The following is a 144,179-nucleotide window of genomic DNA, read 5'->3' as shown; positions in this document are numbered from 1 at the left end:
AAAGAAAATATTTTTATTATTTATTTATTTTTGGCTGTACTTGGGTCTTCGTTCCTCCCTGGGTTTTCTCTAGTTGTAGTAAGCGGGGTCTACTCTTTGTTTTACTGTGCGTGCAGACTTCTCACTGTTGTGGCTTCTCTTGTTGAGCATAGGCTCTAGAGTGCCAGCAGTTGTGGTGTAGGGGCTTAGTTGCTCCGTCTCGTATGGCATCTTCCCAGATCATGGATAGAGGGCATGTTCCCTGTTGGCAGATGATTACTATCCACTGCACCACCAGGGAAGATCCTACTTTTACTACTGAATAAGCACTCCAATACTTTGGCCACCTGATGCAAAGAGCTGACTCATTTGAAAAAACCCTGATGCTGGGAAAGATTGAGGGTGGGAGGAGAAGGAGATGACAGAGGATGAGATGGTTGGATGGCATCACCAACTCAATGGACATGGGTTTGGGTAGACTCCAGCAGTTGGTGATGGACAGAGAGGCCTGGCATACTGCAGTTCATGGGGCCACAGATTTGGACACGACTGAGTGACTGAACTGATACTGATAATGAAGCATTAAAGCACACTATGATACTCTAACATGTAATCCCCTCAGATGTCACAAAGACAGAATTAAAAAAAAAATCATTTGATGTAATCATGCAGAAATAACCCATTATATACATGTTCTCAAGGTGAACAATAATTAGTCCTGAAGTAAGAGTATTGACAGCACCATTTTTCACACATAGTTTATTCCAGGCTCATCTGATAAGAGCAGACGTTATCTAACTGGCGTTATGAAGACAAAACAAACTTTTCATATTGTTGTAACACGAGACAGCTTTGCAATTTAGAAAAAAAGTATCCTTAGAGGTTAAGCTCCTACCTTACCAAAAAATCTGGGATGTTGCAGTACTATCTCTTTAGACGTATAGATTTCAGAGAGATGGCTTTCAGGTTCTAAAAAAGATATTCTTGGGTCATAGAGCTGACAAAAGGCTCATTTAGTTTCTAAAAATATTTACATTTCAAAAAGGCAATGAAAGAACTTATACTTGCAAGTTTTCTAAAGTAAATGATCTACGAAGAGGATAGTGGAGGAAAAGTCTCCATCCTTGTTTATAAAGCATAATTAAACGCTTATTTTTAATTTCTATTTGTTCTTACAAAGGGAGCATTCTGCTCCAAGGCTCTGCCTGCTTTGCAGATGACCATCATTGTTCTGTGTTTCTTCATCATCTTCCTTCATCCTTGTCTGTTTCTGTTTCCAAATTATTGTTGTTTTTTTTTTTTTTAATAAGGACAGCAGTTGTGCTGAATTAGAACCCAAACTAATAACCTTTTTTAATTCGATGACTTTTGTAAAGATTTCATCTTTAAAGGGGCCACACACGTAGTTTCTAAAGTTTAGGATATATATACACACACATACACACACACACACACACACACACAAATGTGGTTGCTCTTTAGTCATGAAGTTGTGTCCGACTCTTTTGTGACCCCATGGACTGTAGCCCACCAGCCTCCTCTATCCATGGGATTCCCCGGGGAAAAATACTGAAGTGGGTTGCCATTTCCTTCTCCAGGGAATCTTCCCTACCCAGGGAATGAACCTACATCCGCTACATTGGCAAGCAGATTCTTTACTGTCTGAGCCACTGGGAAGCCTCTCTCTTGTGTGTGTGTGTGTGTGTGTGTGTGTGTATGTATATATATATATATATATATATATATATATATATATATATATATTTAGGGAGGGGCAGAGTTAAATCCTTAACAGCATCATACAGCCACCTGCAAAGATAAGAGACTGAAAAAATTAGCATTACACAAAGAGAAAGAAGAAACTGGTTGCTGGCTGGAAGTTGTGATCCAGCAGTAAAAGGAAAATTTTGTAACCCATTTCCTCAGCTATAGGAAGTACAGAAAGGTGAAAAGAGAGAAAAGGAAACAATTCCAGTGCTATTTACAAAAGAACTGTCACTTTTCACATTCCTGCTACAGGAAAAGTGAGACAAAAGAAGGGTTCTTGATCTTTCAGCACAATTTTATCAATTAGTAAAAGTAACTTAAATAGAGATAAAGTTTAGAATTTGCACCTAAAGCCTGGAAAGATCTGCAGTTCTTTCTGTAGATTGTCTCAAAATTGCAGGCAAAAACTTAATTGATGAAATGTAATTAAGAATCAATGCTCTTACCCCAGAGTCCTGTGAAAACTATTCTGCCCTGAGGCAAGTGACCACTTGTTAGGGACAAGTATATTATAATCGTCTAAGGAGAGGATTTTTATTCATTACAAGATTGTAAGTCTCCTTGTTTGATAAAACATAAATAAGGAAATTTGCCAACTTTTTCTCAACCACAAACCATGAGTTCTGTGTTTTCATATTGATATGTTATGGAGATACAATATGATGTGAAGAAATGTGAGAAACATCAATTAAATTTGCTATCCTATCTGCCAGTCCCTGGTGATTAAAAGAGTATCAGAATGGAATATTTTAAATCTGCTGGAAGTACAGTTATATCACCTGAATTTTGAGTTAAGCCACGAATCATAGACCATTTGAATTAGATGCAGGGAGTGAGAATGGCGAACAGCCAAGTCTCCATTTCTCACAGCCAGTTCTTGCAAGAACCATGACAAATTGTCACGTTAATTCCCTGCATATGAAATCTGGAGTTTTCAGTAGCCAATGCTTTTATGTTGCTCCAAAACCTTGAGTAGAATAATTCCCACTTAAGTTCTTATGGCAATGTCAAAATTGTGGATCAAATAGAGCTATGAATGCAAGGGAAAGAAAAGTAAACATAAGTAAGAATGAGGGTCAGGGTAACAGATAAATTAGAGGAGAAAGAAGGATATGCAAGCACTAAAAGGGTTGAGATATGAAAACCATGGATTAAGAGCAAAAAAAGCAGATGAAGAGCAAACCAAAACCATTCACAATAATTCCTAAAAGAAGTTATTTCAAAGTTCAAATGGAAAAAAATCCATGTGCTTGAGATATGTATTTATTTATTTAAAAAACAGCATTTCCCAATTACTACATTGTTTATGGACTAAATTTAAATAATCTGGAGTAGAACACTAAATAGCATATTTTATTTTGGATTAAATTAAGTGCATTAACATTATATACTTTTGAATCTAAATTAATTAACTATAAGGTCTCAGATATCTCACAAAAAATAGAATTAACAATATTAATATATGCAATGTACAGTTTGATATGCTATTGTATAGAGTGTAACTATTATACTAAAACAAACTGCCTGCTCTGTTTCAGATTCTTTATTCTGGTACATACTCCAAGTATAAAATGGTACGATATATGAGAAAGACATAAATTTAGAACAAAACAATTGACATCAAAGCATGGCACAGCTCATTGTATGATTAATTTTAACAGAAATGATGGACCAGCGGAACTCAACAATCTGGTACATACAGCATACAAAAAAAAAAAATATAGTATACAAAAACATGTTGAATAATAGGTTACCTGATGATAGTGTTTCCAAGCATATAATTAAAACATAAACTCTGCATAAAGAATAATTAGCTATTTAAAAGAGTAAGTTAGTTATCCATTAATTTATTTGAATAGGTATCTATGATTCATTATTACCTAGAGGACGTGTGTCAGAGGGCAATGTTATTAAACAATACATGCTCTGGCTTTGTAATATTGCATGTAAATAAACACATACATACATGTATGAACACACATACATATGAATGTGTAATTCATACCTTGCTTGCTACATAAACTTAACTTTTCAAATTAAAAAAATATTTGCTTTCTAATAAATTAATATGTAGAAAGAGGCAACATGTTCGAGCTTTAAATAGATGAGATGGTGATTTTTGTTAGCCTTCACTTCCCTGCTGAGAACTTTTTTTTAATGGTTTCTGAGGAAAGATAAAGAGGCAGTATCCCAAAGTGAGTATCTCATCTTGAGAGAGCACAAGATTATAGTTTTTAAATGATAATGTGCTTGATTTAAATTTTGGCACAGTAATGAGTTTACACCATTCCACTCTTTGGCCTTGCTTCAGTCTCTGTTTTGAAAAGGAGATATAAGGCTGTTAACAGCTAATATTGTCAGAGCAAATAATGGTAATAGAGACATCTTTTCTGAGGGATTTTGACAGAATCTGTACCATGGAAACAATCTCTCAGCAACAAAATCTAAATTGGGTAATAATCCCCGGGTCTACTTACCGTTTTTGCTTCTACTTTTGTGATTTTCTTTAAGCTCTTCTAATTCCCCCCATTAAAGAAACTCCAGGGATAAAAATCTATGACTACGTTAATGCAGTATTCTATTTGAACTAGAAAATCAAACTGCAGAATCAGGGCTTTGAATGTTCCCTTAGAAATAATCAAGAGTAGCACATTCATCTGAGATATGAGGAAACAAGTTCTAAGATGCCAGTGTGCATTGCCCAAGGCCAAGTAGCAGGTGATTGGCAGAGCTTCCAGGGAAATTCAGTTGTCCCTATTCCTTTGCAAAGACTATTGCACTAAACTGTAACCAAAAAAAAAAAAAAAAAAAGAATAAAAATTGAAGGAGTTATCCATACAATTAGTGATGAAGTATATTTTATAAAAATTGTATTAATTTTTAGAAAGCTTGATTCTTTAAAATATTTGCTTAATGAAACTTTTCCATTAATACTATTTAAAATTCATGTGATTAGAAATGTGATACTTAATTTAATAAACTTCAATGTGTAGTAAATTGAGTTTTTCAATATTACATTATATATGTTATTTCTTGTAAAACACAGGAGAATAATTATATATAAGGAAATAATTATATTGTTCTCTATTGTAAAAGGAACTTGCTTTGAATTAGACCAAGACAATTTGAAAATTGAGCAATGATTTATGAGCAATCATTGGAATAAGTGTTTCCTCTATAGATAGATATACCATTAACCTAAATATATTTTGTTATTTTATTTTTATTTGCTTTATTTATTTATTTTTATATAACATCTATTTTCTTATATGAACAGCTGCCATCTGTTCAAACAAACAAAAAGTTTGCAGAATCCTCTTTTAGCTTGTGCAATTCTGCACAATTGATTTCAGAATTGCTTCTGGCACCTTGCTTCTGTAGAGAAAAAGGAAGAAAAAAAAAGCATGTTTTTGTTAGTCTAAAACTGGAATATTTCTAATAATTCTATAATGACTCTATCTTTGGGAAGTTATTATATATTCTATGGAGCATTATTGCTCTACATGTGTATCTGTGTACTTTTATTTAGCTATTCTCTCAGCACTGTTTAATGGACATTCTATGAGCTCGTTTTGAAGTGGACCCTACTAAAATAGGTTCTTCCCTGGTGGCTCAGACGGTAAAAACCTCTGCCTACAATGCGGGAGACCCGTGTTCGATCCCTGGGTTGGGAAGATCCCCTGGAGAAGGAAATGGCAACCCACTCCAGTGTTCTTGTCTGGAAAATCCCATGGACAGAGGAGCCTGGTAGGCTACAGTCCATGGGGTCGCGAAGAGTCGGACACGACTGAGCAACTTCATTCACTTACACTACTAAAATAATTGTGAACAAAGCACACAGGGTCTGCTAAAACTTATGGGGTCCCTGTGTAATGAGATACACAATAATCAGGCAGATATTCACACAATACACAAATATATGTAAAATACCATAGCTCTGGTGAAACAGTACATGTAACACTGAATCACTAAATAAATAAATAATGAACTTTGAATGTAGCACTACTAATAAAAAACCCTACTGCCAGCACAGGACATGTAAAAGATGCGGTTCGATCCCTGGGTTGGGAAGATTCCCTGGAGAAGGGCATGCCAACTCACTCCGGTATTCTTGCCTGGAGAATCCCAAGGAAAGAGGAGCCTTGTGGGCTATAGTCCCTTCAGTAACAAAGAGTCAAACACACATGCAACTTTGAAATGGTGCAAGAGAAGCAGTTCTTTCAGAGAGACCAGGAAAATCTCTGGAGATGTCACTTTTATGTTAAATTGGAAGGAAAAATATAATTTGACAAAGTGGAATAATGTGTGAGGGAAAGTTATCAATGTCCCAGGCGATGGAGACAATTAAGTGCCTTTGAATGGAAGCACGCCATATTTGGAAAAATGTAACAAGGACAAAATTCCTAATATTCAGAGACAATTGGGAGTGTATCTGAGTCAAAACTGGAAAAGCATATAAGAACCGGACCTTCTGTGTCATGTTAAATAATTTGAAAACAATGAGAATGCACTGATCTTTATTTTTAATTTAATTTTTGGGGATATGGAATAATGTAAATAAGATTTAAACTTTGTGTAACTACTCCTGAATACAGAATAAATAAAATGGTTTGAAAGAGGCCAAGAGACTTGGAGGCAAATTAAAAGACTGTTGTAGAAATCCAAGCAAGATTTGGCAGTATTTTGGAAAAACAATGCAGTTTTGCATTTGGGGAAAAAAATAAAAAGGAGACACATTTAAACAGTGTTTAGAAGAAAGCAAAATTGACAGAAATGTTGTGATGGATTAATTAAGGAAGAATGCAGGAAAATATGATATTGTGGCTTCTGGCTTGTATCATTGTTGGATTCAGTTGTCATTTACTAAGACAGGGAATGCTGGAAGATAATCATTTTTGATCATAGGAAGATCGTGACTTATTTTGGTCTTATTCAGTTTAATTTGTCTTTGAGTCAGCCAGGAAGTGATTCAAGCAGGCATGTGGATTGTAGGTCTATGGCTAAAGTATTTTATGATACAGAGTTTTATATATGGAAGCAGATTTGGCTAGAAGTAATTTTTAAAGTAATTTTGGCTGACAATATAGAACAGTTATTAAAACTGTGTTCGTCCCAACCAAATTTAATTCAATCACACTCTAAAATCCACTCTCAAATATGACTGTTATGAGAATGAGTAATATGTCCTTTATTCTGAAATTAGAGCTGATCTTTAAACTATTTAGGAACATATTTAAATTTTAAGTGAAAATTCCAATCTAATCAGGCACAAGGTATCTGAATGGAATACTCCTATATACTTAAATATTCAAGTATAGGCCAAAATAAAGTCCCTACCTCAAGAAAAGAATGTTTGATTGATTTGCTTTAATAGTGAAGATTTAGGCTTGGGAAGCACCAAAGACATTTAAGTACTTCAAGTAGATTTTTGAAGACACTTCTGCTGAAACCCTAGACATCTGTGAATGTGTAAATAGTGCAATTTGGAATATTTCTTAGATAACACGCTGTGGGAACTGTCTGATATTTAAATTTATGATAAAAGCTTCAAACTGTGTCTCTTAATACTTGATCATTGTATGAAATATCATTTGTCCCTTTAATGAAATATATAATAAGAGAATATTATGTGTAAAGCACTGGGCATACCATGAACTTTAAGACCAGTGTTATAATCTTTGAATCACTTAGTCTATCAAAGTGAGACGAAGATAAAACTAACGTGCCAGAGAGTGTTACAGGAGGAGAACAAAACTCAGAGTCAAGTAACCCAAAAGAAAGGTAACCAAAAACAAATAGTGGTAAATTCTACCCGGGGTCAACTCTACTCTACCAGTGCTTAGAGTCTTAAAAGGGTAAAATGGAGCACACGCATGAGTGCATGAGTGCATGCCTGCATGCTAAGTCGCTTCAGTTCTGTTCAGTTCAGTTCAGTTCAGTCGCTCAGTCGTGTCCGACTCTTTGTGACCCCATGAATCGCAACACGCCAGGCCTCTCTCTCCATCACCAACTCCCGGAGTTCACTCAGACTCACATCCATCGAGTCAGAGATGCCATCCAGCCATCTCATCCTCGGTCATCCCCTTCTCCTCCTGCCCCCAATCCCTCTCAGCATCAGAGTCTTCCAATGAATCAACTATTCTCATGAGTTGGTCAAAGTACTGGAGTTTCAGCTTTATCATGATTCCTTCCAAAGAAATCCCAGGGCTGATCTCTTTCAGAATGGACTGGTTGGATCTCCTTGCAGTCCAAGGGACTCTCAAGAGTCTTCTCCAACATCAAAGTTCAAAAGCATCAATTCTTTGGTGCTCAGCCTTCTTCACAGTCCAACTTTCGCATCCATTCATGACCACTGGAAAAACCATAGCCTTGACTAGACGGACCTTATTTGGCAAAGTAATGTCTCTGCTTTTGAATATACTATCTAGGATGGTCATAACTTTTCTTCCAAGGAGCAAGCATTTTTTAATTTCATGGCTGCAGTTAGCACCTGCAGTGATTTTGGAGCCAAAAAACAAAGTCTGACACTTTCCACTGTTTCCCCATCTACGTCCCATGAAGTGATGGGACCGGATGCCATGATCTTCGTTTTCTGAATGTTAAGCTTTAAGCCAACTTTTTGGCTCTCCTCTTTTACTTTCATCAAGGGGCTTTTTAGCTCCTCTTCACTTTCTGCCATAAGAGTGGTGTCATCTGCATATCTGAGGTTATTGAGATTTCTCCCGGCAATCTTGATTCCAGCTTGTGTTTCTTCCAGTCCAGCGTTTCTCGTGATGTACTCTGCATATAAGTTAAATAAGCAGGGTGACAATATACAGCCTTGACGTACTCCTTTTCCTATTTGGAACCAGTCTGTTGTTCCATGTGCAGTTCTAACTGTTGCTTCCTGACTTGCATACAAATTTCTCAAGAGGCAGGTTAGGTGGTCTGGTATTCCCATCTCTCTAAGAATTTTCCACAGTTGATTGTGATCCACACCATCAAAGGCTTTGGCATAGGCAATAAAGCAGAAATAGATGTTTTTCTGGAACTCTCTTGCTTTTCCCATGATCCAGTGGATGTTGGCAATTTGATCTTTGATTCCTCTGCCTTTTCTAAGTCCAGCTTGAACATCAGGAAGTTCACCGTTCACATATTTTTGAAGCCTGGCTTGGAGAATTTTGAGCATTATTTTACTAGCGTGTGAGATGAGTGCAATTGTGCGGTAGTTTGAGCAATCTTTGGCATTGCCTTTCTTTGGGATTGGAATGAAAACTGACCTTTTCCAGTCCTATGGTCACTGCTGAGTGTTCCAAATTTGCTTGCATATTGAGTGCAGCACTTTCACAGCATCATCTTTCAGGATTTGAAATAGCTCCACTGGAATTCCATCACCTCCACTAGCTTTGTTCATAGTGATGCTTTCTAAAGCCCACTTGACTTCACATTCCAAGATGTCTGGCTCTAGATGAGTGATCACACCATCGTGACTATCTGGGTCATGAAGATCTTTTTTGTACAGTTCTTCTGTGTATTCTTGCCACCTCTTCTTAACATCTTCTGCTTCTGTTAGGTCCATACCATCTCTCTCCTTTATCGAGCCCATCTTTGCATGAAATGTTCCCTTGGTATCTCTCATTTTCTTGAAGAGATCTCTAGTCTTTCCCATTCTGTTGTTTTCCTCTATGTCTTTGCATTGATAGCTGAAGAAAGCTTTCATATTTCTTCTTGCTATTCTTTGGAACTCTGCATTCAGATGCTTACATCTTTCCTTTTCTCCTTTGCTTTTCACTTCTCTTCTTTTCACAGCTATTACTAAAGCCTCCACAGACAGCCGTTTTGCTTTTTTGCATTTCTTTTCTATTCCACTTTGAAGGTCAGGCAGGGCGGCAGTGAGGAGATATCCTTCCTCCAAGGTAAGGAGCAGTGGCTGTGCTTTGCTAGAGCAGCAGTGAAGAGATACCACACACCCAAGGTAAGAGAAACCCAAGTAAGATGGTAGGTGTTGCAAGAGGGCAGCAGAGGGCAGACACACTGAAACCATACTCACAGAAAACTAGTCAATCTAATCACACTAGGACCACAGCCTTGTCTAACTCAGTGAAACCAAGCCATGCCTGCGGGGCAACCCAAGACGGGCGGGTCACGGTGGAGAGGTCTGACAGAATGTGGTCCACTGGAGAAGGGAATGGCAAAACACTTCAGTATTCTTGCCTTGAGAACCCCATGAACAGTATGAAAAGGCAAAATAATAGGATACTGAACTAGGAACTCCCCAGATCAGTAGGTGCCCAATATGCTACTGGAGATCAGTGGAGAAGTAACTCCAGAAAGAATGAAGGGATGGAGCCACAGCAACAACAATACCCAGTTGTGGATGTGACTGGTGATAGAAGCAAGGTCCGATACTGTAAAGAGCAATATTGCATAGGTGCCGGGGTCCAGCCCTGGTGGATCCAGGGTGATTCGAAGGTGGGGACGGAGTCGGCGTCTTTGGAAAAATACATATTTAATCACAGATATACAGAGATTAGAAATGGATAGTGTAGTAGGAAGATTAGTGGAGAAAAAGAGGCTGAATAACTTGGATTACGTGGAATAGCATCCATGCTCCAGATGGGAATTCAGCCAGAAAAACGGGAGCATGAAAGAAGCGACATGGGGGAATCAGTCTTTCTGGAAACTGTCCGATTTCTTTATTTTTGGGTTTGCTTATATACCTTTTGTTACACATAGGGATGAATACAGAGTCACGCGGGGGTCAGCAGTCCTGACCTTTATCAAAATCAGGTGCTTCACATAAATGTATAAAAAAAGGTCTTAGGGATATTACATCATCTTCTGGCCATGAGTGAGACCTGCTGACATTTTATGATCCTTTCTTTCTGATAACCAAAAAACTTATTTTTTCCAAGTGTGTTTTTTCTCAAACCAGGCACCACCCTCCAAATAAAGCTGCATTCCTATAGGGTGAGGGTGTAGTGAGTTACAATCAAGAAAGGAATTTATTTAACCCAAGGTTAACATGATTAATCTTAAAGGTTAATACTTATTTCTCCTATATGCTTAAAGGTTAATACTTATTTCTTCCTATATGCTAGTTATATTCATTATAAGTGTAGGGAACATGGAGATTTAACAGCAAACATCAGCCCAACAAATGAAAATCCTTTCACCAATGCTCCCCTTAAGATCTATTTAGTCTTAAGATATGATAAAGTTACATGTTTACATAGCAAGGACACAGTGATTTATAACAAAGCACAGTGATCTATTACAAAAGAGAAAATCCATTAACTCAAAAAGCCTAGTATTGCTAACATCAAAAACTACTATATTTCCTTTGCTATATTCCAAATACATTGATTAATATATTCCCAAGTGCCTAAGGATATGGAGGCCTGGCGGCAATCATTGACTCAACAAGAAGAAAAAGCCCTATGCTCATTAAGACTCAAAATACTCCAAAACTCTCTGTGCTGTTTATGGTTGAGAGGTAGTAAACAATCATGTGGCAGGAGTATGGATAATCCTGTCACACAAGCTAGTCTGTCAGCAGAGAGGTTTGACCTGAGACATCCTTGTCCCACCCAGAGCAGGGAATTAGCAGCAATTATTGACACAACAAATGAAAAACCCTTCACCAATATAATTCCTAACCAACCGATTATACTAATAATTTCTAACTCCCCAAAAGAACTCGCCTTTAATAAGTCTAAAATATCTCATGCCTCTCAGGTTCGGAGGCTATAAACAATCACATGTGGCCGGATGAACCTATACAGGTGGGCTAGATAACCTTCAGAGGAGTCCGTAAGCAGAAACACTCTTGTCACGCCCAAGAATTTTTATTCCCTTGGAGCTGCGCGTTTACTCCTTCTCCAAGAGAAACGGTTATGGGGGAGAGCCCCCCGTAAAGTCAGAGGTGTAGGTGAGAGCATAAAACAGACTCTGGTTTTGGGGTTAGATGCTCGGGAACAGGGGGTTTCCTGAGGCTTGATCACACCTTTGCGTATGCCAAGCCTCCTTCCTCATGACCTTTGCCATGTGCGGAGTTCCTCACGCTGGCCCCCGGCATATAGGAACCTGGAATGTCAGGTCCATGAATGAAGGCAAATTGGAAGTTGTCAAACAAGAGATGGCAAGAGTGAACGTCGACAATCTAGGAATCAGCGAACTAAAATGGACTGAATTTAACTCAGATGACCATTATATCTACTACTGTGGGCAGGAATCCCTCAGAAGAAATGGAGTAGCCATCATGGTCAGCAAAATAGTCCAAAATGCAGTACTTGCATGCGGTCTCAAAAACGACAGAATGATCTCTGTTCGTCTCCAAGGCAAACCATTCAATATCACAGTAATCCAAGTCTATGCCCCAATCAGTAATGCTGAAGGAGCTGAAGTTGAATGGTTCTATGAAGACCTACAAGACCTTTTAGAACTAACACCCAAAAAAGATGTCCTTTACATTATAGGGGACTGGAATGCAAAAGTAGGAAGTCAAGAAACACCTGGAGTAACAGGCAAGTTTGGCCTTGGAATGCAGAATGAAGCAGGACAAAGACTAATAGGGTTTTTACAAGAAAATGCACTGGTCATAGCAAACACCATCTTCCCACAACACAAGAGAAGACTCTACACATGGACATCACCAGATGATCAACACCAAAATCAGACTGATTATATTCTTTGCAGCCAAAGATGGAGAAGCTCTATACAGTCAGCAAAAACAAGACTGGGTGTTGACTGTGGCTCAGAATGAACTCCTTATTGCCAAATTCAGACTTAAATTGAAGAAAGTAGGGAAAACCACTAGACCATTCAGGTATGACCTAAATCAAATCCCTTATGACTATACAGTGGAAGTGAGAAATAGATTTAAGGGCCTAGATCTGATAGGTAGAGTGCCTGATGAACTATGGAATGAGGTTCGTGACATTGTACAGGAGACAGGGATCAAGACCATCCCCATGGAAAAGAAATGCAAAAAGTCGCTTCAGTCTTGTCCAACTCTTTGTGATCCCATGGACCATAGCCTGCCAGACTCCTCTGTCCATGATAGTCTTCAGGTAAGAATAATGGAGTGGGTTGCCTTGTCCTCCTCCAGGGGATCTTTCTGGAGGGAATCCTCCTCCAGGGATTGAACCTAGTTCTCTTACTTGTCTTACATTGACAAGCAGGTTCTTTACTACTAGTACCAGCTGGGGAGCCCCAAAAGAGAGTAAAAGGTCTTATTTTGGAAAGAATTAATTTAAGTACAGTTAGTCAATTTCAGAGATGCACTCTTAGATACCTATGTCACACCTTCTCTTCTATCCTTTATCATTTAAGACTTTTGTTTCCTTGTTTCAACATAACTTTAGCTCTCCTCCACTGAAAAAATGGAACCACTGAGAAGAAAATCTCTACCTGCATTTACCACCAAAACTATCAAATCTATCTGAATCTGTTTTTTGTCTTCCTTCTTATGATAAATGGATCACTGTTTTCAGTCTTTCTTAAGGCAAAAATATCCACTTGTGGTTTGTATCCTTTCCCGTCTTTATCATCACTTCAGAACTTATCTCTGCTTTCTACTTCCTCTATTAGCATGATTTTGTTCTTCTGAATCATTTTCAACAAATACCTGGCTTCAATATCTCCCAACTTCAAGACTCTCCTTTGACTCTGAACTCCTTTCAATTAACATAAATTTTGTTGACTTGTCATTTGGAGAAAATGATTTAAATTTGATTTTTTTTTAAATTTTCTGATTTAGTTTTCCCTTTCTTTTTCATAAACCATTCATTCCTGCTTCATTCCCCCATGATTCCACTGACATGGTCTTGAAATCATGAATAGACTGTTAATGCCAATTTCAATGGACAGTTTGAAAACCTCATCTTTCTCAACCATCAGCAGTGTTTGACAAACTGATCTTTATTTAGATAATCATATTCAGTCTCTACACTTTTAAAATGTTCTATACACGAAGGAGCTGCAAAGTCATATCTCCAGCCTAGAGTCTACTCCTTAACTCCATGAAAGTATGTCCCTATGTCTTAAGGACTTGTAGTTAGATGCCTAAAAAATACTTCAAGCTTAATGTGCAAAAAAAGTAACTTTTCATCATCTCCCAATAAACTGATACCTTCTACAGTATTCCAATTTCATGAAAATGACCCTTTTTCTTCTACTTGCCCAGATCAAATCTGGCGATTCATCCTCAAGCTATCTCCATCATATTTCATACCAATACATCAATGACATTGATGTCCATTGAAATGTACACCTTGTCTGACCACTTCTTCCCACCTTCACTGCAGCCATCCTTGTCTTTAACACCAAATTGATTCCTTGAAAATACATTGCACAATATTGCTCAAAATTTTCCAGGGTTTCCTAATGCTACTCAGACTAAATCTAAATTCCATGTGGCACTTTTTCAGCATGTATGGATCTGAGCCACAGCTCTGCTTATAACCTTATCTCTTAACTCTTCCTCTTTCTCACTTTTATTTTGACACCCTGGTTTCTTGTTGTTCCAGAGATCATACCATACAAATTCCTGTCTTGGTGACTTTGCATTTGTTTTTCTCTCTGCCTGGGAAACATTCCTCTGGTATTTTCAAGCATTTTTTTTTTTTTTTTCCTCTCATTTTTTTGTCTAGTGTCTGTCTGCTCAAATATTACCACATCAGAAGGACTTTTACTAATATCCTTATATAAAATAATACACATTTACCAAAAAATACTTTTCTTGCTTAATTTGATTTATTTTCTTCATAGAACTTAATCAACCTTCCATTATACTCTTCAATATCTACATATTTGTTTTTATGTATTGATTAGAATAGAAGCTGCATCCACTAGAATATGACTATGGTAAAGTTGTCCATTTTTATTCATAGCTGTATTAACGATGCATAAATCTGAGTGTAGCACACATTAATCCCCACTATTTTCTAAATAAACAATTGGCTGAAAAAATAAATGGATGAATAATAAATGAAAGGAACAATGTGATGCATTTCAGAGGTTATAGAAAACCCAAGTATGTCTAGAAATATGCAAACATTAAAATACGATTTCAGGATATAATTAAAATGTGTTTGCAGAGGAACAAATTAGCATGGATAATCATTGTTCTTCCAGATAAGCAATCAATTACTGTTTTTCTATGTTTATTTATAAAACGTTAAAACTCAATTTGATTCAAGGTTTCTTGATATAAATGAGTAGTTCTGAGTGTCTGTCATATGTTTGGCATCACATTAAGCAATTGGTATACAAAAATCAATTAAGAATAGATATCATTGACTAGGGAAAATAACCATCATATGAGTTTCTATATAGGAAAATAAGTCCTATGATTGGGGAGAGTAGCTTTAAAGTACACTTAATAATCATTTCACATGGTCTTTATTGTAGGCTTTGCAGACATAGCCATTAGATAAACTATTTACTTAAATCAGTTTTTTTTTTTTTTTAAGCATTAAAAATTTTGATATCTAAAAGGGCCCCCAAGCATTTCTAACACTACCTCAATGGTCTTGTTTCTTCAAGCGGCACAGATTGCAAAAGTCTTTAATTATAATTTTCAAAACATAAGCCTATATTTTTAATCTTATTAACAAAAACTCAGTACAAGAGTATTTTGTTTAATGCCTGTGAGTACATTTATCTAAACACTGTGCACTACTGAATGCTGAGACATCTGTCAATGCAGATCTCAGATTATGCTGGACCATTTAAATCTTCATGGGGTGAATCATATAAAGTGAAAGATGGAAGTGTTCTTATTGCATTTCCCTCCTTCCCTGAATCTAAGCATGTCTTTGATCTTCCTCAGGAGCTGTAATTGGGACACTTTAGAATTAGTTGACCAGGAGTTTCATTGACAGGGGAGTGATTTTGTTTCCTGAAATTCTGATCATCCTTTTGTTATTTTGCAAAGCATCATTTTTTTTTTAATCCAAATATAATGAATGGAGTCCTAAGGAAAATACATAGTGTTCTTACTGTGTAAAAAGGGGCAAAGTAGCCATACTCCAAAATAAAGTTACAAAGGGATCACAGTACACATGAGAATATCTATTTTGCATTGGTAGTATTACATGAAGTAAGATGAAGATACAGGAACAAAAGTTCATAGTAAGTGACAGAAGCAGAATCTTCAAAAAGCAAAAAGAAAGAGCAAGGGACATACAGTGTTTATAAATTTTCGCAGTAAGTAAAATGAAAGTTTAATGAAATTAATCAGTTTTACACACTGAATCATTTCAGAGAAAATTTTTGCTTACAAAATATAGAGAAATAGGCAAAAGACAGTCAAGGAAAGGAATAAAATTTGAATGAAGATGGCTCAGAAAGAAGAAAGAAACTTATTGAAATCATTCCAAGCATCTTTTCTGACCATAATGCAGTAAGATTAGATGTCAATTACAGGAGAAAAAATATTAAAAATCCCAAGGAAGCTGAACAACACGCTGATGAATAACCAGCAAATCACAGAAGAAATCAAAAAAGAAATCAAAATATGCATAGAAACAAATGAAAATGAAAACACAACAACCCAAAACCTATGGGACACTGTAAAAGCAGTACTAAGGGGAAGGTTCACAGCAATACAGGCTTACCTCAAGAAACAAGAAAAAAGTCAAATAAATAACCTAACTCTACACCTAAAGCAACTTGAAAAGGAAGAAATTATTAACCCCAGGGTTAGGAAACAAATCTTAAAAATTAGGGCAGAAATAAATCCAAAAGAAACAAAAGAGACCATAGCAAAAATCAACAAAACCAAAAGCTGGTTCTTTGAGAAGATAAATCAAATTGACAAACCATTAGCCAGACTCATCAAGAAACAAAGGAAGAAAAATCAATTCTACAAAATTAGAAATAAAAATGGAGAGATCACAACAAAAATACAAAAAGATCACAACACAGAAATACAAAGGATCATAAGAGACTATTATCAGCAACAATATGCAAATAAAATGGACAAACTGGAAAAAATGGACAAATTCTTTAAAAAGTGCAACTTTTAAAATTGAACCAGGAAGAAATAGAAAATCTTAACAGACCCATCACAAGGACGGAAATTGAAACTGTAATCAGAAATCTTCCAACAAACAAAAGCCCAGAACCAGACGGCTTCACAGCTGAATTCTACCAAAAATTTAGAGAAGAACTAGAACCTATCTTACTCAAAGTATTCCAGAAAACTGCAAAGGAAGGTAAACTTCCAAACTCATTCTATGAGTCCACCATCAACCTAATACCAAAATCTGACAAAGATGCCACACAAAAAGAAAACTACAGGCCAATACCACTGATGAACATAGATGCAAAAATCCTTAACAAAATTCTAGCAACATATTAAAAATTCCAACAACATATTAAAAAGATCATACATCATGACCAAGTGGGTTTTATCCCAGGGATGCAAGGATTCTTCAATATCTGCAAATCAATCAATGCAATACACTACATTAACAAATTGAAAAATAAAAACCATATGATTATCTCAATAGATGCAGAGAAAGCCTTTGACAAAATTCAAAATCCATTTATGATAAAAACCCTCCAGGAAGCAGGAATAGAAGGAACATATCTCAACATAATAAAAAGCTATATATGACATTATAGCAAATATTATCAAACAACAAATATTATCCTCAATGGTGAAAAATTGAAAGCATTTCCCCTAAAGTCAGGAACAAGACAAGGGTGCCCATTTTCACCACTACTATTCAACATAGTTTTGAAAGTTTTGGCCACAGCAATCAGAGCAGAAAAAGAAGTGAAAGGAGTCCAGATTGGAAAAGAAGAAGTAAAACTCTCACTGTTTGCAGATGACATATTCCTCTACATAGAAAACCCTAAAGACTCCACCAGAAAATTACTAGAGCTAATCAATGAATATAGTAAAGTTGCTGGATATAAAATCAACACACAGAATTCCCTTGAATTCCTAAACACTAACAATGAGAAAATAGAAAGAGAAATTAAAGAAACAATTCCATTCACCATTGCAATGAAAAGAATAAAATACTTAGGAATATATCTACTTAAAGAAACTAAAGACCTATATATAGAAAACTATAAAACACTGGTGAAAGAAATCAAAGAGGACACTAATAGATCGAGAAATATACCGTGTTTATGGATCAGAAGAATCAATATAGTGAAAATGAGTAGAATACCCAAAGCAATCTATAGATTCAATGCAAACCCTATCAAGCTACCAATGGCAGTTTTCAGAGAACTAGATCAAATAATTTCACAATCTGTATGGAAATACAAAAAAACTCAAATAGCCAAAGCAATGTTGAGAAAGAAGAATGGAACTAAAGAAATCAACCTGCCTGACTTCAGGCTCTACTACAAAGCCACAGTCATCAAGACAGTATGGTACTGGCACAAAGACAGAATTATAAATCAATGGAACAAAATGGAAAGCCCAGAAATAAATCCATGCACCTATGGATACCTTATCCTTGACAGTGGAGGCATGAATATACAATGGAGAAAAGACAATCTCTTTAACAAGTGGTGTTTGGAAAACTGGTCAACCACTTGTAAAAGAATGAAACTAAATATCTTCTAATATCATACATAAAAATAAACTCAAAATGGATTAAGGATATAAATGTAAGACCAGAAACTATTAAACTCCTAGAGGAAAACATAGGGAAAACGCTCTCCAACATAAACCATAGCAAGATCCTCTATCACCCACCTCCCAGAATATTGGAAATAAAAGCAAAAATAAATAAATGGGACCTAATTAAAATTAAAAGCTTCTGCACAACGAAGGAAACTATAAGCAAGGTGAAAAGACAGCCTTCAGAATGGGAGAAAATAATAGCAAATGAAGCAACTGACAAAGAGCTAATCTCAAAAACATACAAGCAACACTTGCAGCTCAATTTCAGAAACATAAATGACTCAATCAAATAATGGACCAAAGAACTAAAAAGACATTTCTCCAAAGAAGACATGCTGATAGCTAACAAACACATGAAAAGATGCTCAACATCACTCATTATCAGAAAAATGCAAATCAAAACCACAATGAAGTACCATTTCATGCCAGACAGAATGGCTGCTATCCAAAAGTCTACAAGAAATAAATGCTGGAGAGGGTGTGGAGTAAAGGGAACCCCCTTATACTGTTGGTGGGAATGCAAACTAGTACAGCCACTATGGAGAACAGTGTGGAGATTCCTTAAAAAACTGCAAATAGACCTGCCTTATGACCCAGCAATCCCACTGCAGGGCATACACACTGAAGAAACCAGAATTGAAGGAGACACGTGTACCCCAATGTTCATCACAGCACTGTTTATAATAGCCAGGACATGGAAGCAACCTAGATGTCCATCAGCAGATGAATGGATAAGAAAGCTGTGGTATATATACACAATGGAATGGAATATTACTAGCCATTAAAAAGAATGCATTTGAATAAGTTCTAATGAGGTGGATGAAACTGGAGCCTATTAAACAGAGTGAAGTAAGCCAGAAAGAATAACACCAATACAGTACACTAACGCATATATATGGGATTTAGAAAGAAGGTAACGATAACCCTGTGTGCGAGGCAGCAAAAGAGAGACAGGTGTATTCAACAGTCTTTTCAACTCTGTGGGAGAGGGCGAGGGTGGGATGATATGGGAAAATGACATTGAAACACGTAAAATATCATATATGAAACGAATCGCCAGTCCAGGTTTGATGCATGATACAGGGTGCTCGGGGCTGGTGCACTGGGATGACCCGGAGGGATGGGATGGGGAGGGATGTGGGAGGGGATTCAGGAGGGGGAACACATGTACACCCCTGGTGGATTCAAGTCAATGTATGGAAAAACCAATACAATATTGTAAAGTAAAATTAATTAATTAATTAATTAAAAAATACATCTCAAAAGACAGAGTTTCACAAACTATCCAGGGAATATCTTGAAACAAAATTGAATATCTACACTTTTGCTATGATAGTTTTTTTTTTTTTAATTTATGTAAAATATATAGTATTTAATATAAAGACAATATATTTAACATACATTTAGCCATAAACTAAGTTCTTCATACTACATTCTATATTGGGTAAATAATACAGTATATTTTGGTAGACTTAAACTGGGAACTTATGTCAATTAAAATAAGCTGAGCAAATAAATTTATGTTACTATTTTCCTATTGTCCATGGTCATCTGCATCGCTTGCTAGCATATGAGATGAATGTGATTGTGCGGTAGTGTGAGCATTTTTTGGCTTTGCCTTTCTTTAGGATTGGGATGAAAACTGACCTTTACCAGCCCCATGGCCACTGCTGACTTTTATAAATTTGCTGGCATGTTGAGTGCAGCACTATCATAGCATCATCTTTTAGAACTTGAAAGAGCTCAACTGGAATTCCATCACCTCCATTAGCTTTGTTCCTGGTAATGCTTCCTAAAGCACACTTGACTTTGCATTCCAGGATGTCTGGCTCTAGGTGAGTAGTGATCACACTGCTGTGATTATCTGGGTCCTGAGGATCTGTTTTGTACAGTTCTTCTGTGTGTTTTTGCCACCTCATCTTAATATTTTTCTGCTTCTGTTAGGTCCATACTATTTTTGTCCTTTATTGAGCACATCTTTGCATGAAATGCTCCCTTGGTAGCCCTAATTTTCTTGAGGAGATCTCTAGTCTTTCCCATTCCATTATTTTCCTCTATTTCTTTTCAATGATCACTGAGGAAGGGTTTCTTATCTCTCCTTGCTATTCTTAGGAACTCTGCATTTAATTGGGTATATCTTTCTTTTTCTCCATTTCTTTTTGCTTCTCTTCTTTTCACAGCTATTTGTAAGGCTGTGAAATGAATAGTTCTAAGCGTCTCTTTGCTTTTTTGCATTTTTTTTTCCCCCTTGGGGATGGTCTTTCTTCCTGTCTCCTTTACAACGTCACGAACCTCTGTCCATAGTTCATTAGACACTCTGTCTATCAGATCTAGTCCCTTAAATCTATGTCTCACTTCCACTGTATAATCGTTAGGAATTTGATTTTAGGTAATACCTGAATGGCCTAGTGGTTTTTCCTACTTTCTTCAATTTAAGTCTGAATTAGGCAATAAGGAGTTCATGATGTGAGCCGCAGTCAGTTCTTGGTCTTGTCTTTGCTGACTGTTTAAAGCTTCTCCATCTTTGACTGTAAAGAATATAATCAATCTGATTTTGGTGTTGACCACCAGTGATGTCCATGTGTGAAGTCTTCTTTTGTGTTGTTGCAAGACGGTGTTTGCTATGATCAGTGCATTCTATTGGCATAATTCTATTTGCCTTTGCCCAGCTTCATTCTGCACTCCAAGGCCAAATTTGCCTGTTACTCCAATGCAGATGACACCACCCTTATGGCAGAAAGTGAAGAACTAAACAGCCTCCTGATGAAAGTGAAAGAAGAGAGTGAAAAATTTGGCTCAAAGCTCAACATTCAGAAAACTAAGATCATGACATCTGGTCCCATCATTTCATGACAAATAGATGGAGAAACAGTGGAAACAGTGGCAGGCTTTATTTTGTGGGGCTTCAAAATCACTGCAGATGGTGAGTGCAGCCATGAAATTGAAAGATGCTTGCTCCTGGGAAGAAAAGTTATGACCAACCTAGACAGCATATTAAAAAGCAAAGACATTACTTTACCAACAAAAGTTTGTCTAGTCAAGGCTATGTTTTTTCCAGTATGGATGGATACTGGAAAATGCATGTATGGATGTGAGAGTAATGTATGAATGTGAGAGTTGGAATATAAAGAAAGCTGAGTGCCAAAGAATTGATGCTTTTGAACTGTGGTGTTGGAAAACACTCTTGAGAGTCCCTTTGACTGCAAGGAGACCCAACCAGTCCATCCTTAAGTAAATCAGCCCTGAATATTCATTGGAAGGACTGATGTTGAAGCTGAAACTCTGATATTTTGGCCACCTGTTGCAAAGAGCTGACTCATTTAAAAAGATCCAGATGCTGGGAAAAATTGAAGGTTGGAGGAGAAGGGGATGACAGTGGATGAGATGATTGGATGGCATCACCGACTCAATGGATATGAATTTGAGTAAACTCCAGGAGTTAGTGATGGAGAAGGAGTCCTGGTGTGCTGCAGTCCATGGGCTCTCAAAGAGTCAGACATGACTGAGTGACTGAACTGATCTGAACTGAACTGATTTGTCCATGGTTGTCATGAAATAAACCCTTTATGATGAAAAACAACTTAGTTTCATTTGGAGAATTTTTCAGTCCTAGAATTGTTGATTAATTAAATCAATATGGATTTTCTTATTTTTTTCTATAAATTTTAAGTTAGCAATTTTAAGTAATTATTTCATGTGCACAGATTGTCAGAGAGCCATCTGAAAAGGTGAAAGTGGAATTTTGTTGTCAATTTAATGTAAGTGTTTTACTAGGAACCTGACTCATATTTATAGTGTTAGTTGATATATCATATAGTTCTAAGAATTCAGAACAAGAAAATCAGAATTTCAGGTGACAATATCAAGAGAAATATTACAGAGCCCCACATTTACTTCTGAGGTAGGTATTTGTTTTAAATGATAATGATATTATGAAAAATGTTTACTGGTTAATGCAAAAAGGCTTATTTTACATGAGATTGGAAATGATTCTATTAAGCTGATATATGCAGTGACTTCTGCATACTTTGGGGAAAACTTTTCTTTCAACTGAACTTGCAGAATCCTTTGTCTTCTTAAATAAATACATTGGAACCCTTCCTTCAATAAATGGCTATAAAATCCCATGAACCTCAAAGGATTATACTTTTGGCTCTCACTCTTTCACTCTGACGTGTAATGGGCCAATCATTTTGCCTTGGACTTCTGATAAACTCACCACATGGGAAAAGTGTACATTTATTCGAATCAGATCTAGGAAAAATATGACTATGGCTTTTAGTGTTCAGAGGTAAGTACATATCTCTTAGGTGTTGGAAAACAGTCTTGCCCTTACCATAACCTCTATATATTTTTTCTTCCTGCAGTATGATCTGACAGCAAAACTGAATTTGATTCAGTCCACAATCATATGCATATCCATTCAGCTTGATCACTTAAAATTGTTGTGTTTAATGGTATGTATCTAAAGAGAGAACAAACTGAATGCCCATTGTCTGCTTTTTTCTTTATTGCTTTAAGAATGTTGTAATAATTACTAGCTCTTTAGAAAATGTATTAGGACTACCCTCTCATGTGGCTTATATAGAATTAATTAATTCAACAGTATTTAAATAAATATAGTCAAAGAAATCTATAGTTTTTTAATGAGTAGATTAAATGTTGGGTGATATGTCCATTCTCAGCACTGAAATCTGAACCCTATAATATGCTAGCATAATGTGTGTATCTTTATTGAATATGCAGGTAATTCTTCCTACACTGGCCACAGACTATTCATAGTGTGTCTATGAATAGATATTTCATGAAATATACTTTGAGATGTTCTGGAATCAGCTATTTCAAAGTTTCATAATTTTTTCCAAAGTTTCCATTTCAGCACTTCCCATGTAATACTCAATAGAAAACAGAAGCCTATAACTAGACACTCATTCAAGTTCTGAGATATCTAGTAGGATTGCTGAATTTGCATGAATTAGTTTCATTTTCTCCTACCTTATGCTTGGAGCTCCCTTGTATCTCATCTCCTCAGAATTTTCTCCCATCTCAGTACTTTCCTGTGCTTTAACTCTCAGATCTTACTCACTTTTATTCTTGTTCTCTAAGAGTTTACTCTTCTCTACGATGTTAAACCAGAAATCCTACCAGAGGCATGGTGATATGAATAATGATGTGATATCAACCTGAAGTGCAAATTGATAAATTGTCAGAATTTTTGCCCTAGCAGTCCAACATCAGTCTGGATTCCCTTGGATAGAAACCTCATGCCCAAACTTATGCAATGAACTTGCAAAGAAAAAATAATAGCAGTGATTTTTCTGGAGACAAATTGTTGTGCTTTATCAAAAATTTCAGGATGAAAAGACAAAAAGATAGGACACTGAAAGATGAACTCCTCAGGTTGGTAGGTGCACGATATGCTACTGGAGAACAGTGGCCCATGAAAAAGAAATGCAAAAAGGCAAAATGGTTGTCTGAGGAGGCCTTACAAATAACTGAGAAAAGAAAAGAAACTAAAGGCAAAGGAGAAAAGGAAAGATATACCCGTTTGAATGCAGAGTTCCAAAGAATAGCAAGGAGAGATAAAAAAGACTTCCTCAGGGATCAGTGCAAAGAAATAGAGGGAAATGATAGAATGGGAAAGACTAGATATCTCTTCAAGAAAATTAGGGATACCAAGGGAATATTTCATGCAAAGATGGGCTCAATAAAGGACACAAATGTTTATGGACCTAACAGAAGCAGAAGATATTAAGAAGAGGCAGTGAGAATATACAGAAGAACTATACAAAAAAGATCTTCATGACTCAAATAACCATGATGGTGTGATCACTCACCTAGAGCCAGACATCCTGGAATTCAAAGTCAAGTGGGCCTTAGAAAGCATCACTACAAACAAAGCCAGTGGAGGTGATGGAATTCCAATTGTGCTATTTCAAATCCTAAAGATAATGCTGTGAAAGTGCTGGACTCAATATACTATTAAATTTGGAAAACTCAGCAGTGGCCACAGGGCTCGAAAAGGTCAGTTTTCATTCCAATTCCAAAGAAAGGCAATACCAAAGAATGTTCAAATCTCACACAGCTGCACTCATCTCACACACTAGTAAGGTAATCCTAAAAATTCTCCAAGTCAGTGTTCAACAGTACGTGAAGTGTGAACTTCTAGATGTTCAACTTGGACTTAGAAAAGGCAGAGGACCCAGAGATCAAGTTACCATATCCGCTGGCTCATCAAAAAAGCAAGAGATTCCAGAAAAAAATATCTACTTCTGCTTTATTGACTACACCAAAGACTTTGACTGTGTAAATTACAAGAAACTATGGAAAATTCTACAAGAGATCGGAATACCAGACCACCTTACCTGTCTCCTGAGAAATTTGTATGCAAGTTAAGAAGCAACATTTAGAACTAAACATGCAACAGCAGACTGGCTCCAGGTCAGGAAAGGAGTCAAGGCTGTATATTGTCACCATGCTTATTTAACTTATATACAGAGCACATTATATGAGATGCTGGGTTGGATGAAGCACAAGCTGGAATCAAGATTGCTGGGGAGAAATATCAATAACCTCAGATATGCATATGACACCACCCTTACGGCAGAAAGTAAAGAAGAACTAAGGAGCCTCTTGATGAAAGTGAAAGAGGAGAGTGAAAAAGCTGGCTTAAAACTCAACATTCAGAAAACTAAGGTCATAGCATCTGGTCCCATCACTTCATGGCAAATACATGGGGTGACAGAATTCGATGGACATGAGTCTGAGTGAACTCCGGGAGTTGGTGATGGACAGGAAGGTCTGGCGTGCTTCTATTCATGGTGTCGCAAAGAGTCAGACATGACTGAGCGACTGAACTGAACTGAAAATCACTGCAAATGGTGTCTGCAGCCATGAAATTAAAAGACGCTTGTTCATTAGAAGAAAAGCTATGATCAACCTAAACATATTAAAACACACTAACTTACGCATATTAAAAAGTAGAGACATCACTTTGCCAACAAAGGTCTGTCTAGTCAAAGCTATGGTTTTTCCAGTAGTCATGTATGGATATGAGATTTGGACTATAAAGAAAGCTGAGTGCCCAAGAATTGACTCTTTTGAACTGTGGTGTTGGAGAAGACTCCTGATAGTCCCTTGGACTGCAAGGAGATCCACCTGTAAATCCTAAAGGAAATTAGTACTGAGTATTCATTGGACGGACTGATATTGAAGCTGAAACTCCAGTACTTTGGCCACCTGATGCAAAGAGGTGACTCATTGGAAAAGACCTGATGCTGATTAAGATTGAAGGCAGGAGGAGAAGGGGACAACAGAGGGTGAGGTGGTTGGATGTCATCACCGACTTAATGGATATGCATTTGAGAAAATTCTGGGAGCTAGTGATGGACAGGGAGGCCTGGCATGCTGCAGTCCATGGGGTCACAAAGAGTCAGACCCAGCTGAGCGACTAAACTGAACTGATCCAAAATTTCATCAAAAATATTTAGAAAAAAAGCAAGATGGAAAAGTTTCTTTTACAATGTAGGTCTAGATCGAAGGACTAAGTGGGACCTGTAGAAGAGACTGGGAGGTATCAATGAAACTTCTTAGACATCGTGGTCTGAACTTTGTTCAGAGAATAGCTATTATTTTGGCTACTGATTCACTAAAATCATTTATCTTTCTCCCTAAAATTATATCTAGATGACAGTGCCAACTTCCCTTACACGTGGCTGTTTGTTTACATTCTGGGCACCACAGTGTGGACAGGAGTTAGATGATAAAATACTTTCACGTGTTTCCCCAAAATTCCCTCCTCTCTCTTTCTTTGTCTGTCTCTGCTTCCTGGCCAAGTGCAAAGGTTGTTATAACTGTAAAATAAAATGGCCTGATTTATTTCATTTAATGGCTGTATGGAAAATCATCTTCAGTATAACCACTTTGAACTGATGAGCATTAAATGAACTTCACTTGTTAAGCCATTAGGATATGAAGGCTCTTTCTTCCTTATTTGTTAACAGAAGTAATTTTTGCCTAAGAAATTCGGAGGACATAAGATTTATACTGATTAGATACTTTGAAAAAGCTGTATTGGGGAAGCCTCCTGCTACATCTGGAAAACAAATATTTGTGGGCAAAGTTCCAAGTGAATGTGTGTTTGTTTACATGTACCAGATGTGAACCACACAGAGAAAGAGATTTTTATAGCAATCTTCTTACCTCCAATTTTCTTAAGTTTTTATTATCCAAACCTGGAAAGGTCAGGACTACTAGCTACCCACTGAGGGAGGAAATGAGAGATAAGATGGACCTAAACTCTAACAAATGATCAATCCACAACACTCTGCCTTGGCCAGTTGAGAGTATTTGGTGTTAAAATGAGTTCATAATTTCAATAATTGTGAGGAATAGAACATTCCAAAAACCTATATCTGAATTGTCATTATTTAGCCATTAAGATATGTACAACTCTTTTGAGACCCTATAGACTAAGCCTGCCAGGCTCCTCTGTCCATGGGATTTCACAGGCAAGAATAATGGAGTGGGTTGCTATATCATTCTCCAGGGGATCTTCCCAACCTAGGGACTGAACCCATATCTCCCACATTGGCAAGTTAATTCTCTACCACTGAGCCACCAGGGAATTGTCACCATGTTTTCAATGTTCAGTTCAGTCACTCAGTCATGTCCGACTCTTTGCGACCCCATGAATCGCAGCATGCCAGGCCTCCCTGTCCATCACCATCTCCCGGAGTTCACTGAAACTTACATCTATCAAGTTGGTGAGGCCATCTAGCCATCTCATCCTCTGTTGTTCCCTTTTCTTCCTGCCCCCAATCCCTCCCAGCATCAGAGTCTTTTCCAATGAGTCAACACTGCCCATGAGGTGGCCAAAGGAGTTTCAGCTCTAGCATCATTCCTTCCAAAGAACACCCAAGGCTGATCTCCTTCAGAATGGACTGGTTGGATCTTTTTGCAGTCCAAGGGACTCTCAAGAGCCTTCTCCAACATCACAGTTCAAAAGCATCAATTCTTCGGCGCTCAGCTTTCTTCACAGTCCAACTCTCATATGCGTACATGACCACTGGAAAAACCATAGCCTTGACCAGACGGACATTTGTTGGCAAAATAATGTCTCTGCTTTTGAATATGCTATCTAGGTTGGTCATAACTTTTCTTCCAAGGAGTAAGCATCTTTTAATTTCATGGCTGCAATCACCATCTGCAGTGATTTTGGAGCCCCCCAAAATAAAGTCTGATACTATTTCCACTGTTTCCCCATCTATTTGCCATGAAGTGATGGGACCAGATGCCATGATCTTCGTTTTCTGAATGTTGAGCTTTAAGCCAACTTTTTCACTCTCCTTTTTCACTTTCATCAAGAGGCTTTTTATTTCTTATTAACTTGTGGCAAATTTTTATAAGATAGAAATGGATCTCTTTATCATATAAAGTCTGAACTAGTATATTGATTTGTAATTTACACTTAAACACACATTTCTAATTTTCCTGCATTAAATCCAGTGGAAAAAGCAGAGTGTCATTCCAGAGGCTAACCACAGGAATTCTGCTCACATTCTAAAGGTTGGTGTCAGTAATAAGGCCACACTTACTGCAAGAGACACTGAAGTATGATAGTCATTGTTCATTACCATTTGCTAAGCAAAAGATTACTATGTTGGAAGAAGACAGTAATAGATATTAGGCAAAAACCAGTAGTTACAACCATGTTTTACTACATTAATTTTTAAAAAGCAATTGCATTTGTGTTATATACCATGGGTCACCTTTCTTTAATATACCAACTAAATAAATAGAATAAAAGATCCATTGTTTATCAACTCTCAAATTTTTATATGGAATATTCTGTCTTTATCTTTATCTTTCATATTTTGAATCATAGTAACATGGTTCTACTCATACTATTTCACTGATTTGTTTTTGTTTTTCAGTCACTAACTCAAGTCCTACTCTTTGTGACCTCATGGACTACAATATGCCAGACTTCCCTGTCTTATGCTATCTCCCTGAGATTGCTCAAATTTGTGATATCACCGACTTGATGGATGTGAGTTGAGTGAACTCCGGGAGTTGGTGGTGGACAGGGTGGCCTGGTGTGCTGCAATTCATGGGGTCACAAAAATCTGGACACAACTGAGCGACTGAGCTGAACTGAATCAGTGATACCATCCAACCATCTCATTCTTTGTTGCTCTCTTCTCCTCCTGTCTTCAATCTTTCCCAACATCAGGGTCTTTTGCAATGAGTCAGTTCTTCACATCAGGTGGCCAAAGTATTGGAGCTTCCTCTTCAGCATCAGTCCTTCCAATGAATATTCATGGTTGATTTATTTTAGGATTGACTGATTTGATCTCTTTGCTATTCAAGAGACTCTCAAGAGTCTTCTCCAGCACCACAGTTTGAAAACATAAATTCTTCAGTACTCAGACATTTTTATGGTCCTACTCTCACATTTGTACATGACTACTGGAAAAACCATAGCTTTGACTGTGCAGACCTCTCTCAGCAAAGTGATATCTCTGCTTTTTAATACACTGTCTAGATTTGTTAGAGCTTTTATTCACACTCATTGTAACAAAACAAAATCTCCTGTTTCCAGCTCTTGTTGCTTATAATCTTCCTGTGTTATAGCTGTATTGAGTACAGTTGTCAAGGTAACAAACAGAAAATGAATATAAGCTAGGCATTTGTTCATTGGTTGGTGTGTGTGTATGTGTGTGTGTCTGCATGTGTGCATGTTAGTGAGAGTGTGCGATGATAAAGTTGGATTTCCAAAAAGAATTTAGGAGTATGTGACAGTTCATATAAATTGTATGAGGATTGCAGTGTCACTGAGAATAATATTTAGCAAATGTCTAAAAGTTAAAATTGCTCTTAGTTTATATTTGGAGCATAATACATACATACTGTTAATTATATTCTTTTCTATAAATTGCAAAGAATTGAATTAAATTATTTAATAGTTCTGTTTCTTGGTCATAGTGAAGTGAGGTTGTGACACAGAGATACAACAATAATTTAGTTACTTAAAATATAGCAATTTCTTTCTCTTTCATATATTATAAATCAAAGTCAATATTACAGTCAATTGATAGTGCTGCCTCACAAAAGCATGGCACTTATTCTTTATGATCTCCAGCTCCATGAATTCTGGCTTATATATAAGGCTAGAATATCTTCATAATATAAATGATAATATTTAACTTATTCAAGAATGGTTTCCATCTTTAGATTCCATTATTTTATTTATTCTTAATGAAGCAGGTTTTTGGGTTGACCACAGCAAGCAGTTTAGAAACTATGACAGCTAGCTGATTAGCTATCCCTGGGTTATTATACAGTGGCTACATCTGCAAAATTTAGGGACAAACTTACTGGAGAATAATTCCAACTTAATTATTTATTAACTATGAGAACCAAAGCAAATTATCTAATTTGTGTCTGTTTACTTATACCAGAAATGCATGTCCTAGCTCAATAATAGATTGAATCAATTAATACATTTAAAAAGCTGAGAAGAGTAGCAAAGCCATAGTCAATAATCAATAAGTATTATTGACTATATTGTCCACTAAAATAATAAGCACCTTGAGGTAGGGTAACAAATAAGGTACGGTGTCATCTTTTTGTTTACTATTCTATCTCCAATGCCCAAAGTGCCTGGTATGGAGTAAGCATTAAGATATTTCTTGAGTTAGTAAGTTTTCAGGTATTCCACTGAAATATCTTGCATCACTTATGTATTTGTGAACACAAGTTCAAAACTTAAAATATGATTTAATCTAATTGTTATAGCATAAAATTTAGTAGGGTGAATTTAATTTGAATGCTGTATCTGCCGTTCCTTATAGTTTTATAATGTGTGAGTCTCATTTATCTTACTAAGAAAATAGGATTAATACAAGCACATCTCTCAAATGTAATCTGTAGGATCATATAATATGATATGCCTAAAGTGTTTAAGATGTTGCTTCAAAAATGATATAAACATTACTAGCAGTATTGTTACTAGTATCATTATGTACCATTGGGATCATCATTAGATGTGTAGGGTTCTCTTTATGCTATAGTTGCTGTGTTAACATTCACTCAGCCTACTTTATACTTATGTTGTTTTGTCTTTCATTAACTTTTAAAATGCTTGTTTCCTCAGTAGACATGTTTCATACCATTTTATATTCCATCTGCTCTCACTCGTATATGACTGCAATGAATGCCAACTGGTGATTCATCCTAGTGATTTAGAGAAACAATGTTCTGTAGATATAAAATCAAGTAAGTGTTTTGTCTGTGGTGAATTACTCATGCCTTACTTCCTTAAAAGTGATATTATTTAACAGGGCTGACACTCAGTAACCTCTCAGAAATCTGGTCTCCTCCAAATATCCTCTTCATTTAAATGAATTATTTTTTGTCATCATGTCTTAGAATAGCAATACTTCTCTTAGGCTTTTGCTCACTGATCCTGTAAGCACAGGTGCTAGAAGTTTTCAAAGATTATTTTGCAGTTATGGTCTTTTTGTTGATTCTCTTGCTGACAAAGGATAACTCAGTGAGTTTGACTTTATTATTATTATTCAGTATATCCTTTTAGTGGAGACAATCCTTTGGAAAGATCTGTGTCTGCCATTTAAGTTTCTCTCTACAAAATCACTTTGAATACCCTCTTAATTTTAAGAGGTAAGATTTTTCTAGTTTGTTCTACTCTTTGAGAACAAGGAACATTCATACCAAATATTTTCATTCAGGTAACCAACAAATATATGTAAACTAATTCCAGAGTGTTGGTATGCACTATGTGTTAAAGATAAGTGAATAAGGATTTTATCTGTGTTCTCCTGTAGCCTCCGCAGTGGTGTAGTAGATGGCCATAGAAAAATAAAATGTAGCTAGTACATTCAAAGCTTATATGAAAAGGATCTAATTTATTAGATTTTTAAAACCAAAAGGAAATATATACATCTCACCTGAAATATGAATTCAGTTAAATTTTGAACTTCATGAATGTACCATATTTTTCTGTCTGTATTTTAAGACAGCCTATTACCGAGAAATAGGAGTTGTTTATTTTAGTTATATAGGATCATTCTCTCATATTTTCTACTGAAATGGTACAATGATGAATAAAGTAGTATATCCCACTAAATTATTAAAATACAATATTTTTGAGAATATATTAACTTCAGACTCTAGGAATATAATAATCCTTACATTTGTTTTACAAGTTTACTAATATTAATGTTATTTTTAATTTTTTAGATGCCGCCAGGCTATTCTCCATAGTGGCTGTATCAATTTATATTCCCACCAACAGTCCAAGAGGGATCCCTTTCGCCACACCTTCTCTAGCATTTATTGTTTGCAGATTTTATAATGATGGCTGTTCTGACAGGTGTGAGGTAATACCTCATTGTAATTTTGATTTGCATTTACCTAATAATGGGCAAAATTCTCCATTCCAAGCTTCAACAGTACTTGAACTGAGAACTTCCCAGATGTTCAAGCTGAATTTAGAAAAGGCGGAAGAACCGGAGATCAAATTGCCAACATATATTGGATCATAGAAAAAGCAAGAGAATTCCAGGAAAAGCATCTACTTCTGCTTCACTGACAATGCTAAAATCTTTGACTGAGTAGATCACAGCAAACTGTGAAAAATTCTTCAAGAGAAGGGAATAAAAGACTATCTTACCTGCCTCCTGAGAAACCTGGATGCAGTTCAAGAAGCAACAGTTAGTTCTGGGCATGGAAGAACAGACGGTTCCAAATTGGGAAAAGACTACGTCAAGGGTGTATATTGCCAACATGCTTATTTAACTTACATGCAGAATACATCATGCAAAATGCCAGGTTGGATAAAGTACAAGTCAGAATCAAAATTGTTGTGAGAAATGTCAATGCAGATGACACCCCACCCTTATGACAGAAAGCAAAGTGAAACTAAATAGCATCTTGATGAAGATGAAAAAGAGTGAAAAAGCTGGCTTAAAACTCAACATTCAAAAAACGAAGATGATGACATCTGGTCCCATCACTTCATGGCAAATAAAAGGGGAAACAATGGAAACAGTGACAGACTTTATTTTTGGGGGGCTCCAAGATTACTGCAGATGATGACTGCAGCCATAAAATTAAAGGACACTTGCTCGTTGGAAGGAAACCTATGACTAACCGAGACATCATATTAAAATGTAGAGGCATTACTTTGCTGACAAATGTCCATACAATTAAAGCTATGTTTTTCTAGTAGTCATGTATGGATGTGAGATTTGAACCCTAAAGAAGGTTGAGTGCTGAAGAATTGATGCTTTTGAACTGTAGTATTGGAGAAGACTCTTGATAGTCCCTTGGACTGAAAGGAGATCAAATAAGTCAATCATAAAAGGAAATCAATCCTGAATATTCATTGGAAGGACTAATGCTGAAGCTCCAATACTTTTGTCACCTGATGCAAAGAGCCAACTCATTAGAAAAGATCCTGCTGCTGGGAAAGATTGAAGGTAGCAGGAGAAGGGGATAATAGAGGTCAGGATGGCTCAATGGCATCACTCACTCAATGGACATGAGTTTGAGCAAGCTCCTGGAGATGGTAAAGGACAGGGAAGCCTGGCATGCTGCAGTCCATGGGGTCACAAAGAGTTGATCATGACTGAGCAACTGAACAACAACAACAATAATGAGCAATATTGAGCATTTTTTCCTGTGTTTGTTTGCTATCACATATATGCACTGTGTAAAATATATATAGCTAGTGAGGAGTCGCTAGCTATATATAGCTCTCCAATGTGTCTAGCATAGGGAGCTCAGCTCAGTTACTCTGTGATTACCTAAAGGGGTGAGATAGGAGGGTAGAAGGGAGGCTCAAGAAGGTGGGGATATATGTATACATATAGCTGATTCACTTTGTTGTACAACAGAAACTAACACAACTATTGTAAAGCAATATACTCCAATTAAACAAAATGTTATTGCTCTAACACTAAGATCTAGTACTTCTAAAATGACTTTTTTTGGTGTAGAATTTTTTTTGAGTATAGGATAATTACTTAATCATAGTTGGAACTTAAGAGTGCTCTACAATGATAGGCTTCTATACATGTAGGATAATTTTTTTTTTCTTAGATCTGTTTTATTATTCAGAATGTTATTATAACTGATATAGTAGTTTGTAATGCCATCCCAGATATATGGATATTCTCAGTTGCTCAGTCATGTCCAACTTTTTGTGGTCCTATGGACTGTAGCCCTCCATGGCTCCTCTGCCAATGGAATGTTCCAGGCAAGAATACTTGAGTGGGATGCGAGTTTTTATTCCAGAGATCTTCCTGACCCCGGATCAAACCAGCATCTCTTGTCCCTCCTGCATTAGCAGTGGATTCTTTACCACTAATGCCACCTGGGAAGTCCCTTCCCAAACATATAGAATTGAAAATAAATTGCCAACTTTATTAGAAAAACAAATCATAAGATTAATATAGATTGACTATTCTGGTAATATGTTTTTTCAAAAATAATTTGAAATTGTCTTCTCTTCAGATTATCATTTGATTTATAACTTATACGACAATTTCTTTTAAACTCACTGAAGCAAAGTACAGTCCATCAAGTAATACGTTCAGGTTGATAGGAGATAATCTGCCTTGGGTTATGATAATGCTCACCATGATTGGGTCCTTTGAAATGGGTTGACACATTTGGTATTCAGTTTGTGAAGAATCCCTTTAGGAGATTCATGGGACACCTGTTTAGGCCAATTGACTGAGTGACCTGCTGACTGAACAGCTACTAGGTATGTACTGAACAAGTTTTAGGGTAAAGCACTATGTTAGAGTTTTCTGCCAGATGTTAGCAGAGAATTCTTATGGAACCCCCAGAATTAGAATGAGCATAACTATCTCTTCCAAGGACTGAACATGTTTGTATGGGTAACCCAAGGGTGAATCTACTCAATATTTGTGAGAAATGGGCATAAAGTGCTTATATTTCTAGATATTTAGGTTCCTTTGAAAACCTCTTTAACTTCTGCTAACTAATTTCAGTGGTGCTTTTCATCTCTAGGTTTCCAGGGCTGTCAGCATTACTTATTTTGCCAGTAATGATAATGTAAAATCTTTTGAAAGCAATGCAGAGAAGTGAATAAATCATATATTCTGGACCCAGGATATTTTTTTTAAATCCTTAATCTTATTCCTTTTAGCTCAGTGATTCTGAAAAAATAGCTCTCTGGATTTTGGTTTCCATAACTGAGGAAGAGGGATAATAATAATACCAATCTCATAATGTTTTCAAGAGGAATAATTGCATACACAGACATAAAACAGCACAATGCCTAGCACATAAGTTTATCCAGGAAACATTGTTTTGTTTTGTTTTGTTTTGTTTTAGTGTTTTAAAAGGTATTTATTTCTTTGGTTACATCGGGTCTTAGGTGTGGCATGGGGGATCTTTCATTTTGTTGAGGTATGAGGACTTCTCTCTAGTTGTAGCATATGGGACTTCACGTGTTGCAAAACAGTGGCTCTAGAGTGTGGGCTCCATAGTTGTGGGGCATGGGCTTAATTGGCTGTAACTTGTGATCCTGACAAGGGATCAAACCTGTGTCCCCTACATTGGAAGGCAGATGCTTGACCATTGGACCACCAGAGAAGTCCCTAGAATTTTATCTTGACCTATAAATAGGGAGGAAAGGAAAAGATAGAATAAGGCTTTAGCTATTTCTATTCCATTTTATTTATTTAAAATACAAGAAGAGAGCTGAAGAAATAAGTTCAAATATTAACTTCTGGTTAATATTTTTTTTTAATTTTATTGCTTTTCTAACTTTTCATTTTGTATTGGAATGTAGCCAGTTATTAGTTTACATGTATAGAGTGTCATTTCTGTTAGATAGAACTTGCACAGAAGTCTCATAATAGATCTTTTTATTGTCTTTCTAGATAAATTTTCCAGACTTCTCTGATCTGCAGAGAAGATCTAGTAGTGTATGACTGCATCATTGGGCTTCCATGTCTTTTAGTTGCTGAGGGTTTAGCCAATGGAAAGCACCTAGAATAGGTAAGAGGGGAGAGATGCCAAAATATTGTTGCCCCTTTCCCCTTGATATAGATGTGGTAATAGACAAATTTCTCTACCCACAAATACTGACTAGGAATGCTATTCTAAATTCTGGTCCTGTCACATTGCTTTTCTCCATATTCTCTTTTGGAAATGGTAGAAGGTCTACTTATTGTCATTGGTCACTGGGTGCTTCATTCTCTCTTAGTTTTCTAATTCTGTCCACTCTCATGTATAACCACTTTCTTCAGTTAAACATATTTAGCAGTTGGGTGTGACATCTTTTTTGATAAATTAGATATAAAAGGAGGACAAAAATGTGTCATTAAATATTAATACCTCTGTGATGCTCACTAAGAGACTCATAAAATGTCTTTACTCTTCAATCACCAAGCACATATTCTTGATGTAGCTTTATGTGCTTAAGATTCCAGGGAAACAGAGGGATGACATGAGATTTCAGAGTTTACAGAAGATCTTCTTTATGACAAATCAATGTTTTAGCTTGCCTCCTCAATGTGCAAGGTAGGAGGTAATTTCTCCTTAGTGCCTCTACTACTTTTTTTCTATATACTAAGTCACTCTAAAACTTAGCACTATAAAACAAAAGCATTTCATTTAGAACACTATTCCATGGGTTGCCAAGCTGGCCTAAGTTCAGTGTGTGGTCGTTTTCATATAGGCCTTGATATTGTTTTCTGGACCTGGTCCCAATTCTGGGGCATTTTCTGGAATAGCTGGATGCTCTGTTCCTATGAGTGTGACCTCTTACCTTCCAGAAGATGAGCCAGGCTTGTCCAAGCCGGGGAGGTGTAGTTCTCAGGGAGTGAGCAGAGCTCCAAGTTCTCCCTCTTGAGGTATAGGCTTGGAAGTTGTACTAATCCCTTCTTTTACATCTATTAGATTAAGTTGAAAGTCCAGTTTCAAGACATGGGGACACAGATGACTATTGTGGTTTGAAAAGTTGTAGAGAATCTATGTCGATTTTTTTTTTTTTTTTCAGTCTACCATAGTCCTACCTCCCACAGTCAGATGAAGTGTTACTTCAAGAGAATCCGGTAAAATTCACACAAACAGATTGGAGGTATCTTTTAAAAAGACAATCTGGCTTCCTTTGACTCCTTCATTGGATGCTTTCTCAGCTTCTGAAAAGAGATTTGCTGTGGTGCTGTTGTCATCAAGGCAGAATAGAAAAACTGGGCCAGAAGACTTTTTAGGGAATGTCCAACATGTGTCTCCTGATTTTGAATGGTGAGCAAAATTCTGGAGGCTCTTTCTACTACTGCTTATATTTTTAAGGCTATGATACTGAAATAGCCCATGATGGTGGGAAAAGAACAAAGTTTGGGATAACTATGCCTGTGGAAAAGATGGCGGCTGCCTCTCAGTTTCTCAATCCCACTGCCTTCCCCACTTTCTCTATGACCTTAAGAGGGCAAAGAAGACTATCTTAGAACTTTTGAAATACCATAAGAAGGAGCACAGAAAGCTCAGAGAATTTGCCTGAATTGAAATCACTAATATCCCTAGAAAAGGAGATCATTAGATTTGTGAGTATGAAGACAGTTGGTCAAGTCACTAAATAATTCTAACATAATTGCCAGATAAGAAGATGATTTGATGGTAAAAATTTTTATGTTGAGTTTTTTAGTTCCTTTAGATGTGATATTAAACTTTTAATGTTTAAAATTGTGTCAGCACAAAAATGTGACCATCATTGTCTTAGTGGGAATATATTTTATATTACACACAAAGTTATGGAGGTTTGAACCCTATTGTTATATGCTTGCTTCTAAAACACATGTATATGATAAAGTTCATGTGAACATCTACAACTTGGTATAGTATGAATTTTACTTAATGGTCTTAACAATAACTTTTGTAATGTTTATATTTTTAAGTATTCATTTTCATTTTCCCCTGAAACTCCGTATGAGATGCTAATATGAGTATGATAAAATGCATAGTCTGATATATACATTTATATCAAATATATATGTTTATACTTTATCTCTTTGCCATTTGAAATTTTATAGTTGCTCCAAGGAAGTAAATTTCTAAGAAGTTTCATCAGGATTTTGATTCCAGAATTTATTTTGCCCCTTTATACTTACAGAGTTATAATATATACACAAGCATGTTCCTATTCATTACAAACATTTTCAGAGCTGAAGATTTCTCCTTTGGCTATGCATATTACTGAGTAAGCTAATGATGATAGACACTTAACAAATACAAAAAAAAAAAAAAAGAGAGAGAGAGAGAGAGAGAAAAGATACTGTAAAAAACATAATTTAAATAAGAGAAGCAAGGTAAACCAGGGAAGGAGGCATGTTCTTTCGTATTTACTGTCTCCTTGGCTACTTATTTCTCTTCTGTCAATACACATTGATAGGCTTTATTTTCACAAAGAACATTTGTCTAGAAAGATGATGAATGCTGTAAGAGAACATGAGAACTTTTATATGAGCATCATTTCAGGTCAGTCTCACTATCGTGTCCGACTCTTTGCGACCCTGTGGTCTGCAGCACGCCAGGCTTCCCTGTACATCACCAACTCTCAGAGCTTGCTCAAACCCATGTCCATTAAGTCGGTGATGCCATCCAACCATCTCATCCTCTGTTGTCCCCTTCTCCTCCTGCTTTCAATCTTTCCCAGCATCAGGGTCTTTTCCAGTGAGTCAGTTCTTCACATCAGGAGACCAAAGTATTGGAGTTTCAGCTTCAGCATATTATTACCTAAATTTTGTCATCTTGGTTCTCTGTGGATTTGTACTTATTTTTCCAAAGTTGATTTTATTTTAATTGAGATTTGATTTTAAGTTAAAATATAATGAGGTAATTTCCCTTTCCTCATAATTGAAGCATAAGGATAAGCTTTCTCCCTTTTATCTCAAAACAGTATCCTTGTCTTAAAAAAATTTTGAAAATAATTAACATTTGAGGTTAGCCACGCATTTTTTAGCTTGGGGCTTTTCTTTTTGATCACTTACATTTATTGCTTTTCTTCTTGGAACCTTGTGTGAATCTGCAAAAAGAGCTTTTCCTTCAAAGATGAGCAGAATATGCTCATAATCTTAAATTCACATCCTTCATCCCAATTCACATAGATGTTTTGCCACATATGCAGAAATATATCAACAATAGATGCCTAAAATTAAGTACACATTTGCTTTTCTTCTGAAATAGTATTTTATTTACAGGCTTCTATTGCCTGATGACATGCATATTTATTCTTAAAAGGAAGATGAATAGACTATTTAGAGAATAAATAGTGCATATTTTTTGTTATGCTGCTGAAAACAACAAATCACACTAATTAATTTGTCATAAATGAACTCACAGCAAGAAGTTTAGCTCTATTAGTTTCAACTGAATTAGAGTCAGTTTTTAAATCAAAATTTTCAGGAATTCAGATCACTCTTCCATTTAACATAGATTTGCATTTAAATATCTTTCAACATTGTTTCTAAATTATTTGTTATTCAGTGAGAAAAACTGATGGTTATTGCACTAAAGTTTTAATGAGTAAGGTTGAGAATACTTAATATAATTTTGGTGATAATAAGTATGAGTAGATTATTAACAACAAATGCAGAATATGATTTTTCACTATTGCTGGAAGGTTAAAGAATTCATTTCACAGACCATGAAATGGAAATAACTTCCACAATATTTTATTGACTAATGCTTAGATCTGTATAATCAACTCCACTTTTCAGAGCATGTCTCTTTTCTTAGTGACACTAGATCGACATTTCCATCTGTTCACTAGGCTAATTCAATAAATAATACCCAGGTAAGAACTAGATCATACGATGATTAGCTCTTGATAGGACGCCTTATTTCATTAAGCAAATACATCAACATCTCTGAAAATGGAACAAGTGTGAATCTGTTTGCTTCATTTTTTTTTTTTAATAGATAGTTTATTAGCATGATGGCATCGATACAGGGAAACAAGAGGATATTTAGAGTAGTCTAAGCTTGACAAATAGCTGTTCCCATTCATTAGACAGTTGTACTTTAAAGTATGCTTTTTCTTATGAATATTTAAATCTGACTATATAAACACATTCAGATAATGTATGAATAGTCCTCTACATTTTCAAAATATTCCATTATATAGATGCCAACAATGACTTGGAATCAATATGTGAGCTTCTGATAATTTAGCACAATATTGTTTTAGCTATACCCTTGGCAACATTTGGAACTTTGCATCAGTGGAAAGCTGTCTCAGCACTTGAGAAATATTTGGATTTAGACAGATTTAAAACATGCTTGGAATATGGGTGTAGGGGGTGCAGAAGGGAGGGCCATCAAGGGCTAGCCTGGCTTACCTCTGTGATTTAGATGACTATGCATGGCAATAAAATAGATAAATGAAAACACATAATTTATCCAGCAACCAGAGAGAGAGGTATGTACCTAGTGTCAGCATTGCCCATTATTCTTCTTTCATCTTTGTAGGAGGTGCTTAAGTTTCAGATTGCCCTCTTTAGAATTAGTATGGCTAAAGGCAGAAATGATGTGCAATAACCATTCCCGGAGTTGGATTTAATTGAGTCTAGGCCCCATATTTGGTTGCTCCACAGATTAACTCAGAGTGGTCTTTCAAATATTTCAAAGCATCATGTGGAAATTTAGAAGGTAAAGGCTCAGTTTGACCTCAAATCCCTGTTCTTTCATTGTGTTTTCTCTGCCCAAATCCTGTGCAAGGAAACAGAACAAACTTCCTACTCTTATCTGCCTTCAAGTTCCTTTTAACAGAAGATTCAAAATAAACTATTTTAGCTTTTAAGGAAAAGTAAAACAGATATAAAATAGTTCTATACACATTTCCATATTACTTACTGTCAAAGGCAAAGTAATAACAGAACATACATAATTCTGCATGTTCTGATTGAAATTTCTCCCATCACATGTAATTTTCCCACCTGAGGAGAAATGATCAGCAGAAATACTGGTCACAATTTCACATCTTAGTTTTGATTTCTGTGAGTTTTTGAAAATTATCCTAGCATTTTGCTACCTTTAAATAATTAATGGAATATGTATTGACTTATTTAATTATTTTTATAAAGTAGAGATTATAATATATATTGTAATTTAATATAAACTTTTCAATGATGAAAGTTTCAATTGCTCCATCCAGCCTATCCTTGTAGTTCATGCCGTTAAAGAATGATAATGAAGCACCAAGACTCACTATAATTGCAAAATTAATTTTGTTGTATGTGCTCTACTGAACTGTTTGTTTTATACTATAACAGACTATACATTTCTAATACTTTACTTTAATATATCGCAGTTTTGTTTTACTTTGCTTTTGTCAGGTTTAGATGGCTTCAGTTTCAATATTATCATCATCTAGAACTTCACTGTGTAATTTTAGACACATTCCATGTTGCAGACAGAACTTTTCAAAACCTTTAAAAGACCACTTTGAATACACACACACACACACACACAAACACATATACTTATTACTCAGGATATTATTCAGACATGAAAATGAATAAAATCTTCTCAACTATAACAAATGGATGGACCTAGTCCTTACAAATAGCTGTGAAAAGAAGAGAAGTGAAAAGTAAAGGAGAAAAGGAAAGATACAAGCATCTGAATGCAGAGTTCCAAAGAATAACAAGAACAAATAAGAAAGCTTTCTTCAGCGATCAATGCAAAGAAATAGAGGAAAAGAACAGAATGGGAAAGACTAGAGATTTCTTCAAGAAAATTAGAGATACTAAGGGAACATTTCATGCAAAGATGGGCTTGATAAAGGACAGAAATGGTATGGACCTAACAGAAGCAGAAGATATTAAAAAGAGGTGGCAAGAATACACAGAAGAACTGTATAAAAAAGATCTTCATGACCCAGATACTCACGATGGTGTGATCACTCATCTAGAGCCAGACATCTTGGAATGTGAAGTCAAGTGGGTCTTAGAAAGCATCACTATGAGCAAAGCTAGTGGAGGTGATGGAATTCCGGTGGAGCTATTTCAAATCCTGAAAGATGATGCTGTGAAAGTGCTGCACTCAATATGCAAGCAAATTTGGAAAACTCAGCAGTGGCCACAGGACTGGAAAATGTCAATTTTCATTCCAATCCCAAAGAAAGGCAATGTCAAAGAATGCTCAAACTACCGCACAATTGCACTCATCTCAGATGCTAGTAAAGTAATGCTCAAAATTCTCCAAGCCAGGCTTCAGCAATATGTGAACCGTGAACTTCCTGATGTACAAGCTGGACTTAGAAAAGGCAGAGGAACAAGAGATCAAATTGCCAACATCCACTGGATCATGGGAAAAGCAAGAGAGTTCCAGAAAAACATCTATTTTTGCTTTATTGACTATGCCAAAGCCTTTGACTGTGTGGATCACAATAAACGGTGGAAAATTCAAAGAGAGATGGAATACCAGACCACCTCATCTGCCTCTTGAGAAATTTGTATGCAGGTCAGGAAGCAACAGTTAGAACTGGACATGGAACAATAGACTGGTTCCAAATAGGAAAAGGAGTGTGTCAAGGCTGTATATTGTCACCCTGCTTATTTAACTTATATGCAGAGTACATCATGAGAAATGCTGGGTTGGAAGAAGCACAAGCTGGAATCAAGATTGCCGGGAGACATCTCAATAGCCTCTGATATGCAGATGACACCACCCTTATGGCAGAAAGTGAACAGGAACTAAAAAGCCTCATGATGAAAGTGAAAGAGGAGAGTGAAAAAGTTGGCTTAAAGCTCAACATTCAGAAAATGAAGATCATGGCATGTGGTCCCATCACTTGATGGGAAATAGATGGGGAAACAGTAGAAACAGTGTCAGACTTTATTTTTGGGGGCGCCAAAATCACTGTAGATGGTGATTGCAGCCATGAAATTAAAAGACGCTTACTCCTTGGAAGGAAAGTTATGACCAACATACATAGCATATTCAAAAGCACAGACGTTACTTTGCCAACAAAGGTCCATCTGGTCAAGGCCATGGTTTTTCCAGTAGTAATGTATGGATGTGAGAGTTGGACTGTGAAGAAGGCTGAGTGCCAAAGAATTGATGCTTTTGAACTGTGGTGTTGGAGAAGACTCTTGAGAGTCCCTTAAACTGCAAGGAGATCCAATCAGTCCATTCTGAAGGAGATCAGCGCTGGGGGTTCTTTGAAAGGAATGACATTGAAGCTGAAACTCCAGTACTTTGGCCACCTCATGGGAAGTGTTGATTCATTGGAAAAGACTTTGATGTTGGGAGGGATTGGGAGCGGAGGAGAAAGGGACAACAGATGATGAGATGGCTGGATGGCATCACTGACTCGATGGACGTGAATCTGAGTGAACTCTGGGAGTTGGTGATGGACAAGGAGGCTTGGCATGCTGCGATTCATGGGGTCACAAAGAGTCAGACATGACTGAGTCACTGAACTGAACTGAACTGAACTGAGAGAGTATTAGGCTAAGTGAAATGTTGGAACGAGAAAGATAAATACTATATAGTTTGACTTTTATGTGGAATCTAAAAAATGTAAAAACAAATGAATAAATATAACAGCACAGAATCATAGATACAGAGAACAAAAAGTCATTGCCAGAGAGGAGCGGTTTGGCTTGGTGAGTAAAGACATAGTTGAGAGAGAATAAAGTACAAGTTTCCAGCTGTAAAATAAATGAATCATCAGTATAAAGTCTAAAGTGTAGGGAATATAGTCTTTAATTATATAATATTTTGTTTTGGTGATAGGTAATAGACTTATCAAGGTGATCATTTTGAAATATTGAATCATAATTTTGTTTTGTAGAAACTAATATAGTGTTACAGGTCAATTATATTTCAATAACAAAAAATTGAATATATCAGATTGTGATTATCAGAGGCAGAAGGTGGGAAATATGGAATTGGATGGAAGAAATGGCAACCCACTCCCAGTGTTCTTGCCTGGAGAATCTCAGGGACGGGGGAGTCTGGTGGGCTGCTGTCTATGGGGTCGCACAGATTTGGACACGACTGATGTGACTTAGCAGCAGCAGCAGCAGCCAAAAAGTACAAATTTTCAATTATAAGATAAGTGCTCATGATACAATGTACAATATGATAAATATAATTAACACTGTTATATATTACATATAAGGGACCTTGTGCATGGCCAGGCCAGCACCAGAGCCAATGAGGAGTGAGGAGTAAGAAAGAAGTGAGACCAATTTCTGGGGTCGCAAAAGGTGGGACACGATTGAGTGATTGAACAACAACAACATTACACTTAAAAATTAAGGGACTAAATTTTAAGAGTTCTCATATCAAAGAAGTGGTTTTTTTTTTTTTGATATCTTAATTTTGTATCTATATGAGATGACAGAAGTTCACTAAACTTATTGTGGCAATAATTTCATAAAGTATGCAACTCAAATCAGTATTTTTCACATCTTAAATGTATACAGTGCTGTATGTTAATTAATCTCAATAAAATTGGAAGACAATATAATGTTACTATAATAGAGATATAATTAAGCAATGCTATCAATAGGTAGATATATTGGCCAAGTTATTTTAAATGTGCTGAAAAGGAACAAGGAAAGCAAACTGACATGGCATATGATAATCAGGACTTAACTGTGAAGAATATATCCTCGAATGACCAGTTTGATCAGGAGAGAAGGTACCTGGATGCACTTAGTGTACAGGACAATTAATCCACCCCAATGGTGTGGTTTAATGACAGAAGGAAAGATTTCTTCAAGGACTAAAGTTGGTCCCCTACTTTTTGTGCTTAAACTATTGACACAGAGTTTGGAGTTAAACTAGCAATACAGGCACACAGGAAACCAAGAAAAATAGCAAGGAAACTATAAATCATACCATACATGATTATATTGAAATATACCATGAGTATATTGAAATAAATTACAGTGAAAACAGAAGCCACATTTTTGTGAAAGGATATTTATAATATATATTATTTAAAACTTATTGCTATCAAAATTATATATATAATTATATATACATATTTTGATATAAATTATAAATCATATACCATATACATGGTATACCATATACCATATACCATAAATTATATATGGTATATATTATATATATGTGTATATATACATATATATACCATATGCATATATATATGGTATATAATATATACCAATCATATACCATAAATATGGAGTTAAACTAGCAATACAGACACACAGAAAACCAAGAAAAGTAGCAAGGAAACTATAAATCATATCATACACCCTTTTGAGTATATTAAAATAAATTACAGTGAAAACAGAAGCCACATTTTTGTAAAAGGATATTCATAATATTAATTAAAACTTATTACTATCAAAATTATATATAATATAAATATATTCATTATATATAATTTTGGTAGGATGAACTGGTAATTTCTGAAATGAACTGTTAATAAACATTAACACATAAACATTAGAGCAAGGATACTTAATTTCACTATTAAATTATTCAAGAAAATCTAGAAGAAATAATTTAAAGTATCTTGAATTTTAAATGCTGACAATAATATGGTAATTTTTATCCATGTTTTCAACCTAAGTTAACTAGCAATATCCCATCAAACAACAGCAACAAAGAGTGCTAATCAGATGTTGGTGCATTGTTATTTTGAAAATATAGATCTAAATAATTTGTGTTTCTATTCTATATAAATTGCCTTCAAGTGGTATGGTATTTGTTCTTAAAAAATATTATTACTAAGTTTATACAAATTTAAGTCAGAGAATGTTTTCTTAGATTTAGTCAGTTACTTTCACCTTCATTCTACTACTGATGTGCCAGAAAATAATCATCTGAGAACAGTATAGTGATTAGGAGATTGCAAAAATAATAAAAACAGAAGAAGAGAAATGTATTTACTCCTTCTTTGTGTTGGCTTCTGTTTTGATTGGCACATTTGGTATTGATGGCCTAAAATCTAGTAAAATCTCACTACCAATTTCTTTGAGAAGCAAAGATCATTGCATGTAATTTAGTTCATTGTGAAGCTTTTCAAAACCACAAGTGGAAAAATTGTTGATTTTTTAAAAGGTCTTTTCAAATAGTGACTGGTGATGATCAAACAAAATTCAGTAAACAGTACTTAGATTTAAAACTTTGCGACCCCATGAATCACAGCACACCAAGCCTCCCTGTCCATCACCAACTCCCGGAGTTCACTCAGACTCGCGTTTATCAAGTCAGTGATGCTATCCAGCCATCTCATCCTTGGTCGTCCCCTTCTTCTCCTGCCCCCAATCCCTCCCACACTGTCATAAATTTGAATATAATCATTTTTATTTACATTTTTTTAAATATTCTATGCATTTATATTATTTTATGAATTAGCTATCACATCTAAATACTGAGTCTGACATTCCCCATTTGTAAAATATTTGCTGCTTTTCAGCAAAGTATAAAACACTAATCCAGACACATGGGATATTTTATTGAATATAATATATGAAATACCTTTGTTACCCAAAGGTACCAGTCATTGCTAGAGGAGGTTATCAAGAGGATGTGACTGCTGGTTGACCTGCACACTTGACTGGGCAACTGGAGGCTCTACATATATTCTCCACCCTTGAAAAACACCTTCCGCTCACCATCCCACACCAAGATGCTGTCTTAAAAACACAGCTTTGAGAGAGTAAGATTTGATACCATCTGGAGTGAATATATGACTAGACCCAGGTAAGTCTTCTATATAAATGTCTACGATTTTGGTGGGAGAGTGAGGAGATCTACTTATCTTACAACTGCAAACAGAGATCTCATATGTAAGATCCCTTGGTTATTAAAACTGCCACCTATTAATCTGGACTTGCTTGCCTCTTTCTTCAGTCTCTCCTTGTCTTACATGCTATGAACCAAAAAATAATTCTAGTGGAAATGAGCAGACAACAAGTAGATGACGAACAAATTGTGTATAATGTTGAATGATAGTATTTGCTGAGAAAATGTTAATGTAAGTGTGGAAAGAAGAAATGGGTTAGAAGGACTGCAGTTTTAAATACTGATAGATTGTTTAATAAGGGCTTCCCTCATAGCTCAGTCAGTGAAGAATCTGCCTGCAATGCAGGAGACCCCGGTTTGAGATTGTTTAATACAGTCCTCATCTAGAAAGTGGCATCTGACCACTTAAAGGAAGTTACTCTGTTAACTTCATCTATATCTGGGGAAAGATTATTCTAAAAGAGTGATCAGTCAGTTCAAAGGGAAAGAGCTTAGCATTTTTTAAGGCATAACAAGAAGCCCAGAATAACTAAAGTGACATGAATTAGGGAAATAGAGAAGAATAAGATCAAAGAGATAACATGGTTCCCAAATGATATAACATTTGGGAGGACGGAGTCTCACTTTGAAGAGCAGTTGATAAATTTTGAATCAAGAGATGAGATGCTCACACTTACCTAATTGAAACAAATAAGCAAAAGTAAAAAGAAATGCAATCCATTTTGACATTCAAAGTAGATGGCAGGAGCAAAACCACTTAGAAGCATATGGCAGTAGTCTAGATAAAACTTTTCTTGTTGTTCCATCGTGTCTGACTCTTTGTGACCCCATGCACTGCAAGATATCAGTCTTCCTTTTCCTTCACTATTTCCCAGAGTTGGCTCAAACTCATGTCCATTGTGTCTAAAAGGTAAGACTTTTATACCAGGATTATATCAGGAAGTGTGATGAAAAGTCATTATATTTTAAGTAAATTTGAAGATATATTCAATAGGATTTTCTAAAATATTGAATATGAATGAGAGGGATGAAGGATCACTATAAGGTTTTAACCTGGGCAAGTAGATGGATCAATTGCCATCAACCTACATAAAAGAAGTAGAAAATAGGACAGATTTGGGAGTGGAAACTATGTTAAAATCTGGACATATCTCACTTAATTAAATGCACAAGTGGAAATTTACAGTAGCTTTATATATATATATATATATTTGGATTATAAAAGAAGAGTTAAAGATAAGTGGAAATTTGGAAATTTTCCATTTATATTTGTGATTATTGATACATCTATATCAAGATAGAGATATGTATTTTATCTGTAGATAAGAACATCAACATTTAAATAGAGGGGAAAAAAGGTTCAGGCTTGGATTACTCCTAAATACAGAGTCAGAAAGAAAGAAAAGAGTAAAAAAATTAGAAAAGAAAACCCCAAATAATGAAGAATCTTGGGAGCCAATTGTGGTACTTTATCCAGAATAAAGGAATAATCGACTGGGACCATTTCAACCCTGGCTAAGGTAAGATGCTGTTACTTTTTTTTTTTTTTTTTTCTTATTTATTAGCTTGTTTTTGTTGTTAATGATATTTTCTTTACTAAGCTTGATTTTAAGCCATTGGAATCTATTTCCTTTGTCAGATAACAGGATTGAATGTGAAAGCATTCAGATTATGTTAAAGTTCTAACAATGTAGATGGGTTCCCCTCAATGAAAAATATGAATATAGACAGATATTATATTTTTCTGAAAATTATTGAACAATCATTAAGCTTTATATTTGGAAAATGGTTATTCGAATGGATTTTAATTTAATTCTACCTCAAGAGAAAGCAATTATTTTATTTTGTTTGAAAAGTAAGCACACGTTGTGTTAATTGTCTTCAAATAATACCAACTCCACCGTCCAAGAGAATCAAGTAATGGAAACTAATATTATCAAGTTTAATGTGTGCATTTAGTGAAATCAAATTAACCAAATTCAGTAAGGTAAATATTATCAATATTTTCCTATAGAACTTAGAAAATTTTTTACTTGTCAGTTTGGAAATTATAAAATCTGATCTTACTCTCAAAGACATTATTTACACTGTAGGAATTTTAAGGATTACTGGAAAATTGTGGTAAGAATAGTATTACACAGACCTGGTAATTTCTTTGATTGAATCTGACCCTCCAATTTGTAGCAGACACAATCATATATCTATTTAAAATATGAAGTTTGTAGCTCTGTCCTTATAAAGACTCCAGTAATTTAACAGTGATTTTCAGATCAAGGAAAGGAAGAACCCTAAAACTAAATTTATTATTTAATTGCTGAAAATGTAGTCAAATTAACAATTATTTATAATAGAGCTTAAAAATTTAATATGTCTTTCCTATTATCATTATGATTTTTCTCACAGCAATTATAGATCACAACTGAAACTTGGTTTATTGTGGTGTTCTTAGTATTTATAGCATGTAAAACCAGGCAGTGCATGTAACTGCCTATTCCTCTAGTTCTGATCTCACATAATCTCTTCTCTTTGAAGCAGATGTTACTCATACTGTAATTATGGCTCTCCTTAGAAAGTGTTTGCTTATTGTCACTTATCCCTCTAGTGATTATAGAATAAAGTGATTATGAGGTATTAATAGATATCAAATTCATTTTTTCTGACTACCTTAAGCCACTTATATAATCCTCCTTAAATATTTGTCTGATTTATGTTGGAAAATCTCTAGCAATAGGGAAAGGAATTATTTTTAAGTGAAAACTAATACTTTCTGAACTAAAAGTTTTCTGTTTTCTGGGCGATTCCAATGATAAGAACATTTTCACATATTTTTAAAAGACCCAGTATATTTTTGTTTTCTTAGCATTAAATTAAATATTTAATATGTGTTAGCTATTGTGGTAAAGTTATTGAAATGGTCTTTGCCTTTAAATATTTTCCAATATAGTAACATAATACAATACATAAAGGTCTGTTTATAATTTGGTAAGTGTTAGCTATTTTAAAAGACTTGGTAACAGACTAGTCAAAGCCAAACTTTTATATAAATTCCACCTAGGAAACAACCTGTGCATGACATTTGCTCTTCAAAGGAGTAATACAAAAGAAAGAAAAGGGAAATTCATGACACAGAAATGGTATCATGTAATCTCCTCGTGAAGGTTCTTTTAGTTTAGGTTTTATTCTCCAGCCTAAACTAGGACGTTTTTTTGTATTGCAGTCTTTCAAAATTTGCAAATGATTATTACACACAGTTTTTCCCTCTCTATTTCCCATGTCTTAGGGTGTCCATATTCTATTTTCTGGACAATCCCAATTATTAGCAAAATTTTACATTGCTTTTCTTATCTCCAATCTACATGGAACTCATTTTTAAGATTTCCTCAAATACAATGGCTTCCAACCTCCTCAACAATATTATCAGCCAAAAAACTCCAATAATTTATTAATACCCATTTGAAATATTACCCATATAATTAATATATTCCATGAATTATCTAATCTTAAAAAGGAAAGTCAGAACTATAATTTCTCATTCTGAGAAATATACTATTGTTGAAGGAAGGTTTAGATTTTTTTAGTATCAACACATTACTGACACATACTTTACTCTCAGATAAAATTCACTGATAAGAAAGAATTTCTTACCATAAGAAATAATTTTACAAAAATTTAGTTAATTATTCACAGATATATTTATAATATTTTATAGTCCTGTCTCACATCCTAATCAATGAGTAGACATCAGTGGCTAGATAAACACTGTTCCATATTTGAGAGCTGAAAGCAAAACATCACAATTTGTACAAAGTTTTTTATAGTCCCATGATATTCTAGTTCCAAATTACATGCAACAATTTAGCTGCTTTTTCCCTGAGTAAATCATGTTTTACTTTAAAAGATGTTTAAAAACTGTTAAAAGCAATATCAGAAGTTCTAATAGGAATCAAATAAAATGAAATTTATTTTTATAAATATTATTTTATTTCATAAAAATACAAAAATATAAATATACATTTATAAAAATATGAATGAATTAACACAAGGACATTCTTCAACTAAATAAATATGGCAGTAATAGTCATTCCTATTTCTTTAGGGATATATTTTATATATTAATTTACAAAGCAGTTGCACAATGTTTCATTTAATAGTAAAGGTGACTGCAAGTCAGTTAAGAAAACATTATTTATAAAGTTCTTATATCTAAGAAAAGGCACAAAAAGCCTTTCATGTATATTTTATTGATTATTGATGTGATATACTTTCCTTCAGAGATTGTTAGGCAAAGAGGGTGAACTGGTTATTATTACTTTTTAAAATCTATGTCATTCATATTCATTCACAGAAACTTACTGATTAAGCAAACTCTTACTAAGACAACACCTACGTATTGTTTGTAATTTTTACTTTTTAAAAATTTCCTCCAAGGAAGAGAATGCAGGCCACTCCATCTAGTAGCAAAGAGAGTACTTCCATCGACATCCATGAAGTCATACCATACTCAATCTCGGTCACTATCATCACCCCCATACATATCAGCAAGTTTTTTAAAACGAGGCCCCCAGTCGCTGAGGTAATCATAATCTTGGTTGCAATCTGCTGTAAGAGATTCCAAAGAACTGAGGGAATCTGCTATGGAATCATTCCCTTCATAGGCATAAGTTGCCAGTGAATCATAAGGAGGTGCACTTGGATCTGAGTCATTTTCTTTTAGTCTTCGATGGATAAAATCTTGTACGTCAATATTTTCCCACAGAGGTACTGTCCTCCTTATCTGAAAAATTGTTTCAGGCATTACATCCCTTCTAAGTTTACTATCTTCTCTTGCCTCTGGATTCCTTAAAGTGCCGATGTCAAAAGCTTGGGTATCTTCTTCCCCACCGCCTTCATCGTTATAGGTCACGATGTTGTCCCGGACATCGTCTTTTGAAATTATCAGAGGTTCCTTTTTTCTTTGCCTCTTCAATGCAGCAAAAAGCACAACTAAAACTATTAACAAAAAACAACAACAACAACAACAAAAATATAACAAAGAGACAGAGAGGAAATGGTGAGTTTCAATAATTCTGGCTTAAATACAGCACACTCTTATCTTTGTGACCTTGATGTGGTAAAAGAGGTGTTAAGTTCATTTGGATATAAGGACTAACTACCCTGTGCAAATACAGTATGATTTAAGCCAAAAACTGGATGTGCTATATTGATAAAACAAAACAAAACAAAACAAAAAAAGCAGATAATAGAGTGCCTTTTACTTGCTTTTGAGACTCAGTCTTCTAAAGAGCTCAGGCATTGAATAATTTTAATTATGGCTAATGCATTTAGTCAAATGAGTATATAATATCTCACTTTTCCTTAATGAACATTTGTCTCAAAATATTAAAATTCTAAAACTACAATCATTATTTTTACAAGAGAAATTTAGCACAAATTTTGTTATCTTAATGACTCAAGTGGATATATGCAAAACATTCAAATTTATGCATATATACACATAAATGCCTTATATGCATATGAGTGTCATGTGTATGTATATACATGCAAATATGACACATGTAAATATGTGTCATGTGTATTGTATAGACATATGTATGCATACATATCTATAGATATGTATGCATACTTATATTGTGGTTTCATCCATTCCCATTATTGACCTGGTTTTGAAAGCCTGCTTAAAATCTGAAATATAATTCTATATGCTACAATATTAAATTCAAACTTAAACTCATCCCTACCTTCTATTCATCTTACAGAAATTATCTTGTTTCTAAGGACTTTCTTGACTTATACAGTTGTATTCAAGCTTTGAGGCTGATATGTTAATTGTGGTCCCTCTGCATACGCTATGAACCCTCCCCATATATGATGTGCCTTCTTATTTCTTTTATGCTAGTGAAATTTAAACTACTATGCATATATTCAACAACAAATATTTGCAAGATAAATACATTTATAAACTAAAAATTACATTTTAAAATTTAAGAACGACTATTTGATTTTCAACAAAGTATGTTTTCCATTGAAAGTCCATATTTTTATACATAAGAAAAGCTAAAATTATATAAAGAAAAATTTTCCAAAGCATACTTATACATTACTGGGGAGAAATAAAAGCAAATTTTCTCTTACTTTAGGAAAGTTAAAGTTTTTTTGGTATTACTTATGTTTCACTGAAAAATAAGAAAAGTGTTGGCTCAAATTCTATCTTTCATTTTTTTCAATCTTTGTTTTGAGATTATAGTACTAATTTTCATTGAGACTGCACTTCACCTTGGCCCTGATGCCCCTATAACTACCCTTAAGGCCTGTCCAATGCTATTGTTATATTGACCAATGAACTTTCCTCAGCTTCTACTAATTGATAGAAAGAATACAAAATATCATTAGAAATATCTTTACTCACCTGCACCAAGCAGGCTTTTGGTGTTGAGCTATATTCAGAGTCATGCTGGACACATTATAAAAAACTATCCATTAAAAATGAGACATATCTTTACTCTCTCCTATTAAAGGATGAGCATGTAAATTAAATCCAATATAGGTCTGAAATCCACCAATCTAGTGAGCTATGAATTAGAAAAAGAGGGTTCTTTCCAAGTTTAAAATTGAATGAATTAATTTACATGTGTGTACTCAGTCACTCCATCATATCCAACTCTTTTCAACCCTATAGACTGTAGCCTACCAAGGTCCTCTGTCTGGGATTCTCCAGGCAAGAATATGGGAGTGGGTTGCCCTGCCCTGCTCCAGGGGATCTTCCTGACCTGGGGATTGAACCCACATCTCTTACATCTCCTGGGTTGGCAGATGAATTCTCTACCACTAGCACAACCTGGGGAGCCCAAACTAATTTATAAATTCTCTATATGTGTAACACAACAACTGTATTGTCAAATTGCTTTAAGGGTTTCTTAGGTAATGTTTATGCATTTTCACAAATGGCCTTTAGAATCTGCTCTGAGTATTTTCTCCTTTGCCAGGTCAAAATTACCTGCTTCTTTTCCCAACTGAGGTTATTAATCTGGGGTATGTGAATGCAATTCAGAGAAGCTAAGATAAGGAACAGAAAAAAAAAGCATAATTATTTTTACTAATTTGTAAACTGAATGTAGCACTTCCTGTCATAAACATCAGCATAAATTTTAGTGATGGTAAGTATAGTGACTATCAAACTAATAAAAATCATAGATACATCACAAATGATCATTAGACTTGCACTAAAACAAAGCATATATAGGCATATTTTGCTTTCCATTTTGTTTAATTTGGATAAATATATTTTTTGTATTACATGTTTTATTTAATAAGTTTAAATTATTATTCTAAAATGATTCATAAGTTTCATTTTCACTACCAAAGGTGTTCAAGGAACCAAAGGGGTTAAGAAGTCCTGCCCTAGGTTTTAACCCCTGCCTTGTGTCATGGATATAAACGAAAAACTGCATTTCTTCAAAGTGTAAAAGGATAGGCCTAAAATACCATGGCCCTTGTTATATCACCACCTTGCAAAGCTGACTCTCCTAACTACAGAAATATAGCAACTATGTGCAGCCATTAGTATAAAGGCTTGAAATAATGGCATGAGTGCTTAAGAAACTTTATAATAAAACCTTATGAATTAGAACACATTCTGACTAAAATAACAGAAAGTAATTCCATGTTAGATAATAATTGAAAGGTAAAATATAAGAAATGTATGCCCTCCATATTGCCCAGGTCAGAAAGCTGACAAACTTTTCTGAATAAAAGAGCCTTCTAGAATTTCTGCATAGAGATTTAGTTGAATAGTGTTATGATATCTAAACTTATTTTGGCAGATGAATATTATTCTCTCATATACATGTCTTTTTGTGTATATGTATTATATTAATATTGAAATTAAAACAAAACTCAAAATATACATATTTCCATCTTGTACTAAATTAGAGAAGTAGAACTATTTTAGCAAATAAAACAGCATGATATCAGTAGCACTTAGCTGAAAGGGTAAGCCAAAATTTAATCTCCGTAGGGATACAAAAATATTTTACAGAGGAGTTCAAATTTCTAACAGCACATGGACACGCAGACTGCTGCTGCTGATGGTAGTAGTGCGTATGTTCAAAATCACTCTGATAAATTGTTTTTCTAAATAGTTGGACCATCATGACTGGGACAAATGTTTTCCCCTCACTTGAATCAGTTCCCCACTGAAGTCCTGCAAGAATATCTGGCCAAAGGGATTTCATCCAGATAGGTTGAAGGGATTTGCAGTGAAAAGGAGCCAACACATATGAGCACTGGAACATAAATTTGGCTAGCGCTCCTGCCCTAAGGATTCATTTTGGATGAGTATTTGATGGAAACAAGTTTAGGGGGGAATGTTTTACAGTGGAACAACCATTTAATTGAATTAAATTGTTGTCCTGTTAGGGCATACTCAAATAAAGCATTTGCAATTGGAAGCATGACTTGATTGAAAAAATATTGCTGAACTAGGTATGGCCACAATGTCATAATGATATTTTAAGAAATGAACTTAAACATTATCTTTGGTGGATTGAAACTACATATAAAAATTTTATGAAAAAATGTCTATATTATTGTGACAACTTAAATGCGCTGGTTAATTCGATATGTGAAATACATGGTAATATTAGAAATAGTATTTGTAAAATAATCTTTTGTTTTGAGGACAATGGTTAGAAAGGTGAATTCTAACAAAGAATAACCTGGGTTTGACTGATAGAACACTTTCTGAATGAGTGACTGTGTAAGTTATCTAACTTTCTGTACAAAAATGAAAGTATTTATCTTATATAGTTGACATAAAAATTTAATCAATTATTAAATGAAATACCCTTTGAAATATGATCATATTAGTTCACACTAAACTCTATACATATATAAAATGTACTTTAAGGTATTTATATATATCACATTATTATATCCTTGTTTTTTTGGTCTCTTGTAAGCTAGAACTATCCTTCATCAAAAATTCTTTTTTTTAATTGGAAGAACTATTTTAATAACAAGTTCAAATTCTCCCTCTTTAGCTATAAAAAAAGAGTGTTTTTCAGTCCACAATCACTGGATAATGAAGAGAATTCCTTGAATTGAATGAGTATATCTCAGGGGCATATCACTCTGGGGCATACATACCAAGCAGTATGATGACACAGAGAAGGATAGCAATGAGAGCTCCAGTGCTCAGGCCAGCAGAGAGGACCAAGGCTTCGGCATTGCAGGACTGCATGTTTCCTTGATTATCACAAGCACACACACGAATGGTGAGTGTGCCAGTGCTGCTTTGAATCGGATAATCATTGTCAAAAATTAAAATTGGCAGCAAATACGTGCTCATTTTGTTGCGGCTGTACCCATCTTTTCGAGTCATGATTCCTGCTGTATTATCTGTTAAAAAAAAAAGAAAAGTCAGATCAGTCTTTTAAATTTTCAATGTTTCATAATATTTGTCTTTAAAAATGCTCTGTACCTTTATTGTCTACAATGGTGAAGTTTGGATTGAGGGGGAATTCTGGAACTGGTTCAAAAAAGAATTTGTGGCCTCGGGGAGGATCATCTTTGTCCATGACACTGACAGTCTGAATCAACTAAAACCGAAGAAAAATCAATTAAATATAGCACAAAAAGCAACTCCTGTTATTAGAAGACATTTAAAATCAGCGTTTGGGCTTTAAATATATCACTAAAACTAAACAAAAAAAAATTCCATTTTGAGAAAAATTTCCACCATTTTTTATAGCTCTGTCTAATGTAACTTATTTAATGAGGAGTAAAAAATGTCAATCAAGTCTCAGTTTGCAGAGCACCTCTATGAATTATTGTCTGCTTCCTGGCCACTATTGTATCCAAGAAAAGAAATCCAAAATTAGGTCAAGTCAATATATTTTGCCTTTTGACTTGTTAATATATATTTCCAGTCCATTTCATTATGAACTGGTTACCAACATCTTGCCTCCACTAGACAATGATTGTTTCAAAAGCAAAGAACATAACAGATGGATTTTTTTAAAGTGGTTATCACAACCACACCTAGAGATTAAGGAAACTATAAATATAGTTTTGGAAAAATGAGCAATATGCCATATAATACCAGAAAGCAGAAGATTTTTAAGCTTTGGGGTGCCATAATTACAATGAGATTGCATATTTTTTTTCAAAATGTTTGCTCTTCTCTTTAATGTTAACTGCAAAATTTAGAAGAATATATGAATAAAGCCTTCTAAAGTTTTGTAATACACTGTTGAATTTGAGAAATTATAGCACCTCTCAGCTGTGCTCCCTGTAGGTCAGAGGTGTGCCACAGTGGGAAGATGGAACAGCAAATGACAGGTTGGGCAGTGAAATGCTAAGTGAGCATTTTATCATGGATAAAGTACAAAGCCACACATCGGGGTGCCTGTTTTCCAGTCCTGGGTCTGCCATCTGTGTGATTTGTAATCACAGTCATTTAATTACCATTACTTTCAAATCCTCTTCTACAAAAACAAATAGTTTCACCACTTCCAGCTATCACAGTTCAACATTCTGTGATGAAGAATTAGTAGTTTTGTAGTAGTTTAATGTATTCTTCATTGTGGTTATTGTGTATTCTCTAAGTCCATACCAGGGGGCTCAGTGATAAAATACTATATAAGTGTAAAAAGTGAACATATTCAGCTTCTTCCTAAAATTACTTTAGTGATGTCTCAAATATTGCTTTATAAGATGACCTTGTAACTCTTCTACAATCTTTTTTTTTATCTCACTAATATTAAAGCTTAAAACAGACAAAATTTAACTAATCTCAAACCAAAATGACCTGACTGAGCAACTGAAAGTGGCAAATGTAATCAGCAAGAAATTATTATGATTTCCTTTATATTAACACAGGTCAATTTTATTTTCTTACTTCATGTTTTAATAATATATTTTCATCCTATTCATGATTATATATCACTACCAATATAATTATGAATCCAGCTAGGAACTTTTTATATATGTTATATCTATTATATACCTGGTATATAAATTAAAGCATATATTAAAATTTTCATATTATAGATTATATAAAATATTTTAAAATTAATATTTTTAAGATTATTGTGAGTTGTTTGGTATGGGAGATAAAGAACTGACAAGGTGAACTGACAATAGTTTTCATGAAAAAAACAAAGCTGAAGTAAATTAATGCAATGTCATTTGCCTTGGTGAAGAGGAAAATTTTTTTTTTAGTTTATAATAACTTACCTGCCCAGGTTTTGCATTTTCACAAACAAATGTTTCATAGTACATGGCCAATTCTGGAGCGTGGTCATTTATATCTAGAATTCTGATGAAGACAGGAATGTGGCTACTTTGTTTTGAGTTATCTGCAGTGAGAACATGTGTAAGATTTTAGTCTCATTTACAGAGTAGCAGTGGTATTGTTTGCCCCATTTGTAACTTAGCAACACATCATTTCTAGGGTATTCACTTTTTGATTGGATTGCTGATGTATATCTCAGCTTTCCTACATGGTTCAGGTGGAAAGCATGATAGAATGAGGATAATATAATTGAGAGTGAATATTATTTGTAAGATATTCTTTTCTTAGACTGATTATTTTATGATTAGATCGTGTTTTATTCTACAGTAAGATGTAAAAGAAAGCCAAGTTTAAAATGAATGAATATTTGGTAATCCTTAAAATAAGTTAAAAATCCAACACACTCTAAGTAATCTCTCTCAGTTCTAATAAAAAAATGATCCCACTCAGGAAAAAGTTTATTTAGTGCTATTATTTTAAGACTTTGGTGAAAAATAATGTGCTCAGATGGATGTATTTCCAACTTACTTATTTCTGTAGCTGTGACGGTTATATTGTGCCAAGGAGTTGATTCCCTGTCTAGAGGCTTCAAAGTGAAAATAGAGCCATTTTCTGAGTGAATACTGAAAATCCGGTCCATGTCAGTATGCCGATCAACAGAGTACCTAGCAGGAAAGAGACCCATCATTCCAGGCACTGTTTTAAGATTACAGCTTATCTACCACTTCATAAAGTTAGAGGCAATTCACACAATGGTCTGATAAAGGAGACAAGTGAAATACAGATGATTTTCTTGAATTTTTATTTTGTGTAATTTTCATTTAGACAATTTGGTACATTTGACTGAGTTCATTATTACTATTCTATGATTATGTGTACTTCAGAGTCATTATTGACATTTGTGAGTCCTTGTGGCAGTTTTTAAGTAATTTTTTAATAACCACTTGATTTATTTATGCTATCATAGACCTATCTCAGTACTTGAGACATATTAAACAGCCATATTAAATTTGATAAAATCAATTCCATTGGATAAATTGAAATTAAGTTGCAAATAACTCATGAAAATGTGTGTCCACAGAGTCCTTATAAGTGGATATGCAGAGGCTGTTGTAAAATACATAGATATTGAATGGTTCTCTTCAAGGATTATTTCAGCTGAATCAAATGCCCTCCTCCACTCTCTCCCTTTCAGTTCAGTTCAGTCGTTCAGTCATGTCCGACTCTTTCCGACCCCATGAATCGCAGCACGCCAGGCCTCCCTGTCCATCACAAACTTCCAGAGGTCACTCAGACTCACATCCATCGTGATGCCATCCAGCCATCTCATCGTCCATCGTCCCCTTCTCCTCCTGACCCAATCCCTCCCAGCATCAAAGTATTTTCCAGTGAGTCAACTCTTTGCATGAGGTGGCCAAAGTACTGGAGTTTCAGCTTTAGCATCATTCCCTCCAAAGAAATCCCAGGGCTGATCTCCTTTAGAATGGACTGGTTGTATCTCCTTGCAGTCCAAGGGACTCTCAAGAGTCTTCTCCAACACCACAGTTCAAAAGCATCAATTCTTCGGCACTCAGCCTTCTTCACAGTCCAACTCTCATATCCATACATGACCACTGGAAAAACCATAGCCTTGACTAGCCTTACTAGCCTTTGTTGGCAAAGTAATGTCTCTGCTTTTCAATATGCTATCTAGGTTGGTCATAACTTTCCTTCCAAGGAATAAGTGTCCTTTAATTTCATGGCTGCAGTTACTATCTGCAGGGATTTTGGAGCCCCCCAAAATAAAGTTTGACACTGTTTCTACTGTTTCCCCATCTATTTCCCATGAAGTGATGGGACCAGATGCCATGATCTTCATTTTCTGAATGTTGAGCTTTAAGCCAACTTTTTCACTCTCCTCTTTCACTTTCATCAAGAGGCTTTTTAGTTCCTCTTCACTTTCTGCCATAAGGGTGGTGTCATCTGCATATCTGAGGTTATTGATATTTCTCCCGGCAATCTGAATTCCAGCTTGTGCTTCTTCCAGCCCAGCGTTTCTCATGATGTACTCTGCATATAAGTTAAATAAGCAGGGTGACTTACTTCAAATAAAAACTGAAATCCAAAGGGCCACAGAATACATGACTCTCTCATCAGGTATGTATGTAATATGTCAATCTAAACTTTATACTATTCAGTGACTGGCAAAATAATGCCCACCTTCCTCCAATGAATGTCTATCTCCTAATCCCTGGAAGCTGTACATGGTTTACTTTACATGGTAAAATTAACGTTTCAGGTGTGATTAAAGTTAAAGACATTGAGATGGGAGATTAAACTTGATTATTTGTGTGTGTTAGTCACTCAGTCTGACTCTTTGTGACCCCATGGAATGTAGCCTGCCAGGCTTCTATGTCCATGGAATTATTCAGGCAAGTATACTGAAGTGTATTGTCATTCCCTTCTCCAGGGGATCTTCCTGACCCAGGGATTGAACCCTGGTCTCCCACATTGCAGGCAGATTCTTTGCTGTCTGAGCTACAAATTAATCCTATGAACCCTTAAAAGTTGAAGAAGAAGGCAGAAAGGTAAAATTTTAGCTTACATGAAAATCCTTTAGTTACATCAAGCCATGTTAGACTGTACTAGCTACCATTTTTGCATATTTTAAATTTCTGCTGTTGAATGTTTAATTGAGCAATGTAAGAACCTAAGTGCATCTCACATGTTTATGGAAATCTTGGTAGAACAGATTCTGATTCACTAGATCTAGTGTGTGAACAGTTATTCGGCAATTCTAACAAGCTTAGGTGAATCCAGGTTGTAAGTCCACTGATAAGGTTTTGTATAACAAGGTTATAGACCATGGGATAAACTGGTTAGAATAAGGACAGCTAAGAGAAGAACAATGGCAGAGAACTAACAACTAATCAGCATCAAGTGGCATCTTGATTTTTCCAGGTTTCTATTAAAGACACTTACCAAAATGAACTCCCTTTTAATCTGGTGAATTTGGGAATTAACAACAACTCCCATTATGATTCTATAATATATCCATTATTGCACACTGACTTTGACAAAAATTAGTAATAGATATTTAGGTTTCTAACATTGTGAAACATTGGTAATTTTTGACAAATTGAATGAAAATGGATTTATGTAAAGGCTATGTTTTTATATTTGGATTATTATAATAAAATACATATAACAGTCTACTTTTATAAGAAATATGCTTAGCTTAAGGGATCCATTAATAAATTCAGATTTCAAAAATAATTTTAACTATTTAGTATGTGATGGTACTTATGTAATTTATTCTCTGCTAAATTTTGTAAATTTATTATTTCAAATCCACACAGTTCAAAGTGAGTATTTGGGCATGTGGACATATACATATTAATGTATATATATTGGATTTCATCTTAAAATAGAATAACTAAAAGCTTTGTATACTTGTTCTCAGATTTCTTTCTGTACTTCACTTCCCAGATATGAAACCAGGTCAGTTACCTCCTTGTTATCCTTTGGACATGTTGTGCAATGGATGGTAGAGCTATATGGAAATGGTAGTGTCCCATTATTTTTGCAAATGGAGTAGGAAATGGCAACCTATGCAAATATTATTGCTTGAAAATTCCATGGACAGAGGAGCCTGGTGGGCTGCAGTCTGTTTGTGGGTCACAGAGTTGAACATGACTGAAGTGACTGAGGACATTTTTGCAATAATTATGATTGTAATTTTTCTGCATAGCTGTGTATGTATACATGTATGTGTATATATATATTATATTTATATTAAAGTTATGTTGGGTTATAACTAAGAATTAATTGTCAGCAAAGGTTCTGAGATAGTTCCTTTTTTTTTTTTTAATAAACATCACTGTATTAAAATCAAAACTAAAAGTCATATGAAATTTTTTCTTTTTAATTTTTATTCCTTGATGGTGGTTGTGGTTTAGTTGCTAAGTCAGGTTCAACTCTTGTGATGCCATGGTCTGTAGCCCACCAGGCTTTTCCATCCATGGGATTTCCCAGAGAAAAATACTGGAGTGAGTTGCCATTTCCTCCTCCATGGGATCTTCCAGAGCCAGGGATCCAACTGGAGTCTCCTGCTTTGCAAGCAGATTCTTTACTGTTGAGCCATCAGGTAAGGTCTTTTATTGCGTAAGCAGTGTTTAAATGAAGCAAGATAAAGTGTTTTCTATCTCTAGGTTTCAATTTTCCTAAAATTTAGCCCTTAATGTAGCCTGAGAGTTACTGGAATATTTAAAAAAATGTTATTCTTAAAATACTTGGACCAAATTTTACTTATCAATATAAACAATCCTAAAAGAAACACAAAGAAAGTAAGTAAAAGACCATAACCCAATCACATCTATGTGTTGAATGAAACTCAGTTCATAATATTTACCTTTATATTTTTATCTCTATCATTGGAAAGTTCAGTAGCTAACCATAATCTGCTTATTGCTGAATAGATCTCTGATTTCCTCCTATCATTTACATCAGAGATCAAGAAGAAATAAAAATCTCTTTGTTCCCATTGTTACTTGACCTAGAGATTTGAGTGAGAGTTTCTGTGATTGTGCAATAATTAATAATTCTTACATTATATAAATCTACCTTTGACTTGGCACTTGTGTGGCATCAAAATAAGTCTATGTTTCTTGCTGCCCCACTCTTAGGTTCAACCTTGAAAGGTAGTCTTCAAGTTAAGAATTCATGAAGAAGAATCACTTTGATTATTTATAAATAGTTCACTTAAATATTAACACTGCAAACTTCTGGGTGTGTATTTATAAGTTTGCCCCATTGCAAATTATATCTTGCCATTTTTCAAAGCCCAGAGATAATTTTCATTTATTTAGCAATCAATGTTCTATTTTGAACACAGAATAGGATGTTCTGGTTTACCTATTAATAATAAATACACCAGATTACAACAAATGATCAAAAGGAGGCTGAAAAACATTTAATGCAAGACAAAACTATCTCTATGCCTCAGCAGATGGTTTAATAAAACAATTTTTATTGATCTCCTTATATTGAATTTTTAATAGTAAATTTAAAAAATCATTGGCATGATTTTTTGAATGAATATCTTATGCAGAAACAGGAGCCAATCATATAAGCAGCAAAAAAATCAAGGCCAAAAGGTCACAAGAAAGCTGAGACTGTGGAACCTAAAACCTGGTTCTAGCTTGTTTTCTTTGTTGTTGTTGTTGTTGTTGTTTGTTTTTCAAGTTCTACAATTAAGGATCAAACACATACATGTATATGCATGGCTGAGTCCCTTTGCTGTTCACCTGAACCTATCACATTATTAATCAGCTATATCCCAACATAAAATAAAAAGTTTAAAAATAAATAAATAGATAACCAATAAGGACCTACTATTGTCACAGGGAATTCTGTTTATATTCTGTAATGACCTAAATGGGAAACTTTGAAAAAGATTCGATATATTTACAGGTAGAAGAAAATGCACTTCCCTGGTGGCTCACACTATAAAGAATCCTCTTGCAATGCTGGAGACCTGGGTTCACCCCCTGGGTTGGGAAGATCTCCTAGAAGAGGGTATATCAACCCACTCCAGTATTCTTGCATGAAGAATCCCCATGGACAGAAGAGTCTGGCAGGTGACAGCCCATGGGGTTACAAAGAGTCAGACAGAATTGAGTAATATACTCCAACATAAAAAAAAAAAAAAAAAAAGATTCTTAAAAAGAAAAAGAAGCAAACACATAGACGATCCCTGTATTTTCACCTACTACAAAAATGTTAGTTAAATTACAGATACCAGAACAAATAAACAAATCAGTAATATGCAGAAATATGTCAGGGATAGCATTCCTTTCCCTTTTCTGTATCCCAGGTATATCTTCCATTAATTCAATATACTTAGGCTGTAAGTTTGTTAATCATTTTTTTCAGCTACTGCTTTCTAGAAATGTGTCTTCCAGCTACAAATTGAAACCTTCCTTGAGAATGTGACTATACTGCTTGAACAAATAATTCATAACATTTTTTGGAAATATCAGTGACATAATTTTGAAATTATCAGTATTTTACTTTCTGTAATGAAATAAAATATTATGAAAATACTAATATATATGAAGGCACTTATTCCAGTTTATTGTGGAATCATGTACTTTACTGTGATATAACTAAATTTCTCACCAGCAAGTTTGTTTTGTACTTCTCTGTGTGACTGCTGTAGAACTGATTTCTTCTAAAATTTGTTGAATTTTAAATATGTTGAGCATAAAATAAGTGTGAAATGAGACAATATACTCTTTCAGAAACTGTAAAGCTATAATCAACCTTAAAACTAGTAAATCCAGAATAACTAATGAAGTGACACAGAGTTGACAACAGCTGCTAATTGTAACCAGAATCTTATTTTGCAAGTGGCAGCTGTATTTCAGAAAATATGTTTCATGGACAGATTTACTGGTGGGTGAGAATTACTTCCCAAACTTCCCTAGTAAATGTTTCTCCATGATGTTTATCATAGCCTATTCAGGCTCTGGGGATCTGTCATCCTTCTGAAGGATTCAGACAAACAAAAGAGTCAAATATTACAATGTTGTCTTCTGGTTGAATTACTGATCGCTTTTCACACTGTAATTGAATATCTAAAGCTTTTTTTATGTACATTTTTATGCTAACAAGATGAGTTTAATATTACATTTTCAGGCATGGCCCTATATTTTATCAGATTTGGCAGCATAATTTTAGAAGCATAATTTCAAGTTCATTTGTTCCCCAAATATTTTTCTTCCCTTTGCCACAATTCTTGACTTTACAGGTAAAACTACTGCTCATTGTTTACTTAAGATATAAGTACCCTATAAAAGTAAATAGTTCTGATAGAGCTAAGAATTTAAAAATGTATCAGCCACTTTTATATATCATAAAAAAGTTGCAAGTTTTACTAGCAGTCTTTGACCAATCATTTTTTCTCCTGAAATTGTATCATGTGGAAATTATCAGATATAATGTGTGAGATATAGACTCACACACTATGAGTCAGACATGACTGAGTGACTCTCACTTCACTGCATATATATATATATATGTGTATATATATATATATATATATATATATACACTATATATAGATAATAGAAGTTTATTAAGAAAGGTAATGACATTAGCAAATATTTACAATTAGTAAAATATATAAACCCATAAATATTACAAGATTTCTACTTAATAATAAATAATTAGGAGATTGATATGTTGTTTGAAAGATGAAATACTTGATGGAAGTAGAATAAATAGCACTGGTGTATCTACTAATGGGATAATTATAGACATCTTATTTGCTGTAAAATAATCTGTGCAATACATTTTTCTAAAATGAATGGCTATAATTATATAATCTTGAAAACTTGAAAGCTTGAAAAGATATGAATGTTCTCACATATAAAATAACAGGGACTGTATTTACCACCTGTTTCCACACTAAAAGCCAGATGAAATATACGAAACAAGTATTTTTGAAGTATTAGATATCAGGAGACAGAGAGGGTAATTCCTGGGCAAAGAGGAAGAAATGATGCAATCTTCAAAAGTGGCTTTGGCCTGGGAGGGTTTCTAGGTAATAATGCAGGAAGTGGGAGCCCAGGTGGAGCCTGTCAATCCCTTGAGTTCAAGAGATGATTCTGAGAGTCCAAGGAGACTAACGTGGGCTACAATTTTCTGGGTAGAGGACTTCAAGGGATAGAACTTCACAGAGAACCACAGAAATATGAAGACAATCCCACTCAACTCTTCAGCTGAGTACTGGTCAGAATACACATGAGGACCAATAAAATCTATGGCTTCCATAGATGTAAACAGTTATAGGGTCTGGCGGGAGCAAAGTTGAACTGGCATGTGTCTGGAAATAATTCTAGTCCCCACCAGCCAAAGGGGAAAATTCATCAATCATGGGGCTTTGCTGGACTACTCAGAAATGTCTTACCTGATTTATGGGGCAAAACCAGTTACAGACAAAGGGCTGCTGAAGAAAAAGCCAAAAGGTTTAAGCTATTTCAAGTAACTTAGCCACACATCTGAATACAGTTCAAGAGTATTTATAAAAATGTAAAGCTGACATGCACTAAACACAGTATAAACACAATATTTTTGTGCAAACAGAAATCACAGATAAGTATGGAATGGGAAATGTGACTGCAAACAAAAATCTGTCAACTAAAACTAACCTGGATATTACACAGTTGACAGAATTAGCTGACAATGATATTTTAACAGTTATTTTAAATGTATTCTGAATATTTAACTTGGACAAGGAAATTGCAACTCATCTCAATATTCTTGTCCAGAGAATACTATGACAGAAGAGTCTGGTAGATAATAGTCTGTACAGTCACAAAGAGATGAAAGCATAAGGATACACACACACACACACACACACACACACACATATATATATATCTCCTTCATAAAGCTTCTAGAAAAGAAACTATGGTCTATGAGTTGAAACTCATCCTATAATGGGATTAAATCAGGTTAGGTATTGCAAAAAAAAAAAAAAAAAGAATTAGTAAACTTTAAAAGAAAAATGAATAGGAACTATTTAAAATGACTAAGGTGAGGGAGATTAAAAAATTAGGGCACCAGTGAGCTGTGTTGCACTTTCAAGAGACCTAACATAATTAAAATTAAATGATCTGAAAGAGAGGAAGGTAGGGCAAAATTATTGAAGAAACAGTGATTGAAAAGTTTTCCAAGTCTGACAAAAGCCATAAACTCACAGATCCAAGAAGCTTAATAAACTTCAAGTACAAAATATATGAAGCACATTACAGAAAGTCACATCATAATCAAATCGCTTAAAGCTTTTGACAAAATTTAAATGCATCCTAAGAAACAACTAAGTTGTTAAGACAAAAATAAACATAAAGACATTTCAAAATATTTACTTTAGGATTTAGGGAAAAAGCAATAACTACTCTCAATCTAAAATTCTATACCCAGCAAGAAAAGAATGATACCATTAAAAAAGGAAATATTGAATAATTCAAAATAAAGCACAGTATTAATCCAAACAAGGCAGAAAATAGGAATGATGAAACAAAGAAAAGAGAGCAATTAGAAAACAAACAGCAAACAAGCATGAGGTATAACTGAGATAAAAAATACACCAGAAGGAATCAACAGATTATGTGATACAGAGGAGTGGACCAGCAATCTGGAAGACAGAGTAGCGGAAATCATTGAAGACAAATAGGAAAAAGGGGAAAAAAAAGATGAAAATAAAGGAGGAAAACTTGCAAGACTTCTAGTACAACATCAAGCACATTAAGATGCATATTTTGTGGTGCAGAAGAAGAGAAACAGAGAAACAGAAAGAAAGCATATTTGAAGAGATGATAGCAGAAAATTTTCCTAACCTGAGAAAGGAAACAGGCATCTAGGCCAGGAAGCACACAGTCCAAAACAGGACCAACCCAAAGAGGACCACACCATATTGTAATGAAATGAGAAAACTAAAGAGAAGATATTAAAAGCTGGAAGGGAAAAGCAACAGATATATATAAGGGAATGCCCGTAGGCTATCAGTCAACCTTTCAACAGTTACTACACAGGACAGAAGATTTATATATTTTAAATATACTACACAGTATATTTAAAGTAATGAGAGGAAAAACCTAAAAGCGATAATATGCTCCCTGGCAAGATTTCACTGAGATTTGATGGAGACATCAAAGGTTTTTATAGGCAAGCAAAAACTAAAGAGTTCAGAACCATAAAACCAATTAAAAAAAAAAAAATTAAAGGGATTTCTCTGAGTAAAAATGAACAGCAGAGCTAGAAATGTATAAAAAAAAAATCTCATTTGTAAAGGCAACTATACAGTAGAGGTGGTGAATCAATGATGTATGACACTAGTAGAAAGGTTGAAAAGACCAAAGTAGTAAAATTATGCATATATACAAGTAGTTAAGAGATACATAAAACAAAGTAATGTAAAATATGATGTCAAAAACATTAAATGTAGAGGATATTTGTGGAGTAAAAATGCAGTGTTGGCTGTTAAAATCTGTTTGAACTTAAGACATATGCAGCTTTAAATTCATATATATATATATGAATCTATAAAAATTCATATATATATGTATGTATGAACTGATATATATAAACCTCATGGTAACCACAACCTCATGATAACTCCCAACAAACAAAAATTCAGGACCAGATGTCTTCATAGCTGAATTCTACCAAACATTGTAGGAATTAAAACCTATCCTTTTTAAACAATTACATAAAATTTTAAAGGAATGGATAACTCTGAATGCATACTAAGAGGACAGAACCATCTTGAACCACTCAAATATCCGTAACAGATACATTCATGCAAAAGAGAAAAGAATCCAAACAAAGACTGAAGGCAACCGTAAATTCAGAAGGCAGAAAAGGAAGAAGAAAGGAATAGCCCTACAAAACAACCCCCAAACCATTAATAAAGTGACTGTAGGTACATAGCTATCAATAATTACCTTAAATGCAAATGGATCAAATTAAAACAAAAACAACAATACAAAACCTTTGGGACACAGTAAAAGCAGATCCAGAGGGTAGTTTATAGCAATGCAAGCTTATCTCAGTAAACAAGCAGAATCTCAGAGACAACCTAATTTTACACCTAAAGGAACTAAGGAAAAATAAAATCCGAAGTTAGTAGAAGAAAAGCAGTTATAAGGAGCAGAAATACATGAAATAGACACTAAAAAACAAGCAAACAAGGAAACAATAGGAAAGAACAAAACTAGGAATTAAGTCTTTGTAAAAATAAACAAAACTGGCATACTTTTAGCCAGAGTCATTGAGAAAAAAGAGAGTGTGTCCAAATTAATAAAATTTGAAATGAAAAAAGAGAAGTTACAACCCACAACACAGTCCTCAATAAAACTAGAAGAAAAAAAAATTCCTTATTATGGACAATGGAAAAGACAAGGAAAAACTAAACCAAATTCTGAGGGACAGAAAGCCCTGTGTTGCTTTTTGTGAAAGTTCGTCATTGAGGCTCTGCTATGTACTACTGAATTTAGTAATATTAGTTTATGAATGTGAAACCTTGTTAATTATCTCTAAAAATCAGGCCGAGAAAGCAGAATATATAAGTTGAAGAATTGGCTGTGCATTCAGATCAACAATAGTTTGAATCCTCAGCCTGCTAGTTAATTGTATAGGGTAAAGCTCCTTAAACTCTTTGCATCTCTATCTCTATTTATTTTTAATAATATAGATGTACATGTCAATCCTGAACTCCCAATCTCTCTCTTTCCCTGTGCTTCCCCTCGAGTAACCACAAATTTATTCTCTAGGTCTGTGAGCTTCTCTGATGGCTCAGGAAGGAAAAAATCACTTGCAGTGCATGAGACACTGGAGAGGCGAGTTCGGTCCCCGGGTTGGGATGATCCCCTGGAGAAGGAAATGCCAACCCACTCCAGGATTCTTGGAGAATTCCATGAAAGAAGGAACCTGGTGGGATATAGTCCATGGGGTCACAGAAAGTCAGACGTGACTGAGCGACTAACACACACACACACACACACACATATGCATAACTGAATCACTTTGTTATACACCTGGAATTAATACACTATTGTTAATCAACTATGCTCTAATATAAAATAGTTTATTTAAAAAGTATCGATGATAATGATGTACTTGGCTTATACTATTGTGATGAGATTTAAATGATCTGATACTTTGGATAGTTCCCAGTTCATAGCAAGGGCACAATAAATAGCAGTTACTTTATAGAGGAAAAGATAGACAAAATATTTGAGTCTCATATCATGAATCGGATGCCATCATTTGAGTAGCAAAGCATTTTGTTCCTTATCACTTGATTCAATGAAAAGATTAAAACCTTTGTGTAGAAAGGGGTGTTAAAATGATTAAACAATAAAATTCTTGATGTTATCTGAATAAATAAATATCCTTGGCAACATGGAAAATCAACTTGCCTTTCTCAAGTTAATCAGCATTCATTGAATTCCTATATGCAAGATATACCAAATGAATGAGAAAAGATTATTAAGAGGCTGTCTGCTTTATACTGCAGAATGCTCAGTAGTAGGGCAGTTCAGTTCAGTCGCTCAATCATGTACGACTCTTTGCGACCCCCTGAATCGCAGCACGCCACGCCTCCCTGTCCATCACCAACTCCTGGAGTTCACTCAAACTCACATGCATCGAGTCGGTGATGCCATCCAACCATCTCCTCCTCTGTCGTACCCTTCTTCTCCTGCCTCTTGTGCCTCCCAGCATCAGAGTCTTTTCCAAGTAGGGCAATAAATTGTTCTTAATCTAAAACAGTCAATATCCTGTAACTTATCTAAAACTTTCTAACAGTGGGTGTTGTTAACTGACAAAAGGTAAAATCAATGACTTTTAAAAACATAAATGTGGAATTTTAAGCATAAATATTTGGTATCACAAATACTAGGTCTAAATGAAGGGACATCCAACACTGACTACTATGTTTTTGGAAACTGCAAAATCTATCAAGAATAGATATTTATTGAGCATTTATAGCTATTGATATCTACAGTCACTTATGCAATTTTCCCCCTTATGCATTTTTATATACATGGTAAATTATTTCTATTTCAATATTACAAAGAACACAAAAACACTCTGAACTTCCTTTTGTTACTTAAAAAGATAAATTCACATATAAGAGATGCCAAAGCCAATCAGCCACACTCAATTTCAATAAAAATAAATAAACATAATTTTGGATGTAGACCTGCTGGAACATACGTGTAGACCGCTGGAAAACTAGATTACTTATTTCATTTTAAGAGTTTTGTTTTATACAGCATGATAATGTAAAATTAATACTCTTTATGCATGATGGTATAAAAGTATCAAATAATCTTTCATCCATTGATATTATGTTTTTAAATTAATGTTGAACAATATACAAATATATGATTTGAACCTGAACATTTACTTAAAAGAGAAAGTTACATAAATTCTTTTGTAATTAACCTAAAACTAGCCAAATGGTTCAAGCTAAACTCTAAGTATTAAGTACAGATTAAAATTTCATGAATTGTTTCTTTATTTTAAAAATATATTAATTAACCAACAAATTAAACTCAGTGTATATTTAGTGCAAAAAATGTTGCTTTGTAAATTACCATGAATAGTTATTACATCTAAATGTAATGCCTATAATATTTAGTGTTGCTCTCATTGATTTTCTATGTATGATATATGACATGAATTGTAGGAAATTTGGGCACTCCCAATACATATTTAATTAATATTAAAACTTAAAAATTGTATAAATATAATTCATTTTACAATGTGGTATTAGTTTCTGGTAAGCAACAAAATAGTTCAGTTTATACTACATGTCAATATATATACTCTTCTTATACATTCCCATCCATTATAGATTATTACAAGATATTGAGTATAGTTCCCTTTGCTACATGGTAAGTACTTGTTGGATAATAAAATTAAATTTTAAGCGAAGTATAATTTTAGGTATTTTATTATCCTAGTCACACATTAACAAACAATATAGTATTTGTTCGTTTAGTCTTCTTTGTCTTCATCAGCATAACTACCCATCTTCATCCACCTATCCTATTTATCAATTTATATCACAATTACATTTATATTCTCTTTAAGCATAACTTGAGCTTCCCTGGTGGCTCAGATGGTAAAGTATCCACCTGCAGTGGGGGTTCGATTCCTGAGTTGGGAAAATCCTCTGGAGAAGGGAACGGCTACCCACTCCAGTATACTGGCCTAGAGAATTCCATGGATAGAAGAGCTTGGCAGGCTATACACTCCACAGGATTAAAAAGAGTCAGACATGACTGAGTGATTTTCGCTACACTTCACTTAAGCATAATTTATGGCACATTGAAAGCTTTGAAATGGTTAATACAATCTTCAAACTTTGAGAAATTATTACACTATTCTGCACAAATATATTAATTTGTTATAGTTTCACTGTTCTCAAATATCACTACTGTCTTTACCAATCTTGTGTGTTATTAATAGAATATAGTTGATGCTTTGTTTCCCAAAAATTTTTATGCAAAATGTGCCTAGGGACTAATTTCAAAGTTATTTCATCAATTTTCCAGGTATCTCTTAATAACTTTTCAAGAAGAACATTTTTCTAGAAAATTTTATTTAGATCTCTTATTATTTGAACTATGATTTATCTAAGAAGGACAGTGAGATAAGGATTACTTCAATAACTAATGGATTAAAACATGGACACAGGAGACAGATAGCTTGAACCTCAAACCAGCTTTTCCAGTCACTACTATTTTGGCATGTTATTTAAATGCTCAGTACTATAGTCTTATCATCTGCAGAAAGATAAAATAATAGGAGCTGCCTTGTTAAGTGTGATGTGTGTGTTTAGTTGCTCAGTCGTGTCTGACTCTCTGTGACCCCATGGACTGTAGACAGACAGGCTTCTCTCTCCATGGAGATTCTCCGGGCAGGAATACTGGAGTGGGTTGCCATGCCTTTCTCCAGGGGATCTTTTCAACTCAGGGGTTGAACCTAGGTACCCTACATTGCAGGCAGATTCTTTACCATCTGAGCCACCAGGGAAGCCCAAAGTGTGATGAGTCAAAGGAATCAATATATCCAGAGCACTTAAAAGGCAGCACAGCTGAGTCTTTGTTACGGAAGCATTTGGTCTTATTACTGTACTTGATCACATATTGTATATATTTTTCACACAACTTGTAAATAGTGAGTAATTGTTATATATCTTCAACCTTAAGTTTTCTCAAAACACTTACTTTATTAAATTGTTCATGGCATCTGGGTCATATGCTGTCACCTGTCCAATTATGCTGCCTTCCTTTACATCTTCATCTACTTCTATCAAATAAAAGACTTTACTAAACACAGGAGGCTCATCTATATCTTCCACAGATATTTTAACCACAGCTGTGTCTTTGAAAGGTCCCAGGTGTAAGAATCGTGGATCAGGATGAGTGTTACTTGCATCCACTTTTAAAGTGTACAGCATCTTGTTTTCAAAATCTAAATTCTAAAGTGAAATGAAGTAAGAAAAATTAGTATAACATAGCAGACATAACAAGAAGAGAAAATATCAAAATGTAATAAACACCCCTCCAGTAGTTCCAGTAATTTTGGTTAAATAAGTTTCCCAATTATTTCTTCATGAGTATATCCAATAAGTTAGTACTTTTTCTATTTTTGCCTTACATGTTTATAAAGAGTAGTTGAATGTAACAGTATAACATTAATACTGATTTGCACTTATTAATACATTTTATATTTTGGTGGTCACAGGTAAATGAAATATCTAATAAATAGGCTATTTACTTATTACTATATTATGTATTATTATTTTAAAGTTATAAAAATTTGAAATCAGCAGAAATATAAAGTTGAGATTTAGCAGGCTATTCATATAAGTTGTTTCCTTAAGTCCTACAGTTCTAAAATTTGTGTTTTAAAAAGAAAAAAATAATAATAATCCGAATGTTGTAGAAAGCAAGAATTGAACTGAATCAAGCCAGTAAAATTAGTGTGATGTAATGTAGTCAATATTTAGCTGGATTATACTATGTAATATTTTACAATATTCTCCTTCACTGCTTTAAAATTTAAGAAATCTTAAAAATGAGGGCAGAAATAAATGCAAACGAAACAAAAGAGACCATAGCAAAAATCAACCAAGCCAAAAGCTGGTTCTTTGAAAGGATAAATAAAATTGACAAACCATTAGCCAGACTCATCAAGAAACAAAGAGAGAAAAATCAAATCAATAAAAATAGAAATGAAAATGGAGAGATCACAACAGACAACACAGAAATACAAAGGATCATAAGAGACTACTATCAGCAATTATATGCCAAAATGGAGTATTACTCAGCCATTAAAAAGAATACATTTGAATCAGTTCTAAGGAGGTGGATGAAACTGGAGCCTATTATACAGAGTGAAGTAAGCCAGAAAGGAAAACACCAATACAGTATACTAACGCATATACATGGAATTTAGAAAGATGGTAACAATAACCCTGTATGCGAAATAGAAAAGAGACACAGATGTATAGAACAGTCTTTTGGACTCTGTGAGAGAGGGCGAGGGTGGGATGATTTGGGAGAATGGCATTGAAACATGTATAATATCATATAAGAAACTAATTGCCAGTCCAGGTTCGATGCAGGGTACAGGATGCTAGGGGCTGGTGTACTGGGATGACCCAGAGGGATGGTATGGGGAGGGATGTGGGAGAGGGGTTCAGGATGGGGGACACATGTACACCCATGGCAGATTCATGTTGATGTATGGCAAAACTAATACAATATTGTAAAGTAATTAGCCTCCAATTAAAATAAATTAATTTAAATTAAAAAAAATTAAAAAATAAAATTTAAGTATCTTCCACCCTTATCTATTTTAATAGACATCACACATAAAAATGTAAACATTTGGAAATGTACATGACATAATAGTGTTGCTGTTGTTGTTCAGTCACTAAGTCCTGTGTGACTTTTTGCAACCCTGTGGAACGCAACACACCAGGCTTCTCTGGCCTTCACTATCTCCCGGAGTTCACTCACATTCATGCCCACTGAGTCAGTGATACTATCTAACCATCTCATCCTCTGCTGCCCCTTCTCCTTTTGCCTTCAAGTTTCTCCAGCATCAGGGTCTTTTCCAATGAGTCAGCTCTTCATGTGAGGTGGCCAGAGTATTGCCATGGCAAAATAATGTCACGGAGAAATATAAAAATGACTTTGAGATTACTTGATCCTAGTTTTACTTGTTGTTTAAGCACAAGCTGTTGAAGTTTTATAGCAATTTTAAGTGTCAATGATAAAGATGCTTAACTCACATGATGAGAAGTCACAACTATTCCCATTTATGTGAAGGACAGTAGCATATAAAAAATGGAAGAAATAAATCCTAGGCTTTCTTACCTAAAAAGCAAAAATAAACCATAAAATGCTCAATGAAAAAATGAAGACAGCAAGAAGAAACCTGTTTGACAGTTATAATCCCTTCCTGTGTATCCTTGTCAGTGATGACATCGAACATGTCTGCTCCATCTCCTTCGGCAATGCTGTATTCCACCTCAGCATTTTCCCCCACGTCAGGGTCATTGGCTTTTATCCTTCCAAGAGGAGTTCCAAGAGGTACAGACTCAGGAGAATGAAATTGGTACGTACCTGAAAATTAAATCAAAGCTGTTTCATCTTTAGATAACAAAACTTTCATTTCCTCTGCTTTTTTTAGTTAAATTAATTTTAAGTTAGGATAATTTTTCATCATACTGAATTGCAAGCTGTCAAAATTTACAGATTTATTAAGTTGGGAAACTAATTTATAAAGGCAGAACTCTCTCATTTTGTAAATGAGAAATCTATGTTCCAGAAAGATTAAGTGGATATCTCAAGGTTATTTAGATAATAGATGCTAGTTCTGATATTAGAATCAAGAACTTTTTGACTTAAGAGGGCAGGAAAGCAATTGTTTACTGCTTATTTGAAGTGTTCAGTATTATCATTACGCATTATTCATATGCCAAATTATTTAGAAGATACATTTATTCTTATATTCTAACTCAAGGACAGAAAAAAAAAAAAAAATCCTTTCAAGACAAGTTCACATGGAGATCCAACCAGTCCATTCTAAAGGAGATCAATCATGGGTGTTCACTGCAAGGACTGATGCTGAAGCTTTTTGCGTCCTTATGCAAAGAGTTGACTCACTGGAAAAGACTCTGATGTTGGGAGGGATTGGGGGCAGGAGAAGAAGGGGACGACAGAAGATGAGATGGCTGGATGCCGTCACCGACTCGATGGGCATGAGTTTGAGTAAACTCCGGGAGTTGATGATGGACAGGGAGGCCTGATGTGCTGCAATTCATGGGGTTGCAAAGAGTCAGACACAACTGAGCAACTGAACTGAACTGAAATTATTTAGAACATACATTTATTCTTGTATTCTAACTCAAGGATAGAAAAAAATAAATCCTTTCATGATGTTATTTTTTTCCTTCTTTTCTTTTTTTCTTGTTAATGTCTTTTATTGGGATATGAATGTTTCTGTCTCCTGAAATGTTTACATTGTGCTGTCACCAAAAGCATTTAAGTTCGTGAGGGTTTATTCAAGAGATAATTGGAAAATATCACAACAAATATTAATGAAAGTTAGAAACATTTTTAAACATTTAATGTGTTGATGTCTATATAAGGCCAAAGCCCTCTATGTTAATTCATTTAATTCTAACATTCATCCTCATAGAATGAAGGCAGGTATATTGTCCTCAGAGATAAGGCTCAAAGAAATCACCCTGTAAAATTGGGAAATGCAGAAGGCAAAACTAAGTCTCTCTGACTTCAAAGTCTGTTCTCTTTCCAATTTGCTTGGTTCTTAAGAAGAGAGACTTCTAAATCTAGCTACCGTGAATTTGAATTCTCGTCACTGGGCAAGTTAGTTAAATTCTTTAACCCTTAATTTCCACATCTATAAAATTGAGATGATGATAGCAATTAAAGCATATGTTTGTTAAGTAGATTACATGAAATTATGTCGTTACGATGCTTAGTTCATTTCTTAGTTCAAGATCATTTCTGCTATTACTGTTACAGTTTCAAACCTTATGCTAACATTATATTATATCATAGAATTATAGAGCAGCAAGTCATTTGAGAATTCATCAGATCATACTCTTTCAGTTTATATTTAAGGAAACTGACTTCAAAGTTTAGATTTATGTTAATTAAGCTTATTATTCATATCCTCAGTAAAGTTTATTTTTTAACATTTATCGTATGTATGTGTCCACCATCCAGAGCTGTATCATCAAATATTCAAATTTGATTAGCTTGAAAAAATGCTTTATTGCATTGGAATCAATGTCAGAAATTGAATGGTCAGGGTCCTTAGTAGAGCATTTCAAGAAAGGGCCGCTTATGTTTTATTTGCTGCCAAATGGAAATATTTGCAGCAGAGAATCAAAGTCTATATTTATAGGGCCTCATGGCTTGCAAAGAATCTATGGTTTAACATGCATACCTAAAAATGGCTACAACTGAAAGGCTATAGGCTGGTGTAATTACTCACAAGTAGGTAACAGATACCAGAAAATGTTTAACATAGCTCAGATGTCATCACAACCAAGGTATTCCATAAGGCTATGGGTGAATAAAAAAGAAATATGTGGCCAATTAAACTAACTGGCATTGATTTTAATATAGTATTTGATTTCAGAGACATAAAAATTTAAACAAACCTGTTTTATAATTGGCTTAATAAGGAATTATAATTTTAATGTACAAACAAGAGAACTGAGGCAAGTGACAGACATGGATTTGAAACCAAGTGGTCAGCCTTGAGAGTCCATACACATAACCAGGGAAAAGATAGGCAAAAGAACTAGATTATCATAGAAATGTTGGGAAAGCTAGGCTGGAAAATTTTATAACTCTTCAAGAAGTAGGAGAGGATAATTAAAGTTGCCAAAAAGAACCTCATTTCCTTGTCTCCATTAACTACTCAATGATAAAAATGATTATAGTCACTTTGAAGTGATGCAGTATTAATAGCTCAGGCATGTCTGAATCTTTGCACACTATGGACAGTAGACCACCAGGCTCCTCTGTCTATGGGATTTTCCAGGCAAGAATATTGGAGTGGGTTACCATTTCCTCCTCTACGGGGTCTCCCAACCAAGGATCGAACCTGCATCTCCTGCACTGCAGGTGGATTCTTCACTTTACTATGAGGGAAATTGTGACATTCTGTTGAAGGAGGGTTTGTGGATTCATCTGTATGCATAAACTAGGAGCAAAAACATTTAACTGTTCACAGCGTGTTTCATAAACTTTCCACACGATATCACTGAAACCTCTCTTACTCTGGGGAAATCGAGGAGGATTGTTGTTGACATCTGTCAGAGTGATGTTGACTGTGGTGGTCCCAGAAAGTCCTCCCATCTGGCCTCCCATGTCTTTGGCTTGTATAACCACTTGATACTGCTCTCTGTTTTCTCTACTCATGTCTGGTAATGCAGTTTTTATTACACCTTTTGGAAAAAGTAGACACATATTTTGCAATTCAATCATCGAGTTTTAAAATTAAGCCATGCAAGATCCATTTTACAGAAATTAATCAGAACGTGCAGATGATAACATGTCAGTGGACCTAGATAAGTCTTTCAATCCACAACCAATTTAACATTAGTCACAGAACAGACAAAAATTCTTCCATGGGCAATTGTTTAGGAAACAGGTTTTGCTAAATCAATTTAATTACTGTTTTGATAAATCAATTTAATTACCATTTTGATTTAAAAAAAAAAAAGTAACTTTAACCAAAAACTTTAGATGAGTCAGCTTGTTTAATATTGATGATTGTCACAATTTTTAGGTTTTGGTAATTTCTAAGATACATAATGTGTTCAATCTCTATGAAATTTTATATTTTACATCATAAATTTAAACTCAATAAATATTAGTCTCAAGGGCTAAGGATTCAAATCTTTTTAAATAATAAGAAATCTGCTTCTGTTTTCATGGAGTAAGTATTAAGAATAAATAAAAACACATTATGTAATAGATTGATTTTAAGTATATAACAATTTAAAAATTAACTGTATATCCAGATGTATTACATAATGAGAAAGAGGCCAAGTATTAAATGTTATTACCTGATTCTGGGTCCACTGAAAAATATGGCTGTCCTTGCAATATGCTATAGACCACTTTGGCACTATTTCCATAGTTGGCGTCATCTGCATCTGTCGCAGTCACTTGTATAACTGATGTACCTACATGAATTCCCACCCAAACACAGATACTTAAATACCTGGAAATTTGAAATTATCTTTATGAAAACATATTACTGGGAATATGGTATGTTAGACCATGGTACATTTTTCAATAAATTTGTTTAAATTATGCTGCTAAAATCACTCATCTTTCATTTTTTTTAATTTTAATATTCATGAATAATATTGTTATTGGGCTATCTAAACAATCAAAAGCAAAATTTATCATGAAAGTGACTATCCACTGATTGATTGAAAATATTATGACAAAAAACAATTTTTCACTACAGTGCTCATGGAATTCTCAATTAATATGTTTATTCTTAACTGGAAGTGTGGACTCAAAGATAAATCCAACAATGAGAGCACTCTTGCTGCTTTTATTCTAATAAATGAAATACATATGGTAAATTTAATGAAAATAAAGGGGCCCTGTTTTCATGAAGAAAGAAACAAAAGACATAAAATTGCCAACATTTTTGGTATGTAAGATTTATATGTATATTGTGTCTGTGTTTCTTTTTAAAATGTAGTTAACATTGTCATATATAATAATACCTATTGATATGCTTTGTATTATTTTCTACATGTATGTAAATCAGTAGATATATCCTTCCAGAGTTAAGAAAGTGTATAATTGTCTCATATACAATACTATAATCTACCATTACTCTCGGTTAAATTCTATTTTGTAAAATTTCAATTATTTTCTCTTAACTTCATCACACGTCATTATTTTTAAAAGATAAAAGAACTTTAAGGGAGCTAGCTTCAGGAGCTAAATAATGTAATATATTGATGGACTTTTTCTATATTTTCTAGAACTCTATTAAGTTTCAAGGCATGATTCTAAAACTGCCAGTAAATAAATCCTACATGTATTCCTTGACTAAAATTAGTTTGTAGAGCATTTTCTAAAATATTACATGCAGTTTTTCAAACTGTTGACTCTGATTCTTACATAGATTTTGAAATTCTTTAGAAAAAGTGAGTTCCATGTTGGCTCTGTCACCTACTTTAATATCCCGCATACATTAAACAGGCAGAGCTTGTGTAATGAGTTGTAGTGAATGTTTCTCAAAATTTGTGTATATATGCAAATTATAGAAACTAATATATTGCACATTAAGATTGTACTAACAACTTTATTTTTCATCAATATTTCTGAATACATGAATTTAGCAAATACTTTTATGTTTTCTCAAAATTAATTAACATGAGAACTTGATCTCTTCCTCTTAAAGCCTCTGTTTTCCTTAGCTGCAATGGAATTTGCATATCTTGTGAGAGGACACATTGTAACTCTTTCAGTCCTAGATGTACTCTTTTATCATTTAAAAAGCATCCACCTATATCTGAGTTAGACACAAGCAGAAATCTTTAAAGTGATTTCCACCCACAATAACATTCAAAAATCAATTAGACCTGTTTTTGATTTATGTTTATTTTTATATAATATTTTGTGCATATATGTTATTGTTTTCATACTTAAGGATTATTTGAAATATGAATTATTAAACATAACCAAGATGCTAAATTCAAATTGTTAATTCATTGATTTCATAAATTTCTTTTGCTAGTAGATTCATTTTGACTGTGGCTTACATTTCGTAATAAGTAAAAACACACCTCTATACTTTTGTGACACTTTTTGTATTTTTTGCTGTTAAGTTTGGTTCTGATCATTTGTTCTTTATCATGGGTATGTGATCTTTGAATCTACCCCAAACTATTTAACCTAAAAGTATTAAATAAATTAAGGAATGGAAATCAATGTGATTAAATGCCACAAACACGCATATAAAATATTGTTCCCCTTCTCAGAATCACAGTAATAATTAGAATGTTGTTAAACACTAATGAATACTAAGAGCATATCACTAATATATTATTTATACTAGAAAACTGAACAAATGAGAAATATATAGTGTTCTGAACTTTAGGGAAAGGTCAGCTGGTTTTTTTCTTTTTTTGGTTTGTTTTCTATTTCCATAAATGTAAGAATATTTCACAATTCATATTATTTAGTAATAAAATTAATTGTTTATGTACTTTTGTCCTAATTTTATAAATATTAGTTTATAAAAGACTAAAAGGGACTACATTGATTTTTATAGCCCTCTAGATTTTTGCAGCTATATGTTTCATTTATTCTCAAATGATTTAAAATAAATATTTACTTTTTTATTAAACAAATATTAAGTAAAATGTAATGAAACCTGAATGACAAATTCATGTCACTTGTTACTTGTAGGTTTTGTCCTATGTGATGTAAAATATTCCAAGGCAAGGGCTTTTGTCTGCTTTTGTTCAATATTTTATCTCTAAAGCCCAACAGAGTTCCTAGTACAAAGTCATAACAAGATCTAACATTTACAATGCTTAACGTAGACTAGGCAGAGCAATGCTTAACGTAGACTAGGCAGAGTTCTCAGTGCTTCATTTATATTATTATTTTATCCTCATGATAAACATGGGATGTAGACCTTGGGGCATATCGAGGTTGCTCATGATCACATGGTGATAGGATGGGATTTGAGCTAGCCAGTCTGAAGAAGCTTCAGTCTAAACACTGTACTCATGTACACCTGTGGTGGATTCATGTCAATGTATGGCAAAACCAATACAGTATTGTAAAGTAAAAAAAAATAAAATTTAAAATAAATAAATGGCCTGTCTGGTCGTATAATTGAACACATTATTGAATCTACAGGCAGTGTAGATAGATAAGATAGAGCCCTAGATTAGGACATGAAGCATTCATTGATGAGTTAATTGTGTGATCTGTGAAAAGCTACGGATACATTCTTTGCTGGGGGCGATGGTGTGGGAGGTAAACTGGATAAGTTTTTGAGGGACCAGTTGGGGGAAATACCTAGTCAATGAGAAGCCTCCAAATTTACACAGTAGGAATTTGCCTTGATAGAGATGAATGCATGCAAATATAGAAAGCTGATAGATAATCTTTAACCAAAGTATAATGGTCACAAAAAATGAAAAACAAAATATAGGAATCTGCTACAAATATCTAAATCAAAGTGTATCCTAGTTTCCTTCACTATATAGCCTCATATATTACCCAGATTAGCATTCTGATCAGAAGATGCTAACGTGTTTCAGATTTCAAGAGTTAATTGAAATCATTTGGAGTTAATTGGAATCATTTGAATTTAGCTATTAACAAAAAGTTTTGTGCAGATATGTTAGATTAATAATTGTTTTCATGCTTGAGGATTATTTGAAATATGAATTATTAAACATAACCAAGATGCTAATTTCAAATAGTTAATTCACTGATTTCATAAGATTTCTTTTGCTACCATATTCATTTTATATTGAGGCACATGATTCTGAGAACAAAAGTGAAATATGGCTTATGATTTTGACAGAAAAAAGAGGCAGAGGGAAAAAGCATGCAGAAGATTTGTTGAGAGAGAAAAAGAAAAGACAAATGTATTAAGAAATAGCCAATAATCCCATAGAAGGGAGCACTCTAAAGGAGAACATTGGGCTACAAAATTGGAAAGGAAAATAAATTGAGAATAAAGAATTTATATACTTAATTATCTTGGGTTTGCTGCTAAGTCGCTTCAGTCGTGTCCGAGTCTGTGCGACCCCATAGACAGCAGCCCACCAGGCTCCCCTGTCCCTGGGATTTTCCAGGCAAGAACACTGGAGTGGGTTGCCATTTCCTTCTCCAGTGCGTGAAAAGTGCGTGAAAAGTGAAGTCGCTCAGTCGTGTCCGATTCTTAGCGACCCCATGGACTGCAGCCAACCAGGCTCCCCCATCCATGGAATTTTCCAGGCAGGAGTACTGGAGTGGGGTGCCATCGCTTTATTAGGTTTAAGTTACCATAAAAGTTAATGGCAGATTTTCAGTTATTGGGTTTAAATTAAAATCACTAATATAGTGAAAATAAGCTTACATTTAATAATAAGTTTATAATTAAATAATTATGAATTACTTCATTTAGAGAGAAGACATTCTTATGTGATTATATTTAGGCTTTAGCTGTTAACATATGGACTACACATAACCTTACAAAGCTTATAAATATCACCCTTTATATTTCTCTGTAAATGATAATTTGTATAGGTAAAAGTAGAGAAAAGCACATCTATAAACCTATAATGAGTTAATCTTTATTTTCCTTTAAATCAGGTAGAAGAATTACCAAAGAAAATCACAAAAAATATATATACATATATACAAGAAATATATATATATATACATATATAGATAAATATATCTAAATTCTTATTGTAAAATGAAGTTTCCCCTTTCCTTATTTAGATTTAATTTTTTGAGAAATTTGAATTAAAATAATAAGAAAAAAATTCTACTTTCAAAGAGTCATTCTAATAAAATTAGAAGTTTCCCAAAGTATATTTTGCATAATAATCAACTATTTTATAGTAGAGAAAAATAGTAAGGTATTAAAATTATCCCGCTATCTCTTCATTTTATTAACTTTTTTTCCTTTTTAACGATAGTATAGTAACAATTTGTCTCTGTATTTTTTTGAGCAAGTCAGTTTAATTCTTTTAGACTCATTTTTACTTATTTATTGAGTGGTAATTAAACCAAGTAGGTATCTTCCACATATATATATATATATATATATATATATGATATTTATAATATGCATATGTCTGTTTAAAAATAGATACACACACAAAGTTTATGAGTGGGGCAAGGAAGAATCAATTAGCGCAATGATGTCAATATTAGTAATAAAGAATAATAACTATCCTCTATAAAGGGGCAGGGTTCCCTGGTTAGCTCAAATGGTAAAGAATCTGCCTAATGCAGGAAACCTGGGTTCCATCCCTGGGTTGGGAACATCCCCTGGAGAAGGGCATGGCAACCCATTCCAGTATTCTTGTCTGGAGAATTACATAGGCAAAGGAGATTGACGGGCTACAGTCCATGGAATCACAAAGAATCTGACCCGACTGAATGACTAACGCTACTTCTCTCTATATAAATGGGATCAAAATTCACCTGTAGTTCTTGAATCTTTGTTTATCAGTACCATAATCTGAAACTGGAGTCATACAGCCACCACCTATACACTTTTCTCAGTTTTGTTGTAATTGTAGACATGCAGGTAATATTATTGGCAATGACCCAAATTCTCGTATTTAAGGTTTACAGTAATTAGAAATTGTACTGCCCATAATTCAAAGCTTATATAAATGACATACAGATTGCTTTACATGAAGGGCTTTTTGGACAAGATAATCTGCAAGCCTTCTCCTATGTATAAACTTATATATTCTATATTTTAATATAGGTTTGAACAAGTGAAAGTTTTGTGAAAAATAAAACAGAGAAGCACTTAGTCTAGTTCTGATCTTATCACACACCTGATAAATATTAATAGAATGTAGATGATATTAGTATTTCATCTAATACTGATGAATTAGTATTTCATCTAATTCTAATAAATTTCATCAAATTCAAAGATACTTTTGAATTTGAATTTGGTAGACAGATTATAAAAACATATTGAGTAGAAGATAATATCCCATTAAATAACCTAAATTAATATAGGAGAAAATACAAGTTGAGTTTAAATATAAAGAGTTTCTGATAAGTAAATTTTCTGTTTTTAAAGATGAAATAATAGTTTGGAAATTTAAAAAGTCTTTTGGTTTTAAGTCAATTATCCAAATTTATTACATTCAAATACCTCTATCATATTAATTACACTTTTTACTTCTGTGAAAGTGAAAGTGTTTGTTGTTCAGTCACGTCCAACTCTTTGCAACCTCACGGACTAGAGCCAGCCAGACTCCTCCGACCATGGAATTCTCTAAACAAGAATACGGGAGTGGGTTGCCAGGCCCATCTCCAGATCTTCTTGACCCAGGGATCAAATCTGAGTCTCCTGCATTGCAGACAGATTCTTCACTGGCTGAGCCACTAGGGAATATACTGCCATTGAAATGGCACTCATATTCAATGTATTTTTGCTTGAAATGAAAGGAATAGTGTCAGTAGTTTTAGACAGCTTTGCTTGCATGATTTTGCATAATTGCATATCCTATAGGTTTATACAATCTTTCTGGAGAAAAGACATGAAAGTTTTGTGCTATTGGGGCTCCCCTTGTGGCTCAAACAGTACAGAATTTGTCTGCAATGCAGGAGACCCAAGTTTGACCCCTAGGTGGGGAGATCCCCTGGAGAAGGGAATGGCAACCCACTCCAGTATTATTGCCTAGAGAATTCCATGGAGAGAGGAGTCTGACAGGCTGCAGTCCATGGGGTTGCAAAGAGTCAGACACAACTGAGAAACTAACAGTTTCACTTTTTGTATTATTATGTGTCAAAACATCTGACAAAATAACATACATACAAGAAAAAAAGAAAACAAGTTTTACAATTGTTGAAGGGTATGAATCAAAAAACCGAACTGTAGAATGTGCATCAATAGGAAGCTGAAATGGAAAACATCATTTTAGATGTATCTTTCCTGGTGGCTCAGACGGTAAAGCGTCTGCCTGCAATGCGGAAGACTGGGGTTCGATTCCTGGGTCGGGAAGATCCCCTGGAGAAGAAAATGGCAATCCACTCCAGCACTCTTGCCTGGAATATCCCACGGAAGGAGGAGCCTGATAGGCTACAGTCTATGGGGTCGCAAAGAGTCGGACGTGACTGAGAGACTGCACTTCACTTACCTCAAATATAAGCCTACAAAGAGACATGCTGTATATCTACATTAGCCCACTGGTCGACTTTTATGGACCAACGCAGTACTTTCCATGTAACCTAACCAAGCTAACAGATATTTAAAAATCTTAAAAGAAAATACAACCACTCATATTTCATCCTAGGCTTTATGATTTCACAGGACTCCTTTCTAATTTGATTAGTGCTTTTCATATTATTGGAATTTATACCTGAAAAGGCAGATTTTTCCCCTCCTCAGGTGAGATTTCATCTCAGTTTAGAAAAAATTAAAACTTCTTTACAAACTTTTGGTTATTCTGGCTAGATGACACACATAATTAAAAAATAGTTAACATCAATCACTCAGCAAAGGTGTACATCAGTTTGTTTTCCTTCTTTTATTTAAGACTGACCTAGGTATTAATTACAACAATGTCAAAATTATATACTTGATTTTGAAATAATATTCAATTAAATATCAAAGTTTGAAAATCAATAGCATGTTTTTCAGTATTTTTATTAGAAATATGATTTGAGTCAGCTTTTACTATCTCATTAACAAATCTAACCTTACATATAAATACAGCTAAAAGTAGTGACCTTTACAGATAAAAATATTGCATAATAACAACAGGCATTTAAAATTATGGGCAGCCTTAAAGAATGAAATGATTAGTTTCAGTTTTTAGGACTAATAAAGCCATGTGGAATATAGCTAAAATAACATGAAAAAGAATTAGAATATTGTTGATATGCTGCCAGGTTATTTGATCTTAATTCAGTTACTTAATCTTTCTGAATCAAGGGTTCCTAATTAACAGAATGGGGATTTGAAATCCTTTTTCTCATGCTTATCACATGAAGTTGTTTCAATGATCAAATGAGACTATCAAAAGAAATTTGTCAAATGCAAGCATTTGTTGTTATTATGCAAAATAATGCAAGCAAAACTTTCTAAAACTGCTGACACTATTCTTTTCATTTCAGGCAAAAATACATTTAATCTGAGTGCCATTTGAATGGCAATTGAGCAGAGGTAAAGATTTGGTTGAAATTCAGTGGAATAATTGTTCTCAGTAATCATCTGAAATATCAGTTACAAAATAGGAGGAAATGTTAAGAAACACAACTGAAAATCATTAGAAGTGAGTTAGCTAAAACTAATTAGTAGTTTGTTATAGCTCTTATCTTGAAAGAGATCACATCTCATTGCTGCATGTCCATAAAACTACCTTAGCAAAAAATAAAATTAAAAACTTAATTTACATGAATTAACATATACCTACCGACTCCAGACATTTCAGGAACACTGGCAGTGTACAAGTCTTTTGTGAATTTTGGTTCATTGTCATTGATATCATGAATTTTAATTATAAATTCAGATTCAGGCTCCACCTGCCGCCCGGTCTTTCTGTCTATAGCCTTGGCACGAAGAACGTAAAGGGACTTTTCTTCTCTGTCTAGTTTCTTTGCCGCATGAATATCTCCTGTGTTTTCATCTATGACGAACAGACTGCCAGCCCCATCTCCTGTTAATATGTATTTTAAATTTCCATCTCCTTTATCTTGGTCAGTGTGAAGCTTCAGGGAGGTAGAAAGGAAGAGTCTATAAATATATGCATTGTTATTACAGAAGAAATAATTTTGGCAAATATCGATTTATCTCCACATTAACATCACCAGAACAATGATTGAGGTGGTTATCTTAATTTTCACTGTGGAGAGACTAAACATTTTAATTTTATCATTCTCAAAAACACATATATTTTAATTTGAAATAAAGTAAAATATTTTTTCAAAACACAGTGCTCATACAATATTTTTGAATAGAATACTACCAAGATTTAAATGTCTGGCACATTAACAAGAAAATAATCTATTAGTCTAGATCTTAAGTATAAAATATTAATATAATCTTGATTACACTTAAAATCACTGAACTCAAAGAGATAATGTGAGGAATTTCAAACCTTATTATGATAAGTTAAGGCTATGTGCCATAATTTTAGATGATTTAACTTCTTTCAGTATGATATTGCTTCCAGATACACAGGCTTTGTGTATCAGAGACTGACCAGAGATAGAATATTAATCTTAATCTCACAGATTTTTCTCTATATGACTTTAGAAGAGTACTCTTTCTACCAGAATGTTCTCATTTTTTTTGGAAATTGACAAATTTTATGGACATTTGAAATTTCAAGCGGTATAAAACTCACAGAGTTTTTCCATTGGCCATTTAAATAATCTTATGTATCTTCATTCTATTCTTTCCCATCTTAAAAGTAAACTTCTTAGTATAGATTTTTTTTATCAAGTATTTAAAACAGACACATGAATCATGTATCAATATTTACAGAAACTTGCAGTTGGAAAAATTCCTAATGGTTTTGCAAAAGTGAAAGTGTTAGTCTCTCAGTTGGGTCTGACTCTGAGAGCCTAGGAACTGTGACCCCAAAGCCTGTCAGGCTCTTCTGTCCATGGAATTCTCCAGGCAAGGATACTGGAGAGGTTAGCCATTCCCTTCTCCAGAGGGTCTTCTGGACCCAGTGATCAGATCCAGGTCTCCTCCATTACAGGTGGATTCTTTACCATCTGAGCCACAAGGGAAACAATGGTTTTTCAAACCTAACACTATTCTGTACCTTGAGTAATTTCCAGCCTATCTGCTGCTCTATTGTCCTCCGTCATTTACTTTGCAATTCCCAGTACATTCTGATTCCACCTATCTTTGGTATCTTATTCCATCTTTGAACTATTTGAGCACTTGAATCTATTTTTTACGATAGCAAAAATTACAGACTTGGGATTCACACTTTACTCCTTCTTTACTTTTAAGCTCAACATTAAAATAAATAAATGCAGACTTTTCTTCTCCGAAATATCTCCCTGCCTATTCATCTGTCTCCATCTCTATGGATACCACCCTGCACTGATCTTATCTGGACCAATGCAGCAGTCTTCAGATTGATGACTATTTCCCTCTCGTTCTACTCCAAACAATTTTCTGTACGAAAGAAGTTGATTTTTCTACAACACAAATGTAGTCATACTACTTTTTAGCAAAAAAAAAAAAAAAATCTCCAACCAGGTACAGTACATAAATATGAATCTAAAATCTTAGAAATCAGGCTTAGTCTAATGCACATTTCTGTCATAGTAGGCAAATTTTGTGTGTGTATGTGTGTGTTTAGTCTAAGGCACTTCTTTTAAGAGGGGATAATATTCTCTTTTTAATAATCTTTACTTTTATTGTTTTTCTATTTGCTTGGACTCTATAGCCTTATTTATGCATTAATCATAATCTTGTTCTCATCTGCAGATGTGCTTCTATCACCTTAATCCACTTTGCTATACATTTTATACATATCAATTGCTTTGTTTTGCCTTGTTTTGTTTTCTTCATTTCTCAGAAGGCTTGTTCCAGCTTTTATACCTGATGCTTGCAGATGTTTCTCTCACCCTTTAACACCCTTCCTCTTCTCTGCATTTTCCCCTAATTAATTGTTTATCAAATTTCATTTAAAATTTTTATTCTTAGGGATACTTTCCTTAACTCTCTGTTCTGAAGAGTTTAGTCTAGACAGTTAAGACACTTGTGCTTAATCGCTCAGTCGAGTCCAACTCTTTGGAACCCCACGGATTGTAGCCCATCATTCTGTCCATGGGGATTCTCTAAGGCAAGAAACTAGAGTGGGTTGCCATGCCCTCCTCCAGGAGAATGGCACTGAAACATGTGTAATATCATATATGAAACGAGTCACCAGCCCAGGTTCAATGCATGATACTGGATGTTTGGGGCTTGTGCACTGGGATGACCCAGAGGGATGGTATGGGGAGGAAGGAGGGAGGGGGGTTCAGGATGGCAAGCATATGTATACCTGTGGTGGATACATGTTGATGTATGGCAAAACCAATACAATATTGTAAACTAATTAACCTCCAATTAAAATAAATAAATTTACATAAAAAATTAAATGTGTAGGAAAATGAACCTGTATCTATCACACTGAATTATGTATGAATCTACATTTAGAGTCAATCATTTATGGAAACAATTTACTCTTCAAAGATTTTCTACTCATTCAAAATATTTGAAGTCTAGAAAAATATTTACGTAGGATAGAAACTTTTTTTTTTTTCTGAACGATACTATATTCAATTTTTATTTTTGCTATTTTTTAAAAAATAAATTTATTTATTTTAATTGGAGGTTAATTACTTTACAATATTGTATTGGTTTTGCCATACATCAACATGTATCTGACACAGGTATACACGTGTTCCCCATCCTGAACGCCCCTCCCTCCTCCCTCTCCGTACCATCCCTCTGGGTCGTCCCAGTGCACCAGCCCCAAACATCCAGTATCACGCATCAAACCTGGACTGGTGATTCATTTCATATATGACATTATACATGTTTCAATGCCATTCTCCCAAATCATCCCACCCTCGCCCTCTCCCAGAGTCCAAATGACTGTTCTGTATATCTGTGTCTCTTTTGCTGTCTCGCGTACAGGGTTATCGTTACCATCTTTCTAAATTCCGTATATATGTGTTAGTATACTATATTGGTGTTTTTCTTTCTGGCTTACATCACTCTGTATAATAGATTCCAGTTTCATCCACCTCATTAGAACTGATTCAAATGTATTCTTTTTAATGGCTGAGTAATACTCCATTGTGTATATGTACCATTATTTTTAAGTTTTCAAGGAAAATTCTGTATTATACCATGCTGTTTGGACTAAGGGTAATAACCAAAGGGAAATTAAAATATTCATGGAAATACAAAACTTTCAGAATAAGTATTTTTTCTTAAAATATTAAATTTTAGTTACAAAATAAATCTTTGCAATAAAACATAATATTATTTTAGTCATTCATATATTGAAATCATTACATTCAATGATGTAATACATCACTGAAATAATTTTATTATCCTATTCCTACTTGTTCTAAACCCTGTTCCAATATTTCATAATATTCCTTGCTCTGTTAATTTAAAATTCCACTTTAAAAGCATATTTTACACAAAATCAAACACATTTTAATGGCTTTAATTCACAATTTCATTTTGAAAATGAAAGTTTTCAAAAGTTATTCTCTGGTGAAGTTTAACAGAAACAAAAGCCACTGAATTAAATTTTTCTTCATATACATTATTAATGTTTAATTATATATTTAGAATTGACATAAATCAATAGCAAAATTTATTCCACCATAGCTTAAATATAAATGACAAAAATCGACTTCAAAATTAGCAATTTTAGGATCATGACAAAATAGAAATCTTAAAAATATTGTTTATCTATTATAAAGCAAAGCCAACATAAAATGCCTTAAGAAATGAGTACCAAATGTAATTATTTTCTCCAGACATCAACAAACCAAGTAGTCTTCACTTCCTCATCATAACTATCTTGCCTCTTCTAGACTTGAATAAATACACTGAAAGCAAAATAAATTATGGATAAATATCCCAAATGCTATTTTTTTCCAACAGTATTAGTTTTGCTCTGCTACAACATTTTCTACTTTCAAAAATTTGAAAAAATTAAACATATGTGTACATGCAAAATAGGCTAACATTTTAAACTGATAATTTTATAAATCAATTTAAATATTTGGTTTAACATAATCCTGAATGTATCTATGAGGATACTTCTGGAAGACATTAACAACTCAGTCTGTAAACTGACTAAAATAGATTGTCCTTTCCTAAGTGGTGTCCTCATCTAAGTCGGAATAAGCCACAATTACTCTTTCTGTCTGTGGTCTTCTATTCAGATTGGAAGTTACACCATTGATTCTGGTTTTCAAGTATTTGGAGCTGGACTTAAACCAGTACATCAACATTCTAAGTCTCCAGTTTGCCAACTGCAAATCTTAGGACTTTTCAGGCTCCATAATCATGCGAGCCAATTTTTACATATGTATGTTTATATGCTAATATAACACAAATACATATTTGTCTATAATGATATATATGTTGCATATATGTATATATATTTCCAGAGAAAGAATTAATGTTATGCATATCTATAATATATATATAAATTACATTTTATGTACATAAAATCTGTATTTGTCTGGGTTTTCCTGAGGAAAATAAAGGGAGGAAAATAGTCTTAGGGGAGATTGGAATGTTAGAGTAGCTTTGTTAGTTAACATCTACTCACCCACACTGAAAGGGTACAAAAAAACATATCTTTCATCACTACTGTGGGATACAAACCTATGAGGTAGCCCAGTCATCCTCGAAGAGATTTGTTATCACTGTTTTCTGTGATACAATGAACCTGCTATCACTGAACTGGGAAACCTAAGTGCAGCGGGAGTAACTGGATCCCAGAGTGACAGAGGTTAAGCGCCCTCACCTGGCAAAAGATAGGTGGCAGGGTTATCATAGTGGTTAGCTGAGTCAAACAGCAGCAGAATAGTTTGACTCACATAGATTTATGGCATTGGTTAACTGATTACGGTGTTCCTAAAAGTGGGTAGGATTGCTACTAAATTCATACTTAACCTATAAAAGCCAAAAAATTCAAGGTCAAGAGAGCAAAGCACCAACATGAATCATAAAAACAGAATCAATCAGTTCCCGGGCTTGAGCCAACTTATAAACCCAGAATCCCTTGAATAAAAAGGATCTCAACTCTTCTTGAGGAAGGACCCCAGTATAAACCAAACATTTCTTATTCTTTCTCCAAGTCTTCCCCAAAAAAACCTATGCTTTTTTTTTTTTTTTTTTTTTTAAGGAGAACTGTACACTGGGGAAAAGGGAATAACTGATCAGTTTGGTATTATTAGACATTGAACTGATATCAATTCCAGGAGAAGCAAAATGTCAGTATGATCTGCCAACCCGAATAAAGGAGTTTGAAACTCGGGTGACCAATAGAGTTTTGCCTGCAGTTCATCTCATACTGCACCCCATGTGTCCCCAAACCCATCTTGTGGTAAATAACACATTGTCACTTCTGGACCATCCTACAACCAAAAAAAAATAGCGCAATGGGTTAGTGGGCCTCTTCAGATTTTGGAGGCAACATATTCCTCATTTGGGTGTTCTCTCTAAATCCATTTACCAAGTCACCTGAAAAACTGCTGGCTTTGACTACAGTAGGTCTGGGCTGGTGTGCAAGCTACTTCATCACTTTGGCCATATAACCCTATAGATCCAGAAGTTCTTAAAGTAGCAGTGGCAGGTAGAGATTTTGGTTGGAGCCTGTGATAGGTGAATTGCATTACAGACCCTCCCGATTTTGGAACAAGACCCTGCCATCCTCTGTGGATAACTAGTCTCCTTTTGAGAAAAACCTCTTGGCTTACTACGGAGGCTTACAAACTAATTTCTTAACTCACGGAGTACCAAGTGTGGTCACTGCATGGTTGCAATCTGAGATGCTCTTCACAAACTGTGTTTTATCTGACCTATCAAGCCATAAAGTTGAGTGTGCATGACAGCATTCTATCCTCAAATGGAACTGGTTCATATGTGATCAGGCCTGGACATGCCCCCAAAACTCAAGTTAAGGGACAGAAAGAAGTGACCCAAATGCCCATGGTCCCCACTCCTGCTACACTGACTTCTCTACCCAGCCTGTATTTATAGCCTCATGAGAAGTTCCTTCTTCAGGTGACAGAAGAAGAAGAGTCTTGGGTCTGGTTTAAAAAGTTTTCTTCATGATTTTCAGAAATCACTGAAAGCTGGACTGTAACACTACAATCATTTCCTGAGACATCCTTATAGGACAGTGTTAAAAAGAAATATTCCCAGTGGACAGAACTTCAAGCAGTGTGTGTATATGTGTGTCTGTATATGTATACACACACACACATATATAACCTATATAATATGTTATATGTTTTCTGTTTCAAGAACTCAGAATAATAAAACATTTTGAAGCAAAGTTTTCAAAATCAAAGCAAATTAATTTCTAATCACCCTTCCTTTAAAAATTAAAAATAAAAGTCTATTAATTGTTTGCTCCCTTAATTTTTGTTGAAAGTGCTTCTAAATGCAAAAGTAGGCCATTTGACCAACTCTTATAAATAATCCTTATACATTCTTAAAATTATATTTGGAATTTCCTAACATTCTGCTCAGACTTTAGTGAGGAAAGCCAAAGAGCTCTTCCTGAGAGTTGCTAAAAATAATCATTGATAACAATTACAATATATCTCTGATATTTTAATAATATTAAAATACATCTTCAAAAATAATACATTGTGTGTCAGTCTTAACAGTGTCTTTTTGCATATTTCTTTCAGATAAAACAACTTTTTATCTTTAAATTTACTTATATTAGGTATTGGCTTCATGATTTTATGTTAATATCCAGTTCTATGGTAAATAAAATCTAAATGGAAAGTCACTGATATGCAATATATTTACACCATAAAGATTTCTAGCTTAAGCTAAAATACATTAGTTGGACTTACACTCTCATAGTAAGCAAGTAAAAATCTGGACCAAATATATGAAGTTTCTGATTATAAGAACTGAAGAGCAGAGGGGAAGCATCAGATTAAGATATAAATTCACTCTAGCATTTGTTTGGGAAAAGCTTTATTGTAGGGATGTGTAGCCTGTGTACAGAGATTAGCGATACTGCAGAGAAAACAGAGATCAGAATCCAGGGCTGCTATTGTGGCATGAATTTCCTGGAGAGGGTATGAAGAGGAGAGGACCAGAGAACCACAGAAGGGCCTAACCAAGATAATTTTGTAAGATTCCTGCTAAAATTTCTAGTAGAATCTTAACCTGTACATATACAGGGAGGCAGGCCCAGAACAAGACACTTCTGGGGACATAAGATTTTAACAGGTAGTGTCAGCCACTGCAAAGAGTGGAAAGAGATAGGAGTTTTGACACAGCCAGAATTATGCATCTTAAGTGAGTATCTTGGGCATTAAGACTTGAGAAAACCCATGCCTCAGGAGAAGGGAATGTATTCTATGAATAAAGGTGTGGCAAAGAGTCGGACACGACTGAGGAGATGAGCAACACCAAAATCAGGAGAAAAATGTTATATATACATACACAGATATATGTGCGTCTGTTTGTATCACCATCTCAATGCAAGGAAACAATGCAGATATGTGAACTAACAAAAGTATATGTACTTAGAGAACCAATTAATATTCATGTAGTTAAAAAGAGAGGAAAAAGTATGGCAGAGAATAATTTTTAAATTCTCCAAATTAGTGATGGGCATTGGGCCATATATCCAATTTCAGTGAGTTTCAATGAAAATGATTACAAAAAATGTAAATGGGGGCACACCAAGATTAATCAGTGAAAACACCTGTGGTGGATTCATGTCAATGTATGGCAAAACCAATACAGAATTGTAAAGTAAAATAAAGTAAAAATAAAAAAAGAAAAAAAGAAAATAAATTGATGTTTCTTAATTTTTATGATTTCCTCTTTAGTTATTGAGAAGTGTATTATTAATTTGCAAATGTTTTCTTATTATTTTTATCACTTTTAATCTGATTCTATTGTGAACAAAGAGATCTTTAAAGCATCCAAAAAATAAACATATGCTCAGGGAATTAGAATTAGTGAAATGCAAAGTTGTTGAGTAAAATAACCTTCCAAAATGAAGAAATAATAACATTTCAGAGAAAAATGCTGAGAGAATTCACTATAATAGGACTTTCATTTCAAAAAATACTAAGGGGATATCATATCGTTAGGCTGTATAGAATAATACTAGGTTGAATCCTTGACATAAGAAATGAGGAGCCTTGGAAAGGGAAAAACACTTGGTAAATATAAGACTTTAGACATATTCCTTAAAAATAATTGTTTGTTTAAATCTAGGACAATAACAATGTATTATGAGGTTTATACAACACAGTAAAAGTAAATTATATAGAAATAATTGCCTAGTGTGTAAAAGTAACTGGAATTGCACTTTTACAAAGTTATAATGTTTTGTAATAAGGGCATCATATTCTATTTGAATATAAATTAAGGATGGATACTTATCTTTATCTTTGTAATTGTTCTATAATCCTTAGCACAACCACTAAATAATATAAGAAGATAAAGCTGAAAACATCAGAGTGAAATTTAAACTATAGGGGAGAAAAAAGGAGAAAGAGAGACAGGAACACTGCTTCATAAACAAAGACAGGAAACAAAGAAGGAGTTAAAAAAGAACAAGTAGAACAAATATAATACAAATAGATCAGTGCATATTAACAGGCTAAAACCTCAATAATAAAGAGATTATGAGAATCCACTAAAAAATATTTAACTATTCACACATTCCAACAGCCATGATTTCAACATAACAGTACAAATACATTCAAAGTAAAGAAATAAAAACATAGGAAATAATAATTTTAAGGGTATATGTGGGGCTATATTAATACCAAACAAAATAAACTTTAAGAGATGATAAAGAGGAATATTTTATAATGATAAAAAGGAATTATCTTAAAAAGATGTAACAATAACTATTGTGAACGGAACTAAAAGAAATTTTAAAACTACATGAAGGTGAAAGTCTCTCAGTCATATGTGACCCTTTGTGACCCCATGGACTATACAGTTCATGGAATTGTCCAGGCCAGAATATTGGAGTGGGTAGCCTTTCCCTTCTCCAGGGGATCTTCCCAACCCAGAGATTGAAACCATGTCTCCCATGTTGCAGGAGGATTCTTTACCAGCTGAGCTACCAGGAAAGTTCAAAATACATGAAGTGCATTTCATAAAACTTAAGGAAGTAGTAGACAAATTGAAATCACAGTTGAATTTTATTATGGGAATGATCAGGTTTTGTTTCTTCTATATATAATCAAAATAATGATATTTTAGAATAGATGATCCCATTGAGTCATTATGCTGTCCACATATAATTAAAAGAGCAAATAACAATTTAGGCAGAAAGAATAGGTAGGTTGACTTAATGCTATACTCTCATTAATACAGAAAGTTCCCTACATACAAACAAGTTCCATTCAGACTATGTTCTTAAGCCCTTCAAGGAGGTGAAGCATGAGTCCAACCCTTTAAATGTTGATAGAACATAGTGGCTTTCTCCCAAGAACACACTAAGGACAGGGAAAACATAGAGTATCTTTACAGAGGAGACACTGTACAAACACTAAGTCAACTAAGTTAACACTGACAGTAATACATCATTTTGAAAGTAATACCCTTGACATGATGTGATGAAATGGCACTTTACCCCACTTTATTCCCTGTGGTCTTTTTCCCCAAACCATAGTCCTAGTATAATCTTTAAAAAGAACATCAAATAAATCCTATTAGAGGAACATATTACTAAAGACATAACATGGACTCCTCAAATCTTTGGAGGTAATAAAAAATGAAGAGAGTCTGAGAAACAGTCACACGACATACACAAGCCTAAGGAATATGAGGACTAAATGGAGTGTGGAAAAGATAAAATATACTAGGTAAAAAGTTCAGTTCAGTTCAGTTGCTCAGTCATGTCGGACTCTGCGACCCCATGAATCCCAGCACGCTAGGCCTCCCTGACCATCACCAACTTCCGGAGTTCACTCAAACTCATGTCCATTGAGTCGGTAATGCCATCCAGCCATCTCATCCTCTGTTGTCCCCTTCTCCTCCTACCCTCAATCCCTCCCAGCATCAGAGTCTTTTCCAGTGAGTCAATTTTTCGTATGAGGTGGCCAAAGTACTGGAGTTTCAGCTTTAGCATTATTACTTCCAAAGAAATCCCAGGGCTGATCTCCTTCAGAAGGGACTGGTTGGATCTCCTTGCAGTCCACGGGACTCTCAAGAGTCTTCTCCAACACCACAGTTCAAAAGCATCAATTTTTCAGGGCTCCAAGTAAAATGTAGACTTTAGTCAATAATAATTTGTCAATATTGGTTCATTAATTGTAGGAACAACAGACTGCTTCCAAATAGGAAAAGGAGTATGTCAAGGCTGTATATTGTCACCCTGCTTATTTAACTTATATGCAGAGTACATCATGAGAAATGCTGGGCTGGAAGAAGCACAAGCTGGACTCAAGATTGCCGGGAGAAATCTCAATAACCTCAGATATGCAGATGACACCACCCTTATGGCAGAAAGTGAAGAGGAACTAAAAAGCCTCTTGATGAAAGTGAAAGAGGAGAGTGAAAAAGTTGGCTTAAAGCTCAACATTCAGAAAACGAACATCATGGCATCCGGTCCCATCACTTCATGGCAAATAGATGGGGAAACAGGGGAAACAGTGTCAGACTTTATTTTTTGGGGCTCCAAAATCACTGCAGATGGTGATTGCAGTCATGAAATTAAAAGACGCTTACTCCTTGGAAGAAAAGTTATGACCAACCTAGATAGCATATTCAAAAGCAGAGACATTACTTTGCCAACAAAAGTCTGTCTAGTCAAGGCTATGTTTTTTTCCTGTGGTCATGTATGGATGTGAGAATTGGACTGTGAAGAAAGCTGAGCACCAAAGAATTGATACTTTTGAACTGTGGTGTTGGAGAAGACTCTTGAGAGTCCCTTGGACTTCAAGGAGATCCAACCAGTCTATTCTGAAGGAGATCAGCCCTGGGATTTCTTTGGAAGGAATGATGCTAAAGCTGAAGCTCCAGTACTTTGGCTACCTCATGTGAAGTGTTGACTCATTGGAAAAGACTCTGATGCTGGGAGGGATTGGGGGCCAGAGAAGAAGGGTACGACGGAGAATGAGATGGCTGGATGGCATCACTGACTCGATGAACGTGAATCTGAGCGAACTCCGGGAGTTGGTGATGGACAGGGAGGCCTGGTGTGTTGCGATTCATGGGGTCACAAAGAGTCAGACATGACTGAGTGACTGAACTGAACTGAACTGATGCTGTAGGAGTGTAAGAGGTTAATAAAAGAGAAACTGGGTGTAAGGTATTTGAGAACTAACTGCAGTATCTTCGTATCTTTCCTGTAAATTGAAAACATATTCTAAAAATATTACAGGAAGTCCCCTACATATGAACCCTCAAGTTGTGAACTTTCCAAGATGAGAACCATTGATTCTATCCATGTCAAGCATGAGTGAAATTGTAGCTTGTCCTCCATCTCCTATTGCTGATGATCCTTCAGCTCTACAATCTAACTGCTTTCCCTCCTCCCGTCAGTAACTCTTCTTGCCTGTTCATTCAAAGTCACTCCTGTTTGCCAGCTATTGTACTGTACTACTGTGCATTTCAAAGTACTATATTGTAGGATTAAAAAAATGTTTTATTTATCTTTGTGTTTCTTGTGTATTACTTATGTGAATATTATTATGAACCTGCATTGTACAGTACTATGAAATAAGGGGGCCTCCCGGATGGCTCAGTGGTAAAGAATCCTCTTGGTGATGCAGAAGGCACCAGTGATGCTGGTTTAGTTCCAAGATCCCCTGCAGAAGGAAATGTCAACATACTCTAGTATTCTTGCCTGGAGAACTCTATAGACAGAGGAGTCTGGCAGGCTACAGTTAACAGGGTTGCAAAGAGTTGGACATGACTGAGTGACTGAGCAGGCATGCATGCACTATGAAACTGCTGCTGCTGCTAAGTCATTTCAGTCGAGTCTGACTCTGTGCGACCCCGTAGACGGCAGCCCACCAGGCTACCCCGTCCCTGGGATTCTCCAGGCAAGAACACTGGAGTGGGTTGCCATTTCCTTTTCCAATGCATCAAAGTGAAAAGTGAAAGTGAAGTCGCTCAGTCGTGTCCAACCCTCAGTGACCCCATGGACTGCAGCCTTTCAGGCTCCTCCGTCCATGGGATTTTCCAGGCAAGAGTACTGGAGTGGGGTGCTATTGCCTTCTCCCACTATGAAACTAGCTGCATCTATATACAGTTTATTCTGATATATATATATACTTGGAGCCATGAAATTAACAGATGCTTTCTGCTTGGAAGAAAACCTAGACAACCTAGAAAGCATATTAAAAAGCAGAGACATTACTAACAAAGATCTGTCTAGTCAAAACTATGGTTTTTCCAGTAGTTATATACAGATGTGCGGGCTGAACCATAAAAAAGGCTGAGTGTCGAAGAATTGATGCTTTTGAACTGTGGTGTTGAAGAAGACTCTTGAGAGTTCCTTGGACTGCAATGGACATGAGTTTGAGGCAGCTCTGGGAGCTGGTGATGGACAGGGAGGCCTGGCGTGCTGCACTTCATAGAGTTGCAAAAAAATTGGTCATGACTGAGACTGAACTATACTTGGATATTTTAAAATACTAATTTTAGTGCTTAAAGAACAGAAAAACAAATACTAGTAAAGACATAAAACATTTGGACAGTGCTATTTACCAAATCAATACCAATAATATTTTCCTAGAATGAAATCTAATATGTGCGTAATACACATTTTTCAAGTGCACGTGGGGTATTCATCACATTTTGCTATGTACTACTGTGATGAGCTGGAATTATCCAACATCCCACAGCCTGTTTATATATAATCTGTATTATATGTTTCCTCCCCTTCTCTGTATAATGTGGGGTTGCAAGGTGGTGCTAGTGGTAAAGAATGCAGGAGACATGAGAGACTAGGGTTCAGTCTCTCGTCTGGGAATTTCCCCTGGAGTAGGAAATGGCATCCTGCTATAGTATTCTTGTCTGGAAAATTCCATGGACAGAGGAGCCTGGCAGGCTACAGTCTATGGGGCCAAAAAGAGTTGTAAATATCATATACAGAGTCGATACTATCCGTATCAAAATTCCAATAAGTATTTTTAATAACAAATTGACAACTAAATTTCAAATAAATATGAGAATGCAAAAACCGTTAGGCACCCTAGACAATTTTGTAAACAAAAGCAAAAATAACTTATGTTACTATATTGCAAGATTTCCTACATAACTGTGATAATGGAACCATGGAGGCATTAGAAAGACTAATTAGAACTATAGAACATGTGGAAGTAAACTCACAGATATAGTCATTTGAGTTTAGAAAAATGTGTCAATGCAATTTCATTGTGAAAATATTTTCAATACATCCTGCTGTAGCAACTTGGTTATCAGTATTTAAAAAAAAATAAGAAACTCCATCTACAGATCAAATCATCCATAATAATTAATTTGAGATTAAAGACATAAAAGAAATATACAAAAAAAGATCTTAATGACCCAGATAACCACAATGGTATGATTACTCACCTAAAGCCAGACATCTTAGACTGCAAAGTTAAGTGAGCCTTAGGAAGCAACACTACAAACAAAGCTACTAGAGGTGATGGGATTTCAGTTGAGCTGTTACAAATTTTAAAAGTTGATGCTGTTAAAGTGCTGTGCTCAATATGCCAACAAACGTGAAAAACTCAGCAGTGTCCATAGGACCAGAAAAGATCATTTTCATTTCAATCCCAAAGAAGAGGGATGCTAAAGATATTCAAACTACTGCATAATTGCACTCATTTCACAAGCTGGTAAGGTAATGCTCAAAATATTCCATGCTAGGGTTCAGTTCAGTTCAGTCAGTTCAATTGATCTGTCATGTCTCTTTGTGACCCCATGAACTGCAACACACCAGGCTTCCCTGTCCATCACCAACTTCCAGAGTTTACACAAATTCATACCTTTTGAGTTGGTTATGCCATGTAACCATCTCATCCTCTGACATCCCCTTCTTCTCTTGCCTTCAATATTTCCAGGCATTAGGGTCTTTTCAAATGAGTAAGTTCTTTGCATTAGGTGGCCAGAGTATTGCAGTTTCAGCTTCAGCATCAGACCTTCCAATGAATAGTCGGAACTGTTTTCCGTTAGGATTGACTGGATGGATCTCCTTGCTGTCCAAGAGACTCTCAAGGTTCTCCGACACCACAGTTCAAAGGCATCAATTCTTTGGCACTCAGGTTTCTTTATACTCTAATTCTCACATCCATACATGACTACTGGAAAAACCATACCTTTGACCAGACAGACTTTGACTTTGTTGGCAAAGTAATGTCTTTGCTTTTTAATATGCTGTCTAGGTTGGTCACAGCTTTTCTTCCAAGGAGCAAGTGTCTTTAAATTTTATGGCTTCAGTCACCACCTGCGGTGATTTTGGACCCCCAAAAGTAAAGTCTTCCACTGTTTGCACTGTTTCCCCATCTATTTCCCATGAAATGATGGGACCAGATGCCATGATCTTAGTTTCCTGAATGTTGAGTTTTAAACCAACTTTCACTCTCCTCTTTCACTTTCATCAAGAGGCTCTTTAGTTCTTCTTCACTTTCTGCCATAAGGGTGGTGCCATCTGCATATCTGAAATTATTGATATTCCTACCAGAAATCTTGATTCCAGCTTGCATTTTATTCAGGTCAGCATTTCTCATGATTTACTCTGCATATCAGTTCAATAAGCAGGGTGACAATATACAGCCTTAACATACTCCTTTTCCTATTTGGAACCAGTTTGTTGTTCATGTCCAATTCTAACTGTTGCTTCCTGACCTGCATACAGATTTCTCAAGAGGCAGGTCAGGTGGTCTGGTATTCCCATCTCTTTCAGAATTTTCCACAGTTTATTGTGATCCACACAATCGAAGGCTTTGGCATAGTCAGTAAAGCAGAAGTAGATGTTTTTCTGGAACTTTCATGCTTTTTTGATAATCCAACAGATACAGACAATTTGATCTCTGGTTCCTCTGCCTTTTCTAAATCCAGCTTGAACATCTGGAAGTACATTGTTCATGTACTTTTGAAGCCTGACTTGGAGAATTTTGAGCATTACTTTGCTAGCTTGTGAAATGAGTGCAATTGTGCGGCAGTTTGAACATTTTTGGCATTGCCTTTCTTTGGGATTGGAATGAAAACTGACCTTTTCCAGTCCTGTCACCACTGCTGAGTTTTCCAAATTTGCTGGCATACTGAGTGTAGTACTTTCACAGTATCATCCTTTAGGATTTGAAATAGCTCAACTGGAATCCCATTACCCTCACTAGCTTTGTTCATTGTGATGCTTCCTAAGGCCCACTTGACTTCACATTCCAAAATATCTGACTCTAGGTAAGTGATCACACCATTGTGATTATCTGGGGCATGTAGATCTTTTTCGTATAGTTCTTCTTTGTATTCTTGCCACATCTTCTCAATATCTTCTGTTTCTGTTAAGTTCATACCATTTCTGTCCTTTATTGTGCCATCTTTGCATGGAATTTCCCCTTGGTAACTCTAATTTTCTTGAAGAGAAGCTTGGCTTCAACAGTATATGAACTGAGAGTCTCCAGACATTCAAGCTGACTACAAAAAAGGCAGATGAACCAGAGATAAAATTGCCAACATCCACTGGGTCATAGGTGAACCAAGAGGATTCCAGAAAAACATCAACTTCTGCTTCATTGAATATGCTAAAGCCTTCGGCTCTGTGTTTACAACAAACTGTAGAAAATTCTTAACAAGATGGTAATTCCAAAGAAATGCAATGCAAAAGAATGCTCAAACTACTGCACAATTGCACTCATCTCACATGCTAGTAAAGTAATGCTCAAAATTATCCAAGCCAGACTTCAGCAACACGTGAACCGTGAACTCCCTGATGTTCAAGCTGGTTTTCAAAAAGGCAGAGGAACCAGAGATCAAATTGCCAACATCTGCTGGATCATAGAAAAAGCAAGAGAGCTCCAGAAAAACATCTATGTCTGCCTTATTGACTATGCCAAAGCCTTTGACTGTGTGGATCACAATAAACTGTGGAAAATTCTGAAAGAGATGGGAATACCAGACCACCTGACCTGCCTCTTGAGAAATCTGTATGCAGGTCAGGAAGCAACAGTTAGAACTGAACATGGAACAACAGACTGGTTCCAAATAGGAAAAGGAGTATGTTAAGGCTGTATATTGTCACCCTGCTTATTTAACTTATATACAGAGTACATCATGAGAAACGCTGGACTGGAAGAAACACAAGCTGGAATCAAGATGGCCGGGAGAAATCTCAATAACCTCAGATATGCAGATGACACCACCCTTATGGCAGAAAGTGGAGAAGAGCTAAAAAGCCTCTTGATGAAAGTGAAAGAGGAGAGTGAAAAAGTTGGCTTAAAGCTCAACATTCAGAAAATGAAGATCCTGGCATCAGGTCCCATCACTTCATGGGAAATAGATGGGGAAACAGTAGAAACAGTGTCAGACTTTATTTTTTTGGGGCTCCAAAATCAGTGCAGACGGTGATTGCAGCCATGAAATTAAAAGACGCTTACTCCTTGGAAGAAAAGTTATGACCATCCTAGATAGTATATTCAAAACAGAGACATTACTTTGCCGACTAATGTCTGTCTAGTCAAGGCTATGGTTTTTCCTGCGGTCATGTATGGATGTGAGAGTTGGACTGTGAAGAAGGCTGAGCACCGAAGAATTGATGCTATTGAACTGTGGTGTTGGAGAAGACTCTTGAGAGTCCCTTGGACTGCAAGGAGATCCAACCAGTCCATTCTAAAGGAGATCAACCCTGGGATTTCTTTGGAAGGAATGATGCTAAAACTGAAGCTCCAGTACTTTGGACACCTCATGCGAAGAGATGACTCATTGGAAAAGACTCTGATGCTGGGAGAGATTGGGGGCAGGAGGAGATGGGGACGACCAAGGATGAGATGGCTGGATGGCATCACGGACTCGATGGACGTGAGTCTGAGTGAAATCCGGGAGTTGGTGATGGACAGGGAGGCCTGGCGTGCTGGGATTCATGGGGTCGCAAAGAGTCGGACACAACTGAGCGACTGAACTGAACTGAACTGAATACCAGACCACCTTATCTGCCTTCTGAAAAATCTGTATGGAGGTCAAGAATCAACAGTTAGGATCAGACATGAAATGATGGACTGTTTTCAAGTTGGAAAGCAGTACATCAAGGCTGTATACTTTCACCCTGTTTATTTAACTTATATCCAAAGTACCTCATGCCAAATCCTGGGCTGGATGAAGCACAAGCTGGAATCAAGATTGCCAGGAGAAATATCAGGTATCTCAGTTATCAGATGACACCATCCTTATGGCAGAAAGTGAAGAGGAACTGAAAAGTCTCATGATGAAAGTGAAAGAGGTGTGTTAAAACCCTGGCTTAAAACTCAACATTCAGAAAACTAAGATCATGGCATCTGGTCCTATCACTTCATGGCAAATGGATCTGGCAACAAGGAAAACACTGACAGACTTTATTTCCTTGGGCTCCAAAATAACTGCAGATGGTGAGTGTAGCCATGAAATTTAAAGATGCTTGCTCCTTGGAAGAAAAGCTCTGACAAACCTAGACAAAGCATTAAAAAGTAGAGACATTACTTTGCCAACTAAGGTCTGTAGTCAAAGCTATGGTTTTCCCAGTAGTCATGTATGGCTATGAGAGTTGGACCATAATTCCAAAGAATTGTTGTGGTGTTGAGCTGGGGTGTTAGAGAAGACTCTTGAGTATTCCTTGGACTACAAGATCAAACCAGTAAATCCTAAAGGAAATCAATCCTGAATATTCATTGGAGGGACTGACGCTGAAGCTGAAGCTCCAATGCTTTGACCACCTGATGAGAAGAGTTGATGCATTATAAAAGACTCTGATGCTGGGAAAGATTGAAGGCAGGAGAAGGGATTACAGAGGACGAGATGGTTGGATGGCATCACCGACTCAACGGACATGAGTTTGAGCAGTCTCCAGGAGTTGGTGAAGGATAGGGAAGTCTGGCTTGCTACACTCCATGGGGTTGCAAAGAGTCGGACATGACTGTGCACTGAACAGCAACACAGACACAAATGTGATAAATGGAACAACAAAAAGAAGCATATTGGAAAAAGAAACCATGGCTTTTTGACACAAGGTAGGCAAATATTCTTATAAAGAAACAATAGACATCACCAATAAAGAAAATAAAACAATAATTTTGATTTAGTAGAAGCTAAAATATAGTCATTAAAAGACAATGTATTTTGATGTTATATAGTTAAATCATACACATTAACTAGGGTTTTGTTTTTTTGGAAAACTGTCCGTTTTTATCATTAAGTATTGTTCCTATTTATTCCTGATGATAATATTGACCTGATATTGGCTGTGATTGAAACTGATATAGATAATTCAAGGTTTGATTACTACTAGCTTGGAATATCTGTATCTCTTGACTTTAAACTTTCTGTATACTTATATTTAAAGTGAGTTCATTTTAAACAACATCTAGTGATATTTTGTATTTATTAACCATTCTCTATCAGTGGTATATTTAAGTCATTCAAACTTAGAAGTTTTATTGATTAGTTTGTTTAATATTTACCATATTCACAATTATTTTATTCATGTCTCTGGTTCTTTGTTTCTTTTCTTATATGTTTAATCTTTTTCTGCCCTTTCTGGTTGTATTAAATATTTTCTATATTTTCTCTCAACTCTGGAGAAATAAATTATAATTCTTTAAAAAAGAGAGAAAAAGGAAGTTTAAATTCATATTACTCAGTGAAACAAGCCAGTCTGAAAAGATTACACACTGCATGATTTAAATATATTTTATTCTGTAAAAAGGCAAAACTTTAGAAATAAAAATATATCAGTTGTTTCATTTGCTATTATTTTCTCCCATTCAGAAGGCTGTCTTTTCACCTTGCTTATATTTTCCTTTGTTGTGCAGAAGCTTTTAATTTTAATTAGATCCCATTTGTTTATTTTTCCTTTTATTTCCAGAATTCTGGGAGTTGGATCATAGAGGATCCTGCTGTGATTTATGTCTGAGAGTGTTTTGCCTATGTTCTCCTCTAGGAGTTTTATAGTTTCTGACAACTGACAAACAACTAATCTCAAAAATATACAAGCAACTTATGCAACTCAATTCCAGAAAAATAAACGACCCAATCAAAAAATGGGCCAAAGAACTAAATAGACATTTCTCCAAAGAAGACATATGGATGGCTAACAAACACATGAGAAGATGCTCAGCATCACTTATTATTAGAGAAATGCAAATCAAAACCACAATGAGGTACCACTTCACACCATCCAGAATGTCTGCGATCCAGAAATCTGCAAGCAATAAATGCTGGAGAGGGTGTGGAGAAAAGGGAACCCTCCTACACTGTTGGTGGGAATGCAAACTAGTACAACCACTATGGAAAACAGTGTGGACATTTCTTAAAAAATTGTAAATAGAAAAGACCATATGACCCAGCAATCCCACTGCTGGGCATACACACCGAGGAAACCAGAATTGAAAGAGACATGTACCCCAGTGTTCATCGCAGCACTGTTTATAATAGCCAGGACATGGAAACAACCTAGATGTCCATCAGCAGATGAATGGATAAGAAAGCTTTGGTACATATACACAATGGAGTATTACTCAGCCGTTAAAAAGAATACATTTGAATCAGTTCTGATGAGATGGATGAAACTGGAGCCGATTATACAGAGTGAAGTAAGCCAGAAAGAAAAACACCAATACAGTATACTAACACATATATATGGAATTTAGAAAGATGGCAATGATGACCCTGTATGCAAGACAGCAAAAAAGACACAGATGTGTATAGCGGACTTTTGGACTCTGAGGGAGAGGGAGAGGGTGGGATGATTTGGGAGAATGGCATTGAAACATGTATACTATCATGTAAGAATCGAATCACCAGTCTATGTCCGATGCAGGATACAGCATGCTTGGGGCTGGTGCATGGGGATGACCCAGAGGGATGTTGTGGGGAGGGAGGTGGGAGGGGGGTTCATGTTTGGGATCGCATGTACACCTGTGGTGGATTCATGTCAATGTATGGCAAAACCAATACAGTATTGTAAAGTAAAATAAAGTAAAAATAAAAATTAAAAAAAAAAAGTATATAACACACACACACACAAAATATATCAGAGGTGCCAGGGTCTCAGGAAAGTAAGGGATGAATTGTGGAAGCACGTAGGATTTTCAAATTCCACTGCTTTGTATGTCAAGGGTCTTCCCAGGTGGTGCAAGTGGTAAAGAACCTGTCTGCCAATGCAGGAGACATAAGAGATATGGATTCCTTATCTGGGTAAGGAAGATCTCCTGGAGGAGGGCATGGCAACCCACTCCAGTATTCTTGCCAGGAGAATCCTATAGACAGAGCAACCTGGCAGGCTACAGTCCATGGTGTCACAAAGAGTCAGACATGACTGCAGCGACTTAGCAAGTACAACACACACTCTGTATGACACAGTAATGGTGGATTCTTGGATCTACCTGTCAAAACCTATAGAACTGTATGGTACAAAGAGTTAACTAATCTAAACGATGGGCTTTAGTTATTTACAATGTTGCAATATTTGTTACATCAATTTTAACAAATGTGTGACACTATTGCATGATGTTAATAATAAGGTAAGCTATATGGAGTGAATGGAGAGGGAACTCTTCTTTTTAATCCATTTTCAGTAAACACAAAACTACTTTAAAAAATAAATTATTTTAATTAAAAACAAAACAACAAATACACAGTCATAAAAAATCAATGTAAAGAAAATAAAAATCAAGCTATAGACTGGAATAAAATATTTGCAGAATTACATACATTAGGAAAGATCTCATTTCTATAAAATGAAATACTAGAAATCAATAAACAAAAGACAAAGAATCCAATCAATACAAAATGGATAAAAGAAAAACAGAGATTTCATAAAAGTAGTTGCTTGAACAGTCAATTAAACATAGAAACATTCTCAACAATACTTCTATCTTGAATGCTTCATACTAAAATATTCCAGAACACCTGAAATTGAAAGTTAAATTGACAAAAATAGGCTATGCAAAACATTATCCATAATGAAGGGTACCTTATTTTATCAGTCTGATAAACTCATTTTTCAGCTTTTAATAGAATCAATTACATACTTATCCAAAGACAGTATATGGACTCCTTGATATGTACCTGTGTATGATAATGTGTATTTAAACATTTGTTTAAAATTTTTACATTGTATTCTTCATATTTACTTTATCAAATTGTTCAAAGATATTTTATTCAAAATAATCTGATCATTAATAGGAGAATTGATAACAAATTACATATATCCATAAAATGGAACAGCACTCGGCATTTAACTAAAAGATGCTGATGCATTCAGAAACATTTATGAATTGCAAATATAGTAAAGTAACTAAAAAATGTCAAATAGGCAAATGAAACATACAAATGAACATCCTGTATGAATGTACCAGCCCCATTGTTTCAAATATTATATGGGTATGTTGAGATCTTGTTTGGAGAGTCTCAGTAGGATTGAAATAACAGCCCTAGAATGTTGTCAAGATGATGAAAAAGTCTTTTTTTTTAACACAGATAAAGGCATTAGAAAAGCTATTTTCCAGGAGACCAGGAATGATTGGAAATTGTCCTTAATAGAAAATAAAGCTCTAATTATATGGATTAATTTAATAATAACTTTAACAAAGCTGCCAACAGTGGTGACAGAGGGCTTATTCATTACAAACATAGGGGATCAGATACAATCCCTGATGGGTTTAAAGGTCAGTGACTGTATGGCTTAGAGAACCAAGCAAAGGAAGTTCAATTGTGTGAATGCTATATTAAACTTTAGGGAATAGTGGTTCATTAGAAAGAAATGTGGTCTTTACCATTGTTTTCTAATAGCCTGAATATCACAACTAAAATAATTGCAAGATTCAATTCATTGGATTTGAATAAACAGAGGAGCAAAACTGTGCCATCCCTATTAGGTATATATAAACTGTGTAAAACACTGACACCTGGACACTAATGTCCAAAACACTTTCCTATTATTGTTGGGGTACTGTTAAATTCACAAACCAAGTGTATCTGAGAATTCACACCATAATGTTCTTCAGTTACCATCTGATCAGTCAAAACGTATGGTACATGGGGAAATTACTACACTAATCTCTATGACAAAACTATACAAAGAACAAATGCTTCAAAAATAGATTTATAGAATTAAAACCAGACTTGTGTAAATGATAATTCTTCAGAATGAGAAAATATTTTTATGATCTTAATTGAAGCCACCGGTTAACAAAGACCTATGAAAACTTTGTCCAGAAAAAGAAGTAAAGTTGACTTCATGAAAATTAAACATTGAATAAAGGCTTACATCAGCATATATAAAAATCTCAAATGATTGTGGTCACTGGAGGATAAGAGTAATTGCACTGACAAAAAATGTTAAAACAATTCTGAAGACATATGATGTTTAACAAGTTTTTCAAAGAAAGTTCCTATTTATAATATAAGTTTAAAAATCTAATTCATTGTGATCATGTTAGTATGATTAATCTTTGTAGAAAATATAACACAAAATGTAAGACAGAAAATGTTAATGTGTCTATAAAACATACAGTATGGAGATAATGACGGAGGACAGAAGATGACTAACAAATAGCTCACCTATAAAATGTCCTCTTTGATGAAGAGACACTCCTTAGGATGAAAGAACATGATCTAATCTCATTGCAAACATGCTAAGAATAGATATCTTAAAAACAAACTAATGGGATTTAATAGGAGGAGAATACTTACCTTTAAAATGCTTTACTAGACTATACCTGGTTTAGGGTTGCCTTTGGTATTAAAGAATCTATAAATAATGAAACATACTCTCTGGAAAATTGCATGTAAGCTATATAAGTATAAAATGGAAATGCTTCATAAACTAATTACATCATGTTTTATAATGCAAGCGACTGTCCTTTTTACCTTGACCTATTCTTGAGAAGTGGGCTTGAGATGCATCCTTTAGGGATCTTGGAATCTTCACTAAGTGCCCTGCACCTTTCCCTTTGTATTTTAGCATGGATTGTATGGTGTCCTTAAAACCACCAGTAAATCTTACTAACGGTTGGGCAATATCTCTGATCTGACAATTCCCTATCTTAGCTTAGAAAGAAAAAACAATCATTTGTCATTTCTTAATCAGTGACATCCCAAGGCTATTCTCACAGATTCCATTTTTATTGATTCAAATGTGCCTACAAAACTTTCATCTTCAATGCACAGGTTCAATTAAAAAAAAAAAAAAAAAGAAAGAAAACAATTCCCCTTAAGACTAATGTTCAGGGAATTAACCCCAAATGTGTCCATTTCTTAAGGAACAAACAGTTTAATGAAAGAATAATCAAAGTTGAACAGTGAGGCAGTTTTCAAAATAATAAACTAAAATAAATTATGTAATTAGGAAGTGTGCTATATAATTGATATTCTATGCAGTCTCTATACACTGCCTGCAGTAGATTCTTCACATTAACTTCAGTGTAACCTCAGTGTTTATAGACGCTTTTATAATTCTGCTACACATTTCCTCATTTTTATTGAAAAACATTAAAGTTCATGCTGCTGCTGCTACTGCTGCTAAGTCTCTTCAGTCGTGTCCGAGTCTGTGCGACCCATAGACGGCAGCCCACCAGGTTCCCCCGTCCGTGGGATTCTCCAGGCAAGAACACTGGAGTGGGCTGCCATTTCCTTCTCCAATTAAAGTTCATACTCAGTAATATATCAAACATTCTTCCTTAGAAAACCTGATGAGACAGTAATTTGACACATATAGGAATTATATAATTTTGATTCTATTATTACAGATTGAATTTAAAAATTTGACTACCATTCTATTAAATTTTTTTCTCTATTATACTTCAAAAATATTTTTAAAAGAAAACTTAGGCACCAGTGCACTGCAAGTGTGCTCATAAAGCATTTTCTCCTAGACATTGCCATGGATACTACCTGAAAGAATTTGTCATTATAATAAAAGTGTCCATGTCCCTGTCTTCTATTTATATTTTCTCCCTAAGTAGTTTACCTATTTGAATGTTTTTACATACCAATTTATGTGAATGGTATCACATGTGATATCTCCATGCTAATTTTTCCACTATCTTTTCAAACCTAGCATTGAAATGACTGCCTTTCATACCCATCATTTTGACAAATAGGCCATTTAAAACTTTTTTTTTTTTTTGGGGTATTTTATTTTATTTAATTTTTTTAAATTTTATTTTATTTATTTTTTTTAATTTTAAAATCTTTAATTCTTACATGTGTTCCCAAACATGAACTCCCCTCCCACCTCCCTCCCCATAACGTCTCTCTGGGTCATCCCCATGCACCAGCCCCAAGCATGCTGTATCCTGCGTCAGACATAGACTGACAATTCGATTCTTACATGATAGTATACATGTTAGAATGCCATTCTCCCAACTCATCCCACCCTCTCCCTCTCCCTCTGAGTCCAAAACTTTATATGGCCCCATAGGAATTGCCTGTTTCTCTCTGAGTTACTCCCTCCTCATCCCTTCACTTTGCCTCTCCCAGTAGACTCCACTGTGGTCAATCGTGCAACTGATCATGACAAAGGTATTTCCGCTCTTTTTCTCTTCCCCTTCATTCAATCTGTCTTTGTCCTATGGTGACTTTTTTTTTTTTTTTTTCTGTTAACATCTTAGTTCTGACCACTGCTGTTGATCATCTGTAATATTTCAGTGAACCCCTAATCAGTCTTTTTGAATCTCTTTCTCCTTTAGAACCAGTTAGGTGAAAACTGCTTGGTTAAAGCACATTCATGTCTTTTCATCTTTTGATTGTGCTCAATTATACACACACACACACACACACACACACACACAGACACACACACACACACATACACACACACACAGATAAAGGCAAAAGGTTACCATGGCTTTCAAAAACCCATGCGGCCTTGCTCTTTCTATCTACCCAGATTTATCCAGGCATTATTTCTCTCCTTGCTCACTGTAACCGTACTGTCTTTCTTTATTCACCATGGATCTCAATATAATTGAGCACAATCCCTTCAATTTGGAGTGACAGATGAATTACTGTGTCCAAAGTCATGCTAACATTTTACTGCACAATGTTATTTAAGTCACAATTTATTGACTCTTCATCATTATTCACTCCTCTTACAAGTGTGTAAATTTCAATTAACAACACTTTCCATGACTTACTTCATTTCTGATTAATTAACAATTTTGAACATTAATTCTTACCCTAAATAGACTTAGAGAAATTTAGAGCTGAGAAGTTTAGAGCTTTTGTCTTTTTGGTAACCACCTAATTTTTCCCATTCTTGGAAAATTAAATCACCACTCTTTGGATCTTAAATCCCACCTCCTGAGGTAAAGGTAGATAATCATAATGTTATAAAGAATAATGAATGATAATTTTTAAATTATAATAACTTAAGCAAAGGTTCATAAAATCAAATGCTGATGTATTATGTTTGTCATTATAAATTTCAAATTAAGTAACAAATTATAATGGGCTGTTAGAACATTACCATAACAAACTGTTAAACAGTTGTTATGGCTTCCCATGTGGTACTAGTGGTAAAGAATCTGTCAATGCAGGAGACATAAGAGATGTGAGTTTGATCGCTGAGTTGGGAGGACCCCCTAGAATAGGAAATGGCAACCCACTCCACTATCCTTTCCTGGAGAACCCCATGGATAGAGGTGCCTAGTTTGCTACAGTCCATAGGGTCTCAGAGTCGGACACAACTGAAGGGACTTAGCATGCAAACAGTCATTGTAAACTAAAACCAAACATCAGTAGTCTATCATTCAACTATTCCGTTCTGTTGCTGCTGTAACCATTTACTATAGTCTAATAACCTGAAGTAACACAAATTAATTCTCTTCCAATTCTTATAGGTTTCTGAGTTAAAAGTCTAAAAGGTCTAGCTAGCTTAAAATCAAGATTCCATCAAGGCTGCATTCCTTCCTGGAAGATATAAGGGAGAATCCATTTTCTTGAGTTTTTAAATTTCTTTTGCTTGCTTGATTCCTTGGCTTACAAGCTTTTCTTTCATCTTCAAAACTAGCAATGGCAAGTCAAATTATCTTCATATGATATCTCTCTGAACTTTCTTTTGTGGTTGCATCTCTCTCTTTCTTTGTCCTGCTCTCTCCCTCTGACTATCAGAAGGATTCAAATTTTCTTTTGCCATATACTATACAAAAATCACAGATTCTCGGTATTAGAATATAGGCAAATTTGGGACGATCATTCTGCTTATTATATATTTTCAGGTAGAGTTTATTACACTAATTATTCTACTGTAATATAAATATATACAAATATATATATTATAGTATATACTTACTATATAAATATGTACTGTATTATATCCTACTATATTAGTAATTATACTATTTATAGAACATACACTAAGCTACACTAAGCATCTGTAGAGTGTAGTGGTTCAACATATGTTTCTGAGAGGCAGACAGACTGGACCCAAATCCTAGGTCTGCAACTTGGTATTGTGTGAACTTAGTAAGTGACTTAACATCTCCATCTCCATAAAATCATCCTAATACCAGCAACCACTTTTAGAATTGAGGAATAAATTCATTAAAATGTAGAAAAAACTTAAAAGTTCCTAGACCAAGCTTAGTGCCCAATGAATATTAGACATAATCATAGGCATAATTCAATGAAGTTGTCCATCCATTTCCTTTTTTTAATTTATCTGAAGACATTTAATTAACTTTTTATTTTTAATGCATAGTTTTCATATGTCCTTAAAATACTATACTGGGATAAATTGAGTAATTACTGAACATCGGATTCTAAAATTTCATTAATTTGTCCTTCAAAAATATCCTTTTATTTAATTGAATTTTAATATAACTTTTACGTATATTTAGTGGATTTTAATATCACATATAAAATTTTAAAAGGAATAAGCTTCCATGGAAAAGAAGTGCAAAAAAGCCAAATGGCTGTCTGGGGAGGCCTTACAAATAGCTGTGAAAAAAAGAAGAGCAAAAGGCAAAGGAGAAAAGGAAAGATATAAGCATTTGAATGCAGAGTTCCAAAGAACAGCATAGATAAGAAAGCCTTTCTCAGCAATCAATACAAAAAAAAATAGAGGAAAACAACAGAATGGGAAAGACTAGAGATTTCTCCAAGAAAATTAGAGATACCAAGGGAACATTTCATGCAAAGATGGGCTTGATAAAGGACAGAAAGCAAAAGCAGAAGATATTAAGAAGACGTGGCAAGAATACACAGAAGAACTATACAAAGAAGATCTTCATGACCCAGATAATCATGATGGTGTGATCACTCACCTAGAGCCAGACATCCTGGAATGTGAAGTCAAGTGGGGCTTAGAACGCATCACTATGAACAAAGCTAGTGGAGGTGATGGAATTCCAGTGGAGCTATTTCAAATCCTGAAAGATGATGCTGTGAAAGTGCTGCATTCAATATGCCAGCAAATTTGGAAAACACAGCAATGGCCACAGGACTGGAAAAGGTTAATTTTCCTTCCAATCCCAAAGAAAGGCAATGCCAGAGAATGCTCAAACTGCCGCACAACTGCACTCGTCTCACACGCTAGTAAATAATGCTCAAAATCCTCCAAGCCAGGCTTCAACAATACGTGAACCATGAACTTCCAGATGTTCAAGCTGATTTTAGAAAAGTCAGAGGAACCAGAGATCAAATTGCCAACATTGCCTCGATCATGGAAAAAGCAAAAGAGTTCCAGAAAAACATGTATTTTTGCTTTATTGACTATGCCAAAGCCTTTGACTGTGTGGATCACAATAAACTGTGGAAAATTCTGAAAGAGATGGGAATGCCAGACCACCTGACCTGCCTCTTGAGAAACCTATATGCAGGTTAGGAAGCAACAGTTAGAACTGGACATGGAACAACAGACTGGTTCCAAATAGGAAAAGGAGTACGTCAAGGTTGTATATTATCACCCTGCTTATTTAACATATATGCAGAGTACATCATGAGACACGCTGGACTGGAAGAAGCACAAGATGGAATCAAGATTGCTGGGAGAAATATCAATAACCTCAGATATGCAGATGACACCACCATTATGGCAGAAAGTGAAGAAGAACTAAAAAGCCACTTGATGAAAGTGAAAGAGGAGAGTGAAAAAGTTGGCTTGAAGCTCAACATTCAGAAAACTAAGATCATGGCATCTGGTCCTATCACTTCATAGGAAGTAGATGGGTAAACAGTGGAAACAGTGTTCAGACTTTATTTTTGGGGGCTCCAAAATCAGTGCAGATGGTGATTCCAGCCATGAATTTAAAAGACGCTTACTCCTTGGAAGGAAAGTTATGACCAACCTAGACAGCATATTTAAAAGCAAAGACATTACTTTGCCAACAAAGGTCCATCTAGTCAAGGTCATGGTTTTTCCTGTGGTCATGTATGGATGTGAGAGTTGGATTGTGAACAGGGCTAAGTGCCAAAGAATTGATGCTTTTGAACTGTGGTGTTGGAGAAGACTCTTGAGAGTCCCTTGGACTGCAAGGAGATCCAACTAGTCCATTCTAAAAGACCAGTCCTGGGTGTTCTTTGGAAGGAGTAATGCTAATCCTGAAACTCCAATACTTTGGACACGTCATGCGAAGATTTGACCCATTGGAAAGGACTCTGATGCTGGGAGGGATTGGGGGCAGGAAGAGAAGGTGACGACAGAAGATGAGATGGCTAGATGGCATCACTGACTCGATGGACGTGAGTTTGAGTGAACTCCAGGAGTTGGTGATGGACAGGGAGGCCTGGCATGCTGCAATTCATGAGGTCACAAAGAGTCAGACACCACTGAGTGACTGAACTGAACTGAAACTTCTGTTTGAAATTTGTAATCAGTTTTGCTGAAGGAGTGATACTGAGAGCATTTTATATAGTATTAATGAGAAACTTTTACATATAATATAAATGAGAAATGGTTCTTTTAAATTTTTAAATAATTTTTATTGAAATATTTATAATGTTGTTCCCATCTCTGTGGTATAGCAAAGTGAATTGTTGCACACATATAGATTTTTTAAAATATAGTTTATATATTTTTATTATGGTTTATCAGAGGATATTGAATAGAGTTCCCTGTGTTATCCATCCTGTTTGCATCTGCTAATCCCAAACTCCCAGTCCTTTCCTCTTCCACTGCCTCCCCCTTGGCAACTACAAGCCTGTGCTCTATGTCTGTGAGTCTGTTGCTATTTGAAAAAATGGTCTTAAAAACATGTTGGGAATGATAAAGTCAACTTATTTTTGTTGTCAAATTGATATTCCCATAAATATTTGAAATTACCTAAATATATTTTTTCTCTGGTAGCAAATTTAATGTACACATATAGGCATGCTGCAGATTTCATGCTATACAAATCTTATGCTTTCTCTACTTCAAATTAATTAAAACATTCTGACCCCTCTTATATTTTAAATGAAATACATTATTTTACATGTAGATTCTATTTAAAGATTATCTCAAAGTCATTCGGCTTCCCTAGCGATTCAGTTGGGAAAGAATCTGCCTGAAATGCAGGAGACCTGGACTTGATCCTTGGGTTAGATCACCTGCAGAAGGGAATGGCAACCCACTCCAGTATTCTTGCCTGGAGAATTCCATGGACAGAGAGGCTGACAGGCATGAGTAGTCCATGGGATGGCAAATAGGACATGACTGAGAGCCTAGACTGAGAGACTAACTTTCTTTTCACATTTCAAAGTCATTGAGACATTGAGTTTAAAAAGATAGATTACAGAAGCAAATTTAATTTCTTATTCTTTCTCACAAGCCAAATGAAATATGAAAAAAAATACTCAAGTGAATGAATTTAGAGTAATATTGAGAACGAAGATGAATGCATTAGTTAATTCTAGCCAAGTCCTAGAGCAGAGCAAATAAGTGGGATTTACTAACATGATTCTGTTAAAAAAAAAAAAAGAGAGAGAGAGACACTCAAAGCTCAGAAAAACAAAAAGAACACTCTAGTGAGGAATGGAGAAGCTTGTTTAATTTTTGCTTCATATATATATATATATATATATATATATACATACATACACACACATATATACACATACACTAAACCCTGAGATTAACAGAAAAGTGAAAATGAGAAGGTTGAATATTGAAGAACTTAATCAAATAATATTTTAGGCAATGGTATCATTGATTGGTTGATTTTAGTTACCCTTCTTCCCTAACCAGCATGGGGGAAAGAGGCAGTTTACATTTAGAGTGAAACAAGAGATCTAAACAAGAGATTGAAACAAGGCTTTCTAAAAAAATCAAAACTATTTCTTACACTAGTCTCCCTTGATTATTTAAGGAAGCAATGATCTCCTTGTTTGCCCTTATGATTCCCATAAGTGCCTCCTGAGATAAAGCCTGTTATTCTGTAGAGTTCTTTCATATGCACAGAGGGAAAATCACCTATAAATTCAGGAATAGTGGCTATAATAACATTCATGGATATGAACAGACAAAAATGCTAATGATAGGTTTGAAGAAAACTGGTGACTTAAAAGTAAGCAAATAAAGATTAAAAAACTGTACTCAGGAGATACTATATCAGTACAGTGAAAACAAATTTACTTTTTAAAAATCTAAATTGTACATTTATTATATTCAGAACTTACATACACCCTAGTAAAATATTTTACTATGAAGGTAAGACAATTAGAAATCCTTAAGTTATCTATTTAATAAGAACCTATGCAAAAATATTAATAAGAGCGACTGGACTTTAAAACTATGGCCAAAATAGCATGGTGTGAATAATTAACTCAAGATTGACCAATGGCTTGAGTTTAAGAGCAAAAAATATAAAACTCTTAGAAGAAAACATAGAAGTAAATCTCTATTACCTTGGATTTGGTTGTGGACTCTTATACAGGACACCCTTACAAGCAAAAAAGAAGACTCAGATAAACTGAATGTCATAGGTAAATAAAAATAAACAAACAAAAGCTGTTGTGCATCAAAAGACACTATCAGAAAAGTAAAAAAAAAAGTAACCTACATAATAAGAGCTTATATTTTTCAAAATATATATTTGAGAGGTGTCCAGTATTCAGACTATGTAAAGAATTCTTGTACCTAACACCAAAAGACAATACAATTAAAATTTGGGTAAAAGACTTGAATAACTTTTTTAATCGAAGATGATGTATGAAAGACCACCAAACTATGAAAAAGTTTTTGTAACATCCATAAGTTAAAAATATAATTTACCATATGCCCAGAATTTTCACTCTTAATGGCATATCCTCCCAAACTGAAAGCACATATTGAAACAAATACTTGTACCTAAATGTCCATAGCAGCACTATTTACAATAACAAAAAGTGGAACCAGATTCATTACTGGATGAATGGATAAACAAGATGGGGTATATTCATTTATGGAATATTACTCAATTATAAAAAGAAATTTAAACTGACCTCATCTACAGTGTGTTTGAACCTCAGAAATATTATTCCAAATTAAAGGAGCCAAAAATAAAAGATGACATTGAATAGATTCCAATTATACGAGGTATCCAGAACAGGTTAGTGGTTGACAGGGCTGGAGGTGTGGGACTAGGTAGTGACTGCTTTGTGAATATAGGGTTTATATGGAGGGTAATGTAATCGTTTTGAAACTAAATAGGAGTTATGGTTGCACACTGAAGATGAAATAAATTCCATTGAATTATATACTTCAAAATGATTGAATTTTATATTCACCGTATTTCCAAAATGTTTGTAAAGTGATGAAACATAAGAATTAGGATCCTTTTACTTTTGATTTTCTTTCTCCTCTGTTATCATTAAATTTTATACTACTACATTAAGAAAAGGTATCCTAAATGCTTCCAGTGAGGAGATCACCTGCTCAGGTATGTTCTCATCAACAACTTTGGACACCAAAGGATAAAGGAGTGATTGATGCTGCTCATGTTCAAGTTGAAGTTATTTTGAAAATAAATTCTATACACAGTAAAGTTATTAGTTAAACAGAGGATAAAATCAAGAAAGTTCATTCATGGACACAAGTATACCTTCCATATGGCATTATAAAACAATTAAAAAGTTTAGACATCACATTAGACTTTCCAATTGATAATATAGTTATGTGAGGCTTTACGTTGAGAATGATATTGATGCATTATTGTCAGTATGAAGAAGACAACCAATTACTTCAAAAAAAAAAAAAAGTAAAAGTTTCTGAAGAGTATTAGTAGTTCAATTAGGAAATAGACTGAAACTAAAAGGGAGCATGATTTTAATGACTAGTAGATATTAAGAGATGTCCCTGATAGCTCAGTTGGTAAAGAATATGCCTGCAATGCAAAAGACCCTGGTTCAATTCCTGGGTCGGGAAATTTTAAGAAAACAAAATTCATATGATCTTGAAACATTAAAGTTTATTCATTTGTTCTTTAGGTGACATACATTTTCAAACATATAGCTCCAGTTTTAAACTGGGTATCAGCTAGTATCATCTGATCTTTTGAAATTTTAGATAAAACTTCACTGACCCTTTTTAATGTCTTCCGGAAATGCAAAGTCCTCTCCATTTAACTGAACACTTTTATCAATGATGCCTATGTTCTGTTGCTTTTACTCTTTCCCTCTTGTATGTCTTCCAGATAATCCCATTTATAACACTTTGAAGTAAAAAAAAGAGAAAATTAAATAAGAAAAAAATTTAATCCACTTAATTTCAACCCAAGATAATTAATGAGCCAACCAATATACCTGAAACAGAAAACCAAATTCTGTTTGTGGAGCTGAATAACGAATTGCACAAACTCGCAAACACACAGAGTAAGTTTATTTTAGAGGATAGAGATACGAAACTCTCAGCATAGACACTGAGAGGGGGTGAAATACCTGCAAAAGTAGGAATAAAAACAGTTTATCTCTTTATTAGAATTAATCTGTTCATTTTTGTTTGGCTCAGAGCCCGATGTACGTAATTTCTGACCAAGCAGTTAAATATCACAACATCCAGTTTGTCGTTTTTACAGCTTCTTTGGGTTCCCAGTTTCTCAGTTTCTCCAGACATTGAGTGCCAGCCCTCAACCCTTTCTCAAGACCATTGGTCCCAGACCATTATTTAGGGACCTGCTGCTGCTAAGTCGCTTCAGACATCTTCGACTCTGTTCGACCCCATAGACGGCACCCCACCAGGCTCCCCCCGTCCCTGGGATTCTCCAGGCAAAAACACTGGAGTGGGTAGGCATTTCCTTCTCTAACGCATGAAAGTGAAAAGTGAAGTTGCTCAGTCGTGTCCGACTCTTCGCAACCCCATGGACTGCAGCCTACCAGGCTTCTCCGTCCATGGGATTTTTCAGGCAAGAGTACTGGAGTCGGGTGCCATTGCCTTCTCCATTTGGGGACCAGATGTATATTTAAAAGTTAATGATCCATCTTGAATTTTCCTCCTTGATAAATTGGACAGCAGTTAATGATTGCTTTGTCCTGGATCTGAATGTTTTATGATCCTCAGACCAGTGTGGCATTCCTATGAATGCCTAGATTGGAGCAACAAGTATAGGGTCAGGCTAACGGAGCGAAGAATCCGACACGACTGAGCGACTGAACTGAACTGAATGGAACAAAACGCTTATGTGAGAAAATGAGGTGAAATTAAAAAAAAAAAAAAAAAAAACACAAAAAACTGAGGCCCCCAACCTTACACTGACTGCCTAATAATTCTACCTTATAACTACTAACAAATCCATACAGAATTTTAACTTTGTTGTAGAAGATTATATTTATTGCATGGAAGACGTAGCAGAGTCACTTTGACCACTCTACAGAAATTTAGTACTATGCGTTCATTATCTTAGAGTTCCTTTTGCTATCAAAGGTAAGCTTTTGTTATGAACTTTTATTGACCTTTCATCAAAGCAGTCAGCCTTCTGTCACTAGTAGTCTCTTACCTCTGTGCTCTACTGTTGTACTATTCACCAAAATGAGCAAGAAACTCTCAAACTTTCCTATTTCTAAAGCTTTTACTCCACATCAGATCTGTTTAACAATTTTTTCTAAACAAGAATTATTTTCTTAATATAAAGAACCCTCATAAAAACTAAGTCAATATGTTTCTACAAAAAAAAATCTATTCTCTTTAAACAAGTTAATCTGCAGTGATTTCATGAGAGCATAAAAGTAAAAATTTACCCATGTAATTATTTACAAATATAATTACTATGAGATTTATATATATGTAAGTACTGAATAAGAATTGATGATAACTCACTAAATCATATTAGAATTAATCATTTACAATTATCAGTCATAATATAATCTACAGCATTTTGACTTTTGTCCTTTTAAAGAAATAGTGCTTAATTTGCCTAGAGGAAAATGAGCATACAATAGAACCCAAATAATTTAAATCCCTTTATAGGATAGCAGCTAATTGAGCTTCTGGCTTCAGTCCCCTTTGGAGTGCTCTCTGTTGGACTACTTTTAAGTCTGTTTTGAAGAAGTCACTTATGTCTTAGACGCCCTCAAAATATATAGAGAAAATAAGGCTAAGTACAAAGGCAGTGAATGTCAGTTCTGTCTTTTCTGGGTTGCGGTGACAGCAATTATTCATTGCTGATACTTGAGCCCAAACGGAGCATTACAGACTAATTATTGCTTATAGATTGCTACAAAGATGTGACATTAACACCAAATCAATCACTCAATCATGCAATTAATAGCAACCATTAGCCTTCTTACAAATGTTTCTGAAATAGAGAAACTGAGGAACTTTTACTTCATTATTGTATATATTATCCTAGAGTGATGGACACAAATGCAAGTTGAACTTTACCATGTATCATTTGATCATTGCTGCAGGTTGATAATTACTCCTTTTAAAAATGATACAGTATTTCACTTGAAATTATGAAGTGATCCTTAGAGATCACTGGAATATATATATATATATATACATATATATATATATATATATATATATATATATATATACACATTCCAGGTATCTTTTTAGGTATTAGGAACCCAACAATGAAATACATGAATGAAAATGCCTACTGAAGGGAACTTACATACTAGTAAAGATAAATCGTGAATCAGTGAATGATACTCAAATGTGTTCTAAACTACACCCACCTTTTAAATATCTATATTGTTTCTTATATTCTTCTTTTATTCTTTCACTACATGCAAATTATAGACACTCCATCTAGTCAAGGCTATGGTTTTTCCAGTGGTCCTGTATGGATGTGAAAGTTGGACTGTGAAGAAAGCTGAGTGCAGAAGAATTGATGCTTTTGAACTGTGGTGTTGGAGACGACTCTTGAGAGTCCCTTGGATTGCAAGGAGGTTCAACCAGTCCATTCTAAAGGAGATCAGTCCTGAGTGTTCATTGGAAGGACTGATGATGAAGCTGAGACCCCAATACTTTGGCCACCTGATGCAAAGAGGTGACTCATTGGAAAAGACCCTGATGCTGGGAGGGATTGGGGGCAAGAGGAGAAGGGGACGACAGAGGATGAGATGGCTGGATGGCATCACCGACTCAATGCACATGAGTTTGAGTGAACTCCGGGAGTCGGTGATGGACAGGGAGGTCTGGGGTGCTGCCATTCATGGGGTCGCAAAGAGACGGACACGACTGAGCAACTGAACTGGACTGAACTGTGTGTCAGCAGCTGTGCAATATATTATATATGCAGAGATAGAGACATAAACATTAACTTAATGGATTTACAATTTAGTGTAATGTGAAACATACAAACAAAGGAAATATAAAATGATGTTATTGAAATATATATGGAAATACGTTGAGGGAAGAGAGGGAAGATTTGAGGAAACCTTTTCTGGAATTGGTGATGTATGAGGTAATTATGAAATATGAATAGGTGTTATATCCAGTTAATGGCAAACAAAAGAGATGGGAGATATTTCAGGACACTTGAAAAAGAACCAACCATTTAAAAATGCTAGAGGTATAGTTAGTTAGTTAAGTCACTCAGTCGTGTCTGACTCTTGCCACCCATGGACAGTAGCCCACCAGGGTCCTCCATCCATGGGATTCTTCAGGCAAGAATACTGGAGTGAGTTGCCATTTCCTTCTCTAGGGGATCTTCCCAACCCAGGGATCAAACCCAGGTCTCCTGCATTGCAGCCAGATGCTTTACCACCAGGCAGGTATAAGAAACATAATCTGCTCTGAAGACAGTAAGGATTTTGCTATGATTAGGCAGTCCAACCTTTGGCAGGGGAAGCACCTAGAATTCATGTTGATGTATGGCAAAACCAATACAATATTGTAAAGCAAAAATAAATAAATAAATAAATAAATGATAAATGGTTAAAAAAAATAAAAAGAGTGATGGGGTCAAGTCTGGACAGGATCTCATGTCAGGCAAAATTGGATACGTGTTAGTACTTTTACTTACTATGAAATGAACATGTGATGATGATAAAGAATTAAGATAACCTGTAAATATAAAAGCAAAGTGAATATAAAGATAACATCTGTCCTCACCTTATTGACATGAAATATAGTCTAATATATCAAAGGTATAAATATGCAATATTAACTGGAGCTGTCTGCCCTCCTAAAGCTTCATCTCCTGCACTTTTCTTTACTTTTTTAAAATACTAAATAATTTATCTCAGATAGCTTATCATATAATTTAAAGTAGTTCCACTTACTCATTTTACATTGTGAGGAAATTGTTCATTCTTATGTAAGCAAAGTTCAGTGAATGGATGTTCAGGTTATTCTTGTTGTCATTGGCTAGTATATACAGTGGTATACTAAATGCCCATATGCACATATCTTCAAATATTTCTGAGGTTATATCTAATGGGTACATTTCTGGTGGAAGAATCACAGCATCAACTATTAACTGCTATTTTGTCTTTTGCTACTTTTGAATACTGATAGCTGAAATAAACTTTAAATCCCTTGCCAGGTCTCAAACTTTGTCATCTTTACAAGGCTCATTGGAGAACTATATTTAATAGATGTTTTGATATTATTTTTATTATTGTGATTGAAGTGAATCTATTCTTATGTTAACTGAACAGAAAAGATTTTTGGATGATGATCATTTAAAATTTTTGAAATAACAGTGTGACAAATTACAGCAAGGAAGTAAGCAAAAGCAGAGATTCCAATAAAGTGGGTTGTGAAAAACATTTAGCTTTTTCCCTCGGGTATATGCTTCTGATGTCTATGTCACTGGACTATATGAATTATGTAAACATTCATTGTAAACCTTAGATGTCATAGAACACAGTGCTAGAACTAACAGATATCAATGCATAATTGTAGAGTTTAATCATATTGTGTTAATACTTTAAAATTTAAAATTTCCTTTGCCTAATATATATTTTTCTTATTTATTTTATTTTACTTTTTCCTGTTTTATTGGCATATTTTAACACATATTTCCTGTTTTATGACATCAAGAATCTTAAATTTATATTTTTGTTGTCTTCTATTGATGAGTAGGATACAAATTTATATACATATATATGTATGTGAACACTACATATACATTTTTTTCAAGGTAAGTCATAGTCTCAAACTTTCTTCATCACAAGACACATTTTAAAATTTAAGTATTTCTAATAACTCTCAATTTTTAAATTAAAATGAATGTTTAAAATATAGTTAGTAAATCTTTAATTTTTAATATTTTAAGAAATGTCAGGTTTTTGCCTCAGAAGAAATATCATAAAATTAAGCAGCCACTGACTTTTTCTCTATATGTATAATTGGAATTGTAGTTACTGACCTTAAATTACTGTTTTTTCTAATCAAACTTTTTCAAGTAGTCAGATGAGTAAGCAACTATAAGTGAAAAAGTGAAGTCGCTCAGTCGTGTCCAACTGTTTGTGACCTCATGGACACCAGGCTCCTCCGTCCATGGGATTTTCTAGGCAAGAGTACTGGAGTGGGTTGCCTTTTCCTTCTCCAGGGAACTTCCCGACCCAGGGATCGAACCCAGGTCTCCCACATTGTAGACAGAAGATTTCCATCTGAGCCACCACTTGATCTTAGCCAAAAGGCCAAGAAGTGATTATAAAAGGCACATTATTTTATTGTAAAGAATAAGCATTATAGATTTATTTATAGTTCTTTTTTAACAAATTACCAAACCTTAGAAATATATGAGTAAAAGCAACCTTACCACACACACACACACACACACACACACACACACACACACACAAATATACATGACATATGTGGTTTCACATGCCATGTAAATGATTTTTCCAATATTGTACTGCTTGGATATTTATGACTAAGCTTCATTGCTCAAGTTATACCATATTTACTTGGCTAAAATAAACAGAAAACAACTAAATCATTTATAAACTAAATCATTTAGCTGCTTTGCAACAGCTCCAAAGCAGTATGACAGAATAATTGAGTACACTTTGAAGCTTTTTCATTAGTAATCTTCATTTTATGCATTCACTGAATTTTTCCATATATTTACATAGAATAAGCCTTATTTACTTCAGAAAAAACACTCACTTTTGCAAATTTGACCTTGTCTTGTATACCTGTATACATATAAATAAGATGATTTTTCTCATAAATGTTGCAAGTCCTAAAGTAATTCAAATGTCTACTGTGAACATAATGAGAATGGTCCTGGGCTCTTCACATATAATTCAAATTGAATACCGACATAAACTTTCATTTCCTCTAAATTTTCTGATCCATAGCGAGGAAAAGAATGTTACCAAGTAAAAACCTCAAAAAATGCTTCTGACATAGAAGAGGCCATTCTTATCACAATTCACACATTTCAGCTACCTTTTATTCTATGAAATTCCTTGTGACATAAATGCAAACTCTGCTTCTTTTCAGGTTTATGCAAAGCTAAAAAGAGAGTGTCTATTTCTAGCCTTGACTGAAAAGTCAGAAAAGAGAATGTGTACTCTATGATTCCAGCATTATTCACCATAAAAATGGTCAAGATGAAGCACATAACCAGGAGTGAAATGACATGAGAGAAAATTAGGATTCATTCATCAGTCATATTATATCTCATAGAATACAAGTGAAGGTTATAGCATTGAACACATCATTTTAAATAGGTGATTTTAATACTCGGGGGAGTGTTAACTACAGCAATGTTTTATTACTCTCACTATTTTATTCCAACTTTAGAGAAATACTTGTTTAGTAGGAACAACTTGAAACAGTATTATCCATTGTGCTCTCAGTGCATAAAATTCATTAAATATAAAAACCCGTAAGTCAAAAAGAAACGAGTTTAGATTGAATCATTGTCTTATATCATATTATTTGTATATGTTGCTAAATTCAACCACATGCTTAAAATGCACTTTAACAACAGAATTTACTTTAGATTATTTGCTTACAAAGTTTAATATCCTTACAAAGAAAGCTGTTTTTATTTCTCTAACACATGCGTGTGTTCATGTGTACATATGTCTGTACTATACTAGAATCATTGAAATTGAAAAGTCACTATTTTTTAACAGCCTGCACACAAATACATACACACAGAAAGAAATACAAGTGTTCTATGATTAAAAAAAAAAAAACTCTATAAATATACAATAATATCAAAGGGAAAACAGTAACTTCTACATGGCAGATGAGTAACTCAATCATAAAGAGTGATATCAAATATAGACCTTTTAAATTGAATAAGACAATAATCAGGGAGTAGAATGGAGAGTATAAATTGTGGAGGGATGGGTATTAAATGGAAAAATAAAGAGTGATTATGACATGAATAGTAGTGAATATTGGGCTCCTTAGTAGCTCAGTGGTAAAGATTTCAGGAAACAATCCCTGGATTGGGAAGATCTCCTGAAGAAGGAAATGGCAACCTACTCCAGTGTTCTTGCTTGGGAAATCTCATGGACAGAAGAGCCTAGAGGGCTACAGTCCATGGGATTGCAAAAATGTCAAAGTTGATTTAGCAACTAAACAACAACACAATAGTGAATATTCAACTGTTAAGAGCTTTAAAACAATGATAATCTCAACATGTGAGCATTTTTCCTAAGTAAGAACCATGTTAAATGTTTTGGAGAGGATAACATTGTTACTCATACTTTAGAAAAAGTACTCTGATTAGGTATAGAAAAGTAAATTGCTAGAAAAGAAAAACAATAGAGGGAGTCATAGGACTTGTTAGGAATTTAACAGTATAAGAAAAGATGACTAGAGACTTTTTTTTTTACTTTTATTTAAATTTTTATTTTTACTTTATTTTGCTTTACAATACTGTATTGGTTTTGCCATACATTGACATGAATCCGCCACGGGTGTACATGATGTCAATGCATTGAGTTTATCATGGATGTGTCCTGTTTTTATTCCTCTTGTGCAGTTGGTTGTATTGATTTATCTTCCAAATTCATAGGTGTGGTGACATATGTGTTGCTTCTGTCAATCTTCAGTCAGAGACTTTTAAGAGACTGAAGATTGACAGAAGCAATACATATGTCACCATACCTATGAATTTGGAAGATAATACAACCAATTGCACAAGAGGAATAAAAACAGGACACATCCATGATAAACTCAATGCATTGACATCCCTTGAATATATTTTGCATCCCTTTTCTACTGTATGCTTTTCCATGTGAGGAAAAAATATTAAAGTAATTCTTGCCAGGACTTGCAGCACATGGCCAAACACTTAAAAATGTCTTCTGCCATCGCACTTGTGATGCAGGTTGTAGGAAAGAGGAAGAAACTAAGGAATGAGAACACTGAGTCTTATTCTTAGGACTGCTAACTGCAGCACAGTAATAGTAAGTTTATATTTTTTAATCTAAGTTTGAAATTATGCCTGATCATGAGATGGGGCTTTAAGACTATTTACTCAATGTGCTCTCTGTATTAACTTTATTTCATGATTTCAGGTAATGGTTTAAGAAATTGGAAAACCTAAGTTACCTAAGTTAATGTGGAAGAATCTTTAGATATCTGATTGCATAAATATGTCATTTACTTTTGTACTTTAGCTTGTAGTCACTTTTATAACATCTATTTTAGTTTTTACTCTTTTACTTAAAAAGTTCCTTGAAGATTAGCAGTGCAAGGCTATATATATATATATATATATATATATATATATATATATATACTCAACTGTATTGATATACAGTTGAGAAAACTTAAACTCATCAAAAGCATATGATTATAGAGCAATAACTATCAATTTCAACTTCTTTCATGACCAAAGTTTTACAAATGATTGTAACAAGTTTCACTGATCTGAGTGTGTCTCTATCTAATATACCTTCAATAACATGTGTTAATAAATATTTATTTTGTGATCATTTTTTATTGTGATCTGATTTCTGTTTTAACATGTTTAACATGAATGAATTTAAGGTTAAAGTAGTGTATATAATGTATCTTTACTTTTTACATTATGTTGAAAATTAACACAATGACAAGTAATGTTTATATTATTTAATATGGCTCAATGTTAACTATCTTGCATATTTTAAAACTTAATTTTCTCCTCTTTTGCTCCATTTTGTTAAAATCATGTTTGATGTTAAGAAAAGGCCATCTTTAATGAGCTAAATAATGATTTATGTACCTATGAAAATGAATAAGTAAAAAGGCATGGTATGTGATTTTTTGTTTTCCTTTTGCAAAATACCACCAATGCCATTCAGTAGGTTTAGAAGCTGTTTGCCTGTTCAATTTTAGCACTGTCTTGTGGTTAATCAGTGTAATGATTATAACCATTGATGATAACATTACAGTCTAGTGCTAAAAATCCTAGATTACTATCAACATGGAATTGAGTGAGAATATATACCAGACACTGGACTGGGTGGTGGAGAAATCTATATTTTCAAGGAATAAACCAGCCTGAATAGATAAAATGGAACTATTTTTACAAAATGCAGTAAAACAAAATGGTAATATTTATGTTTATTTTACATAACTAACATACACAGTACAAGAGCAAATAGTTTAAAAGATACAGGGTAACTATTGAAACTTGACTTTTGCCCTCATGCTCTCATTGATGTACTGGTAGATTGAATGGAGTTGTTCAAAACTTCCCTGGAAAGAAAGGTCATTTATCACTTTTTCTTTGGGGCATTTGATATGTGAATGGAAAAGCAGAAATGTGACTCTAAAATAGACTTGCTGGCCCAGACAAGACGTGAATAGAAAACACTTACAAATGGTCACAGCAAATTTCCTTTCGAAGGTCTGAGTTCTTTTCCAGGAAGAAAACCGTGAACCACCATGTTTCTTAACATGTCAGAGAACTTTAAAATACCACGCACCGTATTGTTTAAAGTGACATATCACAGTAAGGAACTGATTCACACTATCACTTATGATGTAAAACATTCTGACAGTCCTAATATAATCAACCATGAAACAGAAACAATAAGTATACATTTGGGGAAAAGAGTTTACTTTGACTTAGAACACTTGAAACATTTTTAAGTCTTACAATATTATAATAATTCTTACTGGTTCATGAAACATGCATAGTCACATCATGAAGCATTTTCTCAAAATCAATCTTGATATTCAGCATTTTATCCTTACAGGTAGCTGCACTGTACAAATATATCCACTGAGAAAAATTATGAATGTATGACCCCTACAGATATACAAACAGACAAAACTGCTTGATGACACAAACCACCAAGCAAAAGAGGTGGTATTGCAAAGCCTATGACTCTGAGTTAAATTTCTGTGGCCTAAACCACCACATTATTACCAGACTTTTCCTCTGAGGGTATTTTCCAGTGATAGAGTTAGGAATATTTAGTTAGACCCCAGGCAGGAAGAAGTTAATATCACTGGGCTGAGGAGACAGTGGTTGGAGTTTGGGTTTGCCAGAGTAGACAGAAACCAGAAAGCACAATCTTAAGGTGGAGATAGTAACAGAAAATGGAACCCTCAAGTCTCTGTTAACATCTCTAAGTTGATGTCTAAACTTCACATAAACAATATCTGACTTTAAGAAACAGTAGAAAATGTCAGCAAGAAGCCTAAGGAGTTCTGGATTTCATCCATAGGAAATGGAAGAGTTCAATATTGTCAAGTTATCTTGGGTTTGCAACTACATCAAACCTAGAAGTAATGACAAACTGAAATGGTTCAGCTATACTATAAAGCAAACTGTATGATAAAACAAATTGGGTGAAATATTGATAACTGGTAAATCTTGCTGAATGATATATAGTTCTTTGTACAACTTGAGTGACCCTCCGAATGTTTGAAATTAGTAAAAATAAAGATAAAAGAAATGTACAGGGGTATTGACTGGGTGATATTTAATTTTTAGATTATTAATTAATCTTCTAACCTCTAAGCACATTGTTCTTCTTCATTTTGGTGTCCTTTAATATTTCTAGCTTTCATAGTTCAACGTGAATTCATGAGAGTTACAGCTTGTTCATATCACTTGGAATTTTCTGTCTTTTTACTCTTGGTTGTTCTGGTGTTTGAGTAGTTTAAATCTACATATCCATTATGTTTATTAATTTTGTAGAACAGGGCATAAAATATGATTGTTAATTTTAAAATTTGATTAAAACAAAATGACTGGTGTAAAAAAACCAGTTACTCTCAAGCAAAATTTATAAAACACATATATGTATCAAAGTAAGATACTTGCATAGATAAACTGTTGAGAGTCAATGATACAGACAGAACTTTAAAAGCAATCAGAGAAAAATACTAATTATATAAAGGGCAACAATGATAAGAATAATGACTGACTTCTTATTGAAAGAAATAGAATCCACAATGAAATGAAGCAAAAATTTAAAGTACTGAAAGGAAAACAAAACAAAACAAAACTCTCAGATCAGTTGAATTTCAATATTCAATGAAAATATTTTTTTCAAAAATAAAAGTGAAATAATGATGTTTTCAGATTAAAAAGAGCTAAAAAAATTTGCTTCCAGCAAACTCACACTAGAAGTAATGATAAAGGAAGTTTTTGGTTTGAAGGGAAATGATAACATACAGAAATTAAGGTCTACATGTGAAAATAAAAAGCATGGTTAGAAATGGTAATCACTTAATATAACATGATTTTTTAAAAATCTTTTGCTTTTAAATGGTAATAAAATACCTAAATAATAAAAGCAATGTATAAAGCAATTTGCAATATATACAGAAAGAAAATATATAACAAAACTAAAGTCCTACAGGCATGGGAGATTATAATGTTGTTAAGATTACTATTTTAATTATAAAGATGTGGTAAACAATTATAAAATATATAATATTGATTCCATTTATAGTATAGTTTATAAGGTAGTAATTATTTTGGACTAAAAGTGATTATAAAGTGTATTTCTTTGAAGTTTTTTCTGCTCTTTCTGTGATATACAGTGTCAATTTCTCAGGACTCAGATTAATAAACACTCAATAAAAATCTATTGAGATAGTACCTGAATATTAATTTGAGTAAATATATGATGTCAAATACTTCGAGAAAATAAAGAAAAAAATCTAACACAAATTCAAAGCCCAAGGTTCACATATTGTGTATAGGAAATAAGCTGGTAAACCAAAATAATTAAAATTCTGTCATAAATACAGTTTTGATAGATGACTTCATAACTTTGACAGTAGATTCTAGCTGGGGAGAATGAAGATGGGCTTCATGTAGGAGGAAGCAGTTGATGTAGGACTTAAAGCAAAAGAGAAAGATGAGATTATGAGAAAAGATGTTAGATACTTCCTGGAAAAGGGGCTATGAAATGATCAGATAGAGGTCAAGTATTTTGAAAAGGAAAGTTTTAACTTTGCCCAGAACTTAGGCTACCTAATGATGGGAACACAGAACAAAAGCAGGAATACACAATGACATTGAACACTGAATTCTACTTAAGTAAATTTAGGTTATTCTTCCATAGACATTTTATCTAAGAGATTGATATCATTCAAGAAACTAATGGGAGCCTACCTTATATGGCACAGGGAGCTCAGCTTGGTGCTCTTTGATGACCTAAATGGATGGGAAGGGGTAAAGGGTTGGGAGGTCCAACAGGGAGGGAAGGGATATATGTATACAAATAGCTGATTCACTTTGTTATACAGCAGAAGCTAATACAACATTATAAAGCAACTATATCCCAATAAAAAAGAAAGAAATAGTGTGCAACATATTTCTGAGAATTAAAAATCAAGTAAAGTCAAGTGAAAAGTCTATTCACTGTGGTGATACAGTGGTACAGGGCTGTGGTATTACAGTACTGGTGGTGAGGGGATTGGTAGTAAGAAGGAAATGACAGCACTCTATTGTAAAAGTAGATTTGTATAGAATTCAGTATGAAATAAGCCTTTGTAGATTTTCCTGAGCACCTCACCTTAATGCTTAATATTTTTCTCATATGTTCTTAGTTTTAAACAACGAACCTATAAAGAGCATTTTGGGATACAATGTGTCCATAAATCAGAAGCAGCTGCTACCTGGACTGCACCATAAGTAATGACATTCTAAAACCTTTGTAAAGATCATTTATTTAGATTCAGAAAAAGCACTATAATGTTCCATAACCATTTATCAAATAGCCTTCAGGAAATTTCAGACTTTATTTCTGTCTCTGTACAAATCATACCGCCATATCCTACCTAAAAGCCTAAGAGGAAATTGCCTATCCAAGAATATTAGTTTTTATTTTCTTAGGGGAAAGATCCATATTTAGTGACCACATTAACCTGTAAAAGTCCAAGAGAGTTATTCCACCACCTGATACTCAATCAAATGTAAATCAGACTCCTAATCATTTGACAATCAGTACTTTTGTTTTGCTTCATTTTTGATAACACCTACATCAATAGTATCCAGCTGTAACCAAGAGTTTCATGAATGCTAAAACTCTTTTCTAGTTTATAATTTTATGATTATGTTTTGGATAATTTCAGCCATGGAATAGTACATGTTTTTGAATTAAAACTATAAATAATTGAGAGCTATTCTGTAAAAAAGGTAACTTGAATTTAGATGCTGACAATTAATAGGCAGTTCAACAATTTCCCTGAGCAAAGTAAGCATAAATATTACATATCTTTGAATTAAAATATATTGGTCAATTAAATTATATATTAAAATTATTTTATGAATACTAAAATTTTGTTCAAAAATAATAATTGTCAATAATTGCTATATCTGTAAATTTATCTCTTCATGCAATAAATGTGTTTTAATAGCCAAATATTAAAATAATAAAATTAAATTCTGCTCATTAAGTATAGACATATGGTCAATTGATTATTAACCATAAGTACAGATTTTTCAAGATCTAAACCTAATATATAAAAAATCAATTGTGTATGAAATTTCTCTACAGGAATAGTAGGAACCTTTGCTATACTTTTTCTTAAATTTACTTTAATTATTCTCTTGAGTGATATTAGTACTGCCTAAGTAATTCAGTCACACATCTATTCACATTACTGAAAAATCACATGGCTATTGTTATGACTTTGTAATCTTCAAGAATAAGAACCAAAGGTTTCCCTCATTGCAGAAAACAGAATCAGTAAACCTCAGCTTGAATTATTGTGAAAATAAAAATGCTTTTTATTTCAACATGTCTTTTTCTCTTGCATTACAAAGACCTGAAATGACATAAAATATTCTACAACATTTCCTTATAAAAATATCCTCACAATGTATCCCTTAGTCCTCCACTACACCCTGACATTGAAAATAAAATGAGCATCCCAGAATTGTGCTCCACTCATGATGAATTTGTACACTAGTTCAACAGGGATTCACATCCCATGATGTGTATGAAAACATCACAGCATGGAATTTTCTGCATTTCATAGTGGTGGTCTAATTTCACCCCGTTAGACCAGCTTTTATTTAGGGGTGTGTGTGTGTGTGTGTGTGTGTGTGTGTTTCTTGCTGTCTGCAATCCCAACACTTGGATTTATCCACATGAAATTTAAAAATTTTGTATTAGCACTTCCTAGCTACAGACTCAGCTCCCTCCTTCCATAATCCTAGAAAACAACAGGAATTTGGAGTTAAGAAATCTTAATGATGTTTTAATTTAACCTAACAAGAATCTGAAGTTTGGGAAAGTTAGCTGACTTACAACTTTTGCACTGTTACTGGATGGCACAATCAGGACTGAACCTTGTAAGCTTTGTTTGGTGTGTGTACACTTGTAGATTTATTAAATTTCACTGCTGCCATTTTGTTTGTTCCAAGACTAATTCCTTTAAATTCAGGATTGAACCCTAGATTTCACATCCAAGGATCAGATACATTTCTAACTTTCTACAATTTTATATCAGCTATAAATTAATATATCTTATCATATACTGTGATACCTAGCTTCTGAAAAATAAGAAGGGGAAAAAAATTAAAAAAAGCTTTGAAAATGTCTTACCATTAGAAGCTCCTATTCTTTCCCAATCTTGATGCATGGTAAATGCAGTGGGTCTTCACTTGGGGTATTGCCACTGCAATGGATTCTTTAAGATTCAGTTTAAGTTTACCCGGGTCAACCAGAGCAAGGTGGTCAAAAAGACAATATGTGTTGTGTTCAAAATATTAATTTGTCACCATAACTCAAGTGTTTGACCAAGTTCAAGGGTGAGAGTTGAGCTAGTTGCATATGCAAGTGAACAATAATGTCAAATGCTAGGAGAGCAGATTAGGAGAGAATTTACAGAGCCTTAAGAATAGGGCTTCCTGGGTGGCTCAGGTGGTAAAGAATCCGCCATGATGCAGGAGACCTGGGTTCAATCTCTGGGTGGGGAAGATCCACCTGGAGAAGGAAATGGCAACCCACTCCAATATTCTTGTCTGGAAAATCCCATGGACAGAGGAGCCTGGTTCCCTACAGTCCATGGGGCCGCAAAGAGTTGGACATAACTGAGCGACTGACACAACAGAAAAGCTTAATAAATGCTAAGGAGTAGTTGAAATCACATTTTTATAATGAACTAAATAGATGGTGACAGCATATCTAAGAAAAGGTCTTCTTACAAAAGAGATAAAGTAGTTTTTCCAAAAAGTGTTTTATTTTGTTGAAGTTTTTCTTTCATATGAGTATTGTTTCCATTGGTAATATAAAAATATTTGACACATAGTTTTGGTTTGAATATCCTCATGTGAAAAATTCTTCTATTTTAATGTGTTTTCTATTTTGGGTTCATGATCTTGTTGAAACTTGTCCACAGTCAAAGCGAGGTTTTTTTTCCCAAGACAAGTGATACAATATTTTATGAAAAGTCATTTAATAAAAGCAGGCACCCACTTCTCTATTTTTTGACCGATTATAGAACTAATTAAAAATGAACAAGGAGCAAGAAGATCTAAAGCATAACATATATTTTTTTTTAAATGTCAGTGCAGTAATGGTGATCAGTTAATTAATGTGCAATCAATATTTAGAAAGAAGTATTTCTGTTTATGGCTAAAACTAAATGCTTGTAGAGGAGCCTTGATTACCTTAAGATTACTAGTATCTCTTTTTATCTGTGTCTACTCTTCTGTATCTGTGAATCTCCAAGGATGAATCCCTTTGTGCAAGGCCCATGAACTGAATGTGTCCTTTACACATTGCCTTAGGAAAAGAATCATAAGGCAATTTCAAGTCCTTGGACACAAACATTTGTCAGTTGAACTTGTAATATCCTGATGCTGGTTATTAAATATAGTGTGAAAAGTGATGTTAAATGAGGGATGTTGGAAAGTGCCATGTGACTAACCTAAGGCAAAATAAGAGGGAAAAAAGGATCAGGAATTGAAATGCATGGAGCAAAATCAGTATGACTTATGGAACCAGAGGAGAGAGATATCAAAAGAAAAGGAAATAATAGGTTTTTGATAAAAGAAGTTGCATTTGAAAAAAATATATACTGTCACATACAAAGAGTAAAGTATTAACCAAGATTTTGTCTATTTCACCAACATTTCTGATCTAATAGCAATAAGCATAACTTTTGAGATACTGGATAACTTTCATGTTTTCATTTTTGTCTGATTCTATCCTATTTGCCCGAGTTGCCAGGGAGTCAAACAATATTTATATCATTAGAGTCACCTCTAGTGTTTTGTGCCAAAAACTAAAAAAATAAATAAATACATGACTAATGGGAAATTTTATTATTAATAATTATTTATTTTGTTTTATGCTCAGAATTTGAAACTACGTCAGCACTGGGCATAAACTGGGGATAAGTCACAGTGAAAAAAAGGAATTAGTGTATGGGTGAAATAGAATGAATGTGACTGGTAAGAGGACAATAGATAATTAGAAAATTCTGGATGGCAGAAAGAATATGTCACCTATTTCAAGACACAGCAGAAAGAGGAGTGAGGCACTAACTCTGTTTCGTCAAAACTGGATACAATAAGGCAGTTACATATTCCCTGCTACTATTTGATCGTGATTGTTAATGAACAAGTTTTCACCTGCTGCAACTGGAATGGAATTAAGTCTGTCTAAGGGTAGTGTCTTTTTTCTAGTTCTTTTTTTTTTTTTTTTTTCTTTTCTTCTTCCCTCTCCTTGAAATCCTTTGGTCTGGATTATCGGCAAGATATAGTTCATTTTGACTGATTAGGAGACAGAAGCATCTAGAAGTATTCAAATTACTTGTTTTTCATATACAGCATGCTACTATTAATTACAACAAATTATTCATCAGCAGAGACTAATATATTTTAGTAACAATTGTATGTTACAGTTTTATTTGCTTTGCCTTATATAATGCATCAAATTATTTTTACTCATGACTTAATTTTTGAAGAAATTAAAAAAAAATCTTTTAGATACATGCACATGAAAGCATATCATATCTAGCTGATTAATAGTGAATTAAGTCCACAAATAGTTTATTCTTTGAGGCTTACTATGAATACTGACCTAATCTAACTACCTGAATAAATTGCATTCCCCACATTATCCTACTGAATGAATTGACAACATGATACCTCTGGATATTGCCATTAGTCAACTACTTTAATTATTAGTGACATGGAAATTTGATGTAAAAAATAGCTATTACTTTCAACTTCTAGACTTATCATATAAAAACTCTTACCTTGCCTACGTATTGTGTGTCTGTACCTGTATACTCTTCCAACAAGAAGAACTGATTCCACATCCAGCCACGCTTGGTGCGATGTAGCATTTTACCATCATCTTGTGTCAAACCCACTATCCTTCCACTTGGTAAATCACTGTTACCTTTTTCTTGAAATGGGATAGCATCAGTTGTATGATACATATAGGTCCAGATGAATAGTGATAGGCAATGATAAGTCCTCATTATCTGTGGCTTCAGCAGGAAAGCAAATTCAATGTAGTGTCCTTTTCCTCCTGAAAAGTAGTAGGAGAAAAATAGTTTATTAGACTGTGTTTCTTTTTCATATAACCTGTAACCTGCAACTTTTCTGAATATAATTTAGATGTATTATTTATATTATTGACATATATTTGGATATACATTAATGGATTATCATTTAAAACTTATATTGATAGTAAAGGAGAAGTGTATAGAAAAAATAAACAGAAAACAGCTGAATTACTACTACTATAATATGACATGTAAATGTGAATATATTCATATTTTAAAATATTCATTATTTTGAAAAAAGTAAGCTCTATAATACACCAAAGATCATATTGAGTTCCTAAAGTCCTCAAGACCAATGAAAGTTGAATATTTATTAATATATAAATGTATGTGAACAAGAATACTATTTTCTGTCCACAACCTACCAAATTTTATAAGCTGTTTTTCCTCCACCACCTCTTTCTCTCCTTTCTCTTCTCTTTTTCTTCTGTAACATGTTGAGATGTTGCCTCAAGGCAAATTAAATGATACCAAATATACTTTGGATTGTGCCTTTAATTACTTAGCATTGTAAGGTTGACCCTTTACAATCAATAACTTTTTTCCCAACTTTGAGTTGAGTAAGTGAGGAGAATGTGCTCTCCTCCTGTTCATTTATAATATCTTGTTTGATATTGTAAAAAAACACATTTATTTCAAATAATAATCATAACAAAAAGGAAAATACAAAGTTAGTATTACAAAATTAGATAGGCAGTTTTACCTATGAGATAATTTGATCCAGAATTTTGAAATATTTTAGTATTTCAAAATTAATTTTATCTATTAGTACTTTAATTTGAGACATATATAATCTAGAACATTTGAGATGTTGTTACTGATTACAATGGTTTGATAAGCAAGAAAAACCCATCTCAAACTAGTACAGGCAAAAGTAAATAAATAATTCATTAGATTATAAAATCAAGTGTGGAAAGGAGATGATGAATGGAGTAGAGAAGCAACTGGGCACTTCCTGCTCATGAAAACTGAGAATTAGGGCCTTTGGTACTGGAGTTCTTTTTTTCCCTTCTCTCTCTCTCTCTCTGTCTCTCACTCTTCTCTGGCTTCAACCTAAGGCTTCTCAACCTGATAAAATCTGCAAATACATGAATTTCAGATTCAACATCTTCCAATTAAGAAAACAACTGATAGTCTTTTCTATTTTGAGTTTAAAAAACAAAAAATCCTAGAAGTGGGCTCTAATTTACCCGGCCTCGGCCAGAGGTCCAGTACTAGACTATGTACCTGTGGATTTAGTTGCAGTTATTAAGACTCCCCTGGTTGCTCAGGTGGTAAAGTGTCTGTCTACAATGCGGGAGACCCGGGTTCGATCCCTGAGTCGGGAAGATCCTCTCCTAGAGAAGGAAATGGCACTCCACTCCAGTACTCTTGCCTGGAAAATCCCATGGACAGAGGAGCCTGGTAGGCTACAGTCCATGGGGTTGCAAAGAGTAGGACACAACTGAGCGACTTCACTTACTTACTTATCAAGTCATAAAAGTCATATATAGCCCTCAAGCTTGGCTTATATCTTATTATCTGAGACTTTTGGATACTTACCTGCATCATGAGGTCTCGATTACTTCTTTTATTAAAGGAGAATAATCAGTACCTGCCTCATAAAGTAATGTTATTTATTTCATTTTGAACATTTATCACAAAGTCATAGCTATTTATAATACAAAGATTAAATGTTTACAGTAGCATATACCTATGAGAACACTGAAGTGTGAAGAATTATGTAATTTGACAAAATTCATACAGATAGTACAAGTTGGAGCTAGATTTTAGATTCTCAGCTTTAAACTAATTTTTACATAATACATGTAGCTTATAGTAAATCAGCACAGTGCTAGCATACAATTCCCCAACATGTTAGTGTTTTCGTTATCAGTCAACGAGGTTTGCTCCCAATGTATACCAATATAATAAAGAATGGATACTTGCTATGGTACAGACCTTGTCCACCTATATGTACTCTAATTTCCATACCTATTATTAGAAAAAAATATTACTTAACAAAATACACATATGTAACCACAAATCTACACACTCAGAATGAGAGAAATCAAAGTCATGTTATTATTTTTTAATCTGAAAGCATGGGTGGTGATAATTATTATTGATGGGAGAAATTTTCACTTATTGAGGTATGAGAAAGTCATTCTGGCTTATACCTGACTTAAGTTGAACTTTATGCTAATTAGAAAATCCTATCTGTGATCTATTGAACATACATTACAAATCTGTTTTAACCATTTAAGAAGAGAGTACATTTGAAAACCAAAATGGAGTAATTGTGGTTTAGTCACCCAAAATGGACATAGTTTCAGACATGTCCCTGCATCACCAAGAACTTGAATTTCCTGATTTCAGATTCAACAACACCAGTCATTCTCAAATTAACATCCTTTAGTAGCTGCAACATTATGGTTTCAAGGTCTTCCCTTTTAACTCTGCAATCATTTTGGACACCAACTTATCCTTGCTTAACAAGTATCCTTACTTCTTGTAGCTCCACTCCTAGTTCTTGATGAGCAGTTTATGTAATTTTTAATGCATAAAAGTTTTTGCCTTTATCAGTCATCACCATTTTGTAGTCCAGCAAAACAATATTCAAGTTCTTGATTCAGTGTCTCTGGAGCTCTTGCGCTCCATCTGGCTCAAAGAAAACCCTTTGTTTTTCCTTACAATAGATTGTTTATTACTTCCATCAACAACCTCATTATAGATTGTTCATTGATCATTCCTGTTGACTTTACATAGCTAGTAGTAATCTTGTAAACTACTGAAAACTGGGAAATTTAAGCACAACCCATAAAACTGTGAAATTTAAGAAGAGTACAACAGCAAATAATACATGCAAAACACATAATGAAAAGTATCTAATGGTCAATAGTTTAGAATATGCCCCACATTTTATTTATCAGGGATGAAAGTGAAAGTGAAATTGAAGTCATTCAGTCGTGTCCAACTCTTTGCAACCTCATGGATTGCAGCCTACAAGGCTCTTGCATCCATGGGATTTTCCAGGCAAGAACACTAGAGTGGGTTGCCATTTCCTTCTCCAGGACATCTTCCCAGAGATTGAACCTGGGTCTCCCACATTGTAGGCAGATGCTTTACTGTCTGAGTCACCAGGGAAGTCCTTTATCAGGGATGGTGTGGTAGAAAATGAGCAGCCAGAGAATCTCAAGAATAGCTGTTAACTCACTTTGATAAATAATCACACTTCCTTAGTAGACTGCACTGGGTACCCTGTTTTATTCCCACTGGGAGATTTCCATGAGAAATTGAAGAGCATTCTTCATTTCCTGTCGTTTATTCTGTGATATCCACTTTAGGTAGCATGTAAGTCTTTAAGCTGAAAAGTTCAGTTGTATTAGATGGAGCCAAAGACTTAGGCCAAGGCCAGCATTCCATAGGTCTCTATAATCTATCGTAAGAAATTTGCTTTCATTTCAGTGCAAAATGGAAAGTACTTGAAAGGCTTTAACATGCCATGCTTAGAAAAGACCAATTTGGCTACAGATTGGGAAACAGGTTAGAAGATAGGAAAGGATTTGGGGAAACAGTCTATCACTGTAATCCAGAAAGTGATGATGATGGCTCACAGAGAAGTGGTTTGAAGTGGACACAATCTCTGCTCATATTTCCTTTGATTCTTTAATATGGCCACATACACACACTACATGCACTGCAATTTTTGTATGCTTTGCTTCTAATGGCCTGCACCTGCTACTCTCTTTGAAGGACTTCCCTTGGTTACTGGAGCCACTTTGCCCACAGGCACAGGGAGCCTAAAGTGCCTGCAAGTTTACAAGTGTCTCTCATGGAATCCCTGAGCTACTGTTTAACAGGTGCAGAAATATTAAAAACCAACATGTTATTTGCATCCTGCAGTTCCCCTAAAGAATCATGCTGAGCCTGGACTGACTGAAATAACACCCTCACTTAGATTATTTTTCTTGTCTTGTTTTCCCACTCTCTCCCACACTTCCTGACCTGGAAGCAATCTGTTAACCAATCACTTGCACCCAAATCCTTGCCTGTTTCTGGGGAACCAAAGATCAGAGTAAAATCTTCATAGTCAATATTCAACAGAGAATGTTGATTGCATTGATTTTTTTCAGTTCAGTTGTTCAGTCATGGCTGACTCATTGCAACCCCACAGGCTGCAGCATGCCAGGCTTCCCTGTCCATCATCGACTCCCAGAGCCTGCTTAAACTCATGTCCATTGAATCAGTGATGCCATCCAACCATCTCATCCTCTCATCCCCTTCTCCTCCTGCCTTCAATCTTTCCCAGCTTCAGGGTCTTTTCCAATGAGTCAGTTTTTCATATCAGGTGGCCAAAGTATTAGAGTTTCTGCTTCAGCATCAGTCCTTGTATTGATTATAAAGTATTAAATAAAGGAAAAATAAATTATAATTCCTAGATTATTAGTTTGTGAACCAGGCAAACGATTGAACAAAATCTTGAGCCACTTGGAGTGGCATTTATATCGGGGGCTGGGGGAAGATTCATTAGAAAAATTGTTTCATTTTTCTCCTTGTTCTTGGTCAAATTAAATCTTTTTTTTTTTTTTAACTGCTACTACTAACATTTCAACATAATAATAGGAAGCAAAGTTATTCACTGCTCTACTGACTTTATATAGTTTATATATTTATGGCAACCTTTTAAACTAAAGTCTTCTATAACTCCTCATAGTTTTCATATTGTAAGGAAACTGAGGCACAGAGAGTTTAACTGACTGCACAAGTTCACATAAATAGCAACAGAAAGACTGAAAACTAAAACTAGGCATTCACTTGCAGTTGGGCTCTACTGCTCCCAAAATAGACTACTTAACATCTGTGATTCTGGCAACTTACATTTATTCCAACTCGCCTTCTGTGTTGTAGGCACTGTGCTAAGTCTTTTTTCAAACACAGTTTCTAAAATTCTCCTCATAACCATATTACAAGGAAAGTATGACCATACGAGAAAGATGGGTAAACTGGAACTGAAGTAACTTGTTAATATCACAGAAAGTCAGGCATGTGTGGGAAAGTAAAAGGGTCTAGGATTTGAATTCTGTTGTACTGATATCAGTGCTTCTGATATTAATTGTCCTGCTGTAAAGTAATATTACTGCCTATGCAACTTACCTGGAGGCCTCCTTTATGATCTTTAAATGCTTGCACAAATCAAGGTTTTTCCTTACTCACACTCTGACCTTGAACAATGTTACCTGGTTCATCCATAGTCAACTCCTTCTCATTATTTTCAATTTCTATGTCATATTTTGTTTTCTTTTAAAATCTTCCAAAGTAACCTTTTCAAAAATAGCTTAGCCAACTTCAGTCTCTATTGATTTCTTTCATACCATCCATATTTCTTTCATATAATTTACAATGATTTTAATTATATATTTCATTTAGTAGATTATATATTTATTGACAGTTTCCTCTAGTTATAATGGATGGTTGTGGGATATTTTGTGTCCTGCATTAAACAATTATTGACATACCATAGGTACTTTACTTATGTATTTGTAAAATTAACTGATTAGTTGATTCATGTCTAAATTGGATAATCCTCATTTGAGCCTGTGATCAAATATGAGATTGATGATATCTGATTGCATAAGTATCTAATATAAATATGGAAAGAGATTAACTTGGAGGAAATGTGCTTTTTAAAAGGGTTCTGGGGGAAAAAAGTCTTTAAAAAAAGAGTTCTAGTGTTTTTTCTAACAAGTAAAACTCAAGGTGCAGTGAAGTAAGACTGATATTCATAAAAGTTTGCATAACATGGGATTAAGTATGAACTTCACAAAGTGATTGGTATAAATTATAAATTATAGACTGTTTGAACAGTGAAGCCTTTTATTAAATATCTTCTTTATTTTTCTCATGATTCTAAGTATAATTCATTCACCTTTAGGAAAAATTAATGTACCCCCTTGTGTGGCCAATTTAACATCTTTACATTCCTCAGCTCTTGAACAATAGTGCACATCATAAAGGGTTCTGTTGTATTTGTTTTTAAATTTAGCAAGCTCTTATCCCATAGGGTTTATTAAAAATTCTTCATAGCCTTTATTTATTCAATAGCAACAAGCTGATTACTAAATTTTCTATGGTTAATTATCTCTATAAGCCTAAAATGCTTTGCATTTTAATCACATTTTTGTTGATAAATAAAAAACATCAGATGTATTATGAAGTATAATATTTTAAGTTTGGTTTAATCTTGATTTTCTAATCAAGGAATTGACTTGAATGTTGTTAACTTTAAAAACTGAAAATTATTTTATTATCATTCCCTTGTTCTCTTAATTATATTTCAATTGCATTTGACAAAAATGACTGTTGGCTATTTGTGAACCAAGAAAAAATGTAAATTATTGTAATTAAGTAGGATGTTCATAATATAAAATTACCAGCCAGATTTTAATTATATCATTATTTCTTATCCTTAACTCAAAGTATTTTCAAATTTCCAGCCATATTTTTCAGGCAAAGTTTCTGAGATAAAATGTACACACAAAACAAGTGTATATGATTGATTGTAGTATCTTATTTTAATATTTGTAGTCAATAACCTACCTCCACACACATTTACATATTTATCTAAAGAAAAACAAACAAACAAAAGAAACAACAAATAAACCTCTGGGTTATGGTCATATATTCTGAATCCTTTTCCAGATGAGACATATAAGGTTTGGAGAGAGAAAGAAAACTGTTAATATTTCTGATTACCCAGTTACTCTGTCGATTTGGCAAATGGCATACATATGTTGTTTTTTGCTTGGCTAGTGATCTTTCCAACACACTATTGTAGTTTATTATGCTGTTTGGTGAGATAAGTCTAACAGTTTAGCTAGTTAAATGATGCATGTACAAAGAATCAATACTATGAATGTGAATAGACATCAAAATTACAAGTCTTGTAAGTCTTGTAATCAAGGATCTATTGAATAGGGCCATAGAGGATTATAAAATCTGAAGACATATAAACAATCTATTGTCAGAATCTAAGAGAAACTCTGTCTGTAAGAATAATGTTCTAGATTAAAAAATAACTGATAATGGATGACTCTATGATTTCTGGAAAACACATCAACTTTCAAACAAAAGGAAATAGGCAAGGAAATTTTTCCCCAATATCAGTCCCCTAAATG

General features: G+C 34.6%; 1 protein-coding gene across 3 annotated transcripts; it reads right to left on the bottom strand.

The window, feature by feature from the left end:
- Positions 1-50,681: 50,681 nt before the first annotated feature.
- CDH9 (cadherin 9) lies at positions 50,682-136,935 on the bottom strand. 3 transcript variants are annotated; one of them, XM_068990435.1, is made up of 11 exons: positions 136,708-136,935; positions 86,236-86,530; positions 78,154-78,273; positions 77,362-77,529; positions 74,481-74,668; positions 72,260-72,513; positions 58,002-58,138; positions 57,416-57,537; positions 55,659-55,776; positions 55,325-55,576; positions 50,682-51,169 (listed from the first exon to the last, which is right to left on the bottom strand). In XM_068990435.1, exons 1-11 carry the CDS (start codon positions 136,933-136,935, stop codon positions 50,682-50,684), a joined length of 2,370 nt encoding a protein of 789 aa, XP_068846536.1. The 3 variants fall into 3 exon arrangements, with proteins under 3 accessions (XP_068846536.1, XP_068846537.1, XP_068846538.1); XM_068990436.1 differs by having other exon boundaries at positions 50,682-51,163; positions 136,708-136,893; XM_068990437.1 differs by lacking the exon at positions 78,154-78,273 and having other exon boundaries at positions 136,708-136,776.
- Between the last annotated feature and the right edge of the window lie 7,244 nt (positions 136,936-144,179).

This window comes from Capricornis sumatraensis, chromosome 18, assembly GCF_032405125.1.
Source record: "Capricornis sumatraensis isolate serow.1 chromosome 18, serow.2, whole genome shotgun sequence".
NCBI lineage: Eukaryota > Metazoa > Chordata > Mammalia > Artiodactyla > Bovidae > Capricornis > Capricornis sumatraensis.
Note: the sequence above shows the minus strand (reverse complement) of the source record. Positions and strands in the feature narration are given on the sequence as shown.

Excerpts from the sequence above, each read along its gene's own strand:
- CDH9 (XM_068990435.1), bottom strand. The coding sequence starts at position 136,935 with ATGAGGACTTATCATTGCCTATCACTATTCATCTGGACCTATATGTAT. Across the intron at positions 86,531-136,707 it reads ACACACAATACGTAGGCAAG|CTTCACACTGACCAAGATAA; the intron begins GTAAGAGTTTTT and ends ACCTCCCTGAAG. Across the intron at positions 77,530-78,153 it reads TTCAGTGGACCCAGAATCAG|GTGTAATAAAAACTGCATTA; the intron begins GTAATAACATTT and ends TTTTTCCAAAAG.